This window comes from Brachionichthys hirsutus, unplaced genomic scaffold, assembly GCF_040956055.1.
Source record: "Brachionichthys hirsutus isolate HB-005 unplaced genomic scaffold, CSIRO-AGI_Bhir_v1 contig_273, whole genome shotgun sequence".
Classification (NCBI taxonomy): domain Eukaryota; kingdom Metazoa; phylum Chordata; class Actinopteri; order Lophiiformes; family Brachionichthyidae; genus Brachionichthys; species Brachionichthys hirsutus.
In genome coordinates this window covers 2,646-137,323 of record NW_027180466.1, presented here as the reverse complement: position 1 = coordinate 137,323, position 134,678 = coordinate 2,646, and the positions used below count along the sequence as shown (strand labels likewise).

General features: G+C 39.5%; 9 protein-coding genes and 45 non-coding genes across 54 annotated transcripts in view; 6 read left to right on the top strand and 48 right to left on the bottom strand.

Moving 5' to 3' along the window:
* Positions 1-971: 971 nt before the first annotated feature.
* Positions 972-3,346, top strand: LOC137915104 (regulator of G-protein signaling 20-like). The gene is made up of 4 exons (XM_068758589.1): positions 972-1,147; positions 2,023-2,097; positions 2,203-2,437; positions 3,158-3,346. Exons 1-4 carry the CDS (start codon positions 981-983, stop codon positions 3,344-3,346), a joined length of 666 nt encoding a protein of 221 aa, XP_068614690.1. The 5' UTR covers positions 972-980.
* Positions 3,347-6,967: 3,621 nt separating this feature from the next.
* On the bottom strand, positions 6,968-11,476 carry LOC137915102 (transcription elongation factor A protein 1-like). Its single transcript, XM_068758587.1, has 10 exons — positions 11,321-11,476; positions 10,242-10,304; positions 10,047-10,152; positions 9,622-9,721; positions 9,347-9,492; positions 9,164-9,220; positions 8,860-9,014; positions 8,530-8,676; positions 8,135-8,206; positions 6,968-7,289 (listed from the first exon to the last, which is right to left on the bottom strand). Exons 1-10 carry the CDS (start codon positions 11,393-11,395, stop codon positions 7,281-7,283), a joined length of 930 nt encoding a protein of 309 aa, XP_068614688.1. The 5' UTR covers positions 11,396-11,476; the 3' UTR covers positions 6,968-7,280.
* A 1,846-nt stretch (positions 11,477-13,322) lies between these two features.
* Positions 13,323-20,751, top strand: LOC137915109 (oxygen-regulated protein 1). Its single transcript, XM_068758595.1, has 3 exons — positions 13,323-13,958; positions 14,520-14,679; positions 15,248-20,751. Exons 1-3 carry the CDS (start codon positions 13,323-13,325, stop codon positions 20,749-20,751), a joined length of 6,300 nt encoding a protein of 2,099 aa, XP_068614696.1.
* A 3,661-nt stretch (positions 20,752-24,412) lies between these two features.
* LOC137915105 (vimentin-like) lies at positions 24,413-48,251 on the top strand. The gene is made up of 9 exons (XM_068758591.1): positions 24,413-24,939; positions 25,129-25,189; positions 45,429-45,524; positions 46,030-46,194; positions 46,909-47,034; positions 47,220-47,440; positions 47,538-47,581; positions 47,663-47,748; positions 47,861-48,251. The coding sequence occupies exons 1-9, from the start codon at positions 24,413-24,415 to the stop codon at positions 47,900-47,902; spliced, it is 1,368 nt and encodes a 455-aa protein (XP_068614692.1). The 3' UTR covers positions 47,903-48,251.
* On the bottom strand, positions 26,394-26,466 carry trnar-ucg (transfer RNA arginine (anticodon UCG)). The gene has a single exon. It is a non-coding gene; the product is annotated as a tRNA-Arg (tRNA).
* trnar-ucg (transfer RNA arginine (anticodon UCG)) lies at positions 27,029-27,101 on the bottom strand. Its single transcript has one exon. It is a non-coding gene; the product is annotated as a tRNA-Arg (tRNA).
* trnai-aau (transfer RNA isoleucine (anticodon AAU)) lies at positions 27,374-27,447 on the bottom strand. The gene has a single exon. It is a non-coding gene; the product is annotated as a tRNA-Ile (tRNA).
* Positions 27,670-27,742, bottom strand: trnar-ucg (transfer RNA arginine (anticodon UCG)). Its single transcript has one exon. It is a non-coding gene; the product is annotated as a tRNA-Arg (tRNA).
* trnai-aau (transfer RNA isoleucine (anticodon AAU)) lies at positions 28,015-28,088 on the bottom strand. The gene has a single exon. It is a non-coding gene; the product is annotated as a tRNA-Ile (tRNA).
* Positions 28,305-28,377, bottom strand: trnar-ucg (transfer RNA arginine (anticodon UCG)). The gene has a single exon. It is a non-coding gene; the product is annotated as a tRNA-Arg (tRNA).
* trnar-ucg (transfer RNA arginine (anticodon UCG)) lies at positions 28,940-29,012 on the bottom strand. Its single transcript has one exon. It is a non-coding gene; the product is annotated as a tRNA-Arg (tRNA).
* trnai-aau (transfer RNA isoleucine (anticodon AAU)) lies at positions 29,285-29,358 on the bottom strand. The gene has a single exon. It is a non-coding gene; the product is annotated as a tRNA-Ile (tRNA).
* trnar-ucg (transfer RNA arginine (anticodon UCG)) lies at positions 29,581-29,653 on the bottom strand. The gene has a single exon. It is a non-coding gene; the product is annotated as a tRNA-Arg (tRNA).
* On the bottom strand, positions 29,926-29,999 carry trnai-aau (transfer RNA isoleucine (anticodon AAU)). The gene has a single exon. It is a non-coding gene; the product is annotated as a tRNA-Ile (tRNA).
* On the bottom strand, positions 30,216-30,288 carry trnar-ucg (transfer RNA arginine (anticodon UCG)). Its single transcript has one exon. It is a non-coding gene; the product is annotated as a tRNA-Arg (tRNA).
* On the bottom strand, positions 30,851-30,923 carry trnar-ucg (transfer RNA arginine (anticodon UCG)). The gene has a single exon. It is a non-coding gene; the product is annotated as a tRNA-Arg (tRNA).
* Positions 31,486-31,558, bottom strand: trnar-ucg (transfer RNA arginine (anticodon UCG)). Its single transcript has one exon. It is a non-coding gene; the product is annotated as a tRNA-Arg (tRNA).
* Positions 31,831-31,904, bottom strand: trnai-aau (transfer RNA isoleucine (anticodon AAU)). Its single transcript has one exon. It is a non-coding gene; the product is annotated as a tRNA-Ile (tRNA).
* trnar-ucg (transfer RNA arginine (anticodon UCG)) lies at positions 32,127-32,199 on the bottom strand. The gene has a single exon. It is a non-coding gene; the product is annotated as a tRNA-Arg (tRNA).
* trnai-aau (transfer RNA isoleucine (anticodon AAU)) lies at positions 32,472-32,545 on the bottom strand. Its single transcript has one exon. It is a non-coding gene; the product is annotated as a tRNA-Ile (tRNA).
* On the bottom strand, positions 32,768-32,840 carry trnar-ucg (transfer RNA arginine (anticodon UCG)). Its single transcript has one exon. It is a non-coding gene; the product is annotated as a tRNA-Arg (tRNA).
* On the bottom strand, positions 33,113-33,186 carry trnai-aau (transfer RNA isoleucine (anticodon AAU)). Its single transcript has one exon. It is a non-coding gene; the product is annotated as a tRNA-Ile (tRNA).
* On the bottom strand, positions 33,403-33,475 carry trnar-ucg (transfer RNA arginine (anticodon UCG)). Its single transcript has one exon. It is a non-coding gene; the product is annotated as a tRNA-Arg (tRNA).
* trnai-aau (transfer RNA isoleucine (anticodon AAU)) lies at positions 33,748-33,821 on the bottom strand. Its single transcript has one exon. It is a non-coding gene; the product is annotated as a tRNA-Ile (tRNA).
* On the bottom strand, positions 34,038-34,110 carry trnar-ucg (transfer RNA arginine (anticodon UCG)). Its single transcript has one exon. It is a non-coding gene; the product is annotated as a tRNA-Arg (tRNA).
* trnar-ucg (transfer RNA arginine (anticodon UCG)) lies at positions 34,673-34,745 on the bottom strand. Its single transcript has one exon. It is a non-coding gene; the product is annotated as a tRNA-Arg (tRNA).
* Positions 35,308-35,380, bottom strand: trnar-ucg (transfer RNA arginine (anticodon UCG)). Its single transcript has one exon. It is a non-coding gene; the product is annotated as a tRNA-Arg (tRNA).
* On the bottom strand, positions 35,653-35,726 carry trnai-aau (transfer RNA isoleucine (anticodon AAU)). Its single transcript has one exon. It is a non-coding gene; the product is annotated as a tRNA-Ile (tRNA).
* trnar-ucg (transfer RNA arginine (anticodon UCG)) lies at positions 35,949-36,021 on the bottom strand. The gene has a single exon. It is a non-coding gene; the product is annotated as a tRNA-Arg (tRNA).
* trnai-aau (transfer RNA isoleucine (anticodon AAU)) lies at positions 36,294-36,367 on the bottom strand. The gene has a single exon. It is a non-coding gene; the product is annotated as a tRNA-Ile (tRNA).
* trnar-ucg (transfer RNA arginine (anticodon UCG)) lies at positions 36,584-36,656 on the bottom strand. Its single transcript has one exon. It is a non-coding gene; the product is annotated as a tRNA-Arg (tRNA).
* On the bottom strand, positions 37,219-37,291 carry trnar-ucg (transfer RNA arginine (anticodon UCG)). The gene has a single exon. It is a non-coding gene; the product is annotated as a tRNA-Arg (tRNA).
* Positions 37,564-37,637, bottom strand: trnai-aau (transfer RNA isoleucine (anticodon AAU)). Its single transcript has one exon. It is a non-coding gene; the product is annotated as a tRNA-Ile (tRNA).
* Positions 37,860-37,932, bottom strand: trnar-ucg (transfer RNA arginine (anticodon UCG)). The gene has a single exon. It is a non-coding gene; the product is annotated as a tRNA-Arg (tRNA).
* Positions 38,205-38,278, bottom strand: trnai-aau (transfer RNA isoleucine (anticodon AAU)). Its single transcript has one exon. It is a non-coding gene; the product is annotated as a tRNA-Ile (tRNA).
* Positions 38,495-38,567, bottom strand: trnar-ucg (transfer RNA arginine (anticodon UCG)). Its single transcript has one exon. It is a non-coding gene; the product is annotated as a tRNA-Arg (tRNA).
* On the bottom strand, positions 38,840-38,913 carry trnai-aau (transfer RNA isoleucine (anticodon AAU)). Its single transcript has one exon. It is a non-coding gene; the product is annotated as a tRNA-Ile (tRNA).
* Positions 39,130-39,202, bottom strand: trnar-ucg (transfer RNA arginine (anticodon UCG)). Its single transcript has one exon. It is a non-coding gene; the product is annotated as a tRNA-Arg (tRNA).
* Positions 39,765-39,837, bottom strand: trnar-ucg (transfer RNA arginine (anticodon UCG)). The gene has a single exon. It is a non-coding gene; the product is annotated as a tRNA-Arg (tRNA).
* On the bottom strand, positions 40,400-40,472 carry trnar-ucg (transfer RNA arginine (anticodon UCG)). The gene has a single exon. It is a non-coding gene; the product is annotated as a tRNA-Arg (tRNA).
* Positions 40,745-40,818, bottom strand: trnai-aau (transfer RNA isoleucine (anticodon AAU)). The gene has a single exon. It is a non-coding gene; the product is annotated as a tRNA-Ile (tRNA).
* trnar-ucg (transfer RNA arginine (anticodon UCG)) lies at positions 41,041-41,113 on the bottom strand. The gene has a single exon. It is a non-coding gene; the product is annotated as a tRNA-Arg (tRNA).
* Positions 41,386-41,459, bottom strand: trnai-aau (transfer RNA isoleucine (anticodon AAU)). The gene has a single exon. It is a non-coding gene; the product is annotated as a tRNA-Ile (tRNA).
* On the bottom strand, positions 41,676-41,748 carry trnar-ucg (transfer RNA arginine (anticodon UCG)). The gene has a single exon. It is a non-coding gene; the product is annotated as a tRNA-Arg (tRNA).
* On the bottom strand, positions 42,021-42,094 carry trnai-aau (transfer RNA isoleucine (anticodon AAU)). The gene has a single exon. It is a non-coding gene; the product is annotated as a tRNA-Ile (tRNA).
* Positions 42,952-43,024, bottom strand: trnar-ucg (transfer RNA arginine (anticodon UCG)). Its single transcript has one exon. It is a non-coding gene; the product is annotated as a tRNA-Arg (tRNA).
* Positions 43,297-43,370, bottom strand: trnai-aau (transfer RNA isoleucine (anticodon AAU)). Its single transcript has one exon. It is a non-coding gene; the product is annotated as a tRNA-Ile (tRNA).
* trnar-ucg (transfer RNA arginine (anticodon UCG)) lies at positions 43,593-43,665 on the bottom strand. Its single transcript has one exon. It is a non-coding gene; the product is annotated as a tRNA-Arg (tRNA).
* trnar-ucg (transfer RNA arginine (anticodon UCG)) lies at positions 44,228-44,300 on the bottom strand. The gene has a single exon. It is a non-coding gene; the product is annotated as a tRNA-Arg (tRNA).
* A 1,510-nt stretch (positions 48,252-49,761) lies between the features above and the next one.
* Positions 49,762-98,521, top strand: LOC137915108 (dual specificity calcium/calmodulin-dependent 3',5'-cyclic nucleotide phosphodiesterase 1A-like). Its single transcript, XM_068758594.1, has 20 exons — positions 49,762-50,002; positions 58,678-58,728; positions 59,334-59,499; positions 64,793-64,912; positions 67,861-67,887; positions 85,091-85,204; positions 86,324-86,506; positions 87,369-87,435; positions 87,587-87,703; positions 87,898-88,038; positions 89,689-89,789; positions 90,444-90,572; positions 91,423-91,524; positions 93,782-93,902; positions 94,805-94,886; positions 95,070-95,190; positions 96,367-96,542; positions 97,509-97,742; positions 98,112-98,174; positions 98,505-98,521. The coding sequence occupies exons 1-20, from the start codon at positions 49,762-49,764 to the stop codon at positions 98,519-98,521; spliced, it is 2,373 nt and encodes a 790-aa protein (XP_068614695.1).
* Positions 98,522-111,907: 13,386 nt separating this feature from the next.
* On the top strand, positions 111,908-112,912 carry LOC137915103 (neurogenic differentiation factor 6-B-like). The gene has a single exon (XM_068758588.1). The coding sequence runs from the start codon at positions 111,908-111,910 to the stop codon at positions 112,910-112,912; it is 1,005 nt and encodes a 334-aa protein (XP_068614689.1).
* Positions 112,913-124,831: 11,919 nt separating this feature from the next.
* On the bottom strand, positions 124,832-125,845 carry LOC137915107 (chemokine XC receptor 1-like). Its single transcript, XM_068758593.1, has one exon. It carries the CDS (start codon positions 125,843-125,845, stop codon positions 124,832-124,834), a length of 1,014 nt encoding a protein of 337 aa, XP_068614694.1.
* A 1,158-nt stretch (positions 125,846-127,003) lies between these two features.
* On the bottom strand, positions 127,004-128,083 carry LOC137915106 (chemokine XC receptor 1-like). Its single transcript, XM_068758592.1, has one exon. It carries the CDS (start codon positions 128,081-128,083, stop codon positions 127,004-127,006), a length of 1,080 nt encoding a protein of 359 aa, XP_068614693.1.
* Positions 128,084-130,736: 2,653 nt separating this feature from the next.
* Positions 130,737-134,678, top strand: part of LOC137915100 (FYVE and coiled-coil domain-containing protein 1-like) — a gene marked incomplete at its 3' end in the record, with an annotated part of 6,584 nt that continues 2,642 nt past the window's right edge. The window contains exons 1-5 of the mRNA XM_068758586.1: positions 130,737-130,797; positions 130,885-130,991; positions 131,382-131,507; positions 133,048-133,154; positions 134,099-134,242. Coding sequence (XP_068614687.1) covers positions 130,737-130,797; positions 130,885-130,991; positions 131,382-131,507; positions 133,048-133,154; positions 134,099-134,242 — 545 coding nt within the window. The remainder of the gene's footprint in view (positions 130,798-130,884; positions 130,992-131,381; positions 131,508-133,047; positions 133,155-134,098; positions 134,243-134,678) is intronic.

The window sequence follows — 134,678 nt, the reverse complement described above, 5'->3', positions numbered from 1 at the left end:
ACGGATCCATTTTAGAAATGAACAAATGTTATTGTATTCACTCAAATGTTATGACAGGGGATGCTGCTGTCCGAAATTTGAAAGCTGCGCATTCCCCCCCCATCATGTATCACATCTCCTGACACTGTTTTTGAAGCATCATTTCTTGTGTCAGGTATAGTAGCCGGATGATGTCGTGCGGTGGAAGCGACAGCTTTGTTACATAAATGATCTGAGAGGATTTGGCTGTGTCTGACCTGCTGATGACACATTTGTGAAAATCAGACAAGAAGTCTTTCTGTGAGCGTATATCCTGTCTGTAGTCTATGTAGGCCTACAAACCCACAGGGATTCTGTTGGATACGCTAGAAAGGGAGGTTACAATTATAATATGCAGTGAACATCATAAATGTATTGCTTAAAGATGTTTGACAAAGTGACACCCAAGGGGTAAAATAAAAGAGGTATATATTTACTTGATTATCATTTAATTTGTCGCTCTATTTGGGCCCAGAAAGCATTGCAATCATTATTATTTTTTTACAAAATCACATATTTATAATTTTAGATTAGATACATTGAGCCCATGTTTAATTAACGGTACAACCATTTTGCACATGCTGCTAGAATGCATGAGGGAAAAAACAGGCAGTTTGGGAATAAATATGATGAAAAGTGGGTGCACTATTGTTAGCAGTACACACACACACACACACCAAATAGTTCTACATTGGTGTCAGCCGGTGAGAGGAAAGTTAAATAAATACAATTAATCGTTGGTAATCTTTTGTTAGCATTGTGGTGATCAAAAGGATGCCTTGTCATGTTTTCACAATTTTCTTTGGGGGTCATTACACCGAGTGTCTCTCTGCACTGATACTAATTTATATCATAACAAATGCAGGTCAAGAGATTATCCTGCCACATGATGCAGTCTCAGTTCAATATACTACTCCTGACATTGAAACACTAAACTCATGCCTTTCCTCTGTCTATAGCCCATGGGATCAGAGCGGATGGAGATGCGAAAGAGGCAGATGTCGGTGCAGCAGGAGTCAGCAGCGGGGGGAACTGCACCGGCCCAGCAGAGCCAGCTGGGTCAGGCCAACCCTGTGCGGGGCACAAATGCATGCTGCTTCTGCTGGTGCTGCTGCTGTAGCTGCTCCTGGTAGGTCTTCCCCCAACCGAGAACTCAGTCGCTGTGGCACAGCATGGCCAACATTACTCCACACAGGACAGCACAGCCTGGGCTACTGTATCTCAGCAGCTTGTGTTTTATGTTCTAGAATTTCTTGCATGCGATCTGTGGACGCTTGTCCTGCAACAGGCTTATTACTCTTGTTAAACTTGCCTGAACAGCAGCTCGCTGTCTGCTGCCATTTACACATACATCACTATAGTTTAGGCTGTTGTTGCTGTTTATCTCAAACTATTTAAACCAATCTCCGTTTACATTTTCATTTTGCTATACTGCATTTTTTTAATTGTTCTTTTTTGTCTTCCACTTAAGGACACAGATATTTTTTAATAATGAAATTCAGTCCAGATTGCATCAAAAATAATTTTCTCACATATTGATGTGCAGCCAAGTCATCGGTGTTCAATATTAAGTTTGATCTGGACAAATCTACAACAACATGCCCACCACAAACTCATGCTATGTAGCAATTGTAATGCAAATTAACTTCTCATTCACAAATAGACCCCCCCTCCCCCAAAAAAAGATACCTTTGTATATGAGATACATGTTTGAGTAAAACAGAAAAACTAGTATAATAGCAGCCTAAGAGACAAGCTGTAAGAAATGTGTCTCGAAAAAAATCAAGAGAAAAATATATAAAGAAAAAATATTGGGGAAAAAAACTAAATAAAAACAGCGGTGATTGATAAATATCTTCTTCTTGCAATCTATGTGAAACACCCCACAAAAAAAAATCAAAATCAAAATCACCATAACCAATTCTTACTTTTTGGTGGACGTAACAAAAATGATCATATGCAGTTCATTTTACGCTATATGCTATATTTCAACGTCTCCATTAGGAATAAAGACCGGGATGAGAGGAGCCGAAAGGTTTCGTATGACGGCAAGGAAGGGACCACAGACTGTGAAGACTGGTCAGTTGATTTCACTGCACCGAAGTGTCAAAACTACTGAACATAATTTGAACTGAAAATAAAAGATGAAATCATTCCATCTCTTGCTGTCCACACTCTCTGCAGCCCGAAGCCCACACTGGAGGAGGCGTGCTCTTGGGGGCAGTCATTTGACAAGCTGATGTCCTGTCCAGCGGGGAGGAACTCCTTGCGACAGTTTCTTCGCACCGAGTTCAGCGAGGAGAACATGCTCTTCTGGTTAGCCTGTGATGAGTTCAGAAAAGAGACCAATAAGAGTGCGGTAGAGGAGAAGGCTCGGGTCGTCTACGAGGACTACATCTCCATTCTCTCGCCCAAAGAGGTCTGACAGCTTCACACGTCACGCTATCTGATTCATTTCCTTCAGTGAGAATAGAATGTTAGTTTGAATGCACTTGCTAGCCTTCCAACAGAAAAACAGTTACAATATAACATAATGACAATATTAATACCACAATCATGTTTATGCAGTACAAAGTGAACAGTTCTTTAATTGACCATAAATAAATAAAACAAAACAACAGTGGGAAAATGCCACCCGGCTGTAACAGAATCAGCCTGTTAGCACTTTCAACATTCACTAAACAATATGTTTTTATATGACATCTTTTATTCACACAAAAATAGTGCAAAAGCCAGGAATTCCAGTTTTACGGTAAAAATATGTCTACCAATTTACTCGCCTCTGAACAGGTAGGCAGGAACCAGCCGAGTAAACAGGAAATGACTTGACCCATCCATGAAATAGTTCAGCACTTTATACTGTAAACCCAAATGATCACCATTACATGTTGACTTTTGAACAGATGAAACAAATGGTAGCTCTAATGTCAGTAGAATCTTTAATAGACAAGATTGGCTGACCAGACTGTCAGCAACTTCACATTTATCTCGCATTTCAAGTTTGATCTCGAACTGTCAGTGGGACAAGACCATGGCTCTAAAATGGTCAAACTATTCCTCTGAGTCTAAGCCATTGTTGGACTCACGGTGGGGGGGCATTTGTTGTTCTTCCTAATTTTTCTCTTTTCCTGACTCCTAGGTGAGTCTCGATTCCCGTGTGCGTGAGACGATCAACAGGAACATGCAGGAGCCCAACTTGCAAACATTCGACGACGCCCAGCTGCAGATCTACACACTAATGCAAAGAGACTCGTATCCCCGCTACATGAACTCGCCAGCATACAAAAACCTGCTCAACACACTGTCAGAGCAGTCCCCAGAATCATAGGGTGGCGATGGCCTGTGACCTTTTAACTATCTTTACCCCCGCCCCTCATCCTTGACCCCTTTTGAATTCTTTTTTTGTCCATGTTCAGTGTAGGATTACATGAACCAGGCCTCGAGCCTGTCCCCTCCCAGGGATCTCCGCGCTGTTGTGATCTGCACCTGACCGAAGACACTCAGGTCTCAAAATCTCCCGAGGGCTCGACATCACAAGTACTGTTACAGATCAACAGAGCAAAACACTCCAAAGGAATATGAATACATTTGGATTTGGTTTTTCTTTCTTTTGATAGAAATTATCTATTTTATTTATGTTCAGATTTTTTTTTGTATGATTGTTTTGGCGGGAAATTATTCCTACTGTAGATTATATATTTATGAGTCTGTACATAGCAAAAATTGAATTGTGGGTATTTTATGTTGACACGCCTGGTTCTATTTACTGCGTATGAAAATCAAAGCTCAAGTCAAAAGCTAAACGCTGGCGCTATTTACAGGCAGCTTTGTGGGGTTACTGTATTATTTTACATTGGTATCACCCTGTTTTGTTACCTAACCTCACACTTTGGTACCTGTGACAGCGACTTGGCAACTTCAGTTCATGCAGACACTGTGTGTGAATGGTCAACATTTAAGGAACAAAGAGTGACAAAAGCTCTTATCACGGTGTGCAATTTGTTTCCCCAGGAAACTGAAATTAATAATGGAAAGGTTTTTCAACTTTCTTTACCTTTTCCGAATCGTAGAGGATTGCCTATTTAAGACGGATATTTATTAAAGTATTACTCAGTTGTGTGGACTCATAGGTTTAATATAGAGTTACCAGTGTGACATAACAACCTCTGTGATTCTATTTGTCAGATAAAGTATTTTTTATTCACTGAGAACTATTGCCAATACAGAAAAACACAAATTACATGGTGGAGTAACGCATACCGTTATATTTTAGAGAGAACACTTAGGGAACACTTCTAAAATTAAATAACATTTAAAAAGTTGACTAAATTGAGCAGAATGTTAGAACTTCCTTGAAAGAGCTGCTGCAGTTTAACTTGAGTAAATGTCCATTATTCATCTATCATAGGGTATATAGAGTAAAATGGGAGCTATCTTTATCTATCTTCTATAATTTAACACCAGAGGCCAGTTAGCCAAGCTCAGCACAAATATCAGAAACACAGAGAAAATTATTTTTCATTTATTCAGCTACTTGTAACCAACTTTATCCTATAAAATGTCAAAAATGTGATATTATGTGCTTAATACATTCAAAAAATATTAAGCATGAAGGAGAAAATGTACTGAATTTCCAGGAAGCTACTGCTTCCAGCTAACATATATTTTACATACATTACACCATACCCTACAGAAATGAGAGCAGAGATTATTTATTTATTTTTCAAGGAAAAACTAAATGAGCCTGGAGGCAAAATTCATGATTTGGATGCAAACAGTTGATGCAAATTAATTGAAAGCTACACCATTCTACCTAGAGGTCTAACTTCTACTTCAATGCAGTTCTTTTGGGGAAAATTCTCAGAAAATAGCAATAAATTAGAGAATTAGTGAGACTGAAGACCTAATTTTTCATTCGACATGAATTTGGCTTCAAAATCTGTGTTTAAAAACCCACCTGGATTACAAGACTGGGGGTCAAACCAGGTTAGCAGCAACACCAAAGCTACCACATAAACTGTGTTCATAACTGTATTGAGTGTTTCCATTGACTTGAATTGGAATTGCCAAGTGTTAAATACATTAATGTATTCTGATAGTGTTAGTTAGATCATTTTGTTGCCTCACAGACATGTCAATCAAAGACAAGATCCTCACACGAGGAAGTGCCTTGACGTTCAATTTTACATCATCTTTCTCACGGAAAACATCCATTTCAGACTCTTATCCTGGAGCACGAGAACCAGTTTACTGGAAATGATCCATTTCTTTGGCCAAAATATCACATGTGATTTGTCTTGATTCCCAAGTCTGGACTTCATCGGTCCATTGTGGTAGCGATATGGTGAAGGGTGAAGACAAGATGTCTTTATTTGCTTAGGACAAGGAAGACTGGCTGGTTGATCGGAACTTCTCGCCAACCTGCGTGCGTCACAGCGGCACGACTACTTGTCTTAGGTTTAACTTTAACTTACTGTGTGCAATTTGAGCTGATTGATACATCGTGAAGATCAACCTCAAAACACAATCTAAGCCAATCAATGGTTTGGAGTGATGCCTTGTTTGTTTGTCGTTTCTTCTGTTTACTGTACACAATGTGTTAAATTGCGCTGAGTTTACTGAAGAACACATTAAAAAAAAATTATAATAATGTGAATGTTTACAGTATATGGTTTAGTTTATTCTACTATTCTCCAAGAATATAATGAATTGTGGGCATTTTGATTGAGATAAAATAAAGCACAATCATTTTACTGACTCCGGAACAATTTGATCCCAAAAACACACAACCATCAACTCCTAAATCTTTCCAGCAAAAAAAACAGATATGAATATTGTTCTGGTAATTTTGATTCCAGCTGCATCTCCTTGTTTTTACATTTTAACATAGATTAATGAAACAACATTTGTATGAGGGTAAACATGGTCAAAATGCTTCCCTATCATGTTTAAGTCAAAACAACTGAGCTGGTGAATCTATATAAAAGGCATTTCAATTTCAACTATGATGTTCTTAAAATGGGTTAAAGAAATATATTGAAGGATGTATAAATGAGAACAAAGCTAAGGGGTATTTAAGTAATATGCAATAAATGTAGTAAAATATTTTTGGAATAAAAAAATCAGGATTTCAATTTAGCTTTAAATTGGCAAGTGTTAAGGGGTGGAGACCCTGAGAACTTTAAGTCATTGAACGGCACATATAACATTCATTCATCATTCACTTCTGAATGAGAATTTGTAATAAACATGAAGTGATGAGATGCATGAGCCTACTAACCTACGAAGGAATTCTTCTCGGGGTCTCTGTTAAGACCCAAGTTGTGTGCTTAAAGTTACCAAACCCATTTCCACAAAGGTAGGGTTGCCTTTCATCCAACCATCCATCTTCCACCGCTCATCCGGGGCCGGGTCGGGGAGGCAACAGTCGCAGCAGGTATTTCCACACCGCTTGTATCCAGGATCTTGACCTTTCCGTCATGACCGTAGGTGAGAGTAGGAACGTAGATTGACCGGTAAATCGAGAGCTTAAACCTTTCGGCTCAGCTCCTTCTTCACCACGACGGACTGATACGACTGCATCACTGCAGCTGCTGCATCGATCCGTCTCGCGCTCCATCCTTCCCTGACTCGTGAACAAGACCCCAAGATACTTGAGCTCCTCCACTTGAGGCAAAGACTCCCCACCGACCTGGAGAGGGCATGTTTTGTCTGGTTCAGCCAATGACATTATGCCGTTCCATGGAGACATCAGTATGCAGACATCAATATTCATTATGACGCGATGAATATTCCACCAACAACAAATGTGTTTGTCTTCTCAGATCTCTCATTGCATTCGTATAATGCTCAAGATTTTCCATTAGACTGACGACTAATGAAAAGCACGGCTTATTAATCAAATGGATTACACTTTATTGGGAAATTAAATAAAACAATGCAATGTTGGTAGGAGAAAGCAGAGCATGAAACATTTTTCAAAGTGTTAAAGCTACATATAAAAAAATGCAGATAAAAGATAATGAGACAAGACTGATCGCATATATCTGACTAATAGCAATAAGAAAGGTTTTCGGAGAAGGTGTCGGGGGAACTCATGATGAGCTCCATCTATAAACATATTCATTAAAACAGTAACAGCAGTGGCATATTTGTATGTCTGATGTGCACCATGTGCCACAGAATGCAAAGCTCCCAGCTGTTGCACTGACATTACCAGGAATCTTGCTACTTGTCTGAGTACCGTGGAAATGCTTGCAGACTCAGCAGAACTAGGAGATGGGGGGAAAAAAAGCAAATGAATCAATAGACAGAAAAAAATGATATCAAGCTTACAGAACAAATCCAGACTCTCAGGGTGCTGAAAACCCTTTTTTCACCCTCAAAAAATCTGTTTCACATCATGCCTCGGGTGAAATATATTTGGCTACATTTATTTTGTAATCCAACATAATATTTTTCACTCTTGATAGATGCATTTGGCCACCTTCAATGAATGTTATGTGATTTGACAATATCATCTGGATTTATCCCCTCCCAAAAAGATTTACATTTGTAGACGCTCTGTAATCAGGTATGTTCGATTATCATTTAACGCATATGAACTGATTATTTCACAATTCAATAATGAGTATATAAAATATAAATGGAGTGAAAAAGCGAGTTGACAAAGCTCAAGGATGGACTCTTTACATAACTTGGGCTTTGAATACAGGATGTTGTCGACTTGCCACCACAATTGGTTCTGAGGGTTTTGTTGAAAGCCGAATTGTTTGTAAGTCAACCCCTGTTAAATTAGCGTAAGTATATTAAGTTGCATCATGATGCTGTAAATTAGGAGTAGAAAGAGAGAATTTCCTCTCGGTAGACATCGTGGGTGAGACGGCAGAAAATGTCGCACACTCGATTCGCTCGCTCGCTTTCCGGTATGTCGTTGAGAAACACGTCGAGAACAGAAAAAACCCACAGCAGACGAGTGCAGCCGTAAAGTAGAACTGTCGCGAGTCGCACAGGTCGTAAGTCGACAAACCCTTATATTTAGATACCAGCAAACAGTTTGTGTGGAAAATGAAAAAGGACCAAGTTAAGTCAGCAAAACTCAAGTTAATAAATGTACCTTCCATCGATTTCCACATTCATTACAGAAAACAAAGGTGGTCATTGGCTCATCAGCGCTGCGAGTTTGAACCTGGGAATGAAAACAACATGAACAAACCATTTATTACAGCGTCAGAGAGAGAGAGAGAGAGAGAGAGAGAGAGAGAGAGCAGCTCAAAAATGACTTTCATTAATGGACAAACGAAGGGAATGACTTGATGAGCGTACGGTCATACAATGCTACAACGCACCCTGCCATTGTAACCACAGCATGTAAAACATGCATGAAGCACGAACTTCATTTAACTTTCCTAGCAAAGGAGCAATAATGAGACTATCTATGCTGGGAAGAATGGATGAAGCCAAATTGGTAAACAGAATATCTATGGTTTAGCACGTCTCTCTCTTCCTTACCTGTGTGTAGGTGCAGCACTTCCCTTTGCACTTGCCACATGTGAATAGATCGGTCTGCGTGCCTCCAGTGGTGGCCATCTGGTGGTCCCTAACGGCCTCTTTGGTCAAATTCTTTCTCATTTCTTTAAGCTCATCACTGGCCATTTCCTACATGACAACAAAGACGTGTTTAAGTAAACCAATATCCGATTATATTACTGGTGTAATAAGAGCTATTAAAAAATAAATTTATGATATGAACACGGAGGTAAAAATGTAAGAAGGGTAAACATGTTTGGGGTAACTATATTGTTTTCCAATCAGGATCTATTCCACGAACAGTCAACGCACCTCTGCAGTCATCTTAGCCATGCGTTCAGGGGTTACACTTCCACACAGCACCGTCCTCCTTAAATTAGGGTTCTTCATATCCTTCAGATTTGAGATTCGGCTCCGCACGCGGTTTTTGTATTTCATGTCTGTGTTCTTAAACTCATGGAAGATACGTGACAGAGAGTCAAGGAATTAAATTTCAGCAAAATATATTTTGTTTCATTATTAAATGAAGGGCCTAAACCTGACAAACACAATAACATTTACAATCTCATGACATCACAAACACATCTGCTGAAATATTAACCGATGTGAAGGATATATTCTTCAACCTGTGCCCCAAGTTCATCACAATCGGCGCCAATAGCAATATGGTCATCTGGAGGAAAACCAGAACAGAAATGAACGAGAAGTATTGCAAATAAAGCCAATCTTAACTTTCAGCATTAACAAATATACTTTGTTGAAAATGTATTAAACAGCAGTACAAGAAAAACAGGATCACCTCCAGCCTGCAGGGCGCTGGATATCAGCTCTCTGCACTTGAGCCTGATGGAGTCGGAGGTGTTTGGGGCACGAGGAAAAGTGTTGATTAACGTGTTGGGTGTAACTTCACTGGGTTCACTCTTGCTGCTGGAGTTACTGCTGGAGCTGCTGCGGGGGCCATAAGAAGACTTAAATGAGCTACCGAAGCCGAAGAACCAAATGTAAAAAATAAAGCAAAAATATATTTTCATTTGTCTCGGCCATTAGAGATGCTTCAATCATTTGTCTCCTCACCTTTCTTCTTTTGCCTCTGGGCTCCCCTGTGATGGAGAAACAGCAAGAGCCATTTGTTCTTTCCTCTTCTCATCAGATTTGTCTCCACCACCAGGCTCATCTGGAAAGCAAGTTACACAAATCATGCAAGCGAGAACATGAGAGAGTGCTGTTAAACAAATAACTTATTAGTGTTCATTGCTGGGAATGGTTGCATGAAACTACAAGACATTGCTGAAAAATGATGTTCGAGTGTGACAATCTATAACATGCAGAAGAACAAACTTGTTCAACGAGCTGTTACCAATCAATAACAGAGTAATGATACTGTAATAGTCTCTGACAGTCAAATACACAGCAGCTGAGCATCACTCCCAAAATGTACACCCGAAAAAAAAACAAGCTTACTTATTTAAATATAAATAGAGCTGTAAAGTGAGAATTACCCAAAAGCTTTTTCCATGATTTGATCAAGGACTTGGCTAAGGAGGTCACCTCTTCGTCTGTGCTCTGCTTGCGGATGGCGTTTACGGACATCCCAATCCTAGTACTCTGTGGAGAAGAACCGTGTGAGCACGCTCTAAAGGGATGAACGCCGGTTGACTCAATATTAAACCATCCTAAGAAATGAGCACAGGTACCTGAAGCAGCTCGAGAGTCATGGGGATGCTACGTAGCTCCTTTAACAGGTCCAAAGCCCCAGCCTGGAGAGTGGAGGAGATGAGGAGGAGTTAGGTGGTCACACTGAACTGCAAACTGAATTAGCGTGTTCCATGGTAGGTGGACAATAACTACACACATATGTAAAGTACTTCACAAAACAGATTTCTTAATGAGTTATATTGAACTATTCTACAGCATTTACTCACAATTATCGAGACTTCCATATCAGAATAGCAAGTCAAACAATCTATTGGTTGACGCTACCGTACGTTTAAGCTGTTGTGTAGTTATGATACACAAGAGGCCTTTAGTTTTTACATAAATTAAACATGATCATTTGACTTGAGAATTGACTATCAAAAGTCTCAAAATGTCAAAATGGATATGTGTACAGACGATAGAAAAGCTATAAATGATGAATGATTGGCTGTTTGTCCTACCTAAAATAACTCCAACCATATTATACTGAACATCATTATGCTAACAGTTGTTCGTCAGATATGAAAGATGTTTTATACCATAATTAAAATGCAATAAGCACATTAATAGATAATGAAACGCACCTTTAATTGAAGCATCCATGAACGCTAGCTAGTTAGAATAACAAGACGCCTCAAGGTAAACATCCACAACGATTCACTCTAACGTGACCTACTTAGTCACTGGCAAAACACTAAAGACGTTAAATAAACTCTTAAGTCTAACGATATTATTTTATTTCAGTTTCACATCCAACATGTCACTACTTGCCGGTAAGAATTAGTGAGCTGCTATACGGCTAACTGCTAGCAACCACAGAAGTGGCTCGCTAACTACAAGCGTCTGTTCAGTAACAACATGACGGGTATTAGCATCGATGCTTCTTGTTGAAGATAACAGTTTAGTTACTGGTTAGAATAAACAGTTCACAGCGGCTGCATCAGTTCGAGGTTCGGACAGCGGACGGTAACCCCCCCCCCCCCCCCCAACTGTCCATTAGCGCCCAATGCTAGCTAAACATCAGCCTGGTGGGCAAAGCAGCACGCAGGTAAGCGTTCATTCTTCAGAGACATCTCACCCCGTTCTTCTTTTGTGCCATTTTATCCATCTTTTTCGCTATTCGGATAATATCCTCTTCCTCCTTTTTGCCCATGCTGAATGAGCTGATGGAATAAAAAATAAATAAATAAATAAAAACACAGGCGTAAACGGGAAAGAAAAAAATTCGCGACAAAGACTAACACCACTGACGTGAGAGCAGCGGCGTCTACAGACCGGGATCGCACACTGACCCTCCGCGGTGTCACAGACCTGACTAGCTGATCCAAGATGAATTCAGGAGGGTAAATCGAACACGATCAACGATACCGCAGAAGTCGCTCTGGTCAATTTATCAAATACATTTATCACACAAACGCGCACACACACTCACACACACATTGTGGTCAACAGCAACACATTTTCTGCCATATTAGTATTTTTTTTTAAGTTTTTTTTTCGAAAACAAATTAAAATTGGCACAACTACAAAACAACAACAGCTGATTAAGTTGTTTTGCAATATCTTGGTTGGCAAAATTGTAGACACTTGGCCTTAAACTGCATTATTATATACATACATACAAAGCTGCAGTCACAGTTCCTATTGATTTAATTCACCAGGATACGCAACAAATTAAAATTCCGATAAATAGTATTGAGAAATCTGATGGTGGATTTATAATGCCTTCTCTGAGGTAAAAGTGCTTTCTTATTCTGGCTCCTGATGTCAACAAGGGCACAAAATCTCTACCCTAATCCCTATTAAGCTTCTTAAATCCGATTATGTAGGCTGCCTGGAAATTAGAAATAGTCCTAGCCACCTGTATGGAACACACATGTTGGTCAATATTACCTTAACGGAGGAACCTATATAACTTCGTGAAAATTTACCACCTCTTCAATTAAATTTAATATTCTATTATATTAATAATATTAATTTAACTATACCGATGCACTCGTTAAATTCTCACATTGATGTTTAAGTGCAAATGCCACATAAATTAAGCAGCTGATGGCCAACTCCATGGACATTTCCTTTATAATTTTGTTGCACTACAAATTATCATTCCGCTGTGGTGCGGTTCATCTGTTTCTTACCTTGATATGCTGATTAAGTGTGAGCAAAGATTAAGCAAATTGGCCATGATGTTGCATGTCCGAAAATAGCTCTAGGAACTTTACTGAGAGGCTTTGAACAACACGGGGGGGGAATGGATGCACACTTTCTGTTGCTTTAACCTTTATAATCAAGGTGGATTGTGAAATATACGGTAAGTCTTGCTTAATACATTTCTCTTGACATGTTTGTGAAACCGTCAGCTATTTTCTTCATTAACTACTCGGTGTAGATTGTCTGATTAGTTGTTATGGTTCTGCTTTAAGTTGCTTTTCTCTTCGTTCCTGCTAATCAGATTATAATTTGTACAATAAGTAATTTCTGCTGATTGCAAACAATTTGAAAAGTTTATTCTGGGAAATGTAAAGCTCACAGTTACATCGGGCATGTTTGTAGTCCATTTCATTCCAAATGCAAGCAAAAACAGTTGATGCATGCTGAATCCTGCTTAGAGTGTTGTTTTGAGAACTCATATGGGTTTTCTAATTTAAGATGACTATGGAGAAATCAGTTGGTCGCAATCAATTCTGCCAGTGACAATTTTGAACAACAAGTCACTTTGGCCAAACATTAGTGCTTAAGTTACGACAGTAGTGTGACATGAAAGCAGGTTTTCATGGTCAGAACCTAAGTGTTTGGAACATGGAATTGGAAAGCATAGACTTGGACAGCAGAAGGACTAGCTGTAAATCATCCAGTTATTGCTGTTGGACCAGATTGTATCTGGCAGCATCTTTAAAGGGACAACAGTCTTCCTGAACCAGGAAGGAAACTGAAAACTGATAAATTAATTGTGAGTGTAAGACACTGTTAATACAATATTTTACCGTAACAGGACATCACATGTAATGAATAACTTAAAATGTTTAGCAACTGCAGTGACTGGTATTTAGGTTTTTCCCTCTCTCTGCTCGCTAGCCAACATGAGCAGCATACCAACACAGGAGCCACCTGTGGATTTGTCCTCTGAAAGTGGCCAAACATCACCCTCAAGACCCATCCTACCAATGTCTGATCCCTTAGCTTCTAAAAGAGTATGCTTCTATAAAAGTGGAGACAACAAATTCAGTGGGCATCGCATGGTCATCACTATGCGCACTTTCAAGACTTTTGATAGTCTACTGGATGCTCTTTCAAAGAAAGTGCCTTTGCCATTTGGAGTGAGGACCATAGCCACCCCGCATGGGATCCACCTGCTTCGGACTCTAGGTGACCTACACGATGGGCGATCATATGTGTGCTCCGATCAGAAAAAGGTGAAGCCATTAAACTTGGATGAAGTGAACCGGCGGCAGGTGCCATGGAATACCACCAGGCCCTTGAGTGTGGGGCGTCAAAATCGTCAAAGAGCAGCCACCAAGAGGCCAGTAAAGGTCTCTGAGAGAGTGGCAGTACGGACACCAAAGAAACTCTTGGTCATCAGTAACAGAAATCCCACTGTTGAACGCACAATTGTGTTGCAGAGAAGAACGGCGCCAACATTTGATGCATTACTGGATTACCTTTCCCAAATCCTGCTGTTCCCAGTGCTGAGACTTTTTTCGATAGGCGGAAGAAGAGTAAGTATTTAGCAAAGAAAAGAATGATGGAGAATAATTGTAGATTAATCTTAATTTAGGATAACTCTGGAAATTATTATAAGCAGCTTCTTTTTTTGAAATGGATGCAGCTTTATTTTGATAACGTTTTTTTGGTTGCACACAAATTGATTAAGGTCAGTTTCATAGCTTCTCTAACGAGCTAAACTGTTTTCAGATGTGCTAACATGATTGCACAGGGGTTTCTACTCATCCCCTTCTGACACAATGAGCAAACACATTGTCCCATTAGAACCCTGGAGTGATGGTTGCTGGAAATGGGCCTCTATACACCGATGTAGATATTGCACCACAAACCAGACATTTGCAGCTAGAATAGTAATTTACCACATTAGAAGTGTATAGAGTGTATTTCTGATTAGTTTGAAGTTATCATTGGTAAATTGGTAAATGTGAAAAACGAACACATACGAAGCAATGTGTTAATGCTTATCATACGAAAAGAGACGTTTTTATTTATAGAAATATACCAGCAGCTAAATCTAACAAGGGTAATTAAATGGATTTGTGCTTTTCCTTTAGGTTGATGGTCTTGCAGCACTTATCCTGTGCTCTGGAGTTGTTGTTGCAGCAGGCAATGAGCCATTTAGATTAGGAAACTACAGTTTTCACAGAATGGGCCAGATGGGACAAGCAATGGACATGGATACTGTAGAACCTCCTATGTTGCAGCGCAGAGCTCGTAAGTGTTCGTGAGTACCACTGTCAAGTGCTCTGAAAATATTAGGCACTAAAATATTTCTCTATGACGTCTTCACCTCCACATGTTATCACTTATCTTTGTTTTCTATTTAACTGTTTTATGCTTTGACCACAATCCAAATTTGTAAAAAATAAATTCACAATTTAATATTTGGTTTCTCGTCAACAAGATGATTCTCATGTCTGTACTTGTAGGAGTTTGAGCTCTCTCTCTCTTGCTCTCTCTTTTTTTTTTACTCTAGACACAAATGTGCTTTCTACTTTTCTTCTTCATGCTAAGATTTGGGATGCCGACTGTGGCTTTATTTTAAAAATATGACATATAACAGTAATGGGTATGTTGTATGAATATTCTCTGTATATACTGTCATTAATATGAAGAAATACAGAATTGCAACTTTCTTATTTCAAGCTATTTTCTTTCCTGAATATCCAAGTGAATAATCTTTCTAACTTTTATATTCTTCAATTGTTTTTTCTCTTTGTCTCTCTTATTTTTTGTCCATCACTTTTGTTGTCATGTTTTCATCAAACACCTCCAACCCAAGAGAACAACAACAACAACAACAAATCCTTCTTGGGTGATAGAGGCTCAAGGAATTTTTCCTCCGCATCACAACGATATATTGTAGACCAAGTAAACCAGTCTCAAAACGGCAACATGAACAACCAACTGCATCACCACAACAGATCATTAGAAACAGAGGTCAAACATAGTCACGCCTCCATAAGGACATGCGATTCTGGGAGTGCAGGGAATAAGCAGCATACCCTCATTGTACCTCATGAAGATGACATTGAAAAGTCTTTCAGAGTTAATCAAGATGGCAGCATGACAGTGGAGATGAAAGTTCATCTGACCATTAAAGAGGAGGAGATGCTCCACTGGACTACCACGCTCAGTCGCTCCGGCCTTAGTAAGAGGACAGTTTGTGCCTCGATGACCGAGTCACACAGCAGCTCGCCAGACTCAAACAGCACCTTTGCCAAAGACTCCACTTGTGTGAATGAAGATCGAAGGAAAGAGGAGAACTATCCCGGTGGTTCTGAACAGGATGTCAACTTTAACAGTGACCAAGTACTCAAGGGTTACATTTCCACGGCATTGGGTAAAGCAAAAACAGTCTTCAAACGCACTCCTACGCCAGGTCATCGGCAAGTCAATAAAAAGGCATCTGTTGAAAGTGTTAAAACAGTGACAGAGTCAGGGGTTCAAGAGAGTATCACTGGGCGTTACGCACACATGAAGACTGCGTCTGATGTAGAGGCAAGAGAGGGATACAGTTTTGTCAGACACATCAGCAGCAGTAACAGGCCAATCCCTAAACCTAGCAAAACTGTGTCTGCAGGAGTGAGCAAGAAAGACTCCCATTCCTCCATCAGGACATCTGGAGTCGCTGAAGTCCTTCAAATACGGAATAAAAGGATGGAGGTTACAGAAACTGTGATGCATATTTATGAGAGTCAAGGATGCCATGACAACTACTTTGCAAATGAAGACTATAACACAGACAGTGCATCTTTGCATGGTTCCATTTCAACGCCTGAGCAAAAGCCATTCACTGTTTCAGGGCCATGTTCATACAGCAATGATTGCGATATAGATATAGATCCGACTGAGTCACTACAACGACATAAAGAAGAGACGCTCTCATTGTCTTCAGAGCCACTAATTGTAAAGCAGGAGGCAAAAAAACTTCTGTCTTTGGTGGATGAAAAAGACGCCATAAATGAATCAAACATGCAGAAGACTTTGAAAAATGTCAAACCTTCGAAAGGCGTGAGGAAGAAAAAGTCAACAAACACCTCTCGGAATCCAAAAAGCTCAACTTTAACTGGCAGCTTGGATAAAAAGCAAAGGAAAAGTGCAATAAATACCTCAAAATATAGCCCACACTTATCTATAGACAAACTCCACAGCAATGTCAGTTTGGGAAAAAAGAGTTTGAGTTCAATTGCTAGAAGTGGTCAAAATAGTACAGGACCTGGGAAGCCTCAAATTAGGAAAGTGAGTAAAGATGGAAAGACCCCCAGAAAAGAGCAATCCCTATTAGCCAATATCGGAAATGTAAAAAGGACCCCACCTCAGAGAGAGAATATACATGAAACAGCTGCTAAAGACAATGGCCATAATGTAAATACTCCAACTAGGAGGCCCCAGATGAAGAAGAACATGTCAGACATTTTACAACCCAAAGCATCGCTCTCGCCAGGCAACAAGAACACTATCAAGCCCAAATCTATGACTGACAAAAGAAAATTATCACCCAAAAAGTCTTCAGAATTGAGCGTGAGTTTTTCTAAACCTTCTCTCAATCCTTCACCCTCTGAAGTTCACCAATATGTCGAGGACTGGCTGGAGAAAGTCAACCCAGACCCAACACTGTACACCGAGGTCCCCCTAGATGACGAATCACGACCCCAGACAAAGACTGTGTTTCACATAGGTGGTGATTCTGAATCAGATATTCATCTGATTCAGAATAATGTAGATGAGCATTATCCATCATCTGGCGATGCTGCCAAGGAATCAGCTTCTTGTTTATCAGCACCGCCTTGTTGTTCTTTGGTGCTTAATGCACAACATGCGAAAGGTTCAAGTGGTTCAATGCCAAGTGTCAGAGTAGATCCTGTATACAAAGAGAATGGATTGACAATGAACTCTGACAATGAAATATCTTCATCGACGTCCAACATTTTCAGACGCAAAGAAAAAATAAAATCTGTCCTCCAAAAACTTTGTTCTACCATCCAGCACATCAGATGGGAATCTAACACCAACGCAATACCGAGTCTTGTGCAGTCCAATAATCTTCCAGATTTCCCAATACAGGTGGCTTCAGTGTTTGGCTCGTCATGTAAAGCCTTCCTGTCATTCTTATCAGTGATGACTCTTCGAGATGATCTAACAGGCAACAAATCAAGGAGCACATCTGAGGCCATGCGCATAGTGGAAGATCTGCAAAAGATTTCCGCCATCGAGGACATGAAAGAGCAGAGTGCAAGTTTGGCAGATCTGCAAAATACAGCGTCCTCTCATTTCAAAGAACGCTGGATGGACTTTCAGATTTTGAGGCAAAGGCTTGAAAATGAACCGATTCCTTCCAAATTTTCAGAGACAGAAATTGCCAAGGATGTTGTCTCGGAAGGGGTTGATATATTTGAGGATCACCTAACGGTTATTGATGAGCTGATGGAAGAGCTGAATATGCCACAAGATCTCAAAACAGAAATTTTGTCAACAATCCGGGATGCTAAATGTTTTTACCGAGCAGATAAGAGCACTTTTCTTAATACTGAATGCAACTTGTTAGATTCTGATGAAGAAATTGGAAAGTCTAGGGGTGCAAATGACAACAAAATAAAACAATTCCCAGAGCTTGATACAGCCTGCACAACTGAGAACATTACTCAGATAAAACAGGGTAATGATGATGATGAACAGACCAAGATGATGATGGAGTCAGAGAGAGTACCCGATAAATTTCATGAAGCAGGCAATGATGTAACAGAAATATCAAAGCGAGAGAGATATGAACAGTTAAAAGAAAACAAAAATGAAGACGAAAGACAGGTGGAGGTAGAGGAGGAACTGGTGTGGGTTAATGACAAAGAGGATGAAGATATAAAAGAGATAAATAATGATGGTGAAGAGACAGAAATGGGAGAAGTAGAATGGAAGGAAGTCTCAGAAGAAAAGGCAGTGACTGAAGAAAAAATGGATGACAGGGAAGGTGAAGAATGGGAAGCAGAAAAAGGAAGTAAAGAGGATACGGAAACTGTTGAGAAGGTAGAGGAAGGGAGAGAAGAAAAAATGACAGAAAATGAGGAGGAATTAAAAATAGGAGAGACCGAAGAGGAAACACAGGAGGGATTACTGGATGACGAAGATGAAGAAACAACTCAGGATGACAGTTTTGAAGAAGCAAATGTTGAGAGGACAGAGACCAATGAAACAGAGGATGATGGTTTTAAGGCAGATGAGGAAAACAGTGAAGAAGAAGAAGAAGAAGGAGGGAAATTTGAGTTAAAAAAAGAAGCGGTTGAAGAAACAAATTATGTTTCAGATGAGGAGAGACTTGCAAGAGAGGAGTGGGAGGAAGAAGAAGGAGATGATTTAGAGAAGAAACCAGAGGAACATACCAAGAGCAAAGATGAGGAGAGAATTACGGAGTTTACTGTGGTCAAAGAAGAGGAAGAGGAAGTAGAACATGTAGAACAGGAAAAGGAGGAGAAAAAAGAAATAGCTGCAGCTTCTGAGAAAGATGTAGAGGATGCGGCTCATAAGGAGGAGGATGAATGGGAAAGGGCTGAGGTGATCGAAGGAGATGATAAAGAAGATGCTGAAAAGAAGGATGGCGAGGAAAAAGGCAAAACAAAGGCGGTGTGTGAGGAAAACAATGGGGAGGTGGAAGAAAATGAATTAGAGGAGGTGGAGGATGGTGGAGATGTTGATGTTAAGAATAAAACTATGAATACAGATGAGAATGAAGAAAGCAAAGAGCAGGAGAGTATAGAAAACCAGGCTGAAGAAGAATCCACCACAGACAAAAAGGTTTTAGAGGAGAAACACGTTGAAGAAATGGGAGGCGAGCACATGCTAGACAGAGAAGAAAGAGAAAATAATGAAAGTAGTGAGTTAAACAAGGGGTTCAAACGGGTGCAAGAGCAAGAAACAAAGGATGAGGTAGAGGAGGAAAGCTTTTCTGACAATACAGACTGTATTGCTGGTGAAACTGATTGTGAAGAGGAGGCCCAGCAAAGTAGCGTTCAGGAGGAAGCAAATCTAGAGACGATGCTAGAACATGACTCTGAATCACCAACCAAACATTCCCCTGAGAACCAGTATGAGGATGATAAAACCGATGTAACAGACACTGTCGATGGCCCGGAAACAGATGAGGGAGGGGGCCATCATAAGGAAATATTCAGCAGTCTGCAACACCAAGTGGAAATATCCCAGCAGTTACTTGACTTTGTTAACTCTGCCCTACAGTCCTCTTCTCTGACATTCACGTATGACGCCGAGGGCATTGTCAGACTAGAGCCTGCTAATCCTCGAGTTGCACCTGCAAAGATTCTTCAAAAAGAAAGAGAGGATAGTTCATATGGTCTGAAGTGCCTCCCAAGCCCAAACACCTCAGATTTATCTGATTACAGGCCAGAAACATCTGAGAGTGGTGGATTTAAGACTCGGGAATCTGTAGGTATCGTTACAGACAGCGCAGAAGAGCTTTCAGAGAATCCTTCTCTGTGCTGGAGACACAAGACTTCTAAATCTGACCTGTCTATTGCAAGCAATTTGGAATTCTTGCAAAATTCTAGAACAAAAAGTGAAGGCAGCGTCTCTTCTTTTGATCCAGCTGCTGAAGCCTCAGGGAAGGATCTGTCTTTTTCCAGTTCTGGAAGCTCACAGAAGACAGATGCTGCCGCAGAGGCTGAAAGAGGCACTTTCTTCACCTTAGACAAAGACTCAACTGATGGAATACTGATCGACCAAGGTAGATGGCTGCTCAAGGAGAACCACCTCATCCGAAAATCTCCACCGGTCGCCCTGGGAATGTATGACCCTGTGGATACTTCTTCTCTAGATACGAGTCAGGGGGACACCAGCGAGGAGTCCCCGTGTCATTCTAAAACCCAGCTCAACCCTCTTGCTGCCATATCCTCCTCAGAGCTTGAGGAGAAGGCAAAGCCTCAAACTCCAAAGTGCACCTACTACAACTTGCCACATGGGAGCGATTCAGACCCGTTTTTGGATGAGTCCAGTTCCAAAAATGGCAAAAAAGACACAAGCATTGTCAAAGGGAAGGGCTTCCGTGTGTCACCTAAGACTGACACTTCCAAAACCTGGGCAAATAAAAATGGCAGCCTGTCTTCATTTGCATCGGTTGAGTTTAAAGCTCCAGACAGAAAAGTGCATCCTGAAGGTGAGTCCTCAGCTGTGACACAGGCAAGAAGGACATCTAGTGGAAGAGGGGCTGAACTACAAGCCCCGGATTCTCTAGATCCACTTCGTGTGAGATGTTGCCAATATTGTCCCATACTCTGATCACAGGATACTATGATTCACCGATAAACTAAAAGTTTTAGTCTTTGGCAAGGATATTTATTTCTAATGCAGCTGTAGATCTTTTGAATTTTGTCAAATACTCACAAAACAATAACAACAACAACAACATTTATAGTAAGAATGTGTTACTTGACTGTGGAGAATTGTGCCTCTTATGTATGTTATATGGTGTTACAAATTACAGTTTACATTAATCATTTCATTTACAGGACTTAAATGAAATGTAACAATGTCAACAAATAAAAAAGCATTTTTCTTTACTTGTGCATAACACTATTGTTTATTATCATAAGTCACTGTTTTCTCATTGAAAAAGACAGTCCATTATATAAATGTATATGTACCAATAAAAATCAAATTTTATAGCTTATTATATTTCTATTTTAGGGTTAGTTTTTTTTTTCTCAGGAATATTGCAGTGTATACTGAGAGATGACTACTTTCTAATACAGATGTTGATACTGTAGTATTCACCTCTGTTTTTCTTCAGTTCCTCTCATGTTCTTACCGTAACAATGGACAACAGAATGTCATTTGAAAACTTTCAATACAAAAGTGACAACAGGACACATTACACATTTTTAATTCAGCATTAAGGATATTCAATATTCAATAAAAATGTTTTTATTGCCATGCAGAAATAGTTATAACACTTTTATGAAGTTGGTCGACTTGAATAAGAAAGATTAACGTGTTGCGGTAAAGATCAAAAGCTCTGAGTTTGAGTTCCAAGTATGCTCCAAAATGTAGCTCAATATAATATAATTTTTGTTTGAACCCTTCCCTGAAAAGCGCCGCCCAGAACCACGAAGGATGTCTCATGACTAAGCACAATAGTAACGACTGTATGATGGGCTAACTAAATAAGGAGGTCCAATTTCTGGAAAGAAAGCAGTACATAACATCAGTTTTATTTTATTTTTTTAAAGAAATCTTGTGTTTTGTGAAATGAAATAAACATATTCTAACAGTAAAACTGTGTTTCCTACTAATTGTTTCTAATTGAGAATTGAACTGGTGAACATAATCCCACATCTAATGTTTTCCCAGAAGCATCTTCCCATCTGTTGGGACATTTGATTATTGTTTCTGTTTTTTTTTTAAATGTTACTAACTCAGAGAACCACGTGAATTCCGAATTCTCCTTTGGCTTAAAATATTTGGTTTATTCCTGGAACACAATGGCAAAGTCCAAACTCCTGTAGCCAATACTCATACTCCTACATGCTCTTATACAGCTCTTTAAAATGTCTTCCAAATTGCTTTAAATCATCATGTCATGGTGTCCAATGTATAGCTTTATATAAATTAATTCTTATTTCTATACAGTTTTCATTTCCAATTCCAACACTCAGTTGGAGGAAGGACAGGCCACAGAGAAGAGAAAGTGTCACCCCCAGCTGGGACGTGCCCTCTGGTGCAGTCAGGCATATGGAAGTGACAGTTGTGATGTGATTGTCTCTGACAGACTGGAAATAGGTTTGTTCAGAGGATATTATCCTTGAAATAAATCTGAGGAAATATAAAAGCTAGTCATTTGAAGATACGATGGTGTATATATATATAAATATTGACATATCGTATGACAATGTTATTCGAATGATTTTGGAAAAACACAATTTCCCTACTTCCCCTCCCTGTTTATGCACCAATCACTCGCTGCAAACCCATGCATGGAGAGACACAAAGAAAGAGGGAGATAATGAGGGCAAGCGTGACAGAGAGGTCTGAACGTTCTGGATACTTTCCATTGGTTTTGCCAGTCACCATGGAGATTTGGAAAATAGCCCATGCCCCGAAATGAACACACATCCTTGCTCTGCTCAACCTGCTGACCACTGACAGAATAGTGGGAGCTTAAGTTCCAGTACACTAAAGAAAAAGTAAATCAATCATTTGCATGTCAGACAGAAACATTCTCATGATATAAATGTGTCTTTGATAGAGCTACTAAGAACTCACAGTCATGTGAAATATAAGAATGACCCCAAAAAAAGATGTTTGGTCACAAGGCAAAAAAAGAGAACGATTTAACTCAACCGCTCTAGTCTTTAACAGCTAAAGTGTTATAAAAAAGGAATATAAGGTAAAAGATGAGTATAGCATTTTCCTTTACACTTTGTTGCACTTGCCGCCACTGAAACTTGACATTGCACTCAAAGTTGATGAAAGCTAACTGGGGCCCATGGCAAGGCTTGCAGCCTTTTACTTTTGCACATTTAGATTCACTTCAATGAGGCGCAACAAACTCATTGTGTTGTAGCGCTCCCTACACTGAGTCTGTTTATATCACGGCCCAAAAAGAAGCCCATCAGACTCAAACAAATGATGAAGAAAAACAAGTTCAAGTAAGACAACAGACAGACAGACAGACAGACAGATATATATATATAGATAGATCATACTTATTAAGGACATTTTGGACAAAACAAATTATTGATGTAAGATAGGACTTCATCTATGTCTATGAAGAGGGGTGGCCCTGAATCCGTCCCTCTGTTGCTTTGAACTTGGGCAAAATAATGTTGTGGATGATCGCTATGGCTACCGGCACGCGGATCTGTGATTCATCATCATGGGAGATGCAACAAAGGATGTCTTTTTACTGCCCAGCTCCTGCAGTTTTTAAGCAATGAGACCAAGGAGCAAGATTTCATTTATCTGTTCCTCCATCCCACCAGATTCTGATTAATGTTGAATCTTATTTGGTTCTCATTCTAGTCCTGTTCTACAATCATTTTAATGCTCTTCCCAGCTGTGCTGTTGCTTTGGAGAGAAACAGAAACGTCAGCAACTGATATAAAAGGACCAAATGCTAAATTCCAAACATTGCCAGGAATGGGAATTATTTGGCTTAAACTGGAGCTCTGGCAGACACCGGGCTACATAACATAATTACAGCTCACGGTCTGCATTCTGTTCCTGCAGATATGTGACAGATCAGCAATACACAATCCCCTGCTCTGTGTGTGACAATCCCAGCATTCCTCTCTCTGTCTATGTGACTGACACAGGCAGGGCTGTCTCATAATAAACTTTTTTTCTTTTAATTGATAACTCAGAAGCTACTGATGGCAAACAAATGATTCTAAATAGTATAAGAACACATTTCAGAGGTAATTTTAATTAGGTTGTTTTAAACTCGCCATAAGGCACAATCAAGCGAGTGAAGTAATATTGATGATGTCACTACAGCTTTTACTCGGTCCAGAAGTCAAAATGAATGAGTTTCCGTGGCGGTGGTGGAAGCTTATGGAGAGAAATTTGTTTCTTTTTATGCAATTAAACAAACAAAAAAGGATTTGCAACCAAAAATAATGATGTTGATAGATAATAATAGTCTTTTTTTAATTGCATATCCATTACTTTTGTTTGCAAATCTTTTATTTGTTTGCAAATCCAGATTTCTCTCTATTGAAGCTTTGGGGCCGAGTTTCAGGATCTGGATCTGGATTTGAAAGGCAACCTTCCAAGTGTTCCACTTTTCTGATTGGATTTTCAAATGTGTCACTCAAAAAGTAATTTGCATAAGGAGGAGACTATAAATGGGACATGGATTAAGACGACGCTGTTCTCCCCTGCGTGCAGCAGTCGGTAATAACGCAAGTTTGAAGTGTTGCCCGCACATTATTCAAGAGCGATGTCTCAGAGATCAGCTCCAAGTTCTTCCTACAGAAAGATGTTCGGCGGGGACAGAGTTGTGAGCAGGAGCGGCTACTCCAGCCGCCTGTCCCCCAGCGCGGTGCGCTCCTCCCGGCTGTCCTACGGTCTGTCGTGCGCTCCGAACATTTACGCAGCGAAGACGCAAAGGCTGCGGAGCAGCGCAAACATGCCCCGGCTGGTGTCCGAGAACGTAGACTTCTCCTTGTCCGACGCCGTCAACAGCGAGTTCATTGCCAATCGCACCAATGAAAAAGTGCAGATGCAGTCGCTCAACGACCGCTTCGCCAGCTACATCGAGAAGGTGCGCTTCTTGGAGCAGCAGAACAAGATCCTGCTGGCGGAGCTGGAGCAGCTGCGGGGCAAAGGCACGTCCCGGGTCGGAGATCTCTACGAGGAGGAGATGCGGGAGCTGCGGCGCCATGTGGACCAGCTCACCAACGAGAAGGCCCGGGTAGAAGTCCACCGGGATAACCTGGCAGACGACGTCGACAGGCTGAGAGAGAAGTAGGGGCCCGTGAAACTCTCCAATGCTGCGTGATAAGCGTCAATGCAACCCGTGTTACATTTGTAGACCTCTAAATGCTCTCATTTATTCAGTTTATGATCATATAGTTTACAAAGTGTTTGATCTTAACAATTAATGACTGGTTGCGATAATAAAAAAAAAAGAGTAACAGAGTGTCTGTTTCTCAGATTGCAGGATGAGATATCCCAGCGGGAAGATGCTGAGAGCAACATGCAGAGCTTCAGACAGGTAGAGGATGAAGAAGCTTTACATTTCTCTCTACCAAAATCAATCACGTTTCTGCCTGTTAATATCTGTAACTGATTTGTCAAGAAGAAAGATAGTATGCGATGAGCCCTGGCCAGGCTCCCTGGTTTCCCTCTGGTCATATTAGGGATTATGTATAGGATAATGACATGATCACATGCCATGAAATGATGACAGGTGATGCCAAAGAGATTAGATCTTTTAATTTTTATTACCTCTAAGAGTCTGATTTTTACCGGCAATGTGGCAAAACTCTCCGTCTCTTTTTTTCTTTTTTTCTAATCTAATTATTGAGGCTGTACTGCAGAAAGGAATGTGATCTTCTGATGACACAACAGCAGATTCTAGCTATAAACCCAACGGCCCCTTGCCTGGTGTAGAAGGTCAAGTTTTTGGCCATTAGGTTAAATCAGGCATGCAGAGAGGGGAGATGTTTTAAGTCCAACCGGTCGCTCCGAATGAACCGCAAACACAAGCGGTGTCGACCCAATATCAAAGCAGGGAGAATTGTCGCCATGTGATCCAGGCTTCTGGAAGGCCATCCTCAGATAAAATGTCATTCTTGATGGAATACTTACTGTTCGTCCTCTCACTGGATTTCATTGTTAATTGTGAAGTGATGAAAAGTGATACAAATAGTTTAAAAAAACATCAGACAGGTGAAGAGTACATTTACATCCCCCAGTAAACATGTGGTTTTTAGGACATGGTGTTAGATTTCATGACCTTATATGAATGTCAGGAAGGAAGTCCCTGTGGCATGCCATTGTGACAACAATGCAAGGCTTGGCTGAGAGAGCGCGCAGTCAGGCAGACAGTCACTCTTCCAGCCGAGGGCCTGTTGGGAAAACCCTGCTGAATAGCACACATTGTTTCTGGCATTAGGGCAGGGGCAAAGTTGCCTCATTTGCTGATATCCCTGCCAATGCCCTGACAAAGCCCAGCATTGTGGTGCTGCAGTGAGTGAGTGTACAGAAAAGATGGGATGGAATTTATGATAACTGAAGGATAACTGAAATCAATGAGCAACAAAAACCAAGGTTTGATATTTGTCTTTAAATTTCAGGCGTCTTCACCCTGGAGTTAGTTTATGTCAAGGGTGGGTGGAGCAGTCGATTTGGCCTTCAGTGTGCTCTCCTCTTGCTCAGAAAGGGAAAAAAACTCAAGCAGTACTACTGCAAGAAATCAACCACGAAGGGACTCGAACCCTCAATCTTCTGATCCGAAGTCAGACGCCTTATCCATTAGGCCACGTGGTCAATGAAAGTCTGAACACTTTTATAATTTGTCCGAACACCTGGTGCTTTAAAACAAAGTTGTTCCTGATCACTTCAGTGACATGACAAGAAGACAATCAGTCAAATACTTGATCACTTTTGATTGACTTCACGATCACCAACATATTTGAGTTGTCTAAAAGAATATCACATCATAACTTTATGATTAGTTCAGGATTAGTTTGTTATCAATGGACAGATATGTTTAAAATGAGCAGTTTTACTTTATGAATGTTTTAAAACACTAATTTCAGTAGCCAGTGCAGGGCTTGAACCCACGACCTTGGCGTTATTAGCACCACACTCTGACCATCTGAGCTAACTGGCCTCGCCTGATCAAACTTTTCTAAAAAAATTGAACATTTCATCAGGATAACTGAAATCAATGAGAACCAAAAACCAAGGTTTGATATTTGTCTTTAAATTTCAGGCGTCTTCACCCTGGAGTTAGTTTATGTCAAGGGTGGGTGGAGCAGTCGATTTGACCTTCAGTGTTCTCTCCTCTTGCTCAGAAAGGGAAAAAAATCAAACAGCACAAAGAAACCAACCACGAAGGGACTCGAACCCTCAACCTTCTGATCCGAAGTCAGACGCCTTATCCATTAGGCCACGTGGTCAATGAGAGGCTGGGCACTCTTATAATTTGTCCGAACACCTGGTGCTTTAAAACAAAGTTGTTCCTGATCACTTCAGTGACATGACAAGAAGACAATCAGTCAAATACTTGATCACTTTTGATTGACTTCACGATCACCAACATATTTGAGTTGTCTAAAAAAATATCACATTATAACTTTATGATTAGTTCAGGATTAGTTTGTTATCAATGGACAGATATGTTTACAATGAGCAGTTTTACTTTATGAATGTTTTAAAACACGAATTTCAGTAGCCAGTGTGGGGCTTGAACCCACGACCTCAGCGTTATTAGCACCACGCTCTGACCATCTGAGCCAACTGGCCTTGCCTGATGAAACTTTTCTAAAAAATTTGAACATTTTGTCAGGATAACTGAAATCAATGAGCAACAAAAACCAAGGTTTGATATTTGTCTTTAAATTTCAGGCGTCTTCACCCTGGAGTTAGTTTATGTCAAGGGTGGGTGGAGCAGTCGATTTGCCCTTCAGTGTGCTCTCCTCTTGCTCAGAAAGGGAAAAAAACTCAAGCAGTACTACTGCAAGAAATCAACCACGAAGGGACTCGAACCCTCAATCTTCTGATCCGAAGTCAGACGCCTTATCCATTAGGCCACGTGGTCAATGAAAGTCTGGACACTTTTATAATTTGTCCGAACACCTGGTGCTTTAAAACAAAGTTGTTCCTGATCACTTCAGTGACATGACAAGAAGACAATCAGTCAAATACTTGATCACTTTTGATTGACTTCACAATCACCAACATAATTGAGTTGTCTAAAAAAATATCACATTATAACTTTATGATTAGTTCAGGATTAGTTTGTTATCAATGGACAGATATGTTTAAAATGAGCAGTTTTACTTTATGAAGGTTTTAAAACACAACTTTCAGTAGCCAGTGTGGGGCTTGAACCCACGACCTCAGCGTTATTAGCACCACGCTCTGACCATCTGAGCTAACTGGCCTTACCTGCTGAAACTTTTCTAAAAAAATTGAACATTTCGTCAGAATAACTGAAATCAATGAGCACAAAAAACCAAGGTTTGATATTTGTCTTTAAATTTCAGGCGTCTTCACCCTGGAGTTAGTTTATGTCAAGGGTGGGTGGAGCAGTCGATTTGGCCTTCAGTGTGCTCTCCTCTTGCTCAGAAAAGGAAAAAAATCAAACGGCACAAAGAAATCAACCACGAAGGGACTCGAACCCTCAATCTTCTGATCCGAAGTCAGACGCCTTATCCATTAGGCCACGTGGTCAACGAAAGTCTGGACACTTTTATAATTTGTCCGAACACCTGGTGCTTTAAAACAAAGTTGTTCCTGATCACTTCAGTGACATGACAAGAAGACAATCAGTCAAATACTTGATCACTTTTGATTGACTTCACGATCACCAACATATTTGAGTTGTCTAAAAGAATATCACATCATAACTTTATGATTAGTTCAGGATTAGTTTGTTATCAATGGACAGATATGTTTAAAATGAGCAGTTTTACTTTATGAATGTTTTAAAACACTAATTTCAATAGCCAGTGCAGGGCTTGAACCCACGACCTTGGCGTTATTAGCACCACACTCTGACCATCTGAGCTAACTGGCCTTGCCTGATCAAACTTTTCTAAAAAAATTGAACATTTCGTCAGGATAACTGAAATCAATGAGAACCAAAAACCAAGGTTTGATATTTGTCTTTAAATTTCAGGCGTCTTCACCCTGGAGTTAGTTTATGTCAAGGGTGGGTGGAGCAGTCGATTTGACCTTCAGTGTTCTCTCCTCTTGCTCAGAAAGGGAAAAAAATCAAACAGCACAAAGAAACCAACCACGAAGGGACTCGAACCCTCAATCTTCTGATCCGAAGTCAGACGCCTTATCCATTAGGCCACGTGGTCAATGAGAGGCTGGGCACTCTTATAATTTGTCCGAACACCTGGTGCTTTAAAACAAAGTTGTTCCTGATCACTTCAGTGACATGACAAGAAGACAATCAGTCAAATACTTGATCACTTTTGATTGACTTCACGATCACCAACATATTTGAGTTGTCTAAAAGAATATCACATTATAACTTTATGATTAGTTCAGGATTAGTTTGTTATCAATGGACAGATATGTTTACAATGAGCAGTTTTACTTTATGAATGTTTTAAAACACAAATTTCAGTAGCCAGTGTGGGGCTTGAACCCACGACCTTAGCGTTATTAGCACCACGCTCTGACCATCTGAGCCAACTGGCCTTGCCTGACGAAACTTTTCTAAAAAATTTGAACATTTTGTCAGGATAACTGAAATCAATGAGCAACAAAAACCAAGGTTTGATATTTGTCTTTAAATTTCAGGCGTCTTCACCCTGGAGTTAGTTTATGTCAAGGGTGGGTGGAGCAGTCGATTTGCCCTTCAGTGTGCTCTCCTCTTGCTCAGAAAGGGAAAAAAACTCAAGCAGTACTACTGCAAGAGATCAACCACGAAGGGACTCGAACCCTCAATCTTCTGATCCGAAGTCAGACGCCTTATCCATTAGGCCACGTGGTCAATGAAAGTCTGGACACTTTTATAATTTGTCCGAACACCTGGTGCTTTAAAACAAAGTTGTTCCTGATCACTTCAGTGACATGACAAGAAGACAATCAGTCAAATACTTGATCACTTTTGATTGACTTCACAATCACCAACATAATTGAGTTGTCTAAAAAAATATCACATTATAACTTTATGATTAGTTCAGGATTAGTTTGTTATCAATGGACAGATATGTTTAAAATGAGCAGTTTTACTTTATGAAGGTTTTAAAACACAACTTTCAGTAGCCAGTGTGGGGCTTGAACCCACGACCTCAGCGTTATTAGCACCACGCTCTGACCATCTGAGCTAACTGGCCTTACCTGCTGAAACTTTTCTAAAAAAATTGAACATTTTGTCAGAATAACTGAAATCAATGAGCACAAAAAACCAAGGTTTGATATTTGTCTTTAAATTTCAGGCGTCTTCACCCTGGAGTTAGTTTATGTCAAGGGTGGGTGGAGCAGTCGATTTGGCCTTCAGTGTGCTCTCCTCTTGCTCAGAAAAGGAAAAAAATCAAACGGCACAAAGAAATCAACCACGAAGGGACTCGAACCCTCAATCTTCTGATCCGAAGTCAGACGCCTTATCCATTAGGCCACGTGGTCAATGAAAGTCTGGACACTTTTATAATTTGTCCGAACACCTGGTGCTTTAAAACAAAGTTGTTCCTGATCACTTCAGTGACATGACAAGAAGACAATCAGTCAAATACTTGATCACTTTTGATTGACTTCACGATCACCAACATATTTGAGTTGTCTAAAAGAATATCACATCATAACTTTATGATTAGTTCAGGATTAGTTTGTTATCAATGGGCAGATATGTTTAAAATGAGCAGTTTTACTTTATGAAGGTTTTAAAGCACAGTCTTCAGTAGCCAGTGTGGGGCTCGAACCCACAACCTTAGCGTTATTAGCACCACACTCCGATCGCCTGAGCTAACTGGCCTTGCCTGATGGAGCTTTTCTAAAAAAATTGAACATTTCATCAGGATAACTGAAATCAATGAGCAACAAAAACCAAGGTTTGACATTTGTCTTTAAATTTCAGGCGTCTTCACCCTGGAGTTAGTTTATGTCAAGGGTGGGTGGAGCAGTCGATTTGGCCTTCAGTGTGCTCTCCTCTTGCTCAGAAAAGGAAAAAAATCAAACGGCACAAAGAAATCAACCACGAAGGGACTCGAACCCTCAATCTTCTGATCCGAAGTCAGACGCCTTATCCATTAGGCCACGTGGTCAACGAAAGTCTGGACACTTTTATAATTTGTCCGAACACCTGGTGCTTTAAAACAAAGTTGTTCCTGATCACTTCAGTGACATGACAAGAAGACAATCAGTCAAATACTTGATCACTTTTGATTGACTTCACGATCACCAACATATTTGAGTTGTCTAAAAGAATATCACATCATAACTTTATGATTAGTTCAGGATTAGTTTGTTATCAATGGACAGATATGTTTAAAATGAGCAGTTTTACTTTATGAATGTTTTAAAACACTAATTTCAATAGCCAGTGCAGGGCTTGAACCCACGACCTTGGCGTTATTAGCACCACACTCTGACCATCTGAGCTAACTGGCCTTGCCTGATCAAACTTTTCTAAAAAAATTGAACATTTCGTCAGGATAACTGAAATCAATGAGAACCAAAAACCAAGGTTTGATATTTGTCTTTAAATTTCAGGCGTCTTCACCCTGGAGTTAGTTTATGTCAAGGGTGGGTGGAGCAGTCGATTTGACCTTCAGTGTTCTCTCCTCTTGCTCAGAAAGGGAAAAAAATCAAACAGCACAAAGAAACCAACCACGAAGGGACTCGAACCCTCAATCTTCTGATCCGAAGTCAGACGCCTTATCCATTAGGCCACGTGGTCAATGAGAGGCTGGGCACTCTTATAATTTGTCCGAACACCTGGTGCTTTAAAACAAAGTTGTTCCTGATCACTTCAGTGACATGACAAGAAGACAATCAGTCAAATACTTGATCACTTTTGATTGACTTCACGATCACCAACATATTTGAGTTGTCTAAAAGAATATCACATTATAACTTTATGATTAGTTCAGGATTAGTTTGTTATCAATGGACAGATATGTTTACAATGAGCAGTTTTACTTTATGAATGTTTTAAAACACAAATTTCAGTAGCCAGTGTGGGGCTTGAACCCACGACCTTAGCGTTATTAGCACCACGCTCTGACCATCTGAGCCAACTGGCCTTGCCTGACGAAACTTTTCTAAAAAATTTGAACATTTTGTCAGGATAACTGAAATCAATGAGCAACAAAAACCAAGGTTTGATATTTGTCTTTAAATTTCAGGCGTCTTCACCCTGGAGTTAGTTTATGTCAAGGGTGGGTGGAGCAGTCGATTTGCCCTTCAGTGTGCTCTCCTCTTGCTCAGAAAGGGAAAAAAACTCAAGCAGTACTACTGCAAGAGATCAACCACGAAGGGACTCGAACCCTCAATCTTCTGATCCGAAGTCAGACGCCTTATCCATTAGGCCACGTGGTCAACGAAAGTCTGGACACTTTTATAATTTGTCCGAACACCTGGTGCTTTAAAACAAAGTTGTTCCTGATCACTTCAGTGACATGACAAGAAGACAATCAGTCAAATACTTGATCACTTTTGATTGACTTCACAATCACCAACATAATTGAGTTGTCTAAAAAAATATCACATTATAACTTTATGATTAGTTCAGGATTAGTTTGTTATCAATGGACAGATATGTTTAAAATGAGCAGTTTTACTTTATGAAGGTTTTAAAACACAACTTTCAGTAGCCAGTGTGGGGCTTGAACCCACGACCTCAGCGTTATTAGCACCACGCTCTGACCATCTGAGCTAACTGGCCTTACCTGCTGAAACTTTTCTAAAAAAATTGAACATTTCGTCAGAATAACTGAAATCAATGAGCACAAAAAACCAAGGTTTGATATTTGTCTTTAAATTTCAGGCGTCTTCACCCTGGAGTTAGTTTATGTCAAGGGTGGGTGGAGCAGTCGATTTGCCCTTCAGTGTGCTCTCCTCTTGCTCAGAAAGGGAAAAAAACTCAAGCAGTACTACTGCAAGAGATCAACCACGAAGGGACTCGAACCCTCAATCTTCTGATCCGAAGTCAGACGCCTTATCCATTAGGCCACGTGGTCAACGAAAGTCTGGACACTTTTATAATTTGTCCGAACACCTGGTGCTTTAAAACAAAGTTGTTCCTGATCACTTCAGTGACATGACAAGAAGACAATCAGTCAAATACTTGATCACTTTTGATTGACTTCACAATCACCAACATAATTGAGTTGTCTAAAAAAATATCACATTATAACTTTATGATTAGTTCAGGATTAGTTTGTTATCAATGGACAGATATGTTTAAAATGAGCAGTTTTACTTTATGAAGGTTTTAAAACACAACTTTCAGTAGCCAGTGTGGGGCTTGAACCCACGACCTCAGCGTTATTAGCACCACGCTCTGACCATCTGAGCTAACTGGCCTTACCTGCTGAAACTTTTCTAAAAAAATTGAACATTTCGTCAGAATAACTGAAATCAATGAGCACAAAAAACCAAGGTTTGATATTTGTCTTTAAATTTCAGGCGTCTTCACCCTGGAGTTAGTTTATGTCAAGGGTGGGTGGAGCAGTCGATTTGGCCTTCAGTGTGCTCTCCTCTTGCTCAGAAAAGGAAAAAAATCAAACGGCACAAAGAAATCAACCACGAAGGGACTCGAACCCTCAATCTTCTGATCCGAAGTCAGACGCCTTATCCATTAGGCCACGTGGTCAATGAAAGTCTGGACACTTTTATAATTTGTCCGAACACCTGGTGCTTTAAAACAAAGTTGTTCCTGATCACTTCAGTGACATGACAAGAAGACAATCAGTCAAATACTTGATCACTTTTGATTGACTTCACAATCACCAACATAATTGAGTTGTCTAAAAAAATATCACATTATAACTTTATGATTAGTTCAGGATTAGTTTGTTATCAATGGACAGATATGTTTAAAATGAGCAGTTTTACTTTATGAAGGTTTTAAAACACAACTTTCAGTAGCCAGTGTGGGGCTTGAACCCACGACCTCAGCGTTATTAGCACCACGCTCTGACCATCTGAGCTAACTGGCCTTACCTGCTGAAACTTTTCTAAAAAAATTGAACATTTTGTCAGAATAACTGAAATCAATGAGCACAAAAAACCAAGGTTTGATATTTGTCTTTAAATTTCAGGCGTCTTCACCCTGGAGTTAGTTTATGTCAAGGGTGGGTGGAGCAGTCGATTTGGCCTTCAGTGTGCTCTCCTCTTGCTCAGAAAAGGAAAAAAATCAAACGGCACAAAGAAATCAACCACGAAGGGACTCGAACCCTCAATCTTCTGATCCGAAGTCAGACGCCTTATCCATTAGGCCACATGGTCAACGAAAGTCTGGACACTTTTATAATTTGTCCGAACACCTGGTGCTTTAAAACAAAGTTGTTCCTGATCACTTCAGTGACATGACAAGAAGACAATCAGTCAAATACTTGATCACTTTTGATTGACTTCACGATCACCAACATATTTGAGTTGTCTAAAAGAATATCACATCATAACTTTATGATTAGTTCAGGATTAGTTTGTTATCAATGGGCAGATATGTTTAAAATGAGCAGTTTTACTTTATGAAGGTTTTAAAGCACAGTCTCCAGTAGCCAGTGTGGGGCTCGAACCCACAACCTTAGCGTTATTAGCACCACACTCCGACCGCCTGAGCTAACTGGCCTTGCCTGATGGAGCTTTTCTAAAAAAATTGAACATTTCATCAGGATAACTGAAATCAATGAGCAACAAAAACCAAGGTTTGACATTTGTCTTTAAATTTCAGGCGTCTTCACCCTGGAGTTAGTTTATGTCAAGGGTGGGTGGAGCAGTCGATTTGGCCTTCAGTGTGCTCTCCTCTTGCTCAGAAAAGGAAAAAAATCAAACGGCACAAAGAAATCAACCACGAAGGGACTCGAACCCTCAATCTTCTGATCCGAAGTCAGACGCCTTATCCATTAGGCCACGTGGTCAACGAAAGTCTGGACACTTTTATAATTTGTCCGAACACCTGGTGCTTTAAAACAAAGTTGTTCCTGATCACTTCAGTGACATGACAAGAAGACAATCAGTCAAATACTTGATCACTTTTGATTGACTTCACGATCACCAACATATTTGAGTTGTCTAAAAGAATATCACATCATAACTTTATGATTAGTTCAGGATTAGTTTGTTATCAATGGACAGATATGTTTAAAATGAGCAGTTTTACTTTATGAATGTTTTAAAACACTAATTTCAATAGCCAGTGCAGGGCTTGAACCCACGACCTTGGCGTTATTAGCACCACACTCTGACCATCTGAGCTAACTGGCCTTGCCTGATCAAGCTTTTCTAAAAAAATTGAACATTTCGTCAGGATAACTGAAATCAATGAGAACCAAAAACCAAGGTTTGATATTTGTCTTTAAATTTCAGGCGTCTTCACCCTGGAGTTAGTTTATGTCAAGGGTGGGTGGAGCAGTCGATTTGACCTTCAGTGTTCTCTCCTCTTGCTCAGAAAGGGAAAAAAATCAAACAGCACAAAGAAACCAACCACGAAGGGACTCGAACCCTCAATCTTCTGATCCGAAGTCAGACGCCTTATCCATTAGGCCACGTGGTCAATGAGAGGCTGGGCACTCTTATAATTTGTCCGAACACCTGGTGCTTTAAAACAAAGTTGTTCCTGATCACTTCAGTGACATGACAAGAAGACAATCAGTCAAATACTTGATCACTTTTGATTGACTTCACGATCACCAACATATTTGAGTTGTCTAAAAGAATATCACATTATAACTTTATGATTAGTTCAGGATTAGTTTGTTATCAATGGACAGATATGTTTACAATGAGCAGTTTTACTTTATGAATGTTTTAAAACACAAATTTCAGTAGCCAGTGTGGGGCTTGAACCCACGACCTTAGCGTTATTAGCACCACGCTCTGACCATCTGAGCCAACTGGCCTTGCCTGACGAAACTTTTCTAAAAAATTTGAACATTTTGTCAGGATAACTGAAATCAATGAGCAACAAAAACCAAGGTTTGATATTTGTCTTTAAATTTCAGGCGTCTTCACCCTGGAGTTAGTTTATGTCAAGGGTGGGTGGAGCAGTCGATTTGCCCTTCAGTGTGCTCTCCTCTTGCTCAGAAAGGGAAAAAAACTCAAGCAGTACTACTGCAAGAGATCAACCACGAAGGGACTCGAACCCTCAATCTTCTGATCCGAAGTCAGACGCCTTATCCATTAGGCCACGTGGTCAACGAAAGTCTGGACACTTTTATAATTTGTCCGAACACCTGGTGCTTTAAAACAAAGTTGTTCCTGATCACTTCAGTGACATGACAAGAAGACAATCAGTCAAATACTTGATCACTTTTGATTGACTTCACAATCACCAACATAATTGAGTTGTCTAAAAAAATATCACATTATAACTTTATGATTAGTTCAGGATTAGTTTGTTATCAATGGACAGATATGTTTAAAATGAGCAGTTTTACTTTATGAAGGTTTTAAAACACAACTTTCAGTAGCCAGTGTGGGGCTTGAACCCACGACCTCAGCGTTATTAGCACCACGCTCTGACCATCTGAGCTAACTGGCCTTACCTGCTGAAACTTTTCTAAAAAAATTGAACATTTCGTCAGAATAACTGAAATCAATGAGCACAAAAAACCAAGGTTTGATATTTGTCTTTAAATTTCAGGCGTCTTCACCCTGGAGTTAGTTTATGTCAAGGGTGGGTGGAGCAGTCGATTTGGCCTTCAGTGTGCTCTCCTCTTGCTCAGAAAAGGAAAAAAATCAAACGGCACAAAGAAATCAACCACGAAGGGACTCGAACCCTCAATCTTCTGATCCGAAGTCAGACGCCTTATCCATTAGGCCACGTGGTCAACGAAAGTCTGGACACTTTTATAATTTGTCCGAACACCTGGTGCTTTAAAACAAAGTTGTTCCTGATCACTTCAGTGACATGACAAGAAGACAATCAGTCAAATACTTGATCACTTTTGATTGACTTCACAATCACCAACATATTTGAGTTGTCTAAAAGAATATCACATCATAACTTTATGATTAGTTCAGGATTAGTTTGTTATCAATGGACAGATATGTTTAAAATGAGCAGTTTTACTTTATGAATGTTTTAAAACACTAATTTCAATAGCCAGTGCAGGGCTTGAACCCACGACCTTGGCGTTATTAGCACCACACTCTGACCATCTGAGCTAACTGGCCTTGCCTGATCAAACTTTTCTAAAAAAATTGAACATTTCGTCAGGATAACTGAAATCAATGAGAACCAAAAACCAAGGTTTGATATTTGTCTTTAAATTTCAGGCGTCTTCACCCTGGAGTTAGTTTATGTCAAGGGTGGGTGGAGCAGTCGATTTGACCTTCAGTGTTCTCTCCTCTTGCTCAGAAAGGGAAAAAAATCAAACAGCACAAAGAAACCAACCACGAAGGGACTCGAACCCTCAATCTTCTGATCCGAAGTCAGACGCCTTATCCATTAGGCCACGTGGTCAATGAGAGGCTGGGCACTCTTATAATTTGTCCGAACACCTGGTGCTTTAAAACAAAGTTGTTCCTGATCACTTCAGTGACATGACAAGAAGACAATCAGTCAAATACTTGATCACTTTTGATTGACTTCACGATCACCAACATATTTGAGTTGTCTAAAAGAATATCACATTATAACTTTATGATTAGTTCAGGATTAGTTTGTTATCAATGGACAGATATGTTTACAATGAGCAGTTTTACTTTATGAATGTTTTAAAACACAAATTTCAGTAGCCAGTGTGGGGCTTGAACCCACGACCTTAGCGTTATTAGCACCACGCTCTGACCATCTGAGCCAACTGGCCTTGCCTGACGAACCTTTTCTAAAAAATTTGAACATTTTGTCAGGATAACTGAAATCAATGAGCAACAAAAACCAAGGTTTGATATTTGTCTTTAAATTTCAGGCGTCTTCACCCTGGAGTTAGTTTATGTCAAGGGTGGGTGGAGCAGTCGATTTGCCCTTCAGTGTGCTCTCCTCTTGCTCAGAAAGGGAAAAAAACTCAAGCAGTACTACTGCAAGAGATCAACCACGAAGGGACTCGAACCCTCAATCTTCTGATCCGAAGTCAGACGCCTTATCCATTAGGCCACGTGGTCAACGAAAGTCTGGACACTTTTATAATTTGTCCGAACACCTGGTGCTTTAAAACAAAGTTGTTCCTGATCACTTCAGTGACATGACAAGAAGACAATCAGTCAAATACTTGATCACTTTTGATTGACTTCACAATCACCAACATAATTGAGTTGTCTAAAAAAATATCACATTATAACTTTATGATTAGTTCAGGATTAGTTTGTTATCAATGGACAGATATGTTTAAAATGAGCAGTTTTACTTTATGAAGGTTTTAAAACACAACTTTCAGTAGCCAGTGTGGGGCTTGAACCCACGACCTCAGCGTTATTAGCACCACGCTCTGACCATCTGAGCTAACTGGCCTTACCTGCTGAAACTTTTCTAAAAAAATTGAACATTTCGTCAGAATAACTGAAATCAATGAGCACAAAAAACCAAGGTTTGATATTTGTCTTTAAATTTCAGGCGTCTTCACCCTGGAGTTAGTTTATGTCAAGGGTGGGTGGAGCAGTCGATTTGGCCTTCAGTGTGCTCTCCTCTTGCTCAGAAAAGGAAAAAAATCAAACGGCACAAAGAAATCAACCACGAAGGGACTCGAACCCTCAATCTTCTGATCCGAAGTCAGACGCCTTATCCATTAGGCCACGTGGTCAATGAAAGTCTGGACACTTTTATAATTTGTCCGAACACCTGGTGCTTTAAAACAAAGTTGTTCCTGATCACTTCAGTGACATGACAAGAAGACAATCAGTCAAATACTTGATCACTTTTGATTGACTTCACAATCACCAACATAATTGAGTTGTCTAAAAAAATATCACATTATAACTTTATGATTAGTTCAGGATTAGTTTGTTATCAATGGACAGATATGTTTAAAATGAGCAGTTTTACTTTATGAAGGTTTTAAAACACAACTTTCAGTAGCCAGTGTGGGGCTTGAACCCACGACCTCAGCGTTATTAGCACCACGCTCTGACCATCTGAGCTAACTGGCCTTACCTGCTGAAACTTTTCTAAAAAAATTGAACATTTTGTCAGAATAACTGAAATCAATGAGCACAAAAAACCAAGGTTTGATATTTGTCTTTAAATTTCAGGCGTCTTCACCCTGGAGTTAGTTTATGTCAAGGGTGGGTGGAGCAGTCGATTTGGCCTTCAGTGTGCTCTCCTCTTGCTCAGAAAAGGAAAAAAATCAAACGGCACAAAGAAATCAACCACGAAGGGACTCGAACCCTCAATCTTCTGATCCGAAGTCAGACGCCTTATCCATTAGGCCACATGGTCAACGAAAGTCTGGACACTTTTATAATTTGTCCGAACACCTGGTGCTTTAAAACAAAGTTGTTCCTGATCACTTCAGTGACATGACAAGAAGACAATCAGTCAAATACTTGATCACTTTTGATTGACTTCACGATCACCAACATATTTGAGTTGTCTAAAAGAATATCACATCATAACTTTATGATTAGTTCAGGATTAGTTTGTTATCAATGGGCAGATATGTTTAAAATGAGCAGTTTTACTTTATGAAGGTTTTAAAGCACAGTCTCCAGTAGCCAGTGTGGGGCTCGAACCCACAACCTTAGCGTTATTAGCACCACACTCCGACCGCCTGAGCTAACTGGCCTTGCCTGATGGAGCTTTTCTAAAAAAATTGAACATTTCATCAGGATAACTGAAATCAATGAGCAACAAAAACCAAGGTTTGACATTTGTCTTTAAATTTCAGGCGTCTTCACCCTGGAGTTAGTTTATGTCAAGGGTGGGTGGAGCAGTCGATTTGGCCTTCAGTGTGCTCTCCTCTTGCTCAGAAAAGGAAAAAAATCAAACGGCACAAAGAAATCAACCACGAAGGGACTCGAACCCTCAATCTTCTGATCCGAAGTCAGACGCCTTATCCATTAGGCCACGTGGTCAACGAAAGTCTGGACACTTTTATAATTTGTCCGAACACCTGGTGCTTTAAAACAAAGTTGTTCCTGATCACTTCAGTGACATGACAAGAAGACAATCAGTCAAATACTTGATCACTTTTGATTGACTTCACGATCACCAACATATTTGAGTTGTCTAAAAGAATATCACATCATAACTTTATGATTAGTTCAGGATTAGTTTGTTATCAATGGACAGATATGTTTAAAATGAGCAGTTTTACTTTATGAATGTTTTAAAACACTAATTTCAATAGCCAGTGCAGGGCTTGAACCCACGACCTTGGCGTTATTAGCACCACACTCTGACCATCTGAGCTAACTGGCCTTGCCTGATCAAGCTTTTCTAAAAAAATTGAACATTTCGTCAGGATAACTGAAATCAATGAGAACCAAAAACCAAGGTTTGATATTTGTCTTTAAATTTCAGGCGTCTTCACCCTGGAGTTAGTTTATGTCAAGGGTGGGTGGAGCAGTCGATTTGACCTTCAGTGTTCTCTCCTCTTGCTCAGAAAGGGAAAAAAATCAAACAGCACAAAGAAACCAACCACGAAGGGACTCGAACCCTCAATCTTCTGATCCGAAGTCAGACGCCTTATCCATTAGGCCACGTGGTCAATGAGAGGCTGGGCACTCTTATAATTTGTCCGAACACCTGGTGCTTTAAAACAAAGTTGTTCCTGATCACTTCAGTGACATGACAAGAAGACAATCAGTCAAATACTTGATCACTTTTGATTGACTTCACGATCACCAACATATTTGAGTTGTCTAAAAGAATATCACATTATAACTTTATGATTAGTTCAGGATTAGTTTGTTATCAATGGACAGATATGTTTACAATGAGCAGTTTTACTTTATGAATGTTTTAAAACACAAATTTCAGTAGCCAGTGTGGGGCTTGAACCCACGACCTTAGCGTTATTAGCACCACGCTCTGACCATCTGAGCCAACTGGCCTTGCCTGACGAAACTTTTCTAAAAAATTTGAACATTTTGTCAGGATAACTGAAATCAATGAGCAACAAAAACCAAGGTTTGATATTTGTCTTTAAATTTCAGGCGTCTTCACCCTGGAGTTAGTTTATGTCAAGGGTGGGTGGAGCAGTCGATTTGCCCTTCAGTGTGCTCTCCTCTTGCTCAGAAAGGGAAAAAAACTCAAGCAGTACTACTGCAAGAGATCAACCACGAAGGGACTCGAACCCTCAATCTTCTGATCCGAAGTCAGACGCCTTATCCATTAGGCCACGTGGTCAACGAAAGTCTGGACACTTTTATAATTTGTCCGAACACCTGGTGCTTTAAAACAAAGTTGTTCCTGATCACTTCAGTGACATGACAAGAAGACAATCAGTCAAATACTTGATCACTTTTGATTGACTTCACAATCACCAACATAATTGAGTTGTCTAAAAAAATATCACATTATAACTTTATGATTAGTTCAGGATTAGTTTGTTATCAATGGACAGATATGTTTAAAATGAGCAGTTTTACTTTATGAAGGTTTTAAAACACAACTTTCAGTAGCCAGTGTGGGGCTTGAACCCACGACCTCAGCGTTATTAGCACCACGCTCTGACCATCTGAGCTAACTGGCCTTACCTGCTGAAACTTTTCTAAAAAAATTGAACATTTCGTCAGAATAACTGAAATCAATGAGCACAAAAAACCAAGGTTTGATATTTGTCTTTAAATTTCAGGCGTCTTCACCCTGGAGTTAGTTTATGTCAAGGGTGGGTGGAGCAGTCGATTTGGCCTTCAGTGTGCTCTCCTCTTGCTCAGAAAAGGAAAAAAATCAAACGGCACAAAGAAATCAACCACGAAGGGACTCGAACCCTCAATCTTCTGATCCGAAGTCAGACGCCTTACCCATTAGGCCACGTGGTCAACGAAAGTCTGGACACTTTTATAATTTGTCCGAACACCTGGTGCTTTAAAACAAAGTTGTTCCTGATCACTTCAGTGACATGACAAGAAGACAATCAGTCAAATACTTGATCACTTTTGATTGACTTCACAATCACCAACATAATTGAGTTGTCTAAAAAAATATCACATTATAACTTTATGATTAGTTCAGGATTAGTTTGTTATCAATGGACAGATATGTTTAAAATGAGCAGTTTTACTTTATGAAGGTTTTAAAACACAACTTTCAGTAGCCAGTGTGGGGCTTGAACCCACGACCTCAGCGTTATTAGCACCACGCTCTGACCATCTGAGCTAACTGGCCTTACCTGCTGAAACTTTTCTAAAAAACTTGAACATTTTGTCAGGATAACTGAAATCAATGAGCAACAAAAACCAAGGTTTGATATTTGTCTTTAAATTTCAGGCGTCTTCACCCTGGAGTTAGTTTATGTCAAGGGTGGGTGGAGCAGTCGATTTGCCCTTCAGTGTGCTCTCCTCTTGCTCAGAAAGGGAAAAAAACTCAAGCAGTACTACTGCAAGAAATCAACCACGAAGGGACTCGAACCCTCAATCTTCCGATCCGAAGTCAGACGCCTTATCCATTAGACCACGCGGTCAATGAAAGTCTGGACACTTTTATAATTTGTCCGAACAGCTGGTGCTTTAAAACAAAGTTGTTCCTGATCACTTCAGTGACATGACAAGAAGACAATCAGTCAAATACTTGATCACTTTTGATTGACTTCACGATCACCAACATATTTGAGTTGTCTAAAAGAATATCACATCATAACTTTATGATTAGTTCAGGATTAGTTTGTTATCAATGGACAGATATGTTTAAAATGAGCAGTTTTACTTTATGAATGTTTTAAAACACTAATTTCAATAGCCAGTGCAGGGCTTGAACCCACGACCTTGGCGTTATTAGCACCACACTCTGACCATCTGAGCTAACTGGCCTTGCCTGATCAAACTTTTCTAAAAAAATTGAACATTTCGTCAGGATAACTGAAATCAATGAGAACCAAAAACCAAGGTTTGATATTTGTCTTTAAATTTCAGGCGTCTTCACCCTGGAGTTAGTTTATGTCAAGGGTGGGTGGAGCAGTCGATTTGACCTTCAGTGTTCTCTCCTCTTGCTCAGAAAGGGAAAAAAATCAAACAGCACAAAGAAACCAACCACGAAGGGACTCGAACCCTCAGTCCTCTGATCCGAAGTCAGACGCCTTATCCATTAGGCCACGTGGTCAATGAAAGGCTGGGCACTCTTATAATTTGTCCGAACACCTGGTGCTTTAAAACAAAGTTGTTCCTGATCACTTCAGTGACATGACAAGAAGACAATCAGTCAAATACTTGATCACTTTTGATTGACTTCACGATCACCAACATATTTGAGTTGTCTAAAAAAATATCACATTATAACTTTATGATTAGTTCAGGATTAGTTTGTTATCAATGGACAGATATGTTTACAATGAGCAGTTTTACTTTATGAATGTTTTAAAACACAAATTTCAGTAGCCAGTGTGGGGCTTGAACCCACGACCTTAGCGTTATTAGCACCACGCTCTGACCATCTGAGCCAACTGGCCTTGACTGACGAAACTTTTATAAAAAATTTGAACATTTTGTCAGGATAACTGAAATCAATGAGCAACAAAAACCAAGGTTTGATATTTGTCTTTAAATTTCAGGCGTCTTCACCCTGGAGTTAGTTTATGTCAAGGGTGGGTGGAGCAGTCGATTTGCCCTTCAGTGTGCTCTCCTCTTGCTCAGAAAGGGCAAAAAACTCAAGCAGTACTACTGCAAGAAATCAACCACGAAGGGACTCGAACCCTCAATCTTCTGATCCGAAGTCAGACACCTTATCCATTAGGCCACGTGGTCAATGAAAGTCTGGACACTTTTATAATTTGTCCGAACACCTGGTGCTTTAAAACAAAGTTGTTCCTGATCACTTCAGTGACATGACAAGAAGACAATCAGTCAAATACTTGATCACTTTTGATTGACTTCACAATCACCAACATAATTGAGTTGTCTAAAAAAATATCACATTATAACTTTATGATTAGTTCAGGATTAGTTTGTTATCAATGGACAGATATGTTTAAAATGAGCAGTTTTACTTTATGAAGGTTTTAAAACACAACTTTCAGTAGCCAGTGTGGGGCTTGAACCCACGACCTCAGCATTATTAGCACCACGCTCCGACCATCTGAGCTAACTGGCCTTGCCTGCTGAAACTTTTCTAAAAAAATTGAACATTTCGTCAGAATAACTGAAATCAATGAGCACAAAAAACCAAGGTTTGATATTTGTCTTTAAATTTCAGGCGTCTTCACCCTGGAGTTAGTTTATGTCAAGGGTGGGTGGAGCAGTCGATTTGACCTTCAGTGTTCTCTCCTCTTGCTCAGAAAAGGAAAAAAATCAAACGGCACAAAGAAATCAACCACGAAGGGACTCGAACCCTCAATCTTCTGATCCGAAGTCAGACGCCTTATCCATTAGGCCACGTGGTCAACGAAAGTCTGGACACTTTTATAATTTGTCCGAACACCTGGTGCTTTAAAACAAAGTTGTTCCTGATCACTTCAGTGACATGACAAGAAGACAATCAGTCAAATACTTGATCACTTTTGATTGACTTCACGATCACCAACATATTTGAGTTGTCTAAAAGAATATCACATCATAACTTTATGATTAGTTCAGGATTAGTTTGTTATCAATGGACAGATATGTTTAAAATGAGCAGTTTTACTTTATGAAGGTTTTAAAACACAAATTTCAGTAGCCAGTGTGGGGCTTGAACCCACAACCTTAGCAGTTAGCATAACATTAAAAAAAAAAGTATACTATATATAGTATTGGGTTATGCAGAAGAATCTGCCATGACTGAAAGTGTCTTTTTTTGTGAATAACATCTTAACTAATAATGATATTGATGTGATTCCAATTGATAAAGGTTTGTTTTTATGGTTAAGGAATGTAAAAATATAGATAAAATAAATCGAGGCAATATTTTATTTGGTGTAACTCACAATATCGGGAGACTGAGGTTCTCGGCGGAGGTCGGCGCTCTCCGAGTGCTTTTCTAGGTTAAAATATAAAATGGTAAGATGGAGTAATTACTGTATATTAAGCCACACAGCAACAGAACCATAATTACATTTCTACAAGGTCAAGCAAAGACTGTTAAATCAAGAATGCAGTCGGGAATAACAAATAGGATTAAGTACCCTTAGAACAATACCCTGTAGTTGTGGGTGTGGCTGCACTCAGTGCCTTCTTGATTAGCCCAAATCAAATTTATTGATGTGCTAAATCTTTTTCTGCCAGAAGTAATTTGAGTACAATATAGCTTGATATAATTATATTAAATCAATGAAGGTACTGGAGTGAAGCTCAAATAAATCCAGACTTTACTTCACTGCAGTTATTTGGTAACTGTAACACAGGAGTCATCAGAAAACACCTAAATATGATCTGCAAATGACATGCATGTGTTTAAAGTTCATTTCCATGTGTTTGTAACCTGGCGTATCGCAGTAGGTTGATCCTTATTGTACATGGGATTTTCCCTCTATGTCAATAAACATAATGTATAATTCATGCCACCTGATTAAAGACCAAATGTCACGATTCAGGATGTGGACAATGCTGCCCTCGCCAGACTGGACCTGGAGCGGAAAGTCGAGTCACTCGAGGATGAAATCAACTTCCTCAAGAAGCTGCATGATGAGGTAAGCTTCCTTTTTTAGTATGATGTTACTGCTACTGCACCTGGTATGAAGAAGAGGAGTAGAATATATGTATTAGATAGAATTTTAGGGTGCAAGTACAGTCACACAGTAGCATGTATTACAGTACAAAAACAGTCAAACATCCTGTCTAAGAGGAGCATTTCAAAAAAGCCCTTGCGGTCTTGTATCCGTTGAAAGTCCTTCGTACATAAATAATCAACATTTAACAATACCAATTTAACAATACAAATAACAATAAAACCAATATTAAATTACTGAATTGATGCAAAATAATAATAATAAAAAAATACTAATAATTTTACACCACAGATGCAAAATAACAATAAATTAAAAATAAATTACACCACAGTAGTTTGAGGTATTTCTTGGTCTAAAAATTGTGTTTCAATGCTTCAGAGCAACTTTATAGAATCGTCCGCACATTAAGATAAATTGTCTACATATATGTATTTTTTACATGCCAACTCTATAACGTCTGCTGCAGGAAATGCTGGAACTGCAGAACCAGATGCAGCAACAGCAGCATGTGCAGGTTGACATGGAGATTGCTAAACCTGACCTAACGGCTGCCCTGAGGGACGTCCGTCTGCAGTACGAGAACCTGGCCTCCAAAAACATCCAGGAATCCGAGGAATGGTACAAATCAAAGGTAAATATTTTCTTTCATCGGCAAGCATAAATATAAGCTCACGTGAACATATTTGTTAAAATTTGATTGCATGACTATTTGTTTATGAAACCGATCACCCATAGTGATGAACTTCAAATCCGCCAGTCTGTTAGATTCACTTGTTGGCTTCATTGACACATTCGGCTACAACATTGAGCAAACTGTTTTTAAAAGTCTGCCTGTATGTTAGCTACCCAGCAGTGAATGGCTAACAAAGTTAGCATTAGGAGCCTTAGGGACATTTAACAGCCAGCGAGTCATTTCCCTCTGGGCTTGGTCCAATCAGGCCTATAAAACAGGATGATTAATGGACTTAAAGTCACAAGGAGGCCGTAAAACACAACTCCAGATGAATGGATAATGCTGCACCATCAGGGAAATCTTTGCTTACAGTGATAATGTGTCAGGGCTGTGTTTATATAATTATTTTTCCACTGCTCCCATATTGCAAAAAAGGTTAATTTTAATGGGAGTATTGAAAATACATTAATTCACCTCTATTAAAAAATAAGTGGAACATTTAAACAAAGCAGCTGGGATTTTCTTTTGTTGCCACATCTTTCATAATTCACACGCATCAAGCTCACCGTCATGTTTACTGTCCCTCAGCCTCTGAATCATTATTTATTGAACAGGTTTTTCTCTCGCTTTTCATTTCCCTCCCTCTCTTCTGTTTGTGACTGTGGCGACCAGTTTGCTGACCTCACTGAAGCTGCGGCCAGGAATAATGATGCTTTGAGAGTGGCCAAACAAGAGGCCAATGACTATAGACGGCAGGTTCAGGCACTTACCTGTGAAGTGGATGCCCTTAAAGGATCTGTGAGTCTACACAATACAAAAATAATATTGTCTCATTGCAAAATTAAATAGAAGAAGCCTATGGAAGTCAGAAAGCTCGGAAAATCTGATTTTTCTTTCCTTTTTTTTTTAAATGACACAAAAAAGATGCTATTTATGAATAGATTGTGTTGAAGATCATTGTTCCCTTTTGGATCCTGTCCCAGAATGAGTCCTTGGAGCGCCAGATGAGAGAGATGGAGGAGAACTTCTCGATGGAGACAAGTGGTTACCAGGAAAATGCTGCTCGTCTGGAGGTGGACAATCACAACATGAAGGATGAGATGGCCCGTCACCTTCGGGAGTACCAGGACCTCCTTAATGTGAAAATGGCCCTGGACATTGAGATTGCCACCTATAGGAAGCTGCTGGAAGGAGAAGAGAGCAGGTGAGTGACAATGAAAGAATGCATATCATTAAAGCTTTTATTAGATTCAACCAAAGATACAGCTAATCATTGCAGACTGCACTTTCTCCTTTTACAGAATCACTACTCCACTCCCAAACTTTTCATCCCTAAACCTGAGAGGTACGATCGAATTCGGCATGTCAGTCATACATCAGATTTTACTATACTGCCAGATTAAAACACATTTCATTTCTTTCTTAGAAACAATGATTGATTCTAAGCCTCACATTGAAACCACAACCACCAAGAAGGTTCTCATCAAGACTATTGAGACAAAGGATGGTCAGGTAAAAACCACTTCAACTGATTTCCAAGCAATGAAGTAATTTTCTCATGTTTTGTTGAGCTCAGACTCACAATCATTCACGTTTTCCCTCTGTCCTCTTCGTCCTTGTTCAGGTGATCAACGAGTCAACCCAGAACCGCGACAACATGGAGTAATAATCTATAGTCTTTGCCAAATAGTCTGCAAAAGCAATATAATGGAACGCAATGTTTGGAGCGAGGATCAAGCAAGCAAACCAACGACACATTAAAAAGAAACAGCTTCTTAAAGTGCCTTTCTGTATGACGATCCAGTATGCCTCTTAGTCGACACAGGGTGAATTTTGCTTCCTCTAAAAGTATTATCATGTGTCACATTTGTTTAGAAATGACAAGGAAATCAGCGCAAGACAGAAATCCTGATTGCAGTGTATGATAATCTTTCTTTGTAACCAGCATAGTATGTTTGATCAATACAGCATGCACTCTCCAGAAAACATGTGTGAAGATGTCACAAATACCTATATAGAGCAATAAACATAGAGATGATGACTCAAATCTGTGGACAGTGCAATATTTGAAGATACATTTTGGAAATGAAATAGCATGACATAAATCAGTTCGCCTGAAGAAGGGCAAATAGTAATCATGATAAGTAATGCATAAATGGATTAGGGCAACAAACAAGCAAACAATTGTCTGAATAATTTATGTCAACAGTTTTAAAATCTTGAATTAAAAATGAATAATTTTAATTGATATAATTTCAAGAAACAACACTGATTTGTTGAATAATCTTATATGTTTCATGCAAATAAGGAAACTATTCATTTTATTGGTTTTTAATTGCTGCTTTGTAAAGGACGGTCATCCTAGAGGTGAAAATGAGCCAGCACACATCTGCAAGTAATTCTATTTTATTCAGGAGCTTCAGGAGGATCTTTGCGTTGATATCCTACCACCAAGCTATATAATACAGTTTAATATAATACAAAAGAATAACAATAGAATCTGAAATCAACTGGATGTTTTGTTGCACATTTGCACTTAAAAAATAAAATTAGGACTTGCGGTAACATCTGTTTGTCAAATGAAGATCAAGACCCAACTTTAAAGAAATTGTTAATCTATGACAACGAAGCATGGTCTCGTCATGTAATGATGTAATGTAATGCCATGACTGAAGCAGCACAATGACTGCTCAACTGAGCCTCAGCTAAGAGTGTTTGTTGACAATATATTATCTGGAAATACGATCCACTAAATCAAAAGTTCATTTCAAATGTTTTGCTTTTTGTTAAAAATACTGCCAAAATGAGCAGTGATGCTTTGTTTGAGCGCAACCCAAAGGATTTTGTGAATTTCTCAAATGATGCTATTTTATATTTCATTTAAGAGCAAAATACCTGACCCCTTATTACATGACGTTTATCTGACAGCTATAGTCATTTCTCAGATTATGATTTCACATGTGAAACACATGATAAACAACCCAGCACATGCTTCATTTAATGCCATGCTTTATAAAGCTTGAATCACTTTTAAGTCTTACTTTTCTCACCCAGGTCAAATCTCTAAACGTGAATTAAATGAACGCTATCTGCAACAATAGATGGCACATTTAAATCCGAGCAGTTGTGTTTATACCCATTTTACTGATCTCTGCCGGTAAATTAATGTCGCTTGTTTTTTTCGCCGGTCTGCCCCGAGAGATCAGCGTGTTTATCAACCGAGCAACTTTCTCCGTGAGACGCGCCTGTCGGAGGAAACGCAGGTCGTTCCGGTTTTTTTTGGCTCTTTGATCATTTCGATATTTTACAGTCAGTTAATATCGCTTAAAGTGAAGTGCCACGCTAATGTTTTGAGGGAGACAGACGGGTGGGTGTTTCCGCAGCGTTTTGTTTATTTTTTTTTTTTTTTTATTTGACGAATAACTTAAAAAAAAAAAAAAAAAAAAAAATGGAGTCTAGTTTCAACACTATAAGGAAACGCAGAGTACCCGAATCCGACTGAAGCTTTTAAACCTCTTTTTGGTAATGGGCTCCGTGACTTCTGCTCTAACGAGGACGAGAAACGCGTTGGTGAAAGTGGGTTCACAGCCGGAGAGCCTCGACCCGGAGAGGAGCCGCGCCAGGAAGAAGAGCACGCGGGTCAAGGTATCGAGCCAAGCCGGCCGGCAGAGCTCCCGCGCGTCGCTGTCCGAGGTGCTGAACAGGCAAGACTCCGACGGAGCCGGACAAACTGCGAAGAAACATATACCTGAAAGTCAACAACACGGTGAGCTGAATGGTTAAGGCTGGATAAAATGTTTACTCAAGTACACTTAGAGTACTCGGTTACAGTACTCTACATCCCAGACCGTTCAGTGTAACTGCAGCATGCTCATTTGAGGTCTAATTTAGGGCCATGGAGTAAATATTTTATTATTCTGTACAAATGTTTTTTTTTTTATTCATCTCTCATGAAGTGGTCTCAGTTTATGGGACTATTTATGCAATATATTTGTGTGTTGATATACTGAACAGCTTTGTGGTTCAGTTCCTGGATTTATCTGTAGTTGAGAGCAACTGGTCACTTCAGAGGATCGCTGTGAATACAGCCACCCGGGGGAAAACAAGAAAAGGTCTTCACAGAATGAATCCAGTGCTCTTTGAAGACCGACTTCAATGCAACATATCTCCACTCCTAGAACATCTGTTTCGTGTGTGAGGCATCTCTAATAAACCAAATTATAGTCCCATTCATTTTCAACAAATCATCACTTGAATTTTTCAGCGATGGTTTGTGTTGGCTTTATCTGAACCACACTAAATAATTTAAACTTAATCAGCTTTGTTGTCTTCTCTATTAGACAACTGTATAGGTGCTGGTAATTCAGGCATTAAATAATAAAAAAAAAACAAGATGGGATTTTTATTTTATGGTATATAAATGATTCACGCAAGTAGTGATATAAATCTTGTAAAATGAAATGAGCACCCTTTCCCTCAGGTTTCTGCCCATTGTGTTACTCAGTGCTTCCTTCAGTTCATGATTTTTAGTTTCAACTCTCTGAACTTCTGCCACCTCTACTTCCAACTCTCCTCATACCTCGTCCAATGGAAAACACCTCTCCCTGGCTGATTCCAAAATATTGTCTGCGCTGTTGTGTTTCCATGACTGTATGACAGTGTGGGCTCCCAGTGAGTCTCCTCCCTGCTCCCCGGTGTAGTTTTAGTAGCGGAGTCCTCTGCCTGACTTTTATCTGGCTGCACCTATAGTCTCTCCTGAGGAGGAAAACACAGACATTCGATTTCCCCATCACCTTATCTGTTCCGTGTTAGACGGTCCCAGTGGTGAAGAGACCTCAACTACAGCTTGGTTCTGGAACTAGAAACGTCAGACCGTGGCTCTTACTGGAGCTGCCATTCCAAATGAGACTGCACAACCACTGTTAAAGTGGACAAGTTGTTTTTAAGCACTGCCACTGGCATTTCACCCTCCGGAAATCCAAGACAAAGAACAACGTGAGCTTTACAGTAAATGTATTCCAGTCTGTCATGGATTGGGGTGTAAGTAGAAACTACTGAAGATATTCAATATTGATGTTCAGGAGCTGAAATTTCTTGGCTGATGATTCCAATACTTCTACAAGGACTAGGACTAGATCACATTCAGAGGGTTTCCAGTGAGTCACTGTATATTTTGAAAACCCAACAGAACATTTGATTTCTGGATTGGTTATGTGGTGTTCACAAAGGAAGCCAGTATTGGTTTGTGTGTTTTTGTGATTGCTGACCCCATATAAATAATAACTGAGTTCTTATCCAAGGAGGACATCGATTGTGTGTCAAAATGATCTTTCTGATCATTTGTTTGCCCTGCTGAACTAACTCTCATCGAAACTGTTTTTGCTTCCTTTAGCTGTGGAACCATACTGGTTCAAAAATCATTATACTTTTTCCTCATTATCTTGAGGGTCTTGAAGCAGCAGGATTTTGATGTCACTTCATGCAGCTTTTTGTTTTGTCGTCTGATTTCCCTCTGGTTTCCCCACACAGGCCAACATTACCCTTAAAGGCGTCTCTAATGAGTATTTAGCAGGGGAAAAGGCTGAGTCCCTGGCACCATGTGTGTCTTAATTACATGACTATGTCACCGTGGTGACAGTAGAATAGGAACTGACAAAGTGTGTATAGTTCCATAGTCTAGAGGAAACCTCTAAGGGGCTTGTTTTTCTGTTGGATTGCGTAGTTGTTGTCTTGAAGGATTTTCTACTACCTAGAAAGACAATGCAATCAACAGGTTTCCAGTCTGAGGTTATTTTTAAATGATTTGCAGAATAAAATGAAATAAAATTGCGATTAAATGTCGGGTTATCACTGTCAATGAAACCAGAGCCTAGTAGGACTAAAAGTCATTAGTTGTAGTAGTTATTTTAATTTGTAATTTATTTTATTTCTTTGAGCATCAACATAAAAATCAAAAATCACATTTAATAGATTTGACCACATATCAAAATGACACTATTTGTGAATTTGAGTTTATTTGAACCAATAGGCCATTTCTAATTCCCCAAGGTAGTCCTCACCGCCCCTTTATCTCCACAACTAATTAGTGCGTATTGATGATAGCCTGTCCTAGTGTTTGATGATCAGATCAAAGGTTGAGCAATACTCAATGGACATACAGCAAAAGCAAGCGGGTGCTTCTTGTGGCAGATCAATCCAGCGTGGCATGAGTTTTGTTCGGAAAAACAATTTAAAGTTATCTTTAGCTCAATTAAAACATTGCTGTTGCTTTACATTTGCAGTATTTGCAAACATCCCATAAAAACCGAATGAGGTCTCTTTTACATTACTCTAACAAGCACCGTTTTCACAGATGTAGGTGAGGAGAACAACACTATACATACTCTTAAACCACATTAGCGTAATGAGTGCTATTTGCCAAATAAACCTCTTCTAATCCTCAGTGTAAGGTATGCAGCAGGAAAGGTTTTCCTGTTGCCTAGTGACAGTGACTTGGCGTGAACACTTACCTTTTGAGAAAATGTACCTTTGCAAGGACTCAGCAGATTTATCGGTTCATAATTACCTCTCAGAGCATCTGTTCTACCTCCTCAACTTTGGCATAAAAGCTAACATAATGTAGATTAGATTATATAATAACTGAAGGTGTGAACATGTCAACAGGTGTGAAGCAAAATTATTGAGACACGCATGATATCGGTATTATCATACCCTAATAGCAGCCAAGAGTCACATATTTTATTTTATTGACATTACATCAGCAACATATTGAAAATCACATAGATTGATGTACTGCATAAAATACTTTAATTAAAAAAACCAAAACAATACAAAGTGGTGTCATTAAGATATTTTTTTTTGTCTTTATACAACTCTTGTATAACCTGATTATATACAACCTGATTAATGTAAACCAACATATACAACCTGTTAAGGGTTAGTTCAAATTACACGACCCAGTCGTAGACAAGATGATGGGAAAATGTTCAAACAAAACAAACAAAAATACTTCATTAAAACTAAGGAAGAGTACAAACAGGAAGCAAAAATATGAATTAAGATTGTGATGTATTACACTAAAAAATATTTTACACTTTAATAAATATTTTACATATATTCTGTAACACACACACACACACGCACACACACGCAGGTCCTATAGCCATGCAAATAGCAAAGAGTGGATTGTTGGGCAGCCACATGGTGGTGCCCTGGAAACAGGTTTTGGTGCTTGGTGCCTTACCCAGTGGTGCTTTGGCACTGCCCAGGAGGTGAACTGGCACCTCTCCAGCTGCCAGTCCACATAATGTATCCATCCATCCATCCCTCCATCCATCCATCTTCTTGTAGACGAGATGATCGCAAATGCCTCCACCATCGTTATATTAGAAAGTGTTGAGACTTTTAAAAGAATGAATGAATGAATGAATACATTTTATTTTCAAACATGTATAAAAATATGTAAGTATTTGTACATACAAAACAAAGAAATACTGATAAAATAACAACAACAACAAAAAAAGACATAACAAAACACAGCACATAGTTCGAAAAAGGAGCAGGAAGAAGTGGAACACTTAAAAAAAAATCCTACCCCTTTCTAGCTATTAATCAGTTTATTGCAAAATATTCAACATAAATACTTGTATTAATAAACCATAAAATACTTGAGATATTGCTTTACATCCAGTGTTTTAGGTTAGCTGGTGTCAGATAGTATTTGTGAATATGAAAAATAAAATCCAATCCAATTAATAGCTCCATAATGTCCAAACCCAGGCAAATCCAGAATTGCATTCAAAGTGACTGTATGTTTTCATATAGTTACCTGTCTGAAGTCCAAGAGACTAAGTTCGGAAGGAAGTCAATGCTGAAGCGTAAAATTAGTAAAAATGTCAAACCTTACCTTGTTCATGAATATTTCTAGCTGATTTGCACCAGATAGGGTTTTATTGGTGATGGTTGGAGATGGTTATGATCCATAGCAGCAGAAGTTGGTGGTTTTACTGTGGGAATTACATAATTACTTCAGCCTGGTCAAACATTTACTCGCAAAGATTGTCTGTATAAACTAAAATTAAATGGCGAGATATTTATTAACAATACTTTTTTTGTGGCTTTTATTAGAAAGGTAGCTCAAAGAAATGGTGGTGGTTTGTCGGTTAATGTGGGCTCTCTAGAGAATGAAGACTGCATTGTCCTTGCTCCAGTGTCATCTGCAGGGTACTTAAAAAGAAAACAAAATAAACACAGTTGAGGCAGTTTGTCAGCTGGGTTTATTTATTTATTTTCTCTTAAGAGTACAGTGTATTCTTGCTTGTAATGGTTGCAGTGCAACCAGTTCCTGAACACTCAAAGCCCAGTGGTATTGATTTAGTGGCTTGTTTTGGACTAATTACACAAAATAGCAAAAAAAAATTCTCCACCTTTACCTCGCCTCTCAAGAGCCATAAGGTCCTTGTGCTACTTCTTATGTGGCAAAATATGCTTTTATAGTCCATTTTGTAATTAACGTGTATGAGCCAAACTACCAATTGGCTCTGTTAACTGAGCTTGCAATGCTTTTGCTATAAATTATTGGTAGAAGGAGGAGTCACGTTTCATTTAAGACCTCTAGAGATATCCTCTCCTCCCATACACCACATCTACTGCCAACCACAACACACACCTACTGGAACTCTGGGGGGAAGAGAGCTGAAGAGAGTTAGCAGGGAGGGAGAGAGGGAGAAAGCACACAAATCAAGAGCCATAAGGTCCTTGAAATTATCTTGTTGAGGTGCGAGAAACGGAGGGAACAAAATATATGTTCAACAAAGACAAGGGCTTGTGAGAAATCTTCCAGCTTTGCTGCCTGTAATGAGAAGTGGCGAGTCTCTGATAGTTCCACACCAGTGCTCGTCACCAACCAGAGTCGGAGGGCTACATCATTTTTCTCTCCACGAGGAGAGTTACCCAAAGGAAACTGGAGCAAACCACTGAAACTGACGAGTCATTAAAACAGCTCAAAAGGCTTAAGGGTGACTAGAGCGATGGAAGCTGACTCCAAGAAGCACCGATTTAGGAAAGGTCGGAGTGCCACCTTCAGCATTGACGGCTTCAACATAACAATCGGTAAGAATTTGCAGGGATGACAGAGCAGGAAGAAAGGTTAGATGGGCTTGCATGCGAGCGAGATGCACGAAAGTGTGTGTGACAAGATGCACTTGAGAGAGAGAGAGAGAGAGAGAGAGAGAGAGAGAGAGAGAGAGAGAGCATGGGGCAGGGCAATGAGGCTACAGCACAGTGACATCGTTAAACACATCAAATTTCAGCCTCTCTGCACAAGCTACATGTTAGTCCATTCTGCTGAAGTTGATGCTTTCCTCTATTACATCCACACCATGGAAACAAGGGGACTTCAGTCTAACACTGTGTGCTGCTGACGTCACCATCCATTGATTCTATTGTCTTGACAACCAGAGTGTTGATGAACTTATGTGCCACTTGCGCTGTTTGTCTTTGCAGTGCCTGTGAAACCTCCCAGGATCTCAGAATCAGATGGTGGTTTATGCAAAGTTGTTTTGACAGCTTTATTTTTTTATGCAGCAAAAGTAACAAGAAGAGAGATAAACATATGCTGTGTTTGCTTTCATCAAATCTTATTTGGTAATTGTGGTAAAATTGAAATCTTGCTGAAAACCTTTACAATAATGTTCTCTCTTCTGACACAAATTTAAAGTTTTGATAATAGCAACGCCTTTAACCAGTAATATTGCAAACTGTCTTCGCCCTGTTTGCTCCGTCAGTCAATTTAGTTAAGAAATGCAACTTATTTATTGACATTTTCATGTGTGGGTTTCAACCTTAAGATCCAAATGTCAAAAATGAAATGCCTAATTCCCAAATACTTACATTCTGTATTCAGAAGGGCTGCAAGTATATGGATAGTTACTGTTTAATCCATATTTTTACTCATATTAAGAACTTTTTATTGGTATTTTTTAATTTTTTCTTCCATCAATCTTGTGAATGCGATATCTCCGGAACATCTTTAAGGACTTTTTTTTTCAAAATTTGGTACAGGCATCTACTTGGACTCAGGAAAAACAACCTGGTGGTGCTCAAAGGTCAAAGTCATTGTTACCTTGGCAAAAACGTAAGAATCCATCAGTCAATTATGAAAAATATGGTGAGGTGATGACATTTTATATCGAAAAATAAAAGGTCAGCTTCACTGTAACATAATAATGATCTCAGAAACACCTTTCCAGTTATTATCCAATGCCAAATTGTGACCATATGCCATAATTAGTGATGCTAATCCTCAGTGTGTGACCTTCAGTGCTGCTTGTTTGAAACCGTGTGTGATGAATCTGCATTTCTGAATTTGTTGCTACTTCTTGGAATGGTTGATTTTAACCTCCAAAAAGGTACCGATTTCATATCACTCCCAAACAGTCGGAAAGAACGACAGTTGTTATAGGAACCTTTGTTAAAATCAATTGTTCACTTGTTCAATGCCTTGGTTTCCATTTGCACAGTTTTGTTTTGTGAGTCACCTCCTCTGAAATGCGACTAGACAACCAGTGTTCACACCTCTCGCAAACTCAGTTGTAGCTGGCAGGATATCAGCAACAGTGTTCTGTTGTCTGTGAGGCTTGTTAGGTTTATTGTGTTTTTGTTGATTGCTTAAAGCTTATGTGGAGAAAGCAGATGTTACTTTTTCAACTCATGCGTTGGTATACAGAGCCTTCTCTGGCAATGTAACAGTGACAATGCTGGATGGATGGATGCACTATCCATTTGGAAAACAAAAATGTCTGCTTTTAAAACTTGAAAATTAGTCTGCATAGTCTGAGTGATGTGAGATTGTTGGCATTCATCTTAATTATACAGACTGATATTATACAATGCAATTAAACGTTTCTGAATGCTAGGGGTTGACTTTATTAGTATTGTAAATGCAGTGAACAGAAAACATCAAAGAAAAAGGGTGGATCTTAAACTCTGAGTTGATTCTTGATGTTATTTTGGTGAGGAAACAAGACTTCATTCTGACTCGAACGCCTTCACAGAATGTTGAGAAACTTTCATTTTAGCATGCAACAAATAATTTTCCAAGTGAAAAGCAGAGCTTTGTACTTGGAGCGGAAAATATTTAAGGATATTTGTGCAGATTTCAGATATACCTCTGGGGAAAGAAACATGTCAGCAGCACTGAAAGGGAAGTTTGGGTGAAAAGGAAGGAAATCTATAACCACTGTCAACATTTACTAGATTTACAGATGTAGTATTTATTAGGCTTGACTTGATGTATGGATTTAAACCATGCTTGGTGCATAGAAAGAAAATATAGAAACATGATTAAAATTCCTTATTTTTTGATGATCATATTTATACCCATATTTATACAGATTTAGTCCTACAGCTGAAAACCTTTTTGTTTAAAGAGATATTTAAAAATACTTTTAGAAATCTCATCCTTTCATATGCGTAATGAATAGAAAGGTATTGAAAACTATGTCGTGAACTCTTACAAATTAGTTCCAGTGATGCTGTCTCTTTAATAGTCTAAATCAAAGCCCAGGTACATAGCATCCGCTGGTATCTGAAGTAAGTTTCCATAGCAACAGGTGCACAGCAATACAGCGCTTAGTGGTTCCCTTTAGTGCCTCATCTGCAGTACTCCACAGGATGGTGACTGTAGTGGACCAGCTGCAAGACTGATGCTTTGTGTTACATAAACAACTCATCTCACATCCCATTCATTACAACTGTACTTCAGCCTACAGCCAATAGTACACATGACCCGCCAGCTCTTGAAATATGAATGTATTCATATACATCTGCCATAGTGCTCTCAATAACCATTTCTGCCCATGGCTCCAGTGTGTTACAATACAATCTAGGACCATCAGTTTAGAGATGTGCATTTGTCTTTTTGTATTTCTCTCAGCATGAGGTACCATGCTGCGTTCGCTGATGAAGTGCTGTGTCCTGCTGATTAATCGAAATGCATCATTTTTACCATCAACTCCACTTCCAGAAGTGTGTGTATTTTACCCTTCTCTGTCGACTCTACATAGAGCGTGTAATGGTCTGAAGTCTGATTCTAGCCGGGTGTCTGATGTGATAGCAACAATTACAGTACTCTGACAATCGCTTAAATCATGCTTCAAGTCAATTTTGGGATTTTGGGCCGCAATGCCATTTAGCAAGGCACCGTACCCCTCAACTGCTCCGGGTGCACCGATCACGGAGGCGCCTTCACCCTATTCTCTCTTCGCATACTAGGGTTCCTGTGCATGTATGCATTTGTGTGGTTCAAGGGGTCCATTGTGATAGGGTTTAAATGTAAACTTCCTTTCCTTTCCTTTGCTAATTGTATCGTAAGTGTTTTAAAGAATTGCATAAATAAGTGGCAACATTTAATTCTCTCCTATCCATTTTTTCTTCCTCCAGTGGCAAATGAAGATGGTGACAGCGCCACAAGACCGCATGCCAGTTTTGCACGTAAGTGTAATTCTTGCTCTGTTTGTCACATTTAATTTTAAGCAATTCAGTGTCTTATTTAATTCAATATTATTTTAACAGTCCAGATACAAGTATTGAATTAAACATTTTAGAAGGAGTAAATTAAATATAATATTAGCTACTTAGAATTCTGTCCACCTCATTAAAATTGAGGGGATCAGCATTTTTGTTTTACTGAAACAATAAAAATGTCCTTGCTGATAATCAGTCATAATCTACTCAGTATTGATGAGGATAGATTTAACCAGGGCATATTTTACTGATAAAAGGGGATGTATATATTTAGTATGGATCAATGATTGTCATCTATCAGTATGTTCCAGGTGAAGTGCTGTAGTACTGCACTTTATTTTGAAAGACAAACTAGCATTGACAGCATACAACCAGAAGAGGGCAGCATCGGAAAGATGCTCGATTTACTACGTCACCTATGCTGATGCCCTGAAAACCATGGCTGGGAATTTAAAAATGCATTTTTTGTAAATGTAAAAAATGTATACACTAAACAGCATGTATACTAAACAGATGTAAACCTGATTCATGGCACTTTTTTTTTTAATTGAAATTATAATTTCTTTCTGCAGGCTCAAAGTCCCAGAGTGCTTTGTGGAATGCCATCACGGCAGGAATGGGCATCAAAGGCAAAGAGCAGAAACCCACCTTGAATGACCCACAAAGTTCTGAAGAGATTCTGGCTGAAGAGCCGCCTACAGCAGACGAACCAGACGCCACATTAAAAACAGCCATCAGGTTTGCTTCTATCAGGCTGCTTCAGCAATACAGGAGAACAAAATGTTTCCCTTTATTATTAGTTTGCTAGAATCAAGTCCTTTGTCAAGCAGCAGAGGGACATTGATGACAATGTCTACTCTAGTCCATTAATTTACACAAGTCTAATTTACATATAGTTAGTACTCTCTATATAGTATGGATGCAGACCATACTATATGGTCAGTAACTATACATACCGTATATGTAACAAAGCAACAAAGCAACCTATACCATAATATGTCTTTTAACATTTCGTATTCATTTAGTATTTTGTAACTCGAGTTCAATGAATTTTAACTTGAATACTAAGTCCTTGCTTTCTATGGGCAAGATAAGCTTCCTCCTGTAATGTAACTAACATGAAAACACACCATCACAGTGTATGACAAACACATGCATGTTGCTAATTGCTATGCATCGCTGCTGACCTCAGGGGACACGGGCGTGATTGATTCCACCTTGATAACAAGGACTTCAAATTTACATTAACATAATTTGTTGTCACTTTTAGGATATTGAACGTCTTTTAACGGCTGATTCTAATTAACCTTGATGGCACTGGAGACCATTACAAATGCCGCAGGTGGCGAGAAGGGAGCATTTGTCACATTATAATAAATATGCACCCAGTATTAGATAACAGGCTTTTAAATATGTGCAAAATAGATGAAGGATTATGCAAGCCGATTTGGAGACACAGTTTTTGTTTTTTTGAGCTGATAACACTCATGGATGTTCGTAATATATGGGATGTTTGGTTTAAGATTGTGGACATCATCTAATTTTCCTTTGCACATTCTCACTGCGGTAACGCATACAAACATGCCGGGGTAGTTCTATCTCAAATTACAGAGCTGTTGTTCCTTAGAAAACAGGCCCCTTTTCCAGAGTTGGGTAGTGGCAAATAGTAAGTGATTTTCCACTTGACTGAACACAACCTGTTCCTTCATTTGAAAGCTGCAGCCAAGTCTCCACAGAGAAGCATAGCACAGAGCAACTAAAAGCTCTTCACCTGTCATTTAGCAAACACAATGTGTCCAAAGAGACAGTGACACAAAGGACAGCACTTTAGCTTTCATCGTGATGGTAAAAAAAAATTGTCAATCAGTCGCCCAATGCTGCTAAATATTTAGCTGTACCTCAAGTATTTGCATAACCGTCTAGTGGGAAGGGAATAATGATTCGTTTTAGTACAGTAGTACTAAGTGTTACAATTAAAGTGAAATACTGTGTGTTTAAAAAGATTAATCTGCTCAATGAGATCAGCTCGTGGCTGAGAGAAACATTTTCGCTTGTAGACTGTTTTTTTTTAACTTCACCTTAACGCCTCCGCTAACTATGTTGGTTGTGTTATACTATGGCGGGTGGTCAGTATCACTAACTATCAAATCACAGAGATTTTCTTTTGTCTTCTAATTTTGAGGCTGGTTCTGGTGATACCAGCTGGCAATGAAATCCTGCCCAGCTATATCAAGTGTCGGAAAAACTGGCATACAAATTGACAGCTAAGAAGCATAAAGCAGGGTTTGTCAATGCTCAGAAATCAGAATGTTTCAATAATAAAACCTGGGTTCTTCTCATGGAAAGAAAAATACAAAATCAAAATCAAGCTGCTCCATGATACTCAGAAAGGGGAGCCTGATTGCTTCTCACCTCAGCATCACATTTGACAGTCTCTATCAGGGGTGAAGAAGGATGTTTCTTCTCTTGGGAATGTTTCCATCTCAGCCCCTTTGTGAATGAATGTACAGCTTCATGGTCAGATGCCCTCAATTTATCCAACCTATACTTCCAAGCATCCAATACAAAACACAAATGAAATATAGATGGAAAATTACATTTTATGATAAATGGCCTTTGCCAAAATGTGGTCATTACTGCAAATGCGATTTCCATTTTGATGCATAGATATTCTTATCAACTTGCCTGGAAATTAAAATGAGTTTTGAATTTTTCATGCACCTCCAAATTGCCAGGAGTGTTAATGTCTTGATTTCATCGATGTGTGAGCTTTGAGGGAGCCTGATTAGGGAGCACAGTGATAGGAATACCTTAGTCGAGTGTAATTTCCAACAGGTCCCTCTCTTAGAGTCAAATGGACAATGTATTATTACAAACCTTGATTCACTAAATGATTCTGTGAGCAGCTGTTGTGATATTAATGAATTACTGACATAATTTGATGATTTTTGTCTCTTGTGTTCGTTCCTGACTCTTGAAATTAAAGAAACTACAAATATCTTTTACTATAAGCATGAAAGCGGAAGAAAATGGATAGATGTCCACACTTATTCATTATTGCGGCAGTGTCCAGTCCAAATAAGTCACTGAGTTCCTTTTTTCCGGACGCTATTTCATTCATCAGTTGGCAATGTAATTAAAGCATTCATTGATATTCCTTGGGTGCAAATTCTTGGGCTGCATCTCTCAACAAGATGGCATTCTTAATCCTGCTAGTTTATGCTTCAGAGAACTATTTTCCTAATTAATATGGGATGATATAAATATGATGTCTGTAATTCCGTAGCCATTATTCGTCTTTGTTTCAAGACAATCCAAAATCTGGTGATGACAGAGGAAAAAGAAAAGAAGCAATTGCTATAAACTTTGATATTTTATGTAAAGATTGTTTAATTTAGTCTAGCTTTTATATAAAATTAATTCACACCTCACAATATGCCAGTGTATAGTCCAGTGCTGACATTCACTACCAGTGCAAACATGTAGTATGCTGTATAGTCTGTAAAGTCAAAAAATAAAAGACTGTAGTGTTATTGAGTCATTCAGGCAGGAGAAAATGGCATTACATACTTTGCTTTTCTGTTAACTGTAAGTTAATTATACAAATTGCAACTCTGTTAATGTTGCACCCTTGAAATTAACGACTTGACTCACGTTCATCTTTGTTTGGCAACTTTTAATTACAGTCCTCGGTTCAGTAACGTCAATCAATCTTTTTGTTTCCTGCGTACTACAACACACTGCCCGGACTCCTTTTCCGATCAGGCCATTCGTGTCCCTCCCTCCCAAAGTGACACTCCCATGTTACAGCACAGGCACAATTCCAGATATAAAACAAACAAAGATCTTGAACCATCAATCCAAATTGATTGAACCAAATATATGTCCTACATCACTAGTTTCCCAAACAGGTGTATCCAAACTCCAGGGCGTTACATTAACATTGACATTGACACACCAGTCAAAGCAGGATTAAGAATAGAATACAACACTTGGTCTGGTGTGTAAAGAGAGAGTGTGAGGTTGTCATTTATGAAAAGTAACAAAAATACTCAAATCGGAGGTTAAAAATACTGTTAAATGATAATAACTGTTTTTTCATTCAAACTACGAAAAGCTGTGGAACCTAATCCATCATTTGTCTTACGCTAATAATCTAATTGTCATCGACAGAAAGAGATGGTTGTTAAAAAAGGACACATCTTTTTAACCATTTGAGTCTGACAGCCCTATAGGAAAGAGTCATCTACTATAAACTTCAAACTATTTCTTCAACTCAAACTTACTATAAGCTCCCCCTTTCTGAGTGCAATGCGAGTGCATTGACCTTTCTGCCCCTTGTGGTGTTTTTGACAGAACCATTCTCACGGGGCTCAACCTGATTCAGGATTTCTCTGACACACACAGATGACGCAGAACAGGCAGTCCCGGAGGCGTAAACCTGCGAACAGCAAGCACTCACATGTGAAGTTGTTTTGGTTTCCCCTCAGGTTGACTTATCAGTCATGCCCGTGGCCTGAGATATTCTTGCAGTCTTCACAACTCCAAAAAAGGCAGAAGAATGTTAGTGATGAGTTAATGGAAGAATGACAGAAAGAGAAAAGCAGAGGGAGCGACACAGATAAATATGTCTTTGAAGAGAACGTCATCGGGCTTCATAGCACTCGGGCAGAGCCCTCGCCTCGCTCACTTCAGAGTCCCTATTCCAGCAGATGAAAGCATGAGTGTCTTTCTTTCCTTGCATACTTCATCAAGTAATTGAAAGCCCTAAGAGCAAGGCGGGGGGCGGGGGGGGGGGGGGGGGGGGGGGGGTCGGTTCAAAGAAAACAGAGTCTGGGCTGAGTCATCCTTGCCAGTTCTGGACTTGAAGACAATAAAAAAGAGAAGTATTATCTCTCGGGTTTTCATCAGATGTTGTGAGCTATACAAGGGAAGTTAAGGACACGAGTGAGAGAATCCAGCAGAAAGGATCCAAATACTTTAGATATATTCATTTGACACACAGTGAGAAACTAGAAACTGGTCAAATAACCGCTATTATCTGACCATACACCTATAAAAGCATACTTGTTTTATGTATTAGTCAAATAAGACATTTTATGTCTTACAATGCTTGCATTTTGTAGGATTGACACTGATGTGAAAGAGCACATCAGTGTCAAAGCTCAGTTTGCATGCTATGCTATTTAATCCTCCATGGCAGGACATTCATTATATTGGTCAACAAAAGCCTCCTCCACACTTTCATATCTACAGCTTGTGCATTTTTCAGGGTTGTTTTCATCCCTTTGATTGCTGATCAAAACTGTTGACAGAGTTTGTGTTTGCGTGAAGATGACTTCCCTTCCATGAGAAGTAGGCAGATGTGTAAAAGTGGAAGAAGATGCTATGGTGTTACTGCAGCGTCTCATTATTTAAGCAGGTATTTTTCAGGAAAGCAGAACACGTGTCCTAAAGATCAGCACCTCCCCAAACTGATTCATTTCCTCTATCACTCTCTCTACTTCCCCTCTGGGTATAAAGGAACACGGTCTCTCATTATCATCCAGACTCCTCCCTCGCTTTGACTGCTGGTGTTTCTTCTCCCTCCCTCTTGTGTGGAGCGCTCAGCAGTGAGCGTTAATCCTGGATTGAGCTGCACTGCCGTCTGCATCCCGTTGTTGCTGGGAGAGCATGGCATGGCTCCAGGACCCCTGATCACTCAGAGAAGAAGTGAACGAATAAGACGGAAACAGAGAGAGAGAGAGAGCGGAGAAAGGAAAGAGGCGGAGTTGGGCTGTTTCACGACTGTCACAGTGTTATTGAATTTCAGTTACACACACTTGCAAACACACAGGAGGAAAAAAGACGAGGGATGCCGGCTGGTTAATCGTAGCTCTGGGTGCAAATGTGAATGAAGAAAGAGGAAACCTCGGACAAGTCCTTGGTTTCACCACATTCCAACATCTCTCCGCTCCGAGTTGTGTCTTCATCATCGCTTACTTAAGAGGGATTAAACTTTTTTTTCTTCATCTCTTGCTGGCACGTTGAGAACTCGTTTAGCTTCTGACATGGAGTCTCCTACTAAAGAGATCGAGGAGTTTGAAAGCACGGCCCTGAAGTACCTTCTGCCGGATCAGATTGAAAAGATTTGGCTCAGGCTTCGAGGACTGTGAGTATACCCACTTTTGCTGCTTTCAACAAGTGCGTGTGAAGCATTTCTGTGTTTGTGAGTTAGAAAAAAGGTTTGAATTAAGCTTTTAAAACTCGTATGTGTAATAATCCATAATGGCTTTCCTGTAATAGCTTAATGCAGCAGTAGGTATTGATTGAAAAGGAAACATTAAGGAGGGATATAGGGAAGAGCTGAAGCATCGCAGTGATGGCTTGTTTTTTCATGAGTCTATGATTTTTTGGCACCATTTGTATGATTTACTGTGGGTGTGTATGCCAGTGGATGCGAGAGATCGAATTAAAGCTCAGTTTGCTCATAATTTTACCCTTATTTCATAATGATTTAGGTCAATTTCAGCTCTTTGTTTTTCACCACATGCATCCAAAATCGTTTAGCGAGGCAAGGAGTATTTCATACAAGTAACACCTGTTGTCAATATAGAATCAAGACCAGAAAGTGTTTTGTTGTTGAAATACTTAAGCTAAAATAAATTCTTCTCTAGTTACTCATATAGTTTGTCTTTCAGTATCCCTCTTTAAGCAATGCAAAAGCTGCCTTTGGGAGACATCAGCGTTACTTTGAAGGCTTGTGTTCAAATTTGTTTTTAAATATTACTGCTGGGCGTCTGAATGATCCTCCTCCTGTGTCCTCCACATGATTGCGTGAGCGAACCATATCAGCCTTCCTCGCATCTCTTTTCACGTCACGGTGTTTCATTCTTAGTTCACTTCACATCACAGAGTCTCTATTTTTCCATGAATAGCGATTGTTTCTCCCCCTCCATCCCTCTTTGCTACAGCTAGTTTCCTCTGAAGATTGTATTGCCACACCATCATAAATTCCCAATCATAACCACCTGTCTTTTTTGGATACTTGTTGGATAAGCATGTCAGATGAATGGAGCGAGGGGGATTATTTTCATCCCAGCTATGCTGCGGTCTGCTGAATGCTCTGGGGGCTCCTGTTGTGTGTCAAAGATCATATTAGCCTTTAATCTTGCAAAAAGCTTCTGTCTGAAGAGAGGGAGCGCCAACTAACAGGCAGCCATCGATGTTGGCATGTGGAAGCGATTTTATGATGCACACTGCGTACGCCGGTGTGGATGATATAGATTGAATGTGTTTGAGTCTGTATGTGGCAGCTTGGTGACATTTACTGTATGTGCTGCCAGCTTATTTGAGAGATTTGTTTGGCAGCTGTATGATTTGTGTGTGTGTGTGTGTGTGCTGGATAGCTACCACAGCACTCTAGCATAGAGTACTCCATAGAGTACACCAATCATCCATGGATAGACAGAGAAAGAATTTGCTTTGGCTCTGCTCAGCCTTCAACGAGTGAGTTTACTCATCAGATGGCCATTCACAGATTTTTAAAACCCCTAAAAATGTACTCTCACTTAAATTTGTCTTAATAACTTCTCTATGACCTTTGGAATTTCCATGACCCCTTTCAACCCATATCCTCATATCCTCATTATGCTGAGGAAATTGCATTAAAGGCTTATAATTGAGAAAAGGGTTAGGGTTAGGGTTACAACAACTTGTGTTGTTGACATATTTCACCATTAAGCATGGTCAACATGGGGAAGGGGATAATGGGGCGGGGGGCAGACATGCGGAGCATAGTAGGAAATATTCATACTTACGATTCTCACTGTTATTCTAATTTATATTTCTTTCAATTACTTCTGTTATCCATGAGATCCTCTTAAAACTACTCCTGTCTTTTTGTCTTTTCAACTTGAATTGCTAATTGGACACCAAATGAATACTCTGACTATTTATGTCCTAATCATAAAACAGCCCTGAGGATACCTTCCAGACTCACTAGTTTAGCTTGAAGTTTTAAGTTGAGCTTGCAAAAAGGTTGATAAAGAAAATGACTGAAACACAAATCAAGCTAAGTGCTGTCGAATTCTGCCTGACTGGAATATAAATGTGTCTCTGCAGTCTAACAGCACCAGGTTCATCTCACTGTGCTATTATGAGTGCTTTAGGTGTGTGTGTGTTTTAGGCCAAATGTTAGGTTAAGTGATAGTAGGTGTCCTTTGATGTGACAGTGTAGGTTCCAAGTGTGTGTAGCAGTGAAGTAAGGGGGTGGAGTGTTGTGTGAATGTATTCCATTATCTGTTTGAGCATAACATTACATATTTCTTAAATCCCCCATGTGCATGTATGTAATTATAGTAATTTGATGTTATGATGTAAGACTTTAAACATATTGGCTTTACAGCAAACTGAAAGCTGGATGCAAAAGGCTTGGGTTTGTGTTTTACACCCAGATTTTGAAGATTTGCTCCATCCTTGTATTTTGAATTCTTGAAAATGTATTTTAAAGCCAACTAAAGCCAGGTGAGAACAGAGCATGGCAACGTTTCCTGCATCCACAGCAAGTTTGTTTGGCTGTGGTGTAATTCCTTCTATCCACTGGTGAATTCAAAGTGTATGTCATACAGACAGGATGTTGCTGCACCATCATCAACCAGCTTGTGCCTATTTGCTGTTTCTGTTGGATACTCTAAAATGGAAAGACAAACAAATCTTTTTTTAGGCATAAAGTCCTTTGAGAGCACAGTGGACAGCGCCGTTGCCTCACAGCAAGAAGGTCACAGGTTTAAATCCGACTTGTGGTCTTTCTGTGAGGAGTTTGCGTGTTCTCCCCCGTGTCTGCGTGGGTTCTCTCCGGGTTCTCCGGCTTCCTCCCATCACTAAGAACATGCAACTTAGGTCCAGGTCAATATTGTAAAAGAGAATTCTCAATTAACTTACCTGGTTAAATAAAGGTTAAATGAAATAAATACAAATAGAGCTTCTCAGTAGCCAGTTTTTGTCAAAGACCCGTTTGTCTTTCCATGTAAATTATATGAAATTTTAAAGTTCTACAACATTTACAGAGTGACATTTCAATCAATGCCTTACTTTTCTCATGTTTGCTTTTTCTGATAGGCGCAAATACAAGAAGACCTCCCAGGGGTAAGGCTTTCTTCTGGGACCCTTGACCTTTTTCCCTCCTCATCTCATTCCTTGTCTTCCTTCCACCCAACCCCCTCACCCCCACCTTCCTCCCACTTCTAAGAGTTCTATATTTATTCCATCCGGTTTGGTTTCTCTTCAACATCTCTGGATCTAATTCATGCCCTACTCCTGTTTATTATTTTCTTTATTTTCTTTACTTGTTATTCGTTGATGCTCATCTTACAAAGCGATTTGTACCTGTAGTGTAAGTGCAATTTTAATAAAGGATGTTATTAGTATTGCTATGATAACTACAATGATTATCCTTTCTGTTCATTCATCTTCATTCCAGAGGGACACACATCTTACAAGTCGAACACATGTGGAACACGTTTACAAAACTGGCACGTTCTCTCTAGTGTTGAATCTTGAGTCAACTTATCATCTTTAAGAAATAACTGGAACCTAGATAGAGATAAATCAAGAAGAGGCAAGCATCACCTCACTGACATGGAAAATCTTGACAAATAATGGCAGCTCCCTATATGCTATAGCTTCTTTATCAGGATTCAATGCAAAGAAGAGGTCAAACAAAACTGTCAAATATTAAGCCGGATCTGAGAATGTTGTTAATGCACTTCAGCATTTTGTATACAATATTAGGTCAGTGTTATAAATAGATGCTTTATTCCACAAAACAGTGAAGTAAATGCATTTAGTTTCCGTTGGTTGGATGAAGTTCTTCCAAAGATCTTTTCCAACCGCAAGCAGGAGGTCGGAAAAGACCAAGCCCCACAGAAAGAGTCTAAGACAGCAACACATTGCTTCCCAGTCTGTTAACACCAAGCTAATTTACCATCTTAGTGATGTAAATGCTTAAAAACAGGGAAACCTCTCTCGTGAGTTTTCATCATAATGATCATCAGAGTGAAGGCACATGTCATATGTCACAACAATGATGTGCTTTAACAGTGGAACAGTGGAGTATATGATTATTTAGCCCAGGCAACACGAACAACACTTGTTATTACATCAGTGTTTGTGGTTTTGTGGAATCTTTATTCATTCATTCATTCATTTTCCAACTGCTTTGTCCGTTATGGGGTCGCGGGCCAAGCTAGAACCTATCTCAGCAGTCTGGACAAGCCGCCAGTTCATCGATTTGTATTCAAAATATTGAAATAAAATCAGCTTTGAGTAAGATATTTAAAAGAGTAAACTCCTCGTTGCATAGACTTAATCAGCAACTGGTCTGGTTACTATCTGACAAATTCAATGGAAGAAATTGTGTTAACTCAGTAAATAGGAAATTGTAACTGCTCTACAAATGAAGCTCACAATAAAAATAGGTTGCATGACATTTTGCTGTGAACTGCAGCGCAGCGAGCGTAATTGAACCAAACCCTCCTCGTGCTGCTTACTGGCACAGCGAGCGGTCGTTTGGAGCTGGCGGTTGGAAACTCTCATTCTCTCTCCTCTCGTTGCTTCAGCCTCTCTCGCTCTCTCGGCTGGGTGGGGGAGTTCCTGTGTGGAGGAGCCAGATGATTGACAGCTCCATATGTGTCTGTGTAATTACAGTCTGGCTAATTGGCAGAGCGAGAGGAACGCTGGGACATTGTCATTACTGACACACCAGTAAAACCCCTCACACATGCAGATGGAGGGGGTGATAGCCCTCCTCAAACAGAGTGGGACGAGAGAGAGGAGCATTTGTGTCAGTGTATGTTTGTTTGGTAAAGGGACTATAAGGAGATGTCTGTGTAGGCCTTTGTGCTTTTTATGAAGGTTGGTGTTGGTAGTGGGGAAACAGTTCTCCTGTTACTATGTTTATGTGTTTAGTTATGCTCCTCTTTCAACAGTTAACCATTCACTAAACTGTCCTCAGATATTGCTGGCACGCCAGATAACTTTCCTTTCTTGTACATATGCAGCTACCATTGATGATGGTGGAAGGGTTAATAATAGATATTTACTGTGAATTTTGAAACCATAGGTAAAACATTTCATATTGGCTGCATGAATGTATATTTTAAAATGGGGGTAAAAGTGCAAGAAGGAGAATCTTGAGGCCCTATGTGCTACTTCTAGCTGGCCAATTTCAGATACCTTATGACTTCAAAGTCCACATAGTTCCCTCAGTAAATAGAGGGGCGCACTGCTTTTTTCTATTTCTGAGCAATTATGAGAGACCAATTTCTTTAGGAGGAGGAGATGATGGACTTGCTCTTTCCTCTCCAGCTATCGAGGTAGGCCCCGCTTCTGGGGCAAAGCCAGCCATCCTTCATCAACACATCACTGAGATACATTTCAGGGACCACTGGTGACTTTAAAGTATTTTTATCATATACATTCAAAAGCCCAGATATCAATTTTATTCTGGCAGCCTGCAGAGTAAAAACCAGAACACTTCCTCTCGTCAAAATAACGGCATCATTCACCCAAGCATGCTCACTTCCAGTGATTATTACTGTATAGGACAAGTTGATGATTAGTGTATCTCATTTTTATTCCCACACAGGAGCCAAATTACTGAATGGATAATGCTTTCACTTAATTTGTGACCATGCTGCAGTGGTTACTGCTTGTAGTGTTATGCCACACCATCCAGGCAAGCCCCCAACCTTAAAGGAGATATATTATGAAAAACTCACTTTTCCCATGCTTCTACATTATTTTGGTGGTTTTTGGTCATTATCAACCAAAAAAACAGCAAAATAAACCATCAAGTGAATCCTGCATAGTTTTTGTAGTTCTGCAATCACCTACTGAAACTCGTCTGGCAGAAATCTCGCCCCCTGTGATGTCACAGAGGGCGAACGTGCAAAAGATGTGCGTGCAGATGCATGCGCATTCATTGCGTGCACGAAGCTGCGTGTTTCAGTTTTGTTTTCAGAGGCTTTTCTGACAGAGCTGTTTCAGGCAACATTTGTTTGCTATTTTGACAAAAAACATTACAGATATTTCATATAAGTGTCTGGGAACTGCGATACCTTGTGGAAAAAGAGTATACCTGCAATATGTGGTATTTAAATGGTATGATGCAGTCTGCCGAGCTTCCAACTCTGTTGATAGTACTGTGTACTATCTAGTAGTCTGTGTGTTTATTTGATAATTTTTTGTTTCTCCTGTCTTACTCCCAGACCTGCTGTATTTGTTGGATTGCAGCCTTGGAACCTATGCAGGGCGACAGCACATGTTTTCGGAGGCAGTAATGAGTCAATCTGCTCAGCCGTCCACAGCCTGACCTCTTCCTCCTATTTTCAGTCTTTAGAGTGTAGAAACTCGCCTGTGTGTGTGTAAACATGTTTGTTTGTGCAAAATAGAAGCTTTGAGATAAGGTGACAGAGATGGCATCAATCTAGTCATTTAGAGGTCATTCTTGCAATTTCTAGTCGCAGCAATTGCACTCAAGGAAACAGAAGGACCAATAGAGGGAACATTGGATGAAGAAAATTGCTAAATTGACTGAGACAAAAAAAAGTGCAAGAACAATGGGGAGGAGGACAGATATTGTTACCAGGTAAAATTTGACTTCATTGTCAATGTTAGTAATCAGGGGACAAGTCTTCCAGGCAATGGCTGCCTCTTAAAATAACCCATTAGATGCCATTGCCCGAGCTCTTTTCTGTGTTTCAGGGGCTATTTGTCAGTCGCCATATCCACTGTCTATTTTTGGAGATGATCCATTTGGCACAAAAATAGATTGTTGATTTGAGTTTTGAATTAGCTGGCTATAGAGCAAACACAATTACAGTACAGTATATCACATAAAAGAAATTCTAGATGATAGAAAAATGTTAATCAGTTAAAAATAGCAATTAGAAGAAGATATGTCATGTACGGCTTAAGGGCAACACTTACTAAAAATGTTCACTTATTTTTCAGTCTCACACGTCAGGACTAATGGATGCAGAAAAAGAACAAATAATCAAAATCCTTTCTTCTGCTGTAATTGTTATTTATTGTAGTTTAGCTAATCATTCCAGAGTGGTTGTTAAATTTAATATTGATGTGTGTCAAAGAATAAACCACACTGAATATCTACAGTAGCTTTAAAAAAAAAATTTCAATATAAAAAACACAGCTTATTTCTGTCTGAAGGTGCGAGGGAGTAGACAGACAGCGGCCCAGCTGTTAGAATGTCACGCCTCAGTGTCGGCCATTAATGGCTTCCTGGATCTATTTTTAATATCTTGTATCTGTGAGAGTTTTTGGATTTTTATTTGACCTATATTTACAATATCTAATGTATTGTAATATTAATAGCCCAATGCAGCAGTAAATCCATTGTTTTGAGACATTTGGCATTTAAAAAAATCATCCAGTAGTTTAAAGCTCACTGAACACAGAGCAAAATACCTCCTTTTTTCCCTTTCCCTCATCCTCTCATCCTCACCCTTTTACCACATCCCCATCTCACAACTAACTGAAGACTAGAGATAACATTGCCCAGTTCAAATGAACCTCCAAGGTTTGGATAATTAAATTCCTCTCATCCAATCTTCTTTCCTTTTTCCTTTCCCTCCACTCAATCCACATCAGGTGCTTCTTTTTCTGAGTATTATTCACTCTGCATCACAACACTTAAAAAAAAAACACACAGTTGCAGAGGCTTCACATATAAGATCAAATACTGCATTAGTTATCAAAAGGAGATCAGATTGAATAGACTAAAGCATGGGTTATTTATTTATTTAGTCTTTCTTTAGCCAGGAAGGGCCCCGTTAAGTCCTGGAGGAATCTCTGTTTTACGTTAAAAACATAATCCAGAGATAGCATTGTCTGAGGGGAAACGCAAAGACCTGCCTTAAAGAAACTATTTGGCATGAGGCGTAAAGTTACAGCATGCACGTTTCCATTATGTGCCAAAGGGCTTTCACCCTGATTATTTTCTCAATCGTCGCTTATTTCAGAGGGACTTTATTGAGCTAAGTGCATTGCTACTCTGAAGATTGATTACAAAGCCTAAATGATAGGCTTTTAACCTGAGTTGAGGTTAGGGTGGGATTGAAAACACATCACAGGCTTTCTTAGCACCAGTCCAGCACACGAGCCTTCCCCTTCCTGCCGCCTGCAGCAGATAATATTGCAGATTTATGATGCAGACTGCCTGCTTAATCTGGTTGTTTACATCCACTCCTTCCTCCACTCTGGATGTTTGTATGGAGGGTCTTACCCCAGCACAGAGGCAGGTAGATGGAGAGATAAAGCGGGAATGCAAAACTATCTTTAGACTCAGTTTGTTTATTTCAGAGAGACATTTTTCACACCCTTTGTGAAAGAGCGTGTGAATCCTCTTGTGTTTGGTGTGTACTCATGTGTGGTGACCATTTGTGAGAGAGAGAGAGAAAGAAAGAGAGAGAGAGAGAGCTCTGCATGTGCTATTCTTTATTTTCAGCTCACCTCATTCATTTCCAGCCAGGCCAGTCATTTCTGTCTTAGTAGAACTTGTAATTATAACACACTGTTGCTCACAGTCTGTGTTATAAGCAATGTAATACACCAAGTATGAAAAAATAAATACTTTTCTTGCTAAAGCATAAGATGGAAAACAACCTAGAGAGAATACATGGTATTCCAATTTAGCAGTGATATATTACGTCAGTAGAGACCAAAGTCAGAGCTCAAGAAGAGTCTACGGCAGTCGGCTTGTTATTTCTAATACTGCTGCTGCTGGATGATGTTTAAATTATTTATTTAATGAGTCGCTCAGATACATTCTTTGGTACTTTTGGCATACCGTATACATAAATTGAAAGCGCAAAATTATTAAATGAAAATCAGGGCTGTGATTCTTTACAGATTGACTGTGACGTAGACGGTGGACTCTGAAGGATTTGGCATCAACAACTGAAGCCTGTTTGATCTTTCTTGGCCAGCAGCTCTTCTGTCAAACATGCACAGCTTAATAAACACTTCAGCTGTTTGCTTCTGCGTATGTGATGATGTGTAAATTGATTTGTTTAAATGTGTGATGATGAGAATAAACCTGTTGGTATTCTCTTTGAAGGGTCACTTTAAAGTAATGCTGGGACTAACAGCAGTGGAGAAGTCAAGCCTCTGTTTTCCCGCACAGTTTGTCTAACATTCGGACACGCATCCCTCCCAGGAAAGAAACATTCCGTACCGAAACTCACTGTTACACACTTAGGATTTTGTACTTTCTGGGTCACATCTTATAGATTTTGTTTAATTCATATTCTAACAAGGACAGTTTTGGCGAAACATTGATGTGCATGGCCATTGCATGCTGGGATGAGAACCTTTGTGTGTGTGTTTTGCTGGAAGGGCCAAATAAAGTGCACTCAGATGTCCTTGTTTTTCCAGGGGGGAGAAGGACAGACTGGGGCTGACCTCACTCACCACAGAGCACCACTTTTCAGCTTGTATTGATCGATTAGTGTGCTTGTTTGTATGTAGTTGTGTGTGTGTATGTGAGTGTGTCTGAAGATAATGACAGCTGCTGTATGTGCCCTCTTCTATTTCCCTTTATTTCTCCGGGTCTGCTCCTGCTTGTGTTTAAGAACTAAGCAGAATGGTCTCTAAATGTGGAGTCATTAAACGTATCTGCCCCCTTCTGACACGATCGAGGCCATTCAGCCAGAGGAGAGTATTCGTGACCCAGCTTTTTTCCTGTGTTGGTACCCACATCCATTGTGGATCATTACGTCTGGATTACTCCTGTAATAATCTATGATTCAGAGCATTATGTGCTGTCTGTTATTACGTTGGTGTTCTGGCTTAGAGTCAAACAGATAATCCAATTGAAAGAGCTAGTTTATCTCCCTCTGGTATTTCATTGAATTATCTGACTGACCTCATCTCAATGACCTGTTTGTGTGTGTGTGGCTGTCACCTTCACCATTGTTTTGCTTCAGGGATGTGACTATCTTTACAGTAATTACCCATCTCCCTTTCTGGCCTTCTGGGTTTTTAAATCGCGCTCCCACGTGAGGTTGTGCAAATGCGTAAGTCACACATGAAAGGTCGACCCAAAGTCAGGCATGGACAGATGTCCCCACTGTCGTGGATGTTGTTGTTGCTTTTTCTGCATTTTACATCCCGTTAAAGCTGCTATATGCACTCAGAAAAGCTGTCATGTGTTATTTTTGCTGATTTTAGATTTGTGTATTAAAATGTTTCCTTCTCTGCCGATTAACAAAATAACAAAATTATTCGTCAGAATTTTGTCTTTTGTTTTTTTTAGCTTTTTTTCCTACTTAAAAATGTATTGTCTTTCTGCTGTCTTGATGGCTGGATTTATTTTTCATTCGTAAAGAGTCAGATTGCAATCAGATTTTTGATCTGGCCATCAGAGGTCATAAATATGACAAACATTTCCTAAATCTCTTCTGGATTTGTCTGTATAGAAGATATTTTAAATGACAGATGTAAATGTGGCTTGAATTTTACTAAGAATTATTTAAATCAGTATAAAAATATAATATATGGTTTTGTTTTCATTGTTTATCTAACCTAACCCCACTCTAATCCTAAAACTGTAGAGTAAAAACACATGTGGAATACACAGGGAGATTTGTGAGATGAGCTTGGCCTTCCAGTATCAAACATATTTGAAACATTTCTTTCTTTCTTTTGAGGCAAGGCATAAGAAATCTCCAAATAATTCAGTAATGACAGGTTTGCAGCAAAACATAGTTGTCACATGCTGATTATGACCCTTGAGAGTTCCTCTATGAAACCAAAACATTCCTTCAGGACATTCAGATGCTCAGTAGAAACAATGAGATTCTTTTACAACAATGAGACACCCTCAGAATTTACTCCTCAGAGGCCAATGTGTTCTGCAGAAACATTCATAAAGTTATGAAGTCATCAACCAAACCAGACATTAAAAAAAACTGCTAAAGACCAACTTTTTAATTTGTTTTAAATGTTTGCTGAAATGGTTCACATTAACTAAAACATACTTGAAGATAAATATAAATGAACCCAGGAAATCAGCATAAAAATGTGAGGAAGAGGCGACACTGTTCCAGGTCATGGACACAAATAGGTTTTCACCTGCAGTAATTTTGCCAACACTTTTCTTTGGCAAATGTTCTTCATCAAGTAACAGTACTGTTACTAATCTGCTTGCTGTATGATTTGTTTGATGTACACAAGTGATGCTATTTCTTACTTCTTACTTTTGCTATTTTACTGTTCATCTGAGAGTTTTATTTTTTATTTTCATATTTTAATCACACCTCCAGATGGATCATTTTCATCATTCATTATTTCATCATCTTTTTGGACTGAAAAATGGGATTCAATTTCACGTAATCTGTAATCAGATGAAGAAATTACTTAAAATTGTAATGCATTCAATTTGAAATTTGATTCTTTTATTAAATGTATAAATGAATGCCATCTATTAATGATGCAGTTGTGTGAGTCTACGTGGATATTTCCTGTGTGGCTTAATGAGACAGAGCCTTTTTAATTTCTAGTCTGCATGAGTCATCTAGCAAGGGAATTCAGTGACCTTTGAAAATTTGGTTTCATCGTATTAGATGGTTTTAAGCAAATTACTGGCATTTAATGATGTTGTTATGGAGTGGAAACATGGTGGAGAACTGAATAATGCAGCATAGGAGTGGCCAGGAGACAGATCTTGCTACAGAATATTAGAATTTTTCATCATTAATTCAATTATTGAAGAAACTAATTTTAGCTTTGCTTACAAAAACTTATGTTACATGTCACCATTTTTATGCCTCTGCCAGAGAAGAAATGCAGTTACCATACTTATATTGATAAGGGTTTGGTCTCTCAAAAGCCAGAGAACAACATTTATTCAGTTTTCACATATTTTGTAGGAGTATTAAAGGTGTGTATCATAATAATTTTCTTATTTATCCAATTTGTTTTTTAATGATGTTATGTAATTTTGCTATTATTCTGTTAGAATAGAGGTTACAGTCTATCTACATCATTTATTATTTTGTAATTGGTATTACTATTTTAAGTAGTAGTCGTGGGTATCAGCAGCTGTCGGGTGAAACAGAGGTCATTCGTTTATTGAAAGGACGTTGATTTGATTCCCAGCCTCTGCAGTCTACATATTTCATCAGTGTTTGATTGATTGGTTGATTGGTTGAGTAAATGGTTATCGTCCATGATGAGGTGGTGCCTTGTATTGTAGCCTCTGTGTGTGAATGAATAAATGCTTGCTTATGTCATACTGTGTGTTCAGTCTGACTAGAAAGGTGTTACATAAGTAAGGTCAGTTACCAGTTTCATTGAAGTAATTCAATACAAGTAATTTGATTATGCACTACTTACTTACTGTAAATAGATAACAGTAATTTACTAATAATGTAGTAACAAAACTGTAACCAATATTTTGTTGTTTATACTACAGGAATAATGAATGAATTATATATTTATTTCAAGTAATGTACTAAAGTACAGAAATAGACTGTGAAAAATAATCTTTGCAGTTAGCTGCCGCTTATAAATTTACTGTGAACACTCTCACAATGTGGACTCAAAGTGGATAGAAGGGAATTCAGTTCCACTTTAAACTGTATAGCAGTCATAATGTTAGCATACCAAGATGACCATTTGATGAATGAACAGCTATTTGTTGTCATGGGCTGACTACATTGTGCTGAAGTATAGGATTATGTTAGGAAAGGTTTTGTTCAGCCTCACCAAACCAATAAATCATCCTCAAATATGATCAATTTATCAATTAATTCAAATGCCCAAAATGAGAAAGAGATTCTGATATTTTAGTGGCAGTGAATGTTGTAAATGTAACCTTTAAACAATACTACTTAGGCTAAATAATAAGATATTGTTATGTTTTTCAGTTTGCATCAAAGTCCATTTGTCTACTTAATATCTAGGAGCTGTAAACAAAGTGACCCCTAAAATATAGTACTTTGTCGCTATTGTTAGGCAACACACACAATCTGACAGCAAAGAGATTACTTGATAACACTCATTTCCACATACAGTTTCCTCTCATCTAGCCATGGAATGCATTATTTAATCTCTCAGATTACAAAACTCCTGCACCACTGTGCACTAGGGATTATGTTCCAGCATCAACACATGTCATGTGAAACATCATTTGAAAAGAAATACCCAGCCTAGTATTGAAGGTGTGGTCACTGGAGAGAAATCAAGGATTGGATTTGTCTGTGAGATTAGAGATTGCACTGGTGTTTATTCATTTTTTCATTTTTTTTGGGTGGGGGTCAGTCTTAACGCTTACAGCTTTCAGAAACACTTAGTAAATTAAATCACAGACACTTGTGACATATTGAGTGCATGCCGACACATATGGTATAAGGACAAGATGCCACGTTGTATATTTGTATAGTGAAAAACTCTAGAGAGAGAAATATGTTCTGTAAGTGTATATGTTTTATAATTTCCACATGTGAAATGTTGGAGTGGCAGTCATTGCTCAATGAGGTCAATTTGTGCAGTTGCATCGAAATGAGTCTGGCCACTGAATCTTGATTGCAAACAAGGTTTCTGACTGTTGCCGATTGCCATCGAGCGTTTGATAAAACTTCTTCACTGTTGCTAATCATCTATAAAAGGAGCACATTATGTAAATACTCTTCAGCATTCCCAGCTTTTTATGCAGATATGAATTATATGTTTCATCACTGTGGCAATTGTACATAATGCACTGTCTGGGACTGCTTTAAAAGCTCTTGTTTCTTTGAAGATACAAGAATGTGCCAAATGCATTTTTTTTTAGTGTTGACTCTCCAACAACCTTGTCTTCTGAATGCAGAGCTGTTTTGGAAGTGAGAGTGGTGGTCGTCATAAAGATTAACCCCCCAAAAATAAAAAATGATGTGTGAAGCAAAGTGAATTATTTATAATTGTCTAAAACAAGCAACCATATGAACGTGAGTTAAAAAATGGCAGCTGTGGGTCAGTATTCATTTTCTTATGTATGAAACACAAGGTTCTTGATAACGGCCCTCAAAATAAGGTTCTCACAAATACCGTTTTGAAATTCATGTTACCTTTTCATCAGGAAAGGTAACATGTACACACCATAAATTAGCACAAATACTCTTTGTAAATTTACAATATGAAATAGCATCACTTGTGTATTAGTATGGACTGAAGGGCATTTTTATCGAAATTCATTGTACCGAAAATAATTGTGTGTCTTGCAACACAGAACCAAAAAGACTGTTGTTCTGTGATTTCAAAATACTTTTTTGCTGCAGACTTCAAAAACATTCCCTTGTCCCTAGTGTGCTCTAACATGAGAGGCGGACAATCCAGTTAGCCATTAGCGAGTCCATTAAATCCTTAATTATACCATCTTTCAGTTGCATCTAAAGTGTGGTGGGCTTGCATTTGTGCCACAAGTTCATTTGCTTTTCTTTGACCTCTCTCTCACTGCCCATTTGATCTTTTCTGCTGGAGTCATAATGGTATTAATTGGCCATGTCATGCATGTTTGATGACTAGTTCTATTCTCTGTGATTATGACATAGAACTTACTGGAATTTAAAATTAATTATTAAATTAAACATTGGTACCTCCTGAATGTGGCTCTTTTTTAATCAACATTACAATTATTTGTAATTTATGTATGTATTTATTGACTTAATATCACTACAATATCCACCTATAGCAAGTAAAGCATGATTATTGCTTCATGGTATGATCTAAAACTCTTGACACTTAATGTTAATAGTGATATTGTCTTATCAAAAAGGACTTGGAACATAAGACATGCTGTTACATGTTAGTCAACAGTCATTCTCTCCTGCTGCACTGTAAATGTATGTATTTTTTATACATACTTTCCTGTGATGTGTTTTTGAGGCAGATCTTTTATTCAGTTAAGTTCCTACAGCATTAGTCAGCTGTCAGACCTTTCTGGCTGTGCTCCAGTGAGTATTTCCCATTTAATGTTTGTAATATGTTGTTATTTATATGTTGGGTTCAAAGTTGTCTGGTAATATTGATATTAATAAAATATGATGTGATATAAATGCCACTGTTTGAGAAACCAATGTATACATGTACTGTATACAATACCATGAAATGATGAGCATTTAAAATTCTGTTTTGAGTCAAATACTTAAATTACGTATGTAGATTTATAGATAGGTTTAGTTTCCTGCAAACGAAAAAGAACTTCCCTTTGGTATCTAACCGGACGTGTACAAGCAGCAACATGTACTGTATATAATATATGGGTGAGATATGTAGAGTATGAACAGTGGAATGATAAGATATAGATGTATATACTGTAGGAGTGTATTAAGTAAGAAAGTCAAGAGGCTGGTTAATCTTCTCGACTAAGGATGTATACATTTAATGTTGCTTTATTAAACATGGAATTTGGAAATACAGTTTAAGAGTTAAACGGGTCGATAAAAGACCATATGGCAGATAAATGCTCGCCCTTATGAAATCACAACTTGACTGGTGATAAATTAAACACGCACCCTCTGCTGCTGCCAAATGGTCCGTTCTCATTGAGTCATTTTGTGCAGGCGAGAATTTATTGAAGCCAGTTTTCTTATATCTTTATGACCACACCACAGTGACCGTGATTGAATCAAATGTGTGTGTATATGTGCAATCATCCTGCTTCCAGTGCACTGTAATATATTTGTTAATGTTAAATGGCTCACATTGTTAATATATTATGTGAGAAAGACACTGAAAGATTATCGTGCATTCATTTTCACATGCAAATTCTGTACTCATGCACATATATGTATTTGGGTTTTTTTCTCCATAAAAATCCTGGTGAAGTTTGGACCAAGAGCTCAAAAGCAAGACAACAGCATTTTATTTTATTTTTGTAGTACATGCAACGGGCTATTAAGAGTGGTGCCATATAGTTAGACGTATCCGGCTGGCACCATTATTCCATTCAAGGAAAAGGGTATTCTGTGGAGTCTAACATAACACATTGATAACAACTTTGGTTCACAGACATAAAAATAAAAAGAGATGAATTCAAGGCAATAGGCTAATCAGGTAAATATAAAGACAGGGAAAACTCAGGGATCATGTCGATCCTGGTGCATTCCCAGTTTGAGTCAGTGGTGTGTGTAATCATGACATTGCACTACCATCGCTACATTGACGAAACAATGTGTAAAAACATATTACAGCATCTAATCATACATTGTCTGTAAAATCTGCAGTAGTATTTTGGACATGCGTTTGTTTATGGGATATTCAATCACTGCCTTGTACAATATGAAGTACGGATCTTGATGGAAAGATTATTTATTTTGGGTTCACGGTGTTATTGAAGATTTCTTTTACTTCTGCCTTTGGATTTGATTGGCAGACTTTGACACGAGTGGGCTGCATTCAGCCAAGCGATGATAATTTTTAAGGTTTCTTCTGTCCTTCCATTCACGTCACTTCTGTCACTTGCAATCACCCACGGGAAAGGCTTTGTTTAGAATAGAACATTTTGAAGGAGTAACCAAGTTTTTCTGAGTGCAGCTCGATTGACTTTAACAATATATGTCATTTTAAATTAGCAGCACCAGCAAGCTTCCGTCTGAGTCTGTGAGCTATTCCCCTCCGTAACTGAAAGGGTACCAACACTCGCTGTGAGAGTCACATTAATATTTATATACATATACAGTTCAGACATTTAGCTCAAGCGCCGCTGCAAACAGAATGAAAGAAGAGAGTGGAGTTTGAAGGCATTTTTAACAAGACACGTTGGCCTGAACTGTACCAAAAATGTATCTGAATCCAAATCCTGTGTTTAATGGTTTAATTTGTTCGGTCATAAGCGTTGCCAAAAGTAGCACTTTTCCTCCAAAGTAATACAGTGTGGATTTATTAAAAATATATACTGCTGACAATTTATGCTTGTAATTTGAGATATAAATGTTGATTGTTGAACTGAAAAACGCAAAAACTACAGTACCGGTAAGTCAAATGGAAAGCTTTTATCGTTCTTTGAAATGTCTTTGCTTCTTTTCTGTTGATGAAGATTCTTGAAACTCTTGACAGAGTGGCTAAAGCCTTTTATTCAAATGGTATCATTTGCTTGAAATCCCTTTTCTGTGTGCTGATTTCTTTCAATAATGTGATTTACTAAAATAGAAAAGGCTTTAATTCAACTAAGAATTCTAAATCAGTTTAGAGTCATTTTATACTAATACTACTACTACTACTACTACTACTATTAACTTTCATCCCTAAAATTTATCCAGCATCATAAAATGTTTAGTTTGACAAATTATTTCCTGCTGGAAAATCCTGCTACAGAAACCGTGAAAAATATCCTCATCCACTTCGTGGCCTCCACAGACCCACTTTAATCAGGACAGACGTCATTTTGAGTGAATGAATAACGGTTATATTGCCTTGCGCCCAATAAAATAGGAAGTATGGGTCTTTGCTGATGCGGCCACATCGTGACATCATCATATTTATGAGGGGGAGCTGAGGCAGTGAGTAGAACAGAGGGAAAAAACATGGAGGAGGCCACATTAGTGATGGTACAATGAAGAAAAAGGCTTAATATCTAGAGAAGACGAAGAGTGAACTGTGTGTGCAACATGTCTGTACGTGAATGTTAATGTTAATGCTCAAGCGCTGCATTGTGCAGCTCTAGTGAATCTAATCGTCGAAATCGTGTCCCTGATTCCACTCAGCATCCTTCAGCATGTACAGCTATAATCAGAAATGTCCGTGGAGACATCGAACATGTTGCTACACTTTGATTTTTCACGACATGACAGGCTGAGTGTACATGTCTGGATTTGTTTTCTGTTTTGGGGGTTGATGGATGGATTCCAACACCTTGATCTAAGAGCTCTGGCACGTCAACCTTTACTCAGCGACCCCACCTCGGCTGCAGCCGTCAGCAAAATATCGAGCTGTCAGGCAAGACACATGACAAAGTAAATCCATGAAACATAGATCAAAGATCCTGAACTCAATACATAGAGCTTCTCAAATTATTATTATTATTTATTTTGGGCTCACGGTGTTATTGAAGATTGCAGCTTCAATAGTCTCTCCCTCTTACATTTACAGATGACAAAGGTGAGAGATTGACACAAATTTAAGTGCTGGCTTGCGCTTTTAGTTTGACCTAATTTTGGTTTCCTATTCATGATATCAGCTGAAACAAATGTGTTTGCTTTACTGAAAACAGGAATATTCATGCAAGAAAGAAAATGTTGAAATGGATTTCTCTGCTTTAAGGTTTATTGTGCAGCATAGAGGCAAGAACAATAAATCTGTTGTTGAAGGAAAGAGCGAAGCCTTCTGCAGTTTTTGTGCCAGAGTTTGGCAGGATGAATCACACCATTTAGGCAGCTCTGGTCGGTTGAATTATTTTTGGCGAGGCGGTGTTTATGACGGGATTATTTAAATATTTCAATTAATCTCTATCAACCATTTGAATTGGCAGTATATTTGTTGCAATGTAGTTTGTGGCACTAGTTGTGATGTCTTGCCATCTGTTGCTTTTCTCGTCATGAGAAACATTTTTGCCAAATGAGTATGCCAAAGTTGGCTGAGTGTGTTTTTGTGCCGCCGCCTTGACTGGTTTAGGTTTGCAATTCTTTCACATTCATATTCTTTGTGATGCTTTTGTTGAGTGATGATGAAATGATTTATTTGCAGATCTGTTTTTAATGGTGAAATGTCAAATTTGGCAGATCCACCGGGCAACTCCCACCTTTTCATAGTCAAAATGACTTTTTTAAAATCGAGAATGGTGCACGTTTTACATCTAAAGCGGAATGCTTTGCTCCTGGGATCAGATTTGCAAGCGGTAAGGTGCTTCAAATATTCTCAAGTAAACTGGGACGACACTACAAGACCCTGAAACAACATCAAAAGCCATCGATGGCATGATAGGAGACAGAGGTTTGCTGCTGTGACAGTTCCATCTTTTGCAGTGTTCCCCTGCATGGACTTATCTTTCCCTGTCAGTTCCACACTGTTTTTAGAGGAATGGAAAACTGGACTTTGGATGTCACGTTCTGTCAAAGGGAGGACATTTGTCAAAATGTGACAATGTAATGCACAAATCAGCCTTAAAACAATGTTTCTTTTGTTTGGTTGAAGCCTGCAGCTATACACACGACACATCTGACCATTTTGATTAACATATTTTCGTTATAAAAGTTTCATTTTAAACAAACAAAATAATATATTTTTCTTAAAAAAAAAAAAAGAACTTTCAAGAGACAAACATTTCTGTCATTCAAACAAGTACTTTCCAAATAAAGCATAGCATGCTAGGAAGAAAAAAAAAATCAATGCAGCAATGCCACAAATAGGAGGCGCTGTGTTAAAGGTGTTGGGGAATTTTTTCCCCCCTTTTCCTATGCATTAGCAGGGAAGCTCACTGGCACACGGATGTTCTTAATAACCATCATTACTGCCTACCGACGCACATGCACAGTGATTCTACAGTTGAAGATTACTGTTCATCTATTTACTTCCCTATGCTTCCTAAAATAGCTTGCAGTGGCTTAAAAGAGAGATTTCAGCATGCGAAGCAGCTGTTGTTTTAGTTCATGGGGTTAAGGGGCGTTTTAGACCTACAGTAGTGCTGCGGATCAGTCTCTGTAAGTACGCCCTAATTATCTTTTGCACAGTCCTACATATGGTACTAGTTCAGTCATCAACAGGTGGCAGCAATATGCAAATGTTTTTAAATGTTCTGTTAAATCGGGCAAGAAGACTGCACCACTAGTCAATGTGAATGCTAATAATGTTGGACTAAAAGAATTGCAATTAAACAAGGTTGGCATTTATTAGATTACATACATTCACTAAAGCAAAATAAGATGCATGTCAGTCTAACTGCACAATATGTAAAATGTAAAGGCATTTATATTGTAAGGTAAGGTAAAAAAAAAAAAAAAAACATCTGCTCAAGATATTTTAAATATAACTTGTCTTTCAAAAGCAGCATTTCCCTTATACTTTGCCTGTGGAACGTGGTCAGTTTGTACTATTATGGGATTGGAGGGGTGTGCAAATCAAAAACGGATCTTGAGCGTATTGGGAAAGTTGTATTTCATTCATTCACTATTACTGTTTCACATTGTGATTTATGCCAATATGCCGGATTTGTCTTTCAAAAGAAGAAAAAAAGAGGGTTGTGCAGCAGGAACCAACGGCAAATGAATCCAATATCAGTTACAATTAATTCATCATGTCAGGTGGGCCGAGGAGTAATCTCATTTGTTAAATGACTGTTGAATCTCTGTTTTAGATTAAGATGTCTGGTGAAGCAGCTGGAGAGAGGAGAGGCTTCCCTCACTGACCTCAAGAAAAACCTTGAGTATGCAGCATCGGTGCTGGAATCTGTTTACATTGAGGAGACAAGGTAAGAAGATGGTTGGCTATTACAGCGGAAGAGAATACATATTGACATGATATGATTCATTGATTCAAATCAACAGCATTGCACACACAATTGCAGACATTGTGAAATGGATGACTGTCAGTACAGGAATTAGCCCTTTCTATAGTTATTATTTTAATATTTGCCATTTCGTCTCTGAATACTCTTGATGTCACTGTTATAATGAAATCGATATTTAACTTGGACATGGTGTATTTCAAAAAGAGCTAGAAGGATTGATTTAAAACCCTTTTTAGTGAGGCTTAGCTACATCAAAAAAGATTTCAGCACCTCCGAATATAATAATTCTAAACTATTATTATCATTTTGAAATCATTTTAGCCCTAACCCTAATTATTTCTCTCATTGCTAGCGGACAAGTCACTAAATCTAACTAAAAGCTAAAATTATATCAGAAAATGATGATTTTAATAATTATATTATGATTTTCTGACATCTTTACTGAATTCTTTACTGCAAAGTTCAACAAAAGCCACAGAACGATTGTTCTCATGTTGATAATAATACTGCATGATTGAAATTAGGGTGTAGCATATAGAAGGTGGAAGCATGACAGTAGTTAAGTGCAGGTCCAGAATTCCAGACAAACTCAGGCTTATGGAATTATATAAGACTCTAGTCATCTCGATCCCACCAGATTAAGGCCAACGATGGCATGACCATTCCAGGATGGAGGATCCAGTGCTGAATCCTTGTTGTGCTGCGATTATCAGTGTGATGTGAATGCGTTTGCCATAAGAGCATGTATTCAGTTCAGGGAGCGGAGACAAACAGGCTTTGCTCTTGATCCCCTGTACATGTCAACACGACAATTTAGCTGTGGGAAATTATGTCACACAATTGGAATCAAATCTCCATGGTGTTTCAGCAGTCCTGAGATGTTTGATGTTGCATAAGAGCTGATATTATTTGATGGACTGCACTGGGATTTGAGTTTGATCTCCTGTTAAAGCAGGGCCCTGATAAACTCTTTCATGTTTCAGCCTTTAGTCTGTGTATTCATCTGCCCTCTCGTCCTTTGTTTCTTTTGGATGTGTTTCTGTACTTTACCTTGTCTGTCTCCCTTCTGCCGTCTTTTAGACGTCTGGTGGACACTGAGGATGAGCTCAGTGACATCCAATCAGAGTCGGTGCCCTCAGAGGTGCGGGATTGGCTTGCCTCCACCTTCACCCGCCAGATGGGCCTGATGCTGCGACGTAGTGAAGAGAAACCTCGTTTCCGCAGCATTGTTCACGCTGTCCAGGCTGGCATATTTGTAGAGAGGTAAACGTGTGCACAGAGACACACTCACACACTGCTAAATAATAATTAGTGCTAAAATAATTTATATGGATTGTAACCTCTGTTGCTGCCGTGAAGTTCTGTCTCATCGGTCCGCTCCCACCAGTGTAGCTCAGAGCCTCTTAAAGCAATGATATCAATGTTGAGCTTGGGCATTACAAATACACAGCTGTTCCCTTCTTGCACATCTCGGTGGAGTTTCTGCTCATATCTTGTACATTTTGGCCATTTTTGCAAAGCGAAATTATTTCATGTCTTGAATTCTGATTCGCTGATCCACCAGGCAGCGGTTTTGATGTGTTCATTCTACTGTGAACATGACTTGGTGTGCAATGTGGCATGCTCCATCAAAATTTAAATCTGTTGGAAACATGTGTGCATCCTCTGCACAGTGACTCACTCACCTGGTTCCTCCACACATCATCACAACCTCGGCAAGCTTGGCTAAGCACAATGATTCAGAGAGTTGTAGACAGCTCTCTCAATGAGTGCTTTATCACAAACTTCATGCAACATGCATTTGTTCGAGCCAGTAAACCTAAATCATGTAAGACATAATCTTTCCTAAGATGATTTCACAGAGGGTATTTATGTTTTCAGGCATTTACAATGAAACACTGAGGAATGCCAGATTAAAAATAGATATGAAGACACTTGAATCCAACAAACCAATAAATTACTTGTTTATTATTTTGGAAAAAAAAAGTCCTATTCTGACTAAATGGGCAATTTAACATTAAATTACATTTAAAGAAACTATTATAAGACGCGTGCTCTTGAAAAAATGTAATTTTGATGCATATTGAGCGTATTGCAGGATACTGTTTTTATCTTATCCTAACAGGATGTACAGACGTACCTCCAATATGGTTGGACTCAGCTACCCGCCTTCGGTCATATCCGTGCTTAAGGTATTAATTTGTACACACGCATCCGCGCAGAAGCACAGATAAGTCACAACAACTGTATACATCTATTCACATGCTAAAATCAAGACGATGCACATTGAGCTGTTTATAAGAACATGTTTTGTTAAATTTGAAATTCTTCTTCCCAATACAGAATGTTGACAAGTGGTCGTTTGACGTGTTTGCGCTGAACGAAGCCAGCAGCGATCATGCGCTCAAATTCATATTCTACGAGTTGCTCACAAGATACGACCTGATTAACCGTTTCAAGGTAAATCCACCAGGACATGACATAACTACAGTCATTTCACTATCATCTGCTTGTCATCGCAACTAAAACTATTCCATATAACCTTCGGGGGTTCCCAAAGCCTGATGTGACAAAAGTGACTGCTCTTTTTTTTTTTACTGTTGGCCCTCTCTTTTCAGCTCTCAGTCATGTGCTGCTGTTTTATCTGCCGACAGATCCCGATCTCTGCTGTGGTGTCATTCATAGAGGCTCTAGAAGTGGGATACGGCAAACACAAAAATCCCTATCACAACCTGATGCACGCGGCTGATGTCACACAGACTGTACATTACCTGCTGCTCAAGACTGGCATGGTGGTGAGTCGGATCAGATGGAAACCTGCGAGCTAGAAACCTTCACAAACCAGTCACGTGTGCGTGTGTTGCTAGGGAAGCTTAGTCTTGGTGATGCTATCCACATGGTATTCAGAGCGTCTCCGTCAGCTGCTATATGCCAGCCTAATTACAGCTTTCCTGACATGCAGCTGCTAAATATGGCTTTTTTCCCCTTACAAAATCCAAAAGCGACTCTCCTGAAAAAAGCCCCTTTTCTGAGAGTAATTTTGAGAATATCAACCCACGATTTTAAGACTATCTGACAGAATGTGGCTGATTAATTGTTATTGTCTCAACATTTTAAATATCTTCCTATACTCTTTGTATGTTTCATTTTGCTGTTGTTCTTTTTCCATCTGGTAGCCTATATTTCATTCATCCCGAGCAGAGTAACCTCCGGGCATTTCAGATGCTGATTTTATAAAAACACACAAAAAAACAAAGCTGACCCCCTCCCCACAACCAGCCGGCCCCTCCTGCCTCCAGTGTTTTTATTTAATCACCTTAATAAGACGGCTGCGACAGCTGTCATCGAGGCGCGTTTCTTTGGGCAGTGCCTTGCTTTGTAAAAAATAATACTTTTAGAACCACAGGCTCTTGGGAGAGCAGGAGTAATGCATCTATCTTATTGTTGGCCCTCCAGCTTCCATCAGCAATCAACAGGTTATTCATAAAGTTGGCTCCATGAGGAAATACACTCAGGGATGGATCGGCCAGCCTGCTGCCACCCATGCACCCGCCCCTCCCTTTCCCCATGTTCTTAATGGATTCCCCACCCCCGTTGTTGAGTAGTCACCACTATCGACTCGGCTTCCAGAACTAAATCCTCACTGTGTGCTTGTGGGTGCACTCACATGTCAGAGGAAAATGACCAACTCCTTGATATGAAAATGTAGCAAGCATTGGAAAATAATTCATGGACTTCCATAAAAGAAAGCATATATACAGCATACACGACTAGATGCACCTCTTATTATTCATGTTCATTTAGTCACCAACACTCACAGAAAGCTATTTTTAATTATTACGCTTTTAAGAGGTACCCCTACGTTCGCCCTTTTTGTCCGATTCTTTGTCGTCACAAACTGACCATTAATGGGTTGCATTTGGATCTAAGACATAAATGATAAATGGAGTGCACTTATATAGCCCAAGGTGCTTTACAATTAAGCCTTGCCTCAGACTGAGCTACTGTCAGAAAGGCAGAGCAGAAGGAGGAGTGTGACAGTGACAGTTTTAAATGTTACACTCAATAGTGCTTGTCTCATCTAAAGTTTCCTTTTTGCTTTGCTGACCTTTCCTCCATCTTCTCCCCACATGTCTTCTTTCATCCCCGACTCGAATGTATTCCTCATGTCAAAAAACTCTCCTTGCATCCTGTGTATCACTTTTCTCCTTTCCATTTTTATGACATGCTTTCCCCACTTTTTCCGTTCACTGGCTTTTCATTTTGCATCTTTAATTTCTGTCCGTTCTCTCTTCTTGTTCTTCCTGTTTTCCTGTCTTTTCCATCTCGCCGCTTCCCCTCCTCAACACCTCTTCCATATCTGTATACATCTGTTAATCTTCCCCTCGTCCTGCTCCCTTATCTACCCCCCACTTCTAATCCCATTTCCCTTCCTTTGCCTCTAGCATTGGTTGACCGAGCTCGAGATCTTTGCAATGATCTTTGCTGCTGCAGTGCACGACTACGAGCACACGGGGACCACAAACAACTTCCACATCCAGACAAGGTAATGGATCACAAAATTAAATAATGCATGGCACCGACTCACCCGATCAATGTTTTAATTTACAGAAAGGGGCCTTTACATTGACACTGAGTGCTTAGAGTGAGTTAATAACACAGCAAGGACTTCTGTTCCAAAAAGCTTTTGTTATAAATATGACGAGGAAACTTACTTATCCTGTTAAAACTCACCAGGTTCATTTCATTCATTATTTAAGTATAGATCAATATTTTTGCAATGAGAATTGTCTTTCTCTTCCTTCAGGAATTTGTTGGTATAAAGATTGCTTTAATTTAAAAACCTTTACAGAAATATGCACTTTTTCTGTGCACAATATGCTTGAGGGAAGGAAGTCATCTTGTTATATGACAATTTAATTTCAAACAAATGAATAGGTAATTGTCTAATTTGATCTTCACAGATTATTTCAGCAGTGGTTAGTTTCCGAGGGCTGAATGAAGAGCTTTGTCTTTTTTGTTAAAAACAACACTTTGATCCTTTTCTATTGTCTGATGTTTGTACATCTTCAACGCTGTCCGCCTTCAAAATATTGAATTGCGCATTTGACTGATAATTGAATTATAGCACCATCCAGTTAACATCCAAGACTTCTCTGTAAGCTGTTATTTCCAATATAGACCAGCTTCTCTTCAACAGGTCAGACACAGCTATCCTGTACAATGACCGCTCAGTGTTGGAGAGCCACCATGTCAGTGCGGCGTACCGCCTGCTGCAGGATGATGATGAGATGAACATCCTCTGCAACCTGTCCAAAGATGACTGGCGGTCAGTGTGAACGATGCTTGCACTTAGACCGATCACAATGCAACTTTTTTTTGTTTTGTGGAAGTCACTAATAAATAGTGAAGCCAACAGCATTATCTGGAGGCACACATGCATGAGCAGCTGTGTCCGGATAAAGCTCGACATTGTTTTATTCTACATCGATTAATGCCTACTGACATTCAGACGTGTGGCATCTGGAAAATCTCTGATTCTGATGACGACATGCTTTCACGTCAGCGTTCAGTAATTTTTTTGCTCCCGTCGATATTTTTCAACTTGCAAAAAATGATGTGAATAATGTCGAGGGAATATTGGCATCAACTCACATGTACCTGTGACCTTGTTTGCAATCACGTCATGTTTGGAGTGAACACAGCATCAGACAGACAATATCGGAAGAGGAGAAAGCAGATGAAAGAGCTGAGTGACAGCAAGGCGAAATAAACGTGTAGATGCAATTGAAACGCCTTTTGACAGATGGACATGGAGACATGAGATAGAAACCTGAGAGGTGAACAGATTCACTCTGCGAGAGAGAGAGAGAGAGAGAGAGAGAGAATAACAGCTGCGCTCAGTGGAATGAAATTGAAACTAAGGTGGATTAGCAAAAAAGAACCATTAAGTGCAAAAATGCATAAATACATTAAAGGGGATGTAACTGCAATTCAGCAGAATAAGCTGGACCATGTCAAAGCAGATGGTATAAATAGCTCTCCAAATCTATGTAAGCGGCTCTTATTTAGCACAGATGTGTCTAAAATTAGTCCGCTTTTATCACCCATGACTTTGACATTTCATATTGCATCACATTGATCAGGCTTTCCTGTCTGTCCTCTCTGTTGTCATTCAGAGAGCTGAGGGCTCTGGTGGTGGAGATGGTGCTCGCCACAGACATGTCCTGCCACTTTCAGCAGGTCAAGACCATGAAGAACTTCCTTCAACAACCAGAGGGGTCAGTCATCGTTTTTTCTACCTCTACCAGACTTCTTCATGAACCCTTTCAAACAGGCAGTGAGGCAGCAGCACATTGCTGCTTCAGGTCATGGTAATAAGCCTGTTCAAAACACAACAGAGCGTAGCCAGAACTTTCCTTAATTTAATGAATTAATTCATGTCATATAGTTTTAGTTCTGCTCCCTCTGCAGTCACATTTAGCTGGTGCTGATCTTCAGGCAGACAGAGAAATGAAAGTGAGCCTCTGTATCTTGCCAACTGTCATGTGACATGATGAGTCATCACTGCTGATGTGTCGGCTACACGGATGATCTTTGTTGACCTTCAGGCTATTATTTTTAGACCGATAAGGCCAGGCACTCAACAACACGAAGAAGCGGCATCAGGAGATAGAAGATACCCACCGGGCCCTGCAACACTAAACTGATTGTCACAATATTAAAACGGCACCACTCTTGCAATTGTCTAATATGTTAATCTTAATTTTCAAGAAAGAAAGTCAATGGTGTTTGTGTTATGGCTTTTTTTTTTATGTGTTTACATACAGACAAAGGGGCAGAACTGTGGCTATGCCCCCCCCCCCCCCCCTATTAAATGCTGGGGGTAGGTTATTAGTAGCTTCCAGAGAACATATCTTGGGATCAACAAAAAGCTGCCCCCTATATATGTTTATACAGCTCCAAACCCAACAGTGCTGAGTGGAGGGTAATGTTCTACCGCATAGCAAACGCACACGTCCATGGATGAGAGATGGCTGTCTGCAGGAAGCTGTAATGCTGCATAGACTGTAATGTGAAGTCATTTCCAGCCAGCGCGCTCCAGGCCTGCTGAGAGCGCACTTTAAGACCCAATCGGCCACAGATGGAATGAAGTGAAATTTGAGCTCATCTGTCTCACCTCTGAGTAACATTGTGTTTGTGCATTTGTTAGTGTGTGAATATGTGTTTTCACGTTGCATCTGTTTTCCTTATCGACTGTGACTCTGCATTCATGCTTCCATCCATCCAACATGATATTTCGATACGGTCATCTGGCGGCTCCTCAGACATGATTGGTGTCTGATGAGGTGAGATGAAGCATCTTCACACTGTGTCCCAGTGTAGCAAATGGATTAACCGAATCAAGAACAAATGGTGAAAGGGGAATATGAAATAAAAAAACAGACACACACACACATCAGTGAGCTACACTGGTGGGCTGGCTGACATGTTTCTTTATTACCATAAATGCAACCACTATTTTATGATGAGTCACTGTCTTACTGTCAGAACCACTTATTATCAAAATGTGTATTAATCCACCTTGAAAACGGTCCCAAAAAATGCGTTGCTTGTTGAACAGTGTTTTAAGACATTAACAAGACTTGAAACAAAAAAGAAACTACATTTGTGAGCCTTTTATTTAAGATTTAAGTCTTCAGTGGGACCATTTGTCTCTGTGATGTCCATGCATATTGGACAGCTGATATCTATGCATATTTTGAAATTGTGCATCTTGCAAGCAGGTGAATTTACACTATGTTGTTACCTTGTTTGCATTTAACGTGACACCATGCACCTGTAGCTTGTGCGTTATGCCTTCGTTATAATATCATTATAACTTACAGAACAAAAGTTGTTTTGTTAAACAAATCAAGTGGCTTTTTAAGATATTTTTTATTACCACAGCTGAGGGCTACTGTAAGAGCTGCACACAACCGCTACACTGTGGTGGTTAGACAGATGTGCTCAATGATGATCAGATGTGAGAGGCAGGGAGGAGGACCGCATCCATGTCAGCTCACACACGGGTGTACACACACATACTCACGTGCACACAGTCCTTGGACCGATGGAGTTTTTATTATGTGGTTCTTGTAGAAGCAGGCATTTATTGTGTGGATGTGCAGCTGTGCCACATTCATACTGCTTTTCATGACTGAGTCTGTTTGCTTCAAGAATTCTTGGAAATGCTCACGTAGCCTCGAACCAACATTTTTCAATCTCCTTATTGCAGATTTGTCTGAAATATCTGTTTGTCTTCATGATGTAGTTTTTGCCTCGAGCAGATGTTTTATCTACCATATGCAGCTGTATTTGACAAAATCCTCTTCAAGCCATGATTACACGACAGTAATATCATTTCAGCTTTCTATGGTTTGGTAAACCTCGGAAAACTATTCCGCTGCATCCTTCCTGTTTTAGATTTGTGTTATTAAAGGGAATATTAAGAAAAAAATGTCATTCTAAATTTATTTTCATTGCTCTGTTTTGAAGCGTTGACAAGCCCAAAGCCCTGTCCCTGCTGCTGCACACCGCAGACATCAGCCACCCGGCCAAAGGGTGGGACCTCCACCACCGATGGACCACCTCCCTGCTGGAGGAGTTCTTCAGACAGGTGAGTGGAGGTACATTGAGTAAAACAAGAGTGGCTAATCTGAATGGATTAATCTAAGAAATAACTGAATGAAATTTAATTCAGTTATAGTTGAAGTATCACCTCTGACAAATAGCTTCAGACAGAAACACTCAAGAGAGTGTCTCTCCTTCTGATCTTCCCAGTAAACAACTCCACTCTTCATGGAAAATGAAAATGAAATACAAATGCTATCATGAAAATCAATTAGTCAGATGTTCATCTTCTTCAGCTGATGTTCAAATGAGATTTCTTTTTGCTCATGTTGGCCCAATGGTTGGACCAAAATTGCCCCATGCTTGCCCTACTATGTAAAAATAAACGTTATTGATGGCTGTGTAGTATTGGAAGAACTTGCTCTCTGAGTACTTTTCTAGTAGTAAAGGTATTTTCTTTACACAGTTGCTGCATAACTTTAAGATTAAACAATGTGCGAATGGTGCGTTGATTCAACATTAGTGGAATATGCCTTTTGTCATTCTTAAAAATGATTCCAAAGCTTTTGGCTATACATTCTAAATTGTTTTTGGTAAATGTCAGTAAGAAAGACGGATGGATAAACACATCCATTATTAATCCATATTAAGATCATTATTATTCTAGTTTGTACAGCAGCTGCTTTCACAGTGCATCTGTCTCCAGGGATATGAATTGGCAATAAATTGCTTCACCAAAGAACATTGCCTCTCAACTCCAATCTTATCTGTTGGTGACAAAGCAGAAGAGAAAATGAAACACATTTCTGGTTTAATAAAGCGCAGGCCAGAGGCCAGTCAAATCTTACGTATGTTGAAGGAAGTGTTATTATATATATATTTATTTATTTATTTTGATCAATGGAGGACGGACAATTATTTTAATCAAGGCAGCTTTTTTATTTCCAGGGAGACAAAGAAGCAGATCTTGGTCTGCCGTTCTCTCCGCTATGCGACCGGAAGTCCACAATGGTAGCACAGTCCCAGATCGGTGAGAACCCCTCCATCTTTTTTCTAATCTGAAGTAAAAAAAGAAAAAAGAAAAGAAAAAGCACAGCATTATGATGATTGCTCTGGCTTTTTTCATCTCAGTCTGCACTCAACAGTTGAATAATACTTAAGAACATGAATATGTATTAACTTGCATTACGTTCTCTGACATGTTTGTCTCCAGGGTTCATAGACTTCATTGTGGTTCCCACCTTCACTGTGCTGACAGACATGATGGAGCGTATTATCACCCCACTCATCGATGAGGCTACCCATTCAGGCTTTGCCGGCATACGGCGGTCAAGGTGAGAGATCATTTGAAAATGATGACTTTCTAAATGGCTATGTCCTGCAGAGCAACAGGACTGCATAGATGAAAGTGTGAATCAGTGTTAACCAGCCGGTGTGGTTGATCAGGGCTGTAAATTGTGCTGTTTTCCACCATTTACTTCTCACACATTTGCAACGAGCGGCTGGCTTGGTGAGGTGATCGGACATCGCCAATAACAGCGTGATGGACATATTGAGAGCAGCAGATGTATATCCCATGAGTAATCCATTTCCATGTGTGGAAATGTCTCCATCTTTCATCAAGAGCCGCATAACTTGAAATTGATAATTTATAGATGCAAGTCGAGCTCTGCTGTTGTCCTTGATTAAGAATTTGCCATCGTGCTGGACTGGAATACACAATCACCTCAAGATACATCAGGAGAGGACTTTATCTCTACTGCCTTGACTCCTTTATTTAGTTATTCTCCTCCAGCTTTCTGCTGACTCAGGTATAGGCAAGGCTTTGAAACCAAACAATTAAGCAAGTGCAAGTCGTCTTTTCTTGAGTAACTTCAATTTTTAGTTTTCCCATGTAAAGATGAATTTGAATCTGTTATTTGTTTAGACTTTGCGTCGTTTAAAGTAAGCTGTTTAGAAAATGAGTCTGGCGGGGCATCTTCCTCTGCACCTGCGCATCAATATCAGCCTCCCCGTTCTCCTCAGCAGCAGTCATTAACATCCCACAGTGGGCCTCCAGTGGAAGCCAACCAAGTGGAAGTCTCAGATAGCGCTGCCGCTTGCGCAACCTCTTTGTCTGTGAACACGCCTGGGTGCTTGGACCTTTTCATGGCGGCATTTATAGCTTCTTCCAATGAACTGTAATGATGGCTCCCTCTGCTTTTCTGCCTCTCTTTTCTTTTCCTGAAATCAGTTTTTTAAGCAAAGGTTCTGGCTTCATCACCACTTTGGTTCATTTTTGAAATATTTCAATCTAGGCGTTTGAGGGTATTTTATTTGACTTTCAACAAATGTTACTGTGTTAGAATAGGATGGCCAACACTGCAAACATGATACATGATTCCCTTATAAGCGTTTTATGAAGGTGATGTTCGTGTTTATCTCAAAGCCATGCTGTGTCAGTAGCACACATAAATGCCAGCGTGGCTATATGGGCTGTAAAAAAAATGTCCTCTCAATTGTCTGTGCAGTCTGAACAGTATTTCTTCAGAGGAGCCCAAGAGGCAGACCGCGAGGAGCTCTGGCTCAGACAGCAGCTCATCGGGGCAAAGCTCTCTGCTGACAGTGGACATCAAGAACTTCAAGGCGTTGTGGAATGAAGACGTGTATCAGAATAGAGAGAGGTGGAAAACACAGGCTTTTAAAGGTACAGTGCATCCATTTAATCAAGAATAAAATACAGTCAAAGGATATGATTTGCGGTCTTATAGGGGTTTTAGCTCTCTGGTAAAAGTTGCAATGTCTGAACAGATCATGAGATGGATTAAAATCTGAAACGTCAGCTCGTAAAGGTGCAATGCTCTCAGCGACAGCTATAATTTTAACATTTGCTGTGCTCTTGGCGTTTGCTGCGGTCTTAGACAACAGAGGAGGGATTTGGCTGTTATGTGTTAGTCTAGGATTCTGTCAGACACATGGCGATCACTAAGCCCACAGGCAACAGTTTTTGTTTCAATACAATTGAATCAAGTTGTCTCACTATTTAACTTGTCATCCATCATAAAGGCTATCTAATACAGTAAAATTGTGTTTTAAATTTCAATTATAATTCTTTAAATTAGATTAAATATAATTTGACTGCTCCTGTGGCTGGTATTTATCCTTCTCCTGCATATCTCTAGTTATATCGTTTTACATAATCAAGACTAATTTCGTGAAAGCTCATGGCTTCCATCATCATTGTCTGCTACGAATGCGCTAAAGAATCATTGTACTCTATTTGTGCAGCACTAAGTGGTAGACTGACAAAGTTATAAACTATCTGACAATTATATTGGAGCATGTAAGACCCACATGTTTTCAAAAAACAGCTCTAAAAGAGAGTGTTAGATTCATCAGATGGACTCAAACACGACTCAAAATGAACGGTAATGTTGCTTTATAAACACTGAATGTGCAATGAAGCAGCTGTTTGCGTACAATCTCCCCACGTCAACTTAAAAGCCGATAAATATGAACGCAGCCGTTCTGCTGGAATGAAACGGCACATATAGAAATCTGCTTGATGTCAGGTCTGAAAGAGAACAAGTGATCAACCACTGAGTTTAAGTAAGAATTTCTTTGTGATGATCACATGTATGCTAACCGGCCTGCTTACTCCATGTTGCCTCAGAGGCGGAAGAGAGAGCTAAAAGGGAAGCGGAGGAACAAGCCCAGCAGGAAGATACTATCGAGCCCCAGGAGGTCCCAACAGAATCAGGACACCCTGAACCAAAGAAGGATAAATTAGAGGGGGAGGCACCCCAGTCAGCAGAGGCCATCAGACCGCCAGATGGTAACGCAGAGGAGACGGAGCAGGAGGCGCAGCCAGAGAGTGTCAAAGACAAGAATCCTCCTCTGCAGAATGGTACATCCCATATTCTGTCCGATTCCAGAGCCATAAGAAATGAGACAATTATTTCACTGTGCTAAGTATACACTCTGTTGTAATTCAAAGTAAATGAAAAATATATAAAAATATTCATAATGGGAGTGTTATTTTTATTTTTTTAGAATTAATTTGTTGTGAAAGTCTGAAACAGACAGGGAAAAATGTTGCCTATTTGTTTGACTATTTGTTTGTTTGTTTGTTTGTTTGTTTTATTTTTTGTAAAGTTAATTACAGAGAGAGGATACCTTGAGGATTGTATTATTTTGCTCATATTAAGTCCATGTTTGCTATTATTAAGTGTACCTGAGGCAGTTGATCAATAACACAAGGGTTGTGGCTTCTCAGGAGATCTGTCTGAAGGAACCGAATCTCCAGAGGGTGAAGGAAATAAGAACAAAGGAGTGGCAGGTGGGCTTATTCCTGCAGTCCATAATCACTGGTTCTAATGAAGTGTCTGCACAATATTTTATTATGTACTGTACACCTATAGGCAAAACTAACACAACTGTCCTGGAATAAATTGTACGGTATGCCAATTATGTAATTCACCTTTTGTTGAAACTGGCTTAATTCAATGTTTATGTTGGGGGGGGGGTGCATTCCATGGCACTGTTTTTTTATTTTATAAATGGGTTTGTTTCATTACATTTGGATTTATATTCTGTAAAGAAGACTGTCTGTAATCTGAGTGTAATCTTACTTAATTGCTAATATTCCTGTTTTGTTTTCCCACTTCAGAGGCAGTGATGGAATAACAGCTACTGCGCAGCTGAACCCACGTTTCAAACGCAAACCAGAGGAACCGCCATCGGCAGGGCTTTGCTGTCCTCTAATGGACACCAAGAAACTAACACCTTCACTTCCTTTTATGTTTCAGCTGCTTTTACCAGAGAACTCCGGCGCTCCTGTATGCAGAGCCTGTAGCTCTACCCACGTGCATTATTCCTTCTTTCTTGCTTACTGATAAGGAAGATTATTTGAACTCAAAATGACAGCAATGATGGTAAGGATGAAGCGGAGCCTTTTGAAAGACTGAAACAGAAAATGTTTGCGTTGCTCTTTTGAAATTGAGAATATTTTCTTTGCCGTATGAGGTGTAGCTATTCTACTGATCCCCCTTCTGGTTTCAGAACAGAGTTTTGTCTTCAGATTAGATCTTGTGTGGTCAATGGAATTTATTTTGGTCTTTACTATATAGCAGGTAAATTCAGATGCAGAAATTAGGAATAGAGTAATATTAAGAAGGAATATTAACAGCTATATGTATAGCATATGAATATATGTGTACAGTACACTGGGTTACATTTACTGGTTCTGTAGCTCTACTATTTTACTACAAAATAATAAGTAAACAAATCCATTAGAGAACTTTACCCCTGTGCTTTAAGAACTCTTCCTGTCAGGCCTTTTACATGAAACAAAACAATGTGTTTTATTTTCCTGCTAACGTTTTCACTGCCTGTTTGTTTTCCCTGCAGACATTAAGATATTTTAATTTTAGTTCGCCTTAGCCAGAATTACTTATTTTGTTGGTCTTTTTTTGTCTAATGTTTGTATGTTAAAGGTTTATATATGTGTACATCTGATATAATGTAAGATATCAAACTTTAATATGTCCAAGAAATAGAATGTAACGTTCAGACATATCACACCCTCTGTGACACAAACACACTCACACAAGTTTTACAAAATGTAAGATGCGTTTATTTACCTCTGTTTTGTAAGATTAGTCTTTGTTTTGCTTTATTTCCTTTGTGAATCTTGCACTAGATGTGTCCAATATCTCACACTTGCGTTGCGTTCGTCAATAGACCTCTTCTTGATACCTTATGTATTTAAGCTGTAGCAAAAACTCCACCTTGTTGGAGAAATAGACAGAAATCTTATATGTGTACTGTATGTCTTTTAATTTGAAGTACATTTATGTTACAGCAGCTTCACCTACGCTGCATTATGTTTAATCAGTGTGTTTACATTGTTCTTGTACGCCTCTTTGCCGGTGAATCCAACATGCTTTTGTGATGCATCTAAGGCCAAACTGTGTTTGCTTCTTGGTTGACTTGTAATGCTGCGTATAGGAAATGCAGATGTTGCTTACTGTGCATATGTAACATGCTGAACCTCTGCAATTCTGCTTCACCTTTAACTGTATACTTCAAATGTTTTACCAGAAGAAAAGAAGCATTTTAGCAGTATTTGCAACAAAGGATAGGTTTTCCTCAAAATTGTGCACTTTTATTTTTGGTTTTCCTTGTATGTGTCCTAATATCTTTTTGGCATCCCAAAATCTGTGGTGCCAAGATGAGGTTCTTCTTGGTATATTTTTTCTAAGCTCATTATAAAGTATACCGTACACGTGTATACCAGTACTTATACTAAAACACATAATATAAATGGGGGTCACAAAAGGGAATATAATTGCATCTGAAAGTCTCTAAATCCATCGAAATTCTTTCTTGTAGTTTTTAGTTGAATACACACTACACGTTTTTGTAAAAGAAACTTTAGTATCGTGCTGGGATGACAAGTAGTTTGTCAGGCATTGAATGCTAATCAAGCTACGTTCTGTCTAAAGAGTACCGTCAGCGGTTAGCAGGCCAACTGGCTGAATGTGTGCCTATATGTGTACTTTCCATTTGACTCCTCTGTCCTGGAAGAAAACGAATCTTCCTACAAGACGCTGCAGAGTCGCCAGTGAAGACTTTTTTCAGACACGTCTGTAAGTCAGCAGTTTGATGTTGCAGAGGTATTGCATTCATAATGGAATATTTGATGGTATATTTGCTGTTTTTAATTTGTCACTGTTTAACGTTTTTGTTTTTTCTTTCCCGTTTGTTCCTTTTTCAACTTCAATTGTCAAAAAGTACAACTTCAACTATGGTTTTGCTTGTTCCTTGTGTGTGTGTGTGTTCCACCAGCTCTGAAGTTAGAAAAAAGTTAAGTGGCTCAAAACTGTACAATTGAAACGTGGAATAATGATTGAATGAATTGAAGTCATGCATAGAAGGAAAAAGAAAATTACACCCTCAAAACCTGCCTCATACCTGGTAAAGTGGAATATGTTTTCTGTGCCGAGGAAACAACACATGTACAGTCTTGTAGTTTGTTCTCTTTCTCTTGCTACTGTGATAGCCTTCCTATATGAATATTTAACAAGAAATTATACCAGCCGTAATCAGAAACATAGCTGTATTTATGACATGTAAAGACTACTAATCACGCTGTTTTGTAATGGTAACAATGGAACAGATTATTTGTTGTTTAATGTATTTCATACTTTGTTTCCTGATTTAGTCTGAATCGCTCTGTCACGACTGATTTAAAACTGTTCTAGTCACTGATGTTCGATGAATGTGTGTGTGTGAGAGAGAGCAAAAACTCAATGTGCATTTCTGATCTTCTCACTGTGACCTGCCCTATCAATGAAGGGGTGTGTGCGTGTGCGCGTGTGCGTGTGTGTGTGTGTGTGTGTGTGTGTGTGTGTAAAGCTGGGTAAATAACTATCACCTCCAAAATCAATCCGATAAGATTTTTTCCCAACTATAATCTATATTTGTCATGTTTTATATGCTCTGTCAGGCTGATACAACTAAATATTTTTAGTAGTAGATATATGAAGAAGGCCATGTTGGTCTGTAATGACAATGATACAATTAAAAAATATGAAACGAGCTAACAGTTGTAATTGTAAACCACCTCAAGTTTTAACCTTGACGACATCCTTGAACTGAGAGAGCGAGAGTGTGTGTGTGTGTTTGTCTGTATGCACGTGTGTGCATGCATGTGTGTGTGTGTGTGTGTCACCGTCCGATGCCGACCAGGCGGCTGTGTGGGCCACCGTTCTCTGTGACTGCACAGCTGGATCAATAAATCTGGACTCAAAGGGCTCAGATCATGTCTGCCTGTCTTTATTTGTACAACACTTCTGCATGTTTAAAGGGACAATCCACAGATTTTACACAAAACCCCATCTGGAATTTGAAAGCTGATGCATGTAGTAAACTGTAAGGGTGTGAATAACTGGGGAGGAGAGGCAGTTTGTGTGCCACGCTTCAAACTAGAGCACTTTATTATGTGCTACAACGGCATGTGAATGAAATTTTCCACAAAAATGCAAACTGCGGTGTTCCAAACTGGATAACTTCTCAAGAAACACCACAGAGTTTCTAAAAAAATATCCAAACAGCTACAGTAAATCTACTGGATTTATGGCCCTAGATTTTTGCACTGAACGCTGGCATGACAAGCTGTTAAGAACTGTTGAAATTAGTAGAATGACCATTTAATAATAATATTAAATTTATGATGAATTATTAAAACGGTTGCTGGTCATCTCAAATGAATGATGAAATATTAATACTAAATATCTGATTATTCCCACATTAGTAACTTGACTCCTACTGAAGTTAGGAGATCTCCATCTCTGCTGAATCTTTTCTTTTTCAGAATAATTTTTTTTAGAAGTTTCTAATCACTATTTCATTTAAATCTTCCTCTCTTTCAAACTCAACTGCTGGAGAGCTTCTTTTTTTTTTACAAGAGAGCAACTGTAATTGAATATTAGTTATCATGTTTAAATGTTATTGCTGAATTAAGGCCATCCGAAGTCTTTGTCATCTTGTCAGCCTGCAGATTTAAGATGATGCCTGTGAGCAGGAACATTTTCCCTGTAAGTACAACCTAATAGCTATTAACTTTATTCTTATTGTCATTATTATTGTTATTATTATGGGCTGTATGAGCATACATTCCTATTAGACTCTCGCCCCTAATGAAAATCCACCATGTTTGTTCCACCTAAACTCAAATGTGAGCTTGTCTCACAGTGGATAATCCACTAGATGTCTCTGTTAGACTTCAGATCACACTGCGACTCCAACAGGAGCTCAGCTCTTAGCCTCAGAGGGCCTCAAGCACTAAAAATGATCAACGGACTTGATGTATACCCTGACACCCTCCTGAGATAGTCGCCATATAGCTCTTTATCCGCCATATATGCAGCTCCACAAACATTAGACACAGAGCGCATATTTATCACAAGCAGCATGCATATTCATAGGCAGGTTGATGGAGCTCGTGGAGGGATGTGTACGAGTTCTCAGCACAGAGCTGAGTGCCGAAGCAGAAGGCGAATGTTAATTCAATTATACGGCAGCTGTTCCTTGGTGCCCATGGCCACTGTGTTTGCACTAGAACAGGAATCTTGTATTAGCTTCCTCGCTATAAAAGACCATTGCCAGGCATGAGAATGGGGACTGCCTGTAACCAAAAGCCATCAACAGCATTGTAAAGAGCTTTTAATGCTTATTTTAGCACAATTGAAGAATTTGGTGAAGCTGCAAAGTAAGATTTGTGTGTTTTTGTTTGTTGTTTTGTTTATTTGGCTCACTGTTGATTTACAGGGCCTTTTTTTCTTATCATTTTCTACTAAGGAACCCGTCAATCTATTTGGCAGTAGAATGTGCAAATGAGTTCATTTTGCTGGTATTTCCTTGTCTTGTGTTTTTAATGTGACATGTGTGTCCTTGTGGCGCTTGTTCCATCATTCTGGGTTGTAAATGCATTAATTTAGAGATGCACAGATGCATGTTTGTGGTCATGTGCTTTGAACATGTGTGGGTCTCCATCCGCTCCCTTACATGCAAATGCAGTTCGTCCATGTGAGTGCTGGTGTTTTTGCTCCACCCCACCTCCTGTCCCAGGCTCAGACTGGAGGAGGAGGAGGAAGAGGAGGAGGAGGAGGGGGTGGATGTGATGGCACACACCAGCCTGTCCCTTCATTAACCGCCACCCTGAGACTTGCTCTGTATAATTTAATTACATGGCCAATGGTGGGAACTTCCGCTCCGATGTTACCTGGGCCTGCTAATAAGTTTACTTTTCCTTTATCAGCCACACCTGCAGGAAGGATGGCCATTAGATATGTATAATGTATGCATGCGTGCAAATGTGGAGGCACTCAAATGCACCTGGCTGTCCTCTTATCACACACAGACGGAGGGCAGAGGACACATTATTTGAATTATTGGCGATATCTATACCTATCTAGATAGATAGATAGATAGATAAATAGATAGATAGATAGATAGATAGATTGTAAATGCCATTGTAAATATTATTTAACATATCTTTATCTTTCTAGCGACTTTGCATTGTCTGTGTCTGTCTAACTTTAAAGTTGTGAAACTCGACAAACGTTTGGTGGACTAAAAGGTTCTTGTCTAATTTTTAATTTTGGGTTGAACATGTTCCTGTAAGTAGAGTATTTGAGTAAATCTACTAGGTTACATTCCACCACTGAGTTTGCTAATATGCATAAAAGAAAGTCCATTTGAACAAGATCACTTTTGGCATTAATTCTGATGAAAGAATGAAAATGGTAGTACAGTTGCCATTTTCTTTGTGTGTTGATCATCTAATTGATTTCATATTTTCTGGTCGACAGCAGAGACTGTAAATGAAGTCTGTTGCTGTCACATGAGGCTTTTTTCGTGGTTGGCCCTGTGGGAATCCATCCTGTGACCTAAACTAAACCGACAACATGTTCAAATCACTTAACTTCACATAGCCACATAATTCAGCATTTAAAGTAGACGTCGCCTATCAAGCTGTTTAATAAAAAGTGAGCCCCATTTATCAGCTGGAAGTAGCACACAGCTTTATTCAGAGTGACTGATCAAGAGCCCAGAATCAAAGGGCTCTGTGGCACGAGCTGCTAGTGTGTCTGGGAATTGGCCCAAGTCTTAAAGAGCCAAGCTTCCCTCATCTTGACTGGGGGCCGACCCCCAAAATAGGGAGAAGCTACTCCTGCTGGCGGCCAAGTGGTTCCTCTCTGGAAGCCTGTCAGGTGAGGGAGTCTCAGCTGCCAACTGTAAGCACCTCAGGTGGGCACAGGGGGCAGTGCAGACCCCCGTCAAGACCCCATGTGACACACAGCAGCGGATGCAGCAGGCGGCGAGCTCCCAAAGATCTGCTGTGAGGTCGCTCCATTTGGCTCCACAGCAGTGATGGATTGTGGGAAATAAAGGCCTCCACTTTAAGACCAGTCTTAGCTCCGTTCTGAGCTACTGGATTTCAGTTGCTTTTCTTTATATGTCTATTTCATAAGCTAAACTTTATATCAGCAAGACACACACACCTACAGAAGAAGAGGTGAAGTAGAGAGAGACAGAGTTGAGAGGGCAAGAAGAAGGTGAGGAAGATTTACAGTGTAGCCCACATGCGTTTATATACAATTATGTAGGTCAGTTAATTGGTATTTAATCAGGGCGTGCTCGCTATGAACGTACTTTTGCGTCTGGGTTCAGAGCGTTTCTGGCAAAGCGGTTTGAGACAGAAATGACAGACGCTGTCCTGCAGCATCTGTTTGCTATTTTGACCAAAGACTGGCGCGGATATTTCATATGAGTGTTTGGAAACTGCATTAACTTGTGGAAAAAGGATATAATATGGGACCTTTAAGTTTTGTGGAGTTGTTTTCTTCCTTGATTAAAAAAATAATTGTCACGTGCATCCTATATGTGATAAACGACATACATTTCCAGTGAAAGATCACACAGTTTCTTTGTTGTGTTGACTTTTTTTTGGAGCTGCCATTCATCATACAGCTCTTCCTCTTTAAATCAAACACGCCACCATGTTGCTTGTTCTTTCTAAAACTGGTTAAACACAGATGGCGTGATGTCATGGAGTTTAACAGAGAAGAGAGCTAGGTGCAGTTGTACTGCACAGCTAGGGGTGGTGAAGGGGGGTGGATTTATTCACTATGAATTCAGTGCTTTCATTTTCAGTTCAATCGAGTGCTGTGCAAAAACAATATAGTTCAGCGTCTGTGGTAGATCAGAACACACAAAGCTTTATGTGAAGAAAGCTAGGGAAAAAAAGATTCCAGGATTTCACAAGTCAACTAAAACTTTTCAAGAACTTTTCAAAAGCTTGTCAAGATTATAATTATTACTCAGAAAAACATGCCAAAGTAGGCTGGTTCTTTCTTTGATGAAGATTGTGAAGGCTGTGGTGATTATGAAGAATTGTTTTGTTTTAAAGGCTTATAATGGTAATTCACAGAATATTTACTGCTGTAAGATATCAAGAACAAAAAAAATCAGACTGAATTAAGAACATCATGATTCACATAAGTGTCCAATTTATCTCAAAAAGTTCCTGATCTAGATCCTGGATAAAAGCACTATTTGTGAAATGCAGTTTTTCTAGAATAACTATGAAACTGATAATATCACCAATCTGATCCAGATACTAGGGTCAGGTTGTGGTCCGCAATTAACACGATGAGGGTCACACTATCGTGGGTCTCTTGGTGGAGTTGGGCTTTTTCAGTGAAGTCTCAAAGTGCAATTATTTTAATGCATCTGCAGATAAATTCACATTAGTCTAGTATTTTTGTATTTTTATTAAATAGTGTAAAAATATTTCCAAAAACAAATAATCTTACTATTTGTTATGTGAATAGATTTATCTTGTAAGAAATAAAAAAGGAATAATAGATATGTTCTATACAGAAACAATCTGAGCAACCATCACTGTTGTGTTGCAGCTGTTAATCTGCTCATCTGCTGACCGTTTTCTAACTGTGTGGTAATGTGAGTCATTCAAGCACCAAAGCACAAGTTTATTTTAATTTTAAAAATAAATGACACATTTTGAGAAGTGACTCAGTAATTCTAGCACACGGCTTATCAGTGTTACATGCTTTTAACGTCGCTATTCTCCACTTATATTCAGAAATGAAAATTGAGTTTCAAACACAGCAAGGCAACGAGGAGTTGAGGACAGTTGATGAGGGGAGAGGAAGAAAGATATCGCATCAACACTGAAAGTGTCGATTAGGTGAGGAAACGCCATTGCAGCCTTGTCAATCATCTTGGCTTCATGCTTGGAGAGAGAGAGGGGGGGGGGGGGGGGGGAGCAGAGATAAAAATAAAAAGTCAGCAAATTTATATTATGAGTGTTTTGCTGCTTCAAAATTATCATTCCTGTCAGCTGTTTTAGAAACGCTGTATATAATATATATGTGTGTGTGATGTCAGATACCCCTTCCTAGGCCTGCTAATTGAGTCCATCCTTATACACTGATACACTTTTATTAGTCTTTAATTGTGTCACATTTGGCCACAGCAGATTGCTGCAGACACTTTGAACGTGTGCGAACAGATTGTGCTTTGAAAAAGAAGCGGGCGCCTCCAGCAACGTCTGCATCCCCTCTCTGTCTGGGAATGGGACGAACATCTCTACATTATACATCTTCAAAAACATATCTATTATTCATGAGCCCATATTTTAATATTATCAGCACTTGCATGCCACCCACCTAAATACCTGTGTGCTTCTTATCAAAGGACGAGTGGCAGCCAAAGTTGCTCTGTTTGGGTGTAATTAAATGAGGTGGGATGAAGAAGGTGACACAGCAGTGGTCCAAGGCACAAAATGAAATCAGATTATTTCTATGTATTCTAAAAAGATCCTGCATCCAAGCACAAAAAAGAGGCAAGGAGAAACTTTGCTGTTGGCTCCTCATGAGTGCTTGTTTGTGTAGCGACCTCGTCAACAACAAACACACACACAGTACTCACACCTGTGTGGGTGGGAGGTGTGGCCACTCAACAGCTGAGTGGGGCAGCATATGGAGTTTCTAATTGGGTAGAGCAGCACAGCTGGAGGACACCAGTCCAGGACCTGGCCTCTGGTAATCAGTCCCACAATCCTCAGGCCTCCTCTGGGGTTTGTCGGATGTGTTTCACTGCTGGAACCAGGATGGCGCTTGAATGACAGCATTTTAGCAGGTAATATTTAAAGACTCTCACCGATGACAGCGTGGGCTTCTAGAATGCACTGAATGTCACTTAGTGAAAAAGCATGAAACCTGACAGTAGTACTAGCGCAGTTCTCTGACCTGCTGTTTAACCTCTGAGAAGGTGAGGAGGATGACCGAGAACTACACAGTGGCTGTACATGAAATTTGGTGGGCGCGGCAGACCCTTTAAATTTTTTTTATTTTTTTTTTATTTTTTATCTCTGCTGAGTTGGAGTTTTTTGCTTGTCTGTCTGTCTGTCTGTCTTTCTGTTAGCAAGATAATTCAAAAGGTTACGGACAGATCTTAATTAAATTTTTAGAAAATGTTGGGAATGTTGTCAGGAACAGATGATTCCATTTTGGTGATGATCCAGAAGAGATTCTGAATTATGGATCCACTTTGAAATATTTGGTAACATTTCAGTCCATGGAGCTTCAAAATGTGTTCCTCAATATCTCGGTTGATTATTGGCAATTGATTATTTATTATTGTTTATGAAATTTGACCCAGTCGTGAAGGGTGGGGACCTCTATCTCACAACCAAATTTCATCTGGATCGGATCCAGAATGAGGTCAGAACACAAAAACAAAAATGTAACATTGAAAGCCCCCATTAAAAATACACAATACTCAGCTCTAATTCACTTTTACTTTTCACGGTTGGTGTATAAAGATGCCAAGAACAATTTAGAACCTTCTGATGAGTATCCAAGTCCAAGTATCACCGTAAGGTGTATTAAAGTTCTATTTGATGATGATCCAGATCACTATGTGGATATCTAATTAGGGGAATGAGCTGCTTGGTGGAGGTCTGCGCTCTCCGAGTGCTTTTCTAGTTTTGAACATATTTGTTACTTAAATATAATCTACTTGACAGATCACCATTAAGTCGGGTGGAAAGTTTGTGCTCAAAGTGCACAAAGAAAATACACATCTTTTGAGTGGAGGCATGCGGGTTCCTGTGTAACAAACTTGCTTTGAGTAGGTTTGGACAAAACAAGCTAACAAATGAATGCAATAAAGACTTAAATTCACGTCTTTCTTCTGTTTTCTTCATAATGACTCGTGTTGAGTTTGTAAACATGGAGTATTTACTGAATAATTTCCCCTCATGAATCTGTACGCATTCCCTAAGGTCTCCTGATGCTTTACAGATGTAAGGCTTATGAGTCTATTTGTCATATTTGTTTGGCTCAAGTCAGTTTTAACATGATTATCTAATGATTTTATGATAAATTAACTGGATATTGTTTGGTCTTTACTGCAGCGTGTGATTGTGTTTGCGTTTGAGTTTAATGACCTTCTAATGTGTAACAGAAAGTCTGTTCAGAGGTGAGTGGCATGAATCATGTTTTTCCAACCTTGATGTCTAATCAATACTCATACACATCCAACAGCAAATATATTAAAGGCAGCAGGACGCTGGCTGAAATTATTTGTTGGTGACGTGAAAAAGGGTTAAATTAAAAAGCTGAATGAGAACAATGTTCTTGATCGATAAATACAAAGCTTCATTCACTGAAAACAAGAGGAACAACATTTTTACGAAATTGCAACCATTTTATTAAATCTATTTCTTCAACAGTATTATACCATTAAAAGGTTTTATAAAAATAAAAACTCTTGCAAAACTGCTTTATGGCATTATTTATCTTTTTTTTAAGCATTGGCTATTTGGAAATATTATTCTGACACAAACAGTGCAAATATAAGTTCACTGTCATGATTTAAAAAGAAAAAAAAAAAGACGTGTCCCTTAACCAAAATAAAATTAATGACCTGCAGACACTGAGACTGTGACCAGGTCAAAATCCTGTTACCACAGCATGAATACATCCTCACCCACTTCACCTGCACTCGTCACCCATCAGACACAAACTCCTTTTAACTACTGACATCAATTGAGAAACGTTTGCAGCTCAGCATGCAATCGGATGCGCCTTCATTTGCAGCTCCGCACGATGCACACACCATGTCTATAAAAACCGATAATGTGATAATTAAAAGAGCTGACAGGCAAGAACTGTCAGCAAGACGCCACTGATTTACCAACCTCTGCTATTAGTCGTACCTTTCAAATTAAAACGCTTTCACCCACAAAGAGGACAAATAAAATACCAGTTGAAATAATTAATAGGTTTGTATCGGTGTGAAAAACAAAAATGTTAAAGGGTCTCGGTGGAGAAAAATCATCACCGCATCGGATTCAGACCCGAAACATGGATTTCCAGCAGACAAAGATCACACGCCACGTCTCTTCCTCTCCCTCTTTCTTTCTCTCTCAACCACACCATGATTTATTACCTGAAAAGACAAGAGAACTAATTAGTGGAGTAATTAATTAATATAAATTTGCATATTTGCATTTGCAATTAGTGCAGTCAACTGATTAGTCTGAGAAGGGGAGTTTGACTCATCGTGTGTGTGTGTGTGCGTGTGTGTGTGTGCTGGACCAGAACGCTCAGCAGACCAGCTGAGGCATTTTTGGGGGGACGTCAGTGATGAAGTGACTATTTTATTCTTCATCTTATTTCTGCGCGTGCGCACGCTCGTGTGTGTGTGTTCTCATTTTTACTTAGAAACACAATACACAATGAATGTCTCTCACACACACACTTTAGGCTTTGGGGATGAACGCTCACCTGTGTGTGTTCATGCTGGGCTCACACCTATAGGTCATCAACACAGTGGCCCTATCGATGGTGATGTCCATATATAGATTGATAAATCGATTTCATTGATTGCCTTTGCAACAAGGTCATTCTTTTGTGTGTGTGTGTACTTGTGTGTGTGTTCCACATAACTGAGGAGTGCATATACCCATATCGAATGCCAGCTGTGCCCCAGTGTGGAGTTGGCGGCGTGCCACCAGGCCTTTTCCATGGGGTGTACTTAAAGTCTACGGTCCTGTGGTACCAACTATGTGCACGCCCACCCCATTATTCTCACACCATACTGGAATTTCTTAACATGTTTTATATAGCTGGTTACTAATTAATTGAGATTAGTTTGTATCTATACCCAACAGAACATTTGTAAAGTTACAATTTTTGCACAATTCAGTTTTAAGAACATTTTTTGGATCTGGATTTTACACTGAAGACGGCTTTGGGATGCTGCTGGTGATGATGTCATTTATTTTAAATTGTTTGACTCCTTTTTGTTCCATCGATTATTTTAAGAAAATAATTGCACAATAACCAATATAAAAAATATAAATACTTGATTGTTGAGACTGTATATGTATGGTTTTAGTCTTTCAATCCAAACAGCAGTAGTACTACTGCATTATATGCGCATGTGTAATGATGACTGTAAAAATATGCTTTCTTCTGACCTTATTTTTCTAAATTAAATAACCAAAATGATTGCTTGTCAGCATCTAAATCAATAAGCATTCACGTATTGTCCTTTCTGTTGGAGAATAAATCCGTTTTCTGGTCCGACGACGCACTGACGAAGTTAAAGTTTAAACAGGACCTGGTGAGTCTAAAGGCTCAAAGATGTCAGCAAATGAAGATTGTGTCCCCAACTTCATGTGCGATGCCTTTATTCGTGTCTTTCCCATCTTCTGTAAATCTTTCCCAATCTCATCTAAATGTTCCTGAATTAATTTGTTATAATATGGAGCCAATCTTCCTGTCTCACCTGTTGAGGATGCCCGCAGACTCGCATCCCTCGTTTTTTTTTTTCTTCCCCTCACAAAAAGACATGAATTCATCTTCCTTACACGAGGAGATGCAGATATTAGTTGTTATCCCTCTCCGCTCTGTGTTCTTGACGGTAAACGCGGGCCTCCCGGTGCCCATTACAGGAGACGCCAGATGATCGGTAAGGAATCGCGATCCCGTGGGACACTGAGCACGTGGTCTCCGCTGCCACAAGACGTCAGCGGCAGATGGCATGGGTACCCGCTGTTGGCATGAGTGTCATTCCTCGTAGAGAGAGGGAGAGAGAGGGTGAGGAGAACAGAGAAGAGGAAAAGAGCAGAGCGCAGTAGAAAAAGGGATAGTAAGGCTAAAATAATGTTCCACTAATTGCATGAGAAGAAGCTGCGGATTCAGATGAGAGATTTGGGGACACGCTCGGCGCGCACTGACCTGAGGTATGTTGTTAAAACGATGTGAATTTAGTGGCTTTAATTGATTAGGTTTATTGATGAAAATGCGTATTCACATTGTTCTTTAGTGGAAAACATTTTTTTTTTTTACATTTTTACTTCCAGTAAAGTTGAGCGTTTTTTCGCGGAGGTGCACAAGCTGCGTGACCTGCGTGCGTGTTCGACTTTACATTTGTTTCCTCTTCCTCTCTCATTTTTGCATAGGAAATATGTTGACACTGCCATTTGAGGAATCTCATATGATGTGTGAGCCGCGATTTGGTGCCAATTATCCCCGCGACAGCATGCCCGAGAGCCTGGAGCAGGAGCGAGCGCACGACCCGGAAAGGTCCAACTCAGACATGAGGGACGTCGAGGACGACACGTCTGACAGAGACGAGGAAGAGAGGGAGGACGATCAAGATGAGGACGGGCTTCCTAAAAAGCGAGGCCCCCGGAAAAAGAAGCACGGCAAGGAGCGGATGGACAGGTCCAGGGTCCGGCGCCATGAAGCCAACACCCGAGAGCGCAACCGGATGCACGGCTTGAACGCCGCGCTCGAGAGCCTTCGCAAAGTTGTGCCGTGCTACTCCAAAACGCAAAAACTATCCAAGATCGAGACCCTGAGGCTGGCTAAGAACTACATCTGGGCCCTTTCGGAGACTCTGAGCGCGGGGAAGAGACCGGATCTGCTCAATTTCGTCCAGACTTTGTGCAAAGGATTATCTCAGCCCACAACCAATTTGGTGGCCGGTTGCTTGCAGCTGAACGCCAGAAATTTCCTCACAGACCACAACGGGGAGGTCATGTTCTCTGGCAGGGCGCCATACGATGCCATGTATTCGTACCCCGGCTCAGACATGAACACCCCGCCCGGTCACAGCGGCAGCGGCGCGGACACCGGCTCCAAACCGTTCAGACACTACGGCTACAGCGGCGTGTACGAGCCCTACTACGAGAACCCGTCCCCAGACAGCGGGAGCTCACATTTCGACGGCCAATTGAGCCCTCCGATGAACTTTAACGGGATCTTTTCCCGAAAACACGAAGATCCGCCAGACTACGGCAAAAGCAGCCATTATGGCATGCGCTACTGCAGTGCGTCCGGGCGCACGGCTCTTGCGCACAACTCCATGTACAGAGTCTCCCCAGAGGCCCGTTTCCCGTACGATCTGCACGTCCGCAGCCAGTCCTTCCAATCACAAGGGGAAATAAATGGCTCTTTCCACAATTAATCAATCAGCTGTTCAACGTTCAACTTTCAGAAGAGATTCAATTCCCCTCTGCAAATGTCCAGAGCGGAACGAAAGGGACTCGCTGAGGCACTGCGAACATGCTCACTTTAAAAATCATTTTGTTTTGATTTTCTTTTAAAAAGAAACATGCCAATCGCGTGTAAATGAGATATGGTGGTTTTACTTGACCTCAAGACTTGCTCCAGTGCTTTTAATTTGGAAAAACACGAGATGGATTCAAGATGGATCTTCTGATTGGTTTCACAGAGATCAGATTAAATGGCTCGCTGCCACATATTTGTTTGGAAACCCACAAATATAAAATAATTAGTTACAAGTGCTGAGTTTTCTCAGATTGTTTGGAGTAGTATTGCAAAAAGATGGTGCAGTGGAAAAACTTTTTTTTTTTATGGGGATCACAACATTTAAACGACATTCAATATTTGTACAAAAATAAAACAATCAGCTAAAATGAAACAACAAGCAAGAAGAATTTAAAGACGTTTAACTTCATCAGGGAATATTTGCTGAGGCGTGATTGGAGTTCACAGATTGAGTCTTTTAGCAATAAAAGTCAATGGAGCTATGCAAAACAGCCGAATGCAATCTTTGTTCATAAAACACGATATATGTATATTTATGGGACGTTTCTCATTGTCAAATATCTAATTGAAATGATGACAATTGGAAAAAAAAAACATTCAGAAACGTTTGGAGCATGTGTTCGGGAGACGACGTCATCTGTACAAAGGAAACGCATTTGTATTTGGAGTAAATAGTGTGGTAACGAGGTGAATGTAAATTATTATTGTATTTATTTATTTAAGCTTTTTTTTTATTATAAGTCCGACCATTTAGATGTGGATAATATATTATAAATAATATCGTGAAATTCTACATTATTAACTTTTATGTGAATTTCCATACATTCACAGTTTGTTTATGTTTCATCGATGTATATTTCACTAAAAGTCGAAGACTGAAAAGAAAATCATGTCGTGGGAAGTTATTAAAACTACATAAATCCGAGACATCATGCCTTAAAATGAGATGTTCATCATCAATATGCAACGAAATGTCCGCTCTGGATAGTTGGATGTGAACCTTTACTCTTCCTGCTGAAGAGCAGCTGATAAACTTCATGTCTTAAATGTTGGTGACTGTGCTCATAAATACTGTTGCTTTTGTAACATCTCCTGAACGACGAATGATTATATTTCTATTTTCCACTTCTTTCACGCACACACGCACACACACACACACACTATTTCTCTCACGCACACATTCAAAAAAAAAACTCGTTATGGATCGAAATATTCGTGAAGTAATGTGTGAATGTTTTGTGATGTGTTTTTGTCGCAATAAAATGAAAGGGTTTTCAGAGGCTTTATGTTGTAATAGCTTCTCAGCTTTCTGTAAAAATGATCGACAGCCGAGCGGAAGGCAATTTAGAAAGTTGTTAGAAAAATAAATCATGAAAAAAAATCGCCCTGGGCGTAATTTCATATATTTGTTAATTATTGAGAAATGAAAACATGTAATAATCTTACATAACCCCCGAATGAGGCCTGATTATTAACTCAGTCTTGAAGTAACAAAGCTTTGCATTTTAAAACTTTTATTCATTTAGTTATTTGACCCAATCGTAAAGGTCCGATTTTTAAATTTTTTTTATTAAACAATTGTGAAACTAAGTAAATATTGCTCGCACTTTATAAAAGTCTGTATCTGAGAGTCTTAATTTGGCTTCATTTCAAGCGATCACGTGATTGATTAATGACGACTATGCCCACGAGGAATTGGGTGTCAGCCGCGGAGCGCAGAGAACTGATCCCAGAAACAGCAGCTTCTCTCCGGAGGTTTTCCACCGGCTGATCAGGACAGTCTCTCCAAATGAACGAAAGTAAAAGTAGGTTTCTTTCCGGTATTTTTACTACATCCATTGGCGTCCGATCGATGCCATCCGGATTACGGACCGGCTTGCGTGATATTTTAATGGTCAGGTGTCTTAATGAGAGGCCTGCGGGCGCGGGGTGTGGGCTAATTTCATATAATCAGTGGTAAATTGATGAAGCCGACGTTAATGAAATTATATGGAGAAAGTCATTTATTTGTGTTAGGATCATCGGCAACAGCGCTGTGAAAATGCATTACGATGAAAACATATTAAGAAACGTGAAACGATCCAAATTCCGATTACTGTATTGGAAAAGTTGAAAGCGCAACGAGCTTCACCAACACTTGTCTGTGATGAGTTTTGGAATCTCGTGGTCCAGTTTGAATGTAAGATGTTGGTTATTTAAGCATTCCATTCTTGTATACGAAAACTAAGACACACACACACACACACACAAAAAAAAAACTTTTTTTTACTTAACTTTAGTCTCTTGGTATTTTTTTTTATTATAGAGGAGAAACTAAGTTACAGGAAAAACCCTTGCAGCTTCGGTTTGTGGTGAACTTTTAATTTTGACTTCTTGATTTGTGAGTGAGTGATCTGCGTGATCTGCATGTCAGGGTTAACAACAATGATAGAATGCACAGCAAAAGCATAAAGAAGCATATTTCCAATCCGTGCACGATCGAGTCACTTTCGTGCTAACAGTGTCTCTGTTGCTGTTCAGTTCATCCAACTGGCAACCAGTAAATCAGCATTTATTCAGTTCTGCAGAGCTTTCTAATGACTCAGAATATCACAGCGTGAGATTCCAAATCAGCATGAATCTCTTGTTCTCTTTCATTTTGTGCAAAAAAGTCATTTCAGGGCTATCATACTGTATAGCACATTGTGGCTTTGCTTTTACAGACACATCAAGTTAAGTCACATGAATAGCAAACCTTTGAATTCAATTCTGATTTAGCTGTGGATGAATAAAAGAGTAAGAAGCATCACAGGGCAATTGTCTTGGGTTTAATTTGGTACTCAGGAGTCACAAATTTTAAATATTGCAATACATTTTGAGGGCAAAGGATGTGAAACTCTGTTGGGACGTCCTTCATGTTGGTTTGAACGATGAAATAAATGCTGCTATTCTAGAAATCAAAGATCGGATTATGTGAGATAAATCCAAAGTCTTTGTATAGAATATGAAAATTCACATGGTTTTTATGGACAAGATGCTTTTTGTCCTCTCCTCATTCTCCCAGTCATCCTCCTGTTTCTCAACATTGTCAGAAACTCGAAGACCTCATTACCTGAGGTCTCTTTGGTACCGAGGATCATCTCTTTAGTATCATCCTTCCCCACCAGGCCTTGTTTATCTCATCTACTAAAATTCTCACCTTGTCAGTCTTAATGTTGCGACACGTGAATATGCATGTGTGTGGATTGGAGGCTGAATTAAATCTCTCTCGGAGCCTATAGAGAGGATGACAAGTGTGAGGACGAGCTGAGCTGAGAGGGGAGGGGTGGGTGTTTGACGCCTACACGGTGCACGGGGGCCACATGAAGCAGTTTAGCACAGGGTCAAACACGTACACGGACCTCTACATTCATGAAGCTCATTAAGATGTGTAGAGAGAGAGTGAGGGAGAGAGGAGGAGAAACAAGTATAGGGAGAGAGAGAGAAGGAGCATATGGCCTGGCTCTGCGTGGGAGGTGAAGGACAGGAATGGGGGATATATATCAGGCAGAAGTGAATTTGCAATGAGATAATGGTGTCACAATTAGTGCAAAAACAAACAATGTGATTCTATAGGAAATGGCTGCAGAGCCGCAACAATCATCCCAGAAGTTGAGAGAAGTTTTTGCATCCGCAACACAGAAAAACACATTTTTCTTTATATGTTTATTATTTTGTAGTACGTTATGGTAATTTATTGTAATCTGGAGTCTTTCCTGCAACGCCTGAAAATCTGAGCACCAGTCAAGAAAAATGAAAATAATATTCTCTGCCACATCGGCAGCATCCTCAAATTCCGTGCCATTCCCAAGCCCCAGATGGTGTGGGATGGGAAACGTTCCCCCATTAAATTCCTAATAATCATTTCTCCTGCGGAATCGGGGGTGGCGGCAGTGGGGAAGGAGGAGGGTGGTGTGTGTGTGTGTGTGTGTGTGTGGAGTGTATGCGGTTGGGAAGTGTGGTGGGTGAGGGGAGTAGAGGGATTTGGTGTTTTAATTAGACAGATTTAAGGAGCTGAACCCCTCTCAGAGAGCGAGCGAGAGAGAGAGAGAGACATTGTGTGTGTGTGTGTGTGTGTTGCAGGTCACGGCCGGGCTGATGCTGCAGCGGAGGAGGCCTGACACTCCACTACGGTGGGCCAGGATCTCATTAACGTGTCAGATTGGTGGATCAGTCTCTCTGGCAGCCTGCCTGGCCTCTCACAGGAAGTACTTTCTCTCTATCTGTGAACTTGGCACTGAGAGGTTAGACAGGGGGGGGGGAGGTGAGGGGGATATACTGGCCTGGAGGAGAGGGGCGAGGCATTAATTATAATATTTGGTCAGATTGGATAAATATTGAGTGCAGGATTGTGGTTTAAAAGCTGCTTTTCACCTTCAGGGAGCAGAAATGAATGCGTTATGAATAGTGGCACTGAGCGAAAGCAGACAGGCTCCTGCAGTCAAACTATTTTCGAGGTGGCGATATGCTAAATATGTGACAGGAGCATCTGCTGCGCCATTACCTTCGTGCGTTGTGCTCTTTGTCTCGGGGTATAGTCAGACTAGCTTTACACGACTATTTGAAAAAGTGAGTGTAGCTTGAGTATGAGAGCGTAAAGGGTGGGAATGGAGCAGATGGGAAACATACAGGGGTGTGATCCTCTGACACCACACCAACACCCTATTTCAGTGCAGACTGAGAGACAAGTGTGCTACTGGGTGAAGAGGGTTTGACACCCATAACTGTGAATACAAGCATCTGGTAGTCCTGAATGCACCGTGGTAGATAGATAGATAGATAGATAGATAGATCGATTAGTTACCCGCCTCAGTTCCAATGACACTAATGACCAAATTTACCACATTCCCATTTGGAAATGAGAGATCACCAACATTAAACATGTAAGAACAAGTAGGAACTTTCTCGGCTCATCTAGACTAATTATATAGTGCTTGGTGAAGAGTCATTAGGTACATAATTAACTATCTATTAGTATGGAGAAAGAATCCATTCATAATATCGATACTCAGGATTTACTGTTCTTTCTTAACTGAAAATATATTGTTTCATAATCACGGTCACCCACATGAATTTTGATTGACCATCAATATCAACATTTAAAGTAGTTCACTTTGAGCAGGATAACATTTGGTATACGCAAACATCAGCTGGCAAAAACCATTGACAAACAACAATGTGCATCAACAAATTCAATTATTGATTTTATAGAAAATTATAGAAAGTGCGGTTTACATTGTAAAACCTGCAGATGAGAGATTTTTGTGGAGGCTGTGACAGTGACAAATGTCCAAACTGGCAGCAGAGTAATGTTCTCGATGCATGATCTTTGTATGGGGAATATATTCGTATTTCTTTTTAGTATTCTAGTCAATTCTGTGCCATCACCAATCTGTCCCATACTGCCTTTCAAGCATTTCCTATGGGACTCATGCTGTGTTCACGAGGCCTCTCTCCCTCTTTCTATCTGCAGAGGGAAGTGAGCTGTCTTTGGAGGGTTGGATTCTTGGTGGCGGTCCAAAAATGTGTCACTCGGGACACGCATGGCCTGCTGGAGGCAGGAATTCTGTCGCTAATGGGCTCCGCAGCCGTCGGCACCACCTGGGGATATGGGAGACGGGATGGATGGATGGGGGGAGGATTGAAGATGGGAAGGAGGGGGGCAAGAAGAAGGAGCTTATGCAGCACAATGCGTTGGTAACAGGAGGGTGAGATGTGATCTATCTATCTATCTATCTATCTGTCTATCTATCTATCTGTCTATCTGTCTATCTTTAATGAAACACTATTATTCACTCCTATATGAAAGCTATTTGAATGTATTTTTTTATTTTTTGTAATCTACAGCAATAAACAGTGCGCTTCTAAATTTTATTAGGCATGAACCGAGTGGTTTGCATTCAATATGTTCTTTGAACTTGTGAAATTTATGTATTTAGAAGGAGAAGTCAACATTTTCCCCTGCCATGAAAGACAGCTTATAAAAAATGTGAAGGCATAAACAGGCAGGGCAGGTGTTGACGATGCAAATGAAACGGATGACAGATGGTGAGCCTTGCAATTGCTCACTGTGCAGATAATGGATGGAGGTAATCAAATTCCTCTGAGGCTTTGGGACTTTCTTCAGAACTTTCCCATCAATTGCACCATCAAACAGTACCGCCGTCAAATGCAGCCCCCCTCTCAAAAGAAATGATACAAAGAAGTTACGAGATTTTATTTGCTGTTGGTCTTGCCTGTGTTCTGCAGCAAATGTTAAAAATGCACTGTTTGCTTAATGTTTGTGGAACCGACGGACTCCACAGATCAAATATCCGTCTTAAAGGCATAGTCTTCATCCTTTTACGGCATTATCCAGGTGTTGTTTTATCTTCATACATGTCTCTGTATCTGCAGCGAGGGATCAGAGGACTAGCAGACTATCATGTACTGCCACTATAACATCATCAAGCCAACAAAGTAGGCCCGCGGGGGGGGGGGGGGGGGGGGGGTGTTATGTTGTGCTATCTGATCGAAGATTTCATTGATTATCCAGCCGAACTGAGTGTTCTCATGAAAATTAGCATCTGATGTGTTCCTTTCACTGGAAAAACAGGCAACAGTTCAATAAAGACATTTCCCCATCAGTGTGAGGACACTCATTTGATTTTCATAGGGCCCAGTTTGAAGGTCAGTTTAATGGTCCGTTCATCTTTTGTATTCGTCTTGCTTCAGTGAAAGCTTCAAAACAACGAGGGTCAGGCGACATGCTAAATGAGATATTTTTTTATGAGCTAAATATGTCATTAACAATGTGTATAAGTGAGTATTTCTGTTGTGCCGCTCAACTTATTCGCTGTAGAATCTATCAAAGTATCTATGGGCAAATTCATTTTGCTTTCAGTGGTATCAGTGTGGAAGACAAATGCTGTCCTGTCAGACAAGACTTGAAAATGCCAATTCTGAATCTGAAGAGATTTTCTTGCCATAACACTAAAGAGCGGCATAATACTGCAACAATTCTCTTTCACACTTCCAGCAATGATAACAGCTTCAAGTGTCAAACATATGTCGGCAAAAAAAAAAAAGCAGAAAGTATCACAGAGGCAAAGTGAAGGAGGTATGCTAAATATCACAAGTTTTTATGTGTCAGTTGATGCTGTTAATATATATATATTAAATAAATGTGATAATTGCTCCTTTAAAATCTCAGGACAGCACACCATATTGGTCATGTAAAAGGTGCTAAAGCATTTGCTTTCATTCCTTTTTGCATTTGTACAATAATACTGGTGCAGCAGTTTTCTGACAGGCTGGTTGGTGACCCGCTAGAACAGTCAAACGCATGTAATGAGAGGAAAAACTCATGATGACAAGGAGACATATATTGCTAAAAAAATATCACACGTGCGTGTCAGATGTGTTTTCCTGTTGTTCCCTGCTCCAGCACATCAAGGGCACATATAGCCAAGTGAGTGTATTAACTTTTTCAAACTCATTTGGATAAATCTCTCCCTGAGTTACCTTAGCCTGTGTGAAATTCCCAATTAACTGTAGCGTGGCAAAATTTCAAAACAACAGCATGTGAAATTTCTTAATGGATTCTTTTGTTTCAGACTGGCACAGATGAGGAATGAGAAAGGCACATGTATGGCGAGCGTTTAGTTAGGCGAGCCCATGTGATGGCGTCCGTTCACGGCTGACAGAGCGTTGGTATCCTCGGGCATCGCTGCCAAGCTGCCAGTCTGTGCCGTCACACCTTGCTGCCTTTAAAGATTGCCCTGCAGAGACAGGGAGGGGGTATAGAGGGCCTCACATTTTTAACAACACACAGTCTGGCAACCCAGGAGGGTTTACGACTCAGGATCGATGCCAAGAACTGCCCGCCAGAGAGAGGGAGGGGTGAGGGGGGGGAGAGGAGGGAAGAAGATGCAAGGAGATATGAGGGTGTAGCACACATACAGTGTCAGGCATCCATCAGTCACATTCACGTGCGTGTGTGTGTGTGGGTGTGTGTGTGAGGAGAAGCAGGTATACGCCTAATATTGGGGTGTATATCCAACCGCATAGTGTGTCAAATGAATTCATCTGGCTTTCTCTATGGCATGTTAAGGGACAAAAAAAAGTGTGCACACATATGATGTACCGCTAACCACACACACGCGCACACACACACACACACAAATGGCAGTGGATGGCAGAATGTAAATGAGCTGGTTATTACACAGCAACGTTCATCAAGCTGAGCTGGAAAGACTTCAATGGCCCTGATGAATATGCATGCAAATTTGTTAATTAAGTTAATTATTCTGCTGAAAATTCATTTGTCTTCCCAAGGACATTTCTGCGATGATTTTAACATGTTTCCACCATTAGTCATGCACGGTGCTGTTGAACATCACTTCTGTTCACCTTTTGGAAAGTTGCGTCCAAAAAAGAGGGATAGAACCTTTACAAATGAGGAGGATGAGGGACGAAGCAGGAAGAGGACAACATGTCAGGGTGTGGGGTGTGGATGGAGGTAGACGGCAGCTGGTGCAGCCTGAGGACAAGGACTGGTAAGCCAAAAAGTACAGTCTGCAGGATATTAGCTCAGTGGGTAGAGTGTTGAAGAATCGGTGCCAGGTCTGGGGTCTAGTTCTCATCGGGACCATCCCAAAAATGTTTTCATTCATTGTACTGCAAAATACTTTGGATCAAAATATATGTTAAAAGGCATCATGTGATGTGAGGCTATGCTATGTTTTTTGATCTCATGACAGAAATGTAACTTCTGATATGTGGAGGTTAACGTTTGCAGTTTATAAGCTGAATACATAAATGTTCTAAATATTTTTAATGGTTTCAGTTTGATCAAATACATTTAATATACAGTATGTTGCTTTGTGCTATTTCATTCCATGTCATGTGGATGCCGGTCATAAACCTTTCACCTCCAGGCAGAGAAAAACTCCTCTATCGGATTAAGGAGCGGGGAGTAGGGAGGGAGGTATTCGACCAGCATCCTGTCATGTGCTGCGAACCACTGTGTGACCAGATGAGTGGTGAAAACGGACATTATCTCACACAACAACATACTTGTTGAGTTTGTCTCCACCCTTACATCGTTGTAAGGGAGTTAATCGAATCGTATCGCATCGGAGGTTTTAACAGATATATCTTGAATGAATAGGATTGTGACAAGTGTGTCGAGATACGAATCGAATCGGACAGAGACCAAAGATCCCCATCCCTTGTACATACTATGTCCTGCTCGGTTCATGTATGAGATGGGATTCATCCCTGAGTGACTGTGAACTAGTGGCTTGTTATTGGTTACAACTAATACTTCACACCTCCTCCTCGTGAATGAAAACTGAAGTTCACCTTAGAGCAATTGTTCAATTTAGGAGACATTTCCAGCCAAAAATGATAAAGAAAGTGATGCAAGGTCTCAAGCAATGAAATGAAGACTATTAGCTTTATTGGGACCGTTTATTCAGTAGTTCATTTAGACTGACGTGACATACTATTACTGTACTTTGGGCTTGTCCCGTGAGGGGTCGCCACAGCAAATCAATATTCTCCACTTCACCCTGTCCTTTAGATCGTCCTCCCCAACACCAGCCACTCTCATGTCCTCCCTCACGATTTCCATGTATCTTCTCCTGGGTCGTCCTCTAGCCCTGTTCCCTAGCAGTTTCATCCTCAGCATCCTTCTACCGATATAGTCCCTGTCTCTCCTCTGGACACGTCCAAACCATCAAAGTCTGGTCTCTCTGACATTATCTCCAAAACGTCTAACCTTTACTGTCCCTTGACTGAAATTACATAAGCAAATGATAATGTTATAAAACAGCATGAAAGCAACTGATACATGTCTAAAAGCCTTTGCAATTTGTTCAGAGGAAGGAGAAATTGCTACTATGATGTGCACAAATGGTTATGGGAAAAGCACCAAAGCAACTGAGAAAAACTGTGAAATAACTCAGGTTATAATCAATACTGTGGCCAAGTCAGAAGAAAAGAAACTGCAAGTCTCTCAAGTTTAGGACTTTTGCCCTATAATTACAAAATAAAGGCCAAAAAGCAGGAATTTGATCTAATATCTATCCAATGCCCTTGAACACTGGATGTACGATAAACTGCATCCCATCATTTTTTTGAACATTTTATTTCATTGAAAAATTAAATCATGATGAGGTGCATTTGCGAAATGTCATGCTTGCCAATGTATGTCATTTAAGGATTAAGTCATCTATATTTGTTTGCTAAACAGTAGTTTGTAATGATAAGGCCGATGCACATTTCCATGGCAGTCCATATTAACAAGTAATAAGACTTTATTAGCAATATGAGCAAAACACACATACACATTCAGACATTTGCAAAGCATCAATTAAATTCACATATGGTTCGAGTAATTATCGTTATAGATAACTGAAATTAAAGGGGAGATAGCTATGTGAAAAAGGAGGCTGAGTTGCCCTGGAGAAAAGAAGAGCAGGGAGTGAACGTTAGGGCCAGGGAGGGCTTGTTGAAGAAAACAGCAACAGCTGTGTAGCTTGTGGCTAAAAACAGGATGGAACAACAACATCATTTGCAAAGAATATGATCTGGGAAAAGAGATACTCACTTCACGATTAGAAATGAGATGCCTTGGATTGGCTTTTAAATTTCAGTTTAGCTCATTTTAATATATTGTCTCCAAGGTCTGGTAATATTATTTATTATTGTCATAATAAACTTCATGTGTGTTGTTTTATTTGCATACTAAAGCCAAAAATCCCAAAGTAAAATCTGAGTCATTTTCCCACCGGCAGACACGCAGCATGGTCGGTCACCATCTGAAAGAGGTTTGATCGCTTCTTTGCTAAAAGCTGTTTGCAAACAGTTCAAAAGTGCTGTAATATGAGGGATGCCTTGCAAAGGAGTTAATAGCTGTTGACGAAACTTAATCACGGTACAAACTCACCACTTTGGAGGTCACTGGTTTCACGCGTTCACTGACTCATTTATTTGTACATTATTTGAAAAGACAGCATCCAATATTTTGCTGCTATCACACATGCAGAGATAACATTCGGCACCAAATTCTCTCCCACAGCCTGCCAGGGAATGTGTGAGCACACCCGTGACTGCTCTGCCCTTGACTTGTATCCATTCATCCAAGCGTGCTGGATGGTTTAGTTAATTAAGCTTAATCTACCCCCAGAGACAGATATGAGTGCTGTTACAGTGGCCCGCTGAGCTCTCCCTGTACACTCTTCTCTGGACCCCTCATGGAGCCATCGGGGCCACGCTACTCAACCATGTTCAAGTACACTGACGGGGCTCTGGAGAAACATATTACACAGAATAGAGTTAAAATATCTGGAACGCAGAGAGGGGAAAAAGGGGGATTAAGAAGTTAGATCAATGGAATAATGTAGCTAAATATTATAGGTCTGCATGAACACATATATTGCTTCTTTTTCCATATTTTGATCTGACCAGGTATTTTGGTCCATTTATTCTCCCAAAGAAAAGTACTTAAACATCCTGGTCTGCATCAATGGAATATATTACTAAAAAAAATTAAATTTGAGTTTACCTGAAATATATTACAGTTAAGTATCAACATTCATTCCAGCAGGCTGAAAAAGTGCAAATTATAAAGAATTCTAACTTATTATCATGCTCACCATCAGGTTTTAGTTCCTCCTTGATGCAATCATTTACTTATTCTATTTAAAATACATTTACATAAAGATAATTTTAAGCATACCAGAGTGATGAGATACATAAAAAAAGCCAAAAAGCATTAATAGATTGAATAAATGCATGTAACTATGAATGTCTATTGGGAGGGTAGATCCAACACGACAGCAGAGTTTTGTGCAATAAAAGCAACATTCTGAATAACAGAAGTGATCGGTCCAGTTCCTCGCTCTCGTTTCTTCTTCCTGGCATTCTCACAGTGTAAAAGCTGTGAAAAATGTCCTCTTAACTTTTTTGAGAGCATATATAGAAGAGGGTTCATACAGCAGTGGGAAAAAGCAAGTATGCGGCAAATTGAATAAGCAATGTATAAGTTATCATATTCATAACAGCCTTCGGGTTTGTACAAAGACTGGACAAAGATTATAGTATTGTAAGGTCCCCAGCAGATAAAAAATGCTGCTACAATACATAAGACCACCACGACAGTATGGTGGCTCTTTCTGTTTGAAGTTTGCACAACTGTCTTGAGGATGGCAGAATAGCAAAAAACAATGATTGCAAACGGGAGAAAAAAGAGCAGTGACATTTGGAGGTAATATCCCAGGTCGACATCAGATCCGCCAGAGGAAAATTCACACCTGGAAACATTGTTCCAGTCAGTTTCCTCTCCCACCTTGATAGCGTCGCTCACAGATGCTGCAATGCTAATGAGCCAGGCAGCTGCACAAGAGAGCATTGCACACCGCTGCCTCCTTACAGGGTTACCTGGCCAGTGCAGCACCACTGTTATGAAACGATCCACAGTCATGGCAGTCAGCAGAATGATGCTACAGTATGAACCAGCCACGTATGCCGCAGTCATAAATTTGCAGAAGAAGTCACCAAAGACCCAGTGGTGCAGGTGGTAGGTGGCCCAGAAAGGAAGAGTGACGGTGAAGACCAAGTCAGAGAAGGCCAGGTTCAGGATGAAGATATTGGTGACATTTCTGAGGTTCTCATAAAAGAAGAGAACACACAAGAGCAGAATGTTCCCTGTGAGACTGAAGATGAAGATCAAAATGAAGAAAGCACCACTGATGGTTTCAAAGCCAAACATCTCATCACAATAGTATACCACATCCAGACTGGTGTTGTCATCTCCGTCGCTCATTGTGGTGTTGATGATTTCTAGGAAAAAAATAACACATCATTATTTGACAAAATGTACTTAAAACTGAGCATATGTACAATTATTTCATGCACTGTATTTATTTTACGTAAACTAATCCTTTGCAAAATATTCCAAAATACTTACTATTGTCTGCAAGATCAGTATTTATGGTAAATACAGAGAAAGTTACCGTGAATCGGCCGTAGCGTCGACTTTATAGGCGGTCTGAAGGAAAATCTGTGGAAAGAAGAGGAAATTATAGTTGTGGTTTCTCTTTTACTTTCACATTAAGTCAGAAGTGCTGATTCTGAGAATAAATATACTTACAATTCAAGCAAAAGAAACTTGTCAGAACTTCTGTTTTTTTACTTGGAAATGGCAGAGACAGTCCAGAAGTGAAATTAGGTGATTTTTATTTCACTGGAAAGCTTGAAAGAATCAGTGATGGCATCATGTGAAAATAAACATTATAGCAAATCAATTAAAAGTTATATACATTTTGTAAAAGAGAGTGTATCTATGAAATATTTGAAGAGAAGATTTAAAAATATTTGATCCAAAAGGTGAAAAAGATCAAATCCAGGAAATCAAAGTGAATCATATCCAGTTTTACTATGTCAAAAACAATACATGATTATTATCAGAATCAGATGCATGCTGCAACTTTAAAGAAGTCATTACATTGTAGACCAGATCACCCATTTTATTATGACAGTGTTAACATGCTGAAGTTAGCCAGAATTTTCTTAGCATATTCATCTGTATGATCATCTCTACCGTTACCGCAGCCATTGCTGGGAGAAAACTAAACATTTCCTGCTCCGACTGAGTTCCCATTGTGCCAAGATCTGGTGTGGATGCAGCAGAAAACTCTGATAGCCAAAAGAGCATGTTACACGCCTGGATGTTTAGTTGTCACATTTTGTAATTATTTGTTTCCACATCAGAGGGGACCAATCCTTTATTGAAGCAGGCTAATATTAGAAACAGGTCTTTATTTCTACTTCAGTTGTACTTTCTGCTCTGTTCAGTTTACCCTACTAAAGATTTGCTGCTGCAAAATTATCAGTAATTTTTGTAAAGGAAATACGGTATTTGCATTTGATTATTTTGTCTTTATCCTGTCTTAAAGTTGGGGTTTCACTTCTGCTGTCTAAATTACAAAGAGAACTCATCACCACTTGTTATGGATGTGATTGTGTTTCGGCTTTGCCTGCTTCTGCGAACGCTGCTGTTGTTGTGGCCCCAGCTCTTCAGCATTCTCTTTAAGTGGTTTTTGAATTTAACTCCTACAAACACGTAAAACACAGGATTGAGGCAGCAGTGTGAAAAGGCAAAGAGACGGCTAATGTACATGCCATAATCCAGTTGCTTTGATATTTCACAGCTTTGAGCCAGAGCCTCTGAGTCGGCATATGGCTGGGGCCAAAAATATAGCGACTGTAGAAATATTATTATATTGTAAGGTCCCCAGCCCAGAAAGAAAACAAACATGAGAATGAAGATAAGTTTTAAGGTTTTGCTCTTTCTTCTTTGGGCAGCGGGTCGCAGTAATCTGCACATGATCTGAGAATAGCAAAAAAGGAATACCACTGAAGTGACAACAAAGAGAATGTTCTGCTGGTAGATTCCCCATAAGCTCCAATAAGAATTCACATATACACAGTGACTCTGGTCCAGGACTTTGGTGAAGATTAAAGCTGGACATGAAACCAGTACACTCACTACCCAAATAGCCAGAGATACCAGGACACTGTATAGGCCTTTGGGGGACACGATGTCAGATAGAGGATTCATGACGGCTACGTAACGTTGAGCAGTCATCAGGATGAGGAGGATTCCGCTACTGTAGAAGCCAACATTGAAGATAAATGTGACTATTTTGCATGCAGATTCCCCTAAAGTCCATCCGTACATGTGATAGTACATCCAGAAAGGCAGACCGGCGGTGAAGAAGAGGTCTGACACAGCCAGGTTCAAGATGAAGGCATTGATGAGGGATTTTAGATTCTCATACTTTGTCAGGATGATAATGACCATGATGTTGCCAAACAGACTAAGGATCACTACAAAGGAGAACAACACAGGAGTGAAGATGGCTCCAAAGTGCACAATGCTTGTTTTGTCACACAGTTCATCATCATAGTTGTAGGAAAAATAGTCTGTGGTTGGGTCAAATCCTGGGTCAAGCGTGATGCTTGAAGTAGCTGCGACTGCAAAGTCTTCAGTCGTCTCCATGTTCCCTCAGCAAGAAGCCAGAGTCTAAATTCAAAAAAGAATTCTTAAAGGGGTTTAACACTTTAGTTTTTATTTGCTTAGACTGTGAGCTTATCCATCTGTACAATTTCTGATTTAAATAGAGTCCAATGATTTTGCTTAGAATAGAAATAGATTCAATTAAATGACAGTATTTCTGAATAACATTCTCCATTCATTATAGAATAATCAAAAACATTTGAAAAAAATTGCATTATTTATGAAGCGATTAGCATTTCTTTGCCAAGATTGCTTCATGTAAGCACCGTCAGCTTACCTCACGTGAGTGGCTGACAGAGACAACAGCTTACAATGAAATTAAACATTTAGCTGACAAATAGAATTCAGATTGTTTGGACACTCCTGTGGTATTTTTTGTTTCCCCCCAAGGCTGACGTTCTGCTGTAAATGTGAGGATGATGCTGAGCTACAGCTCAGCATCATTCGAACTGATTCGAACTTTCAGCTTGAATATGTGTGTAACCAAATATTTCAAATAGCACAGTCAATATAATGTGTGCTTAATTTATTTCAACAGAAGTTTCATTTTTATTATTTTTGTTACTGTTAAAAGATCCGTACTGTGACCGCTAACCTCAACCTTTTACTTTTTCACCACACTGACTGCACTTTTCACATAGTACACGTTATAAATATGTTTTTAAAACAAGAAATAATTTTACAAGATAAAACATTATAAATGTCAACTTCATTGTGAGAGATCAACATGTCATTTAATTGATAGAAATGTACTATACCTGCCCTAAGGTTGTGCAAGCATCAGAGTTCTTTGGACAAATGTCACAGGGAAACTAAACTGGGAATTATAAAACTATTGACCTCATAGGTGAACAGAAACCAAGCACCTTTTTCAGATCTGCTGTCTGTGGGTGTAACAGTGCATATTACAAGATAGGTTCCCTTTTAACAATTAACACTTGTTTTTACTGACTATTTATATTATTTAAGAATTGTAAGCATATGCACATTGTTGTTGATATTAATAACAAAATAATATAATTAATATAATATATTAACATTTACTAATCTTTTTTTTACTCCCTCTGTTTTTGAGCTTTACAAAAATACCTTTCTGGACATTAATTAATGATTTTATTCAAGAACAAAAATTAATTGCATCATCAGAATTCACACATGGTAAAACTAATCTTGGGTATCCATCTAGAGCCTGGTGATTATTTGGATTATGGTAATTCGTTTTTCTTATTTTGAGCTGTATTATATGTTTGTTGCATATTTTGAAGAAGTTCTTTGTTAGTTCTCTGTGCTAGGGTATTTCTTTAAAAAAAAGGTTTTTTTGCACTAAACCGCGTTCATTAAAATAATACATATCAAATATATTGTCAAGGACCACATTTTATTTATATGTATATTCCTTCAATATTATATGATGCATTACAAATCCTTAGACTGAAATGTGGTGCACAGTGGCACATATTCACCAGGTGGTGATCATAGTCATGCGTATAATTTTTCATTTTATTTTGTATTAATTATATTGAGGCTGTATTTAATCAAACATTCTTAATGAAATGAAAATATATAAATTCATAAAGGTTTTTAAATAGGAGATAGAGAAATATTTTGATTTACCGATCTACCTGTATAATTATCATAGACATGTCAAAAGGTCAATGGCATATTATCTTGTCAAAATTCACATCATACAAATATGTAAAACACCTCGTCACAAAATTATTTTTCATAGATGTTCTCATTTCATACTTCATAAAATACTGACATCAAACTTGAAACATTCCTCTGCGTTTGTTTACATATCATTTCTCTCTCATCCTCAACCAAACTTGGACTGATTTTCTCAGGAACAGGAAGCCATTTATCCAGTAGGAATGTCGATCCACTCCCAGTGCCCGCCCCCCCTGCGGTAGCAGGTTTCTGCTGTATCGTCTACAAACAGGACGCTGGACAATTTTACTTATCGCGTACGTCTGTTATTTCAGTGTAAATCTGGTATATAAATGGTTTCCTTCGTTTACTAAATAGACGAAACTCAATAGAGACGGCTTATTTGATCAAGTTACATTTAACACGACCAGGAAATTAATAGCTCAGCACAGGCGCTCTCGCCAGCATTGAGAAAACGAGGACTGTGTCAGGGAATTGTTGCTGTTTTTGAAGCCTTTTGACAGTGTAGGAGACAACCTCGCTGCTTAGTAATGGTGGCGGTGGCTGACATTAAATGCATCTGTTGTCAGAAGCAGCTGGTAAGGTATGGACGCTGTCTCCGCAGTCATGCGCTCCCACCTGTCGTCACAGCTTTAAATGTTGCTAACTTTCCCTGAGCCGCTGTTTCACCAAATTAAATCCGTGGACCAATCTGGAATGTGTCAATTGTCTCACTTATTAACACATATATATATATATTTTATTAAAGCAGAATTTTTCAGCAGAGGCAAATATAATTTAGGGTAGTACAGTTTGTGTATATATCCTTGTCGTGGTGGCTTTTTTCCCCATATTGTTTCTGTCTCATGGATTATGTTTGTTCCATGGATATTAATCAATTCCAGCATATTGAAAACAGTTTTAATGTTGTCTCTGTTATTTCTACCCCACATGCAGACGTTCTTAAAGACACTGCCCTCGTCCTGCAATGGCATCGTCCTCATCGGTTGGAGATAATCAACTGCAGAGAATAATCAGAGATCTGCATGGTAATTAAGCTGCTAACAGTATATACCTTATCCTTTCCCGGTCTGTGCATAGATCAGTGTTTAGGATGTTGTTTCTGTCTTGTTTAGATGCAGTGTTAGACATGAGGAAAGAACACAGTGAGAGTGGTGAACCCATAACTGATGACAGCGCCAGCCTGCACAAGTTCTTCTATAAGATAGAATACCTGCTGCAGGTATGGTATCACAGCACAACAGCACAAATGTAAAGACATTTGAGTCTGCATGTGAGTCACATTGAGCCAAGTGAGCTGTGAAACAAATATGCAGTATGCTATGGATTATTATTTTTAACAACTGTGAGGACATTTCTCAGCTGTATCCATATTTGTGATGCGGATGGGCTCATCCATATAAACATTTGTATTTCTTTATCCACCCACACAAATGACTTGTTTTCTCCACTGCACCCACATGAACATTATATGCACTAGCTTTCAAGGTTAATTATGTTTGAGGAGAACTTTTTATGCAAACCAGAATACCTGTTGTTCTATACATTTTGCCAAACAAGCAACAAACAAAGTGATAGGTAATGCAATAATGAGGAGATGTGTGTTTCTCAGTTTGACCAAAAGGAGAAGACAACTCTTCTTGGCCAGAGGAAAGACTACTGGGACTACTTTTGTGACTGCTTGATTAGGATCAAGGGAGCTAATGATGGCATCCGCTTTGTCAAGGCCATCCCTGAGGTGATCCTCCTGTGCAACACACTCAGTGATCATTTGTGCGTTGGCCTGCCACATCATTCAACACATTCACAGTGACTATAACCATGTGACTCATCTGCTCAATCCGGAACAGTGAGACTCAGCGTTGCTAATTTAATAGCTGCTGTAACAACTGTACTGTTGAACTAAACTGTTTTCTCCTCACCTCCTACCTTGGTAATTTATCACGGTGAGCTTTACGTTGGGATAAACAGTCAAATTAGTCCTAGTTTTTAAGGATATTTAATATGTGACTTTTGATTTTGTTGTGTCTGATATGGCTGCTACTAATAAATGTTATTGTCATCAGGCATACTTTTAATGTGGTTGCCGTAATTGCTTAGTCTATAAAAGGTAAGTCTAAAAGAGGTGCTTTATCCTTCTAGTTTTGTCGTTGCAACATCTCAAACCAAAAGGTATGAAATAGCTATAATATATATAAATACTCGACATTTTTAATGTCAGGTACCTTATTGTTTTCATCATTAGTCATTGCAGGTTTTCCCTCCTAGAAGGAAGTCAGTGATTGTGAATATAAATGCCTGTGCATCAAGACTGTAATGCATTTTCTTTGTTGTCCTCCAGCCCCCTGTCCTTTTGTTATTAGAATTCTATTTCTAAAGTAATTTGATATGTTTTTCCACATTAATGTGACTTTTGACTGTCAGAGCCCAAGGCGATCTCAAATCTTCAGATGTTGTCAAACCAAGAGTATGAAAATGTACGAAGATCAGCCATTCATTGATTTCAATGATTGATGATGATGCTAAATACCTCGGAGTCAATCTAACATGATGCAGCTCATTATTGAATGACATAAAGTCTTAAGTCTAAAAGATTATTATATAGAAAAGCATAAATATAGTTAAAAATGTCATCACAGAGTTATACACATTGGACATTATCAACTGACTGCTCATTACTTATTAGAAACTTTAAGTTACTCCTTAAAATATTACTTTTAGTCTGTGTTTGCTCTTCTTGTTTCATGTCTGTCAGTCTGGCAGAAGCCTCCAGCTGGTGTCCTTATGGTGGCTCTGAATGTCTGTGCTCTCACCTATATCCCTCCATCTGCTTATGGATTGGAGAGTCTGTCCTTCCAGATGACACAGAACATTGAGTGTCTGAACAGTGACGACCTTTAAGCTTAAGCATCCTTAAGTGCCATTTATTTTTGACACAAAGCTTACACTCAATTTAAACTAAAACTGGATTGGGTTCATTCATTCTGACACTTCAAGTTAAACAGGAATACACTGCGTTTCATTTTTAAATGCTTAGAAACACGAAAAAGAAAATGGCAACAACCAAAGTCATGCTGTTTCCATAAGAACCAACTTTTGAATCCATTCCACAAACATGCATGAAATTAAGTGGCATTAAAAACATAAGCTGCCCAGGCTCCTGGTAAACTGATCAAGCTGAAAATTTAACTGATGCGATATAATTAATTGTGAAACTACAATTCTGATTTGTTCATGAAAGATGTCCCTGACTTAACTGTATCATTTTCTGTCCTCAGTTGAAGACGTCACTGGGGAAGGGAAGGGCCTTCATCCGGTACTCACTCGTTCACCAGCGTCTCGCTGACACATTGCAGCAATGCCTCATAAACCAGAAAGTAACGAGGTCAGAGACACACACACACACACACACACACACACACACCCTTCTTGTTACTCTCACTTCCTGATTTATGTCTTATTTCTGTTTTTCAAGAAAGTGGCACCCATTAACTTCCACTTCCTCATGCTTTCCTCAAACCTGTTGTCCAAGATAATCATGAATCCTTTTACATGTACTGTATGTCTTTGTAAATGAGACCGGTGAGGCTGCAGGCTGTCTCTCTGAATCATATGCATGCATGTATCTGGGTGTGTGTCAAACAAAATCCACCTACTAATCCCTCTAAAGCTCAATTGAGCGTCATCTTTGCTCTTCATCCACTTCCTTCATTATTTATTGTCTTGTAACAGAGATGACGTAAAGGCTTGCTCAACAGCTCATTTCCACAAATAGTCCTCGCTCTAAAAAATAAAAGTGAAAGCTATTGTAATAATTTCTTTTTACACAGATCACACAACAGTGCCACAACAAAGACCCTCCATTACTGCACCTTTATTTGTTTACGGTGATCAAAGCAACAGCAGCGCATAATAGCTGCATCAAGGTTTATGGTTCGGTTTAACATTTGTGTGATAAGGGGTAAAATAACAACGATGTTGACATTGTCTGTTTGGAGGACGAGGAGCTCGACACACTCCCAGTTGGCAGACATTTCTTCATTATAACTGTGCACTGCTACTCGCTGCTTTTTTAATCTCCCAATTTTAGGGATTTTATTGTCAATGAGTCACAACCCCGTCTCGTCTTATTGCCTTGCGTACGGATGTCAGATTCATTGCCATTGCTTCCTTAGTGGTCGCCTCAGACGCAGGTCGTCATACAATCGTCCATTATACCTTTGTAGCATTTATACGGAGAGCGTTTGGAGTAAAGCCATTACAATCCCACTATAAATTAGGGAGTTTAAAGTGGTTTTATGTATTACTGCTTGTATTCTTCTCGCACAGTGACTGGTATTATGCCCGAAGTCCCTTCCTCAAGTCCCGCGTGACAGCTGACATTATCAACAATCTTTATGAACTCAACCAGATCCAGTATGATGTGGCAGCCAGAGGTTACGACCTTGATGCTGATTGGCCAAACTTCGCAAGGTAACTCATCTCTGGGATATCTATTGAGACTAACAATTATCAGTTTACATCCTTTTGTTGAATAACTATAAATAACTAACAACACTGTTAGTTAAGGGATTCAACATTGTTGGTAAACTGATTAGAGATAATGGTGTAAATGTTACAGCTCCGTCCTTGTAAAACAACAAGCAGTTGCGACCTATAAATGTCTATTCTAAAAAATACAAATTAGAATGAAATGCAATATATAGTGTTCTACGTCTGTGAGTGGGCCACACAAATCTGACTTGTATTAGCATAATTATATAAAGCAATATCATGTTGTAAGTAAGTACCAGGTAGCTGATTCATTAACATTAACCTTAGAGATCCAAAACTTGGTGATTGTGTTTTCATCCTATAGATTTGGTTTAAAAAAAAAAAGTCAGTTTTAACACCAGCGTCATTAAGGGAC

Bases quoted from the DNA above. Each gene is read 5' to 3' on its own strand.
- LOC137915109 (XM_068758595.1), top strand. From the start codon at position 13,323: ATGAGCAGCATACCAACACAGGAGCCACCTGTGGATTTGTCCTCTGAA. The intron at 13,959-14,519 runs GTAAGTATTTAG...CTTTTCCTTTAG, and splicing joins TTTCGATAGGCGGAAGAAGA to GTTGATGGTCTTGCAGCACT. The intron at 14,680-15,247 runs GTAAGTGTTCGT...CTCCAACCCAAG, and splicing joins TATGTTGCAGCGCAGAGCTC to AGAACAACAACAACAACAAC.
- LOC137915104 (XM_068758589.1), top strand. From the start codon at position 981: ATGGGATCAGAGCGGATGGAGATGCGAAAGAGGCAGATGTCGGTGCAG. The intron at 1,148-2,022 runs GTAGGTCTTCCC...CGTCTCCATTAG, and splicing joins TGCTGCTGTAGCTGCTCCTG to GAATAAAGACCGGGATGAGA. The intron at 2,098-2,202 runs GTCAGTTGATTT...CACTCTCTGCAG, and splicing joins ACCACAGACTGTGAAGACTG to CCCGAAGCCCACACTGGAGG.
- LOC137915108 (XM_068758594.1), top strand. From the start codon at position 49,762: ATGGGCTCCGTGACTTCTGCTCTAACGAGGACGAGAAACGCGTTGGTG. The intron at 67,888-85,090 runs GTAAGGCTTTCT...TCTCTGTTTTAG, and splicing joins TACAAGAAGACCTCCCAGGG to ATTAAGATGTCTGGTGAAGC. The intron at 87,704-87,897 runs GTAAATCCACCA...ATCTGCCGACAG, and splicing joins ACCTGATTAACCGTTTCAAG to ATCCCGATCTCTGCTGTGGT.
- LOC137915102 (XM_068758587.1), bottom strand. From the start codon at position 11,395: ATGGGCAAAAAGGAGGAAGAGGATATTATCCGAATAGCGAAAAAGATG. The intron at 9,722-10,046 runs GTAATTCTCACT...CTTGCTTTCCAG, and splicing joins ATCATGGAAAAAGCTTTTGG to ATGAGCCTGGTGGTGGAGAC. The intron at 9,221-9,346 runs GTGATCCTGTTT...GTTTTCCTCCAG, and splicing joins CAGCGCCCTGCAGGCTGGAG to ATGACCATATTGCTATTGGC.
- LOC137915103 (XM_068758588.1), top strand. From the start codon at position 111,908: ATGTTGACACTGCCATTTGAGGAATCTCATATGATGTGTGAGCCGCGA.
- LOC137915106 (XM_068758592.1), bottom strand. From the start codon at position 128,083: ATGGAGACGACTGAAGACTTTGCAGTCGCAGCTACTTCAAGCATCACG.
- LOC137915107 (XM_068758593.1), bottom strand. From the start codon at position 125,845: ATGAGCGACGGAGATGACAACACCAGTCTGGATGTGGTATACTATTGT.
- LOC137915105 (XM_068758591.1), top strand. From the start codon at position 24,413: ATGTCTCAGAGATCAGCTCCAAGTTCTTCCTACAGAAAGATGTTCGGC. The intron at 47,582-47,662 runs GTACGATCGAAT...TTTCTTTCTTAG, and splicing joins TTCATCCCTAAACCTGAGAG to AAACAATGATTGATTCTAAG. The intron at 47,749-47,860 runs GTAAAAACCACT...GTCCTTGTTCAG, and splicing joins TTGAGACAAAGGATGGTCAG to GTGATCAACGAGTCAACCCA.